This window comes from Pelobates fuscus, chromosome 1, assembly GCF_036172605.1.
Source record: "Pelobates fuscus isolate aPelFus1 chromosome 1, aPelFus1.pri, whole genome shotgun sequence".
In the NCBI taxonomy this organism is placed as follows: Eukaryota; Metazoa; Chordata; class Amphibia; order Anura; family Pelobatidae; genus Pelobates; species Pelobates fuscus.
Window position 1 is genome coordinate 86,094,440 of NC_086317.1, and position 144,179 is coordinate 86,238,618.

The 144,179-nt window shown below is 42.5% G+C and overlaps 1 protein-coding gene across 2 annotated transcripts; it reads left to right on the forward strand.

Moving 5' to 3' along the window:
* The first annotated feature begins 55,092 nt into the window (after nt 1-55,092).
* On the forward strand, nt 55,093-118,712 carry TRAF4 (TNF receptor associated factor 4). 2 transcript variants are annotated; one of them, XM_063449968.1, is made up of 7 exons: nt 55,093-55,175; nt 109,227-109,278; nt 111,531-111,635; nt 113,094-113,255; nt 113,693-113,854; nt 115,042-115,197; nt 115,738-118,712. In XM_063449968.1, the coding sequence occupies exons 1-7, from the start codon at nt 55,132-55,134 to the stop codon at nt 116,368-116,370; spliced, it is 1,314 nt and encodes a 437-aa protein (XP_063306038.1). In that variant the 5' UTR covers nt 55,093-55,131; the 3' UTR covers nt 116,371-118,712. The 2 variants fall into 2 exon arrangements, with proteins under 2 accessions (XP_063306038.1, XP_063306037.1); XM_063449967.1 differs by lacking the exon at nt 55,093-55,175 and adding an exon at nt 85,422-85,866.
* The last annotated feature ends 25,467 nt before the right edge of the window (nt 118,713-144,179 follow it).

Here is a 144,179-nt window from a genome sequence, read left to right on the forward strand (position 1 = left end):
AGAACCGCCATAACGTACTGGTGGAGTAATACGAGAAGAAGCACCTACAGTAGCTACTTCTAGACCTGAACTTACAGGAGAGATCGAAGGAGTACGTGTCTCCTCTGGTGGGTTACTAGCACGAGACAATAGCGCCTGTAGTGCTAGGGCCATCTGATCCATCCTGTGTTCCATGGCATCAAACCTGGGGTCGGAAGAACCAAGCTGACTGTTTGTACCTGCAGGATCCATTGGCCCTGTCGTAATGTCAGGATCGGGACAGGGATCCAACACGCAGAGTCCAAACAGTAGAAAGGTACGTGTACCGGGCCTTAGAATGGCCGGACTAACGTACAGAGAATAACAGAGAATGGTCAGAGACAAGCCGAGGTCGAGGGAACGAGAAGACAGGTAAGCGAGAGACAAGCCGGGTCAGAGGGATAACAGAGATAATCAGAATAGTACAACAAGCCGGGTCAGAACCAAAGAGAATACTAGAATATAAGAGCACTGAGTGACTAGACAAGCTAGAACCACGACAGGGCAATGAGCTGAAGAGAGAAGCAAGCTTAAATACCCTGACTCCGGAGAGTAGACACGCCTCCGACAAGTCCTGATTTGATATCGGACAATTGAGTGACTGGTCACTCGGGATTGGCGTCATGACGTCACGTACTGAGCGTCATGTTAGAAAAGGAAGCGGATCCCTCGCGGCCAGCGTTTAAGTGACTGGATGGACCGCGAGGAACGGAGGAAACGGCTCGTCTAGACGGATAAACGACTAAGTCTCTACCTCTCTCAGAGGTAGAGACCTCAGGTACCCTGACACACTACTAATGTTGCTAGTCATAATTTTTCTATATAGAGAGAGGTCCTGCGAGTGTGCAGCATTCCTCTCTCTAGATTGCAGCATTGTGCTTGCCTTCTGGTCGGTGCATTCAGGACGTTCCGAAAGTCCGAATGCACGCAACGATCGGGAGGGCTGAAGGACTCCAGGAGGTGGTACTTCCCGAATGACGGACAAGTACTACTACAGTGTATTTCTTTCTGGTAGTGCATATTTGTATGTATGTGCACCAGGAAATGTCTTTGATCTGTATGTGTGTCTGACAGTGTTTCTAGGTGACAGCTCACAATGGTTTTATAAGAGGCCCTGAGGTCGAAAAGATCTAAGTGACTTTGACAAGATCTAAATAGTGATGGCAGAGCATCTGCAAAAAGGCAGGTGTTCCTGGTATGCAGTGATTAGTACTTACCAAAAGTAGTGAAGGGAAGGGCAACGAGTAAACCTGTGTAAAGGTCATTGGAACCCAAGGCTTATTGATGCATGTTGGGAGCAAAGGCTAGCCTGTCTGCACTGATCTCACAGAAGAGCTAGTGTAGCTCAAATTGCTGACAATGATAAAAGGGTGTCGAAACACACAGGGCCTCACAGTTTGCTGCATATGGGGCTGCGTCACCACAGACCAGTCAGAGTGCCCATGATGACACCTGTCCACCGTGATGTCAGTGGCCACGTTCAGCAGGTTAATGCAGGAATGATTTAAAGAACAAGACAAAGACGTGTGAAGTCAAAGTGTAGCTTCCAAATTCCCCAGATCTCAATCTGTGGGATGTGCTGGAAAAACAAATATTCTCAAGGAAGCTTGCAAATTGCAGGACTTAAAGGATCTGCTGCTAATGTCTTGGTGCCAGATACCTTAGGACACGTTCAAAGGTCTTATGGAGAACATGCCCCAACGCATCAGACCTATTCTGGCAGCACAAGGGTGACTTACACAATATTAGGCAGTTGGTTTTAATGTTGTTGCTGATAAGTTTATATAAATAGGAAGTAATATGCTGGGAGACCACAGCTTATATCTTAAGCTATATATTTAGTTATTAATGTTTCCCTTAATCATTTCTCAATCATTGCATGCCTCAGTTATGCATTATTTCCCCCTTCTTTCCCTATGTGATTATCTAGTGCCTTAATGTGCTGTATGTGGTCAGAAGGTACTGGGAGATTAGGATCTATACAGCCTTGGAGCTGACTTCCCTTCTGACCATACGTGGTTATTTCAATTCCGTCATATTGCCCTACTCATTCCATCCTATCTTCCTGTCCGTAGCATGTAATTTCTCTCACCAAGACTAGGTGTTTTTAATGAATCATGCATATGATTCATGGTCACAAAATGTATGTTACCTACCTTTACCCCCTATTTCACTGTCTATCCTGTGCCCAGTAATAAGCATACGGAAATGGAAATTGGAAAATGCAAATGTTGTTTATTGCATTACCTCTCAATTATATTCATCAAGGTGAAGCTCAAGAAACCATCTGACTTTCATTCGACCTGTAGTCTATAGTGTAATGCGTGGTGCTTACGTTCACTCATTATTTGAACACATGAAAAGTCAGGCTTGTTCTGGAATGTATCGAATTTCTGATCAGTGAAAGAGGACGTTCTCTGTCTGCATTCTTTAGCTCTGGCCAAAGTCAACAGAACTATGAAACAGCTATGAAATGGGAACAATGACATTTTTAGAGGTGACTGAAAAAAACAAGTCAAGACATGTTTGGGCTACTTCTATGTTGTGGGAGAGAAAGCCAAAGTCTTCGTTGGGAAGAAACTAAGTTTACCCTGAGCTGAACCATCTCATTGGAGAATATATTAGTTGCTTCAATGACAAAAACTTTCACTGTTGTTATGTACCCAGTATTTAAAAACGATTGTAAAGATTTTGCATTTAGCTTATCCCATTTGTCTTCTTTGCAATGCAAGTTATAACCCACTTATTCAGTGGGGGCACAGCAGGTAAACAAGTTACCACTTGGACCATGACAAAGACCAACCAAATGCCCACTAAATACCGACCATCTGAAGTTAGGTCCACAAAAATACCTCCCTCACCGATTACAACTGTAGAAAATTAAACTTTCCTCTGAACTTCTGTTTTGTATTTCACTTCTACTTGCCCTTAGTTCTGATGATATGTCCCTTCAATTGCTCCATGCTTATTCCCCTCTCCTCTGTTTGCCTAATTGATATTACATGCCTACCGCCTGTCTCTCACACCTTCCTCTGTCTCTCAGTTAATTTACAGAATATTGTTCCTGCCCATTCCTTGTCCTCTCAGTTCCATCAATGCACTATTTGCCCTGTCTATTCCTAGTATCATATTCTCCCAAAGCTTTTTTTCTTTTACCTAACATGACTTCCTTACAACTTGCACTCACCTCATGGTGAGAAGACACAGACACTTCTGTCTGTCTTTATATCCTTCCCTTCCATGCCAGACCGGTCCCTTGGATCTTCCCATGTCCCCTTCCTTTGGTGTTTGTCCATGTCTAGTGTCTGTATTGGGGGCTGGGGGAAAGGGGGGGGGGAGGGGCTGGCAATTTACCCCTGAGCCCCTGAGCCTCACAATACAATATTAAAATATATATTATGTGACTGCAATATATTATCATGAAATATTCACTTCATTTCCTCAATATAAATGTAAGATGACTGATGGAATGTGACAAGACAATGTGCTGATTAAGTGTCAGGTTTGACTGTTTGTAGTTGTCCTCCAGGCCAAACGTCGCCATCCGACCCCTGCTTGCATCTGTTCCCATGATCTTACCTACACTCTTCCATTCTCATCTCATGAATATCATATCCTAATGCCCCTTTCCACTGTCTTCCAAGAAACCCATAACCCACATATCTCTATCTGTGCCCCACTGCCAGTAGTTCTCTCCCTTCTTACTTCTTGTAACTGTCTTCTTTTCCTCTGGATCTCCCCATGTCCTATCCATTTGTGTCTTCTCCCTCATTCCTGTGTCTTGTCCCCAAGACACAGGAAAGTGTTGTACTGTTTCTACTATACAGTAGAAACCTGGTTAATTTTTAACCAGAATTTCAACCAGACTTTGCTGACGTGGAGCAGTACTGTTTGTTTGATGGAGTAGGATAATATGATACCATATCCCACCTCTCGCACTTCTCTTGGATGCCATATCTCACCTTTCGCACTGCACAGTAAAAAGACCTGTCTGGAATGAGCTGTAGATGCACTAGGGGGTGTGTTTTCATGGAGAGGGCTATTTTACATAATGGGTTGTTATCACTAGGCTGACATTTAGCAGGCTAAAAAAATTATAATAAATAAATATTTATTACGTCAGCCAAGATAATGTTTCTTCTTTCTGTGGAACCACCAGAGCCCACTTGCCTATGTTGATCTGTATTGACATGTAATGATAAAGGATTGGTTGGTGATACTGAATGTAAATAAGCGTTGAAAGTTATCTTGCATTAAGAGCAGCACTGGAGAACCCCCCCCTTATATGGTTTTTCCTTCAGTTTGTGTCACAGTTGCAGGTCCTAGCCAGAGCAATAAAATAAAGTTACAACAGGTGGTCTTTGTGGCGATGTGCTCTGCGGTTGGCTGATGGCAAAACAGGGAAAGAGCTTGTGATTCTTCATGCTGGTACCTGTCTGTTGTCTCAGCAAGTGGCACCCGGTAATATTACTTCAAGATGGGTTCTGAGTTTGAACACTCATCGGCTAATCAGACTGCTTGTCGTGCCTCCAGATATTAATAATATGTTTTCTATAGTTCTAATCTTTTCAAAAAATTGAGGGAGAAAAAACACTTTTCTATAATGAAATCATGAAGACATTAAAAATATATATTTGGCTGACTTCAACACAATTCTTACTTCTCTCTGCATTTATTTCTAAGTTACTAGTGTTTTACTGTTGCCCAGTCAGTTGTGACCATTGGTAGCTTGTGAATTATCAATAAAGATGTCATATAAGGGAAAATTATGCCCTTGAGTGAAGTAGAGCGTAGTGACACTATGAGAATTTTATGTTCTCGTTAGAATAGTTCAGTGAGTCCAAGGACAGTTGGGAACCGTTAGCTTGACAGGTCATACTATAGTTTAAAAATTAGGTAAATATTTCCAATTTCAATCATTTTTCGAAATATGTTTAGGTATGGGAACTACATGCTTTAGATTTAGAACATGTTTACATAGTATTAACCCCTTAAGGACCAAACTTCTGGAATAATAGGGAATCATGACATGTCACACATGTCATGTGTCCTTAAGGGGTTAAAGATGAAATAAACAATCAGGAAAGTTGGTAGACCTGCCTTAATAACTCTCAAAATCCATTTACTATCCGTCACCGTCAAGTCTTTCAGCCACAAATGTCCCGGCCTGGTCATTTATGATCAATGCCCTTGCTGCTCCTGAAATTATGGCAACTGTGTTTTTCCAGACATAGGGATGTAGACTTATTAATCATGTAGTTAGAGACCATTTAACTAAAATGGAAACTATTCTTAAGAAAGAGAGAACTTCTAAGTAGCACTCTCTCAGTAATATTTTAGGCTAGGAAGTGGTAAAAACACCCATGCTGCCAAAAAACAAATAAACCTGTCTCCATGCAAGTATGTAGGCTCCAGTAATTCCCCAAATTGATTTCCATTAACTCATTTTATTGGCTATTGAGAGCATTGACCTGTGACCCCATACACATCTCTGCCTCCTACTAACAAACAAATTTACTGTCATCTCCCATTTAGGTCACCAGTGAGATAATTTTTAGTACATGCCTGGCTATCCTTAAGGCACCAGTAAATGGTTAAGGGCAGTGCAGTTGTCTATCTATGGCCCAGGGGTTAAACAGAGACCCAGGAACAATGAATTTGCTTTACCCCATTCACCATCAATGAGTAATGAATGTAAACTGCTTAGGGCCCTGGTTAACCCATGTTATCCCCTGATAAAAGGGTTACTCTAACCAAAATAAAACTTTTTTCAAAAGACAATGTTTTTGGTCAGAGTAATATTTCCCATATGTGTCCCCGCACTCCAAAACAAAATGAACAAAAACAACAACAAAAAATGCTAAAAATGTACCTCCTTTCCAATGGCAAGTTCTCCCTGCAGCCTAATCTTCCACCACTGCTTGGCTAAAAGGGAGGGAAGTAGGGGAAGCGGGCTGAGGTAAGGACATGAGCAGCATGAGGGGGTATGCAGTCATTTGCTGTCAATCACCAGAAAGTTGTGCGTGCTGGTATCAGACACCAAATCTGCACAGAATTCACATTAAGCTCACTGAACTCTTGTTTCGGGCTAGCTAAAGACACTACAATGATGATGCCAGATAAAGAGTAAAAGAGGTGTTAATCTCTGTATGTGTAGCACCACAACACTTTCACCCAGTTCTCTTATGAATCATTCAGATGTTCATTGGCAAACTTCAGACGGGCCTGTACATGTGCTTTCTTGAGCAGGGGGACCTTGCGGGTGCTGCAGTATTTTAGTCCTTCACGGCATAGTGTATTACCAATTGTTTTCTTGGTGACTATGGTCCCAGCTGCCTTGAGATCATTAACAAGATCCTCCTGTGTAGCTCTGGGCTGATTTCTCACCGTTCTCATGATCATTGAAACTCCACGAGGTGAGATCTTGCATGGAGCACCAGACCGAGGGAGACTGACCGGTATTTTGTGTTTCTTCCATTTGCGAATATTCGCACCAACTGTTGTCACCTTCTCCAAGCTCCTTGGCGATGGTCTTGTAGCCCATTCCAGCTTTGCGTAGGTCTACAATCTTGTCCCTGACATCCTTGGACAGCTCTTTGGTCTTGGCCATGGTGGAAAGTTTGGAATCTAATTGATTATTTGCTTCTATGGACAGGTATCTTTTATACAAGTAACGAGCTGAGATTAGAAGCACTCCCTTTAAGAGAGTGCTCCTAATCTCAGCTCGTTACCTGTATAAAAGACACATGGGAGCCAGAAATCTTGCTGATTGATAGGGGATCAAATACCTATTTCACTCATTGACATGCAAATTAATTCATAACTTTTTTGACGTGCATTTTTCTGAATTTTTTTTATTTGTTATTATGTCTCTCACTGTTAAAATACACCTACCATTAAAATTATAGACTGATAATTTCTTTGTCAGTGGGCAAACGTTCAAAATCATCAGTGGATCAAAATACTTTTTTTCCCCCTCTCTGTATATACACACAAAGATCACATTTTAGCCACCACCCTAATTCCATATGTTTTTGCTGCAGGAGGATGGCTTTACTGGAATCCAGAATTATCTAGATGGGAGTCTGGTCTAGGCCTTTCCTCTTCTCTGCTCCTGGCTCTCCCTCGTCTCTATTGTCCTCCCTTCTCTCTCTCCTGTGTGGATCGTTGGTAAACTGGGAGGAAATTATTTGTATCCTCCCTGCAATCACATAGAGCAGGGAGCCGGGTTGCACTGTTAACAGGCCGCAAAGCTTGACCAGGTCCCTAATCAAAGATTGCCATCAGGTGGCCCTAAGTACATGCATCTGCCTGAAGTTCTTTCAGCTGTGCAACTGCAATAACCTTAAGGGCATAGCTATTGTTACCCTTAATTTTTATTTCATTTTTATATATTTTATATAATGCGATAACAAAGACCATCGTTTTACTTTATTTATGATGGTTTGGTTATATTTTTAATAGATAAAAAAAAAAAATAAAAAAAAATATCAACTCCAAATCCAGATATTTAAATGATATCCCAGATATAAAATGCTCTACAAAGACTGTCAAATAGGAGGGAGTATGGTAGTTTTCTTGAATTATTTTGATAAGTATTTTTACAGTTAAACATAAAACACTATAATTGATAGAAATTGCTTAGTCAGGGCTCAAGCAGTCAATCAGAACCACAGGGAGTTTGAATATAGAGATGTAATTTTTTTCCAGTTATTTAAAGAACAACCCATGAGTATAATAAATGTATCAGCATGTTGCTTTGTGCTTCTAAGAAGCAATTATGAAAGGTCATACATTCGAGGGAAAAGCCCTTTTCTTACCGTATGCATTTCTGTAGGCGGAAAGATTAGTGTGGAAAAGAACAGTGCTTGAGGCACAAAACAACGTTTATTGTATATATATATATAAAACAGTGAATATTCTTATTAACACACAATACTGACTTTACAAACCAAGATAAACTGAAAAAAAAAACAACAACATTCCATTAGACACAACTGCGTAGTTTACAAGTGTCTACAGTTTTTTTTTAAATTTTTATTATTATTTATTTTTCTTCTGACAACCATTGAGAAATCTGAACTCAACTAGTTTGTGAACTAAATCCCGGGTAACTCATACAGGTTTTTAGCATGCTTCCCATTCTTTCTGCTGTGTTCTTGTTATGTGTTTGCTTTACCTTAATTTAACACTTTCTTTTTAAGTGCACCCGTACATATAATAAAAAATATTTTTTAAAGAACAAATAGTGTTTTCTTCTGATACCATATATTTATTGCAAAACATTACACATGTATAAATATTTAAATAACGTGAGAAAATGGGGCACAACTAGGTGTCCAGCTGACAAGTTGTGTTTGAGTGGAGCTCATGCTCTTTTTGCTATTTTACAGCTCATTGCCATGAGTAGAGTGCTCTTTTAATGCTCAAAAACGAACTCCCCCCGCAGAGAGATTGGGTGAAAACATTGAAAAGTAGCCCACATAGAGGGCTCTTGTATGCCTCGTAGGACATCTGCTTCGCCTTTGACAGGCCACACCTGCAAGCACTACCAAAGATGGCATCCGCGTTTACTTGAGGTCCTAGTGATTTGGACAACTCCCAGGACGAAGAGAAACCTAATGCCTCGCAAATTCCTAGTGGTATATTCCAGAGGATTTATTCTGATGAAGACACCTTGCCCTCCACTAAAGGGGATATCAAAAAGTTTTTACATGACTAGAGGGAGGTATGGAAGGCTTATCTCACAACAGTACAGGAAGAGATGGGAGTTCTACATTACCACATTAGTGCTGTCGAGACCTGGGTAAGTGAATGGAATGACCAACTAAGAGATACTCGAAGCCAGTGGACACACTTACTCACCAAATCTAAATATTATCCCATACAGTGGACAACCTTGAGGCATGTCACTGACAGAGAGTCAATCGCATCTGTGAAACTCCAGAAACAACATGCTCCGAGGCTTTGCTGTCTTTGGATCCACAGAGTGACAGTAAATGGAGCTGAGGGTGGATGGAGAATCCCCTCCTATAGTGTCAGTGCTAAGAATTTGTAATGCCGCAACTGCCCCTGCGAATGCACCTAGAGACATCATTTCAGTCACTCGGGATATTGAAGTCAAGATGGCTATCATGGCCCATTGCAGAAACCTACTTGCTATAACTTGGGCTATTCCAGTAAGCAGGAATAAAATATATGGTTGCATTCAATAAATTAAGGAGAATATACTTTTTTTTTATATCATAAAAGTGGTGCACACTTTTGGGTTGAAATTGGGAAGGGTTTTCAAGATTTTCAGTATGATATCTTAGACCTTCAGTCAGAAAGAAGTCATCGTGGGCACGTTTGCCAAATGTGAAGAAATGTGCCAATTTGGGAACCACATCTCCATCGTGTAGATGATGTAGAAGAAGAACCTCTGTGGTTGTCATGTTTTTAATACCACATTCAGAGGCTTTTACAATTAGTCTCTTGGAATTTTGAGAATATTGAGCTAATTGAGTGGTATGGAAGGAGAACCTTTCAGAATGCCTGAATTCAGTCACCATTACCTCCTCCAATTGCATCTACAAGAACATTGTGTCTTCAACTTTGCTCAACAGCAGTAATTTGTAGGCGTAGAAAATCAGTCTAGTGATGGATTTGCCTCTCACGCACAGGTCCAGTCCGGCCCTTATGAAATTCAATTTTATCTGGGAGGGAAAGATAGTAATGGTGAGTGTAATTATAGCAAAAAGTCTAGAGTCCATCCGGTCATCCAGTTTTCATAGCCCAACTTGATTCAATATTGCATGTATTGGGATCAACTGATTAAAAATGAAAAAAATGAAAGCAGTTAGGGGGAATACCAACAACTAGTAATAATTCCCTTACGCTCAAAGGACATATCTATATCAGTAGTGTTGTATCCGGTGATTACACTCAAATGTCTCTGTCATGTTTTACGACTGACAAACCACTCACACACATACTTTACTCATATTTTGTTCAACTGAGAAAGCAAGATATAACATTTCCTTTCAGTTAAACATGCCCCATAGGGTGTACACATGAGCTACTTTGTAAAAGGTCTGTTTGCGTGATATTTTTATTAATATGACAAACAAGATACTTATACTCCCTTCAGCGATGATTAATTTTACAGTTATTTTAGCAGGGTCCATGGTGTTACTGACACATACGTAGAGTTGTGATATTTTATTCCGTGGATGTAATTTCATCTTTCAGATGTAATGTGAGAATTCTCTGATGTTGAATATATATATACCAGGAAACATACTATCAGACGGGATTTTATAATTATAATATTAGAGACTGGACAGAAAAAAAAACTCTACTGGGGAGCTCTCCCTTGCAAGTCAGATTGCAAGCTCTTTAGAATCAATTGTAAAATCCAGAATAAGCTGCACAACATTTTATTTCTCTTTTTTTTTTGTAATTCTTTATTTTTCAAATGACAGAATTGACAAGCACATGAGTGTTGCGCTATTTTTTTTCCTGCTGCCTCCATTACATATTACATTTTTACAGACTACATTTCCCATGATGCTCAGACGGTCTTTATCACTAAAAGGTTAGCTAGCCATTACCTCATCATCATCGTAATCTCCACGACTGACCAGTGTAAATCCCATCACATCACGACAGTCCTGCCATACCATCTGTTACAAAGTGGTTACATGATATTAATAAATTTTTAAACTTCAGAAGTATTTTAATATCATACAATAGCATATAGATTCTATGTTCATACATTAGAATTAGGTCATTTATTCTGGACAGATTTCCATATAACCTGCAGTTTTTCATCATTATGTAGCATTCATATTAAATTAAATCATATATCGCATCACAAGGCTTAGTATATGGACAGAACAGTATCCAGAAGAATAGGCAGGATATATATATATCTAGTACAGGGTGTTTACTAGGAACGCAGCACAAACAAGCAAAGAAGTGAGGGGATCTAATGGGAATCAGAGTGCTGGGCACATTGAAACCACTGATACCAGGAAATCTGGTCTATGCTCAGCAAATGGCAGAGGGGGTATGTGTATACTGGTTGGGTACCCTAAGAAAGGGCTGAGCTCTATATCACAGGAGAGATCCCCCAATCTGGAGGTAGCTCACATTAACCACTCTGTAAAGGACAAGCTAGCTAGAATATCACATCACAACTGGCACATCCATTCATCAAGCTCCGTTCTCATGCCAGTTTCATTCTTCTTGGGATTATGCGATCATGATTAATTAATTTATTTCATTATAGAAACACATCCACTAACCGTCAAGCAGCTTTATAGCAAATAGAATTGGTATGCTTCCTGCAGAATCATGACAACCTGCCAATTCTCACTACAAACCAGTTGGAATATATCTACAGCAGTAGTCTGGTGAAAGAGAAACTACTCATGGGGGAAGGAAGTGACCTGCAACACAGGGTGGCTCAATCAATCACACGCACCAAATTTTGATAATGTGGCAATCAGCATTCATGCACTTTACATCTGTATTGTAATCCCATAACATCCCACTTTTTAAATCTCTGAACTGATCCAGAAAGCAGACACTTGCAATGATCCAAAGCCCCCAAAAGCAGAACACTATGGGAGTAGGTCGGGACAGTGGGACAGGACCTGAAAATCAGGACTGTCTCACTGAAGGGGGGTTGGAGGACTACTGCTGTGCTTACAGTTTAGATACTTCGGTCTTAAATTTGAAATTCACTTTGAATGCTCACTTTAGTGAGTAACCCTGGCAGGGTTATCCACTAGCACAGGCATAGGCAACCTTTTAGTGCCAAAACAAGATCTTGAAGTCCCTTGGCATGGAGACAGGAACCGGTGCAACACGGTGTGCAGGCAAGTGGCAGTTATCAGCCAGTGGCAGCAGGCCCCAGGGGCAAGGGGGTTGCTGCTGGGGGGCATAGCAGGCCTGCCAGGGCCTTGCCCTCTTCCTGGCCTGGTGCCAGAGCGGATTGTGGAGCAGTGAACCCCTTGGGTGCGCGGGGTGCCGCTGGGGTCGACAACAGTCATCCTCCTTTGCTTGTCCAGGGCCCATTGGTTCTGCAGGGTCTTGGGGGCGCAGCTGGGCCTCCCTTGGGGGGTTGAGGCTAGGGGCGCACATTGGGATCAGAGGGTTGCTCCCAGGGGTTGGGCGGGGACCACTGAGACGGTGGCGCTTGTAGGCAGCGGGGCGGCTACCGGGGGTGGGCCACAGGGTCCTTCTCATCAGGTGTCCCCTGGGGTGGATGCGCAGGGCGCACCGTGTGGAGTTCCTGGTCCGTATATAGTACAGCACGGTCGGGCAGCTGGGGCCGATGCCGCCCAGGCCTGGGATAGTGGGCAGCGGGTAGGTTGGTTGGACCGCACCCTAGTGGGCGCAGGGCCCGCTGGTAGGAGACGTCACAAGCAGGCAGATCGCAGGGGTCGTGCTTTGGCTAGGGACCCCGGGAAGACGAATGTAGGAATCCAACAGGATCGCACACGGTGCCGAGCAGGTCGCGGAGTTGCAGATGCCCGGGTGCCATTCAGCAGCATGCAGCGGGTCCGACTGCTGGAGTCGACCGGGCAGGGCCAGATTAAGAGCCCAGTGGGCCTGGTGCTGACAACTATGACGGGCCTAATTACAGGATCATATCGACCAAAAACAGTAAAACACTCCCAAGTGTCATGTATCTGATGGAGATGGTGCTGGAGAGAAAGAAAACAGCAGCTATAAGAAAACACATACCCTAGGCTAATCTCTCACTAATTTATGTTTTCATCTTTTAAGCAAATCCATAACCCCTAACAGCAGTGTCCAGTAAAACAGGAAGTCAATGGGTACGGTAAAAGGGTGTGCCACTGACACAAATCACGTAACCTGCCAAAAATGCGAACATGCCCAAAAAGAGGACATGTCTGTCCAAAGAATTAGAAGGCCAGCCTGGCCTGAATGCATGTCAGGCTGCCTGCCAATCATGCAGGCTGTCCAACTAAGGGCATAATATGCAGACAGCACCCTGAGCTTGGCATAAATGCATCTAATGATGCGCTCGCTCAACGCTTTCTAAGGACAGTCCCCTAGCACTCGCTGGTCCACTTGTCTCCTTACCTTCTTACTAGCAGGCAGAAGCTCCTGGTATATAGTCTGGGACAGAGAAAAGCTGTATGTAGTGAGTGTAGAAGAAAAGGGAACATGCCACAGTGTTAGAGAGACCAAAGTCAGCATTACCTTAAAGGATCACTATAGGGTCAGGAACACAAACATGAATTCATGACCCTATAGTGTTAACACCACCATCTAGCCCCCTGGGCCCCTCATGCCTCCATTAATATAGCAAAATCTTACTGTATTCAAGCCTGAAGCTGTAACTCTGCATGCTGTTAGACTCAGAAAAACAAGCAGTCTGCTGACATCATTAGAAGTGGTGGCCTGATTCAATCACAGTGCTTCCCCATAGGATTGACTGAGACTGACAAAGAGGCAGATCAGGGGCAGAGCCAGCATGATTCAAACACAGCCCTGGCCAATCAGCATCTCCTCATAGAGATGAATTGAATCAATGAATCTTTATGAGGAAAGTTCAGTGTCTGCATGCAGAGGGATGAGATACTGAATGTTTGGATGCATTTTAGGCAGCCATGACCCAGGAAGGATCTCTAACAGCCATCTGAGGAGTGGCCAGTGAAGTTATCACTAGGCTGTAATGTAAACACTGCATTTTCTCTGAAAAGACAGTGTATACAGCAAAAAGCCTGAAGGTAATGATTCTACTCACCAGAACAAATTCAATAAGCTGTAGTTGTTCTGGTGACTAAAGTGTCCCTTTAACCATATTCATTGTCAGCCAGTCCACACAAGTTTTGTTCCCATACATCCCTCTTAAGTTTCCATACTTAAGTAAGAGTATGTGAAAAGTAGTTAGGGTTGCCACCTTTCTTGGAAAAACATACGGGCCTTGCTAATTTGCATAATTAAATATGTATGGGTGACATCACATGATGCAAATCACAAGGAGTGACATAAGAGAAAATGCTGTAAAATCACCAAAAAACTACTTAGTTTGATTCTGCTGTATAGATGGATTCCTCCCAGTGCCCCCATATCTCTCAGTGCCCCCATGTGTTGATTACTCCAGGTCTCAGTGTTCCTATGTATCAGTGTCTCAGTGCCCCATGTCTCCCAGTGTCCCCTAGTGTCGTGTCCCCAGGTCTCCCAGAGATCCTATGTATCACAGTGTCTCAATGCCCCATGTCTCCCTGTGTCCCCATTTATCCCAGGGTCCCCATGTCACTAGGACACTAGGAAGACGGGGAGACCTGGGGACACGGGGAGACCTAGGGACACGGAGACACCAGTGACACTGGAAGACTAGGGGACTCTGGCTGGGACACATGGGAACACTGGGAAAATAGGGGACACTTGAAGACATGGGGACACAGACACTAGAGACACTGGCTGGGGGGCATGGGGACATTGAGACATGGGGGCACTGGGAGACATGGGGACACTGAGACACCAGGGCCACAGATACAAGGGACACTAGCTTGGAGACATGGGGACATTGAAACACTCGAGGCACTGGGAGACATGGGGACAGTGAGACACTGGCAGGCTGGGGGCACTGGGAGACTAGGGGTCACTGAGACACCAGGGACACTGGCTGGGAGACATGGGGACACTGAGAGACATGGGGACTCTGTGTCCCCATGTGTCTCTGTGTCATAATGTCTCCCAATGTCCCTTAGTGTCTCAGTGTATGTCTCCTTGCAGCCTTTCCCCCCATCCCTTACTTCTCTGAGCTGTAGGCTGTCTCTGCAGGGTGGGAGTTGCTGTCTGGACTCTCTGTAGCTGCACCCCTGCAGATCAGTGAGTATAGATAGGCAGGGAGGGATATGCTGGAACTTCCTATCCCTGCCTGTCTCCACACATGGAGGCACTAGGAGACATGGGGACAGTGAGACACTGGCAGGCTGGGGGCACTGGGAGACTAGGGGTCACTGAGACACCAGGGACACTGGCTGGGAGACATGGAGACACTGAGAGACATGGGGACTCTGTGTCCCCATGTGTCTCTGTGTCATAATGTTTCCCAATGTCCCTTAGTGTCTCAGTGTATGTCTCCTTGCAGCCTTTCCCCCCATCTCTTAATTCCCTGAGCTGTAGGCTGTCTCTGCAGGGTTGGTGTTGCTGTCTGGACTCTCTGTAGCTGCACCCCTGCAGATCAGTGAGTATAGATAGGCAGGGAGGGATATGCTGGAACTTCCTATCCCTGCCTGTCTCCACACACAGCGACCCCTACTGGCCAGTGCTGGTATTGCATAGTAATCTCTTGTTTATACTGAGAAAAATACCAGCATTTTTTTTTTTTTTTTTTAAATCAATGGGCCTATTCCATGGGCCTGGGCCTGGAGCTGCAGCTCCATCAGCCCCTATGTTAATCCGGCCCTGCGACCGGGTCATGTTGGGGCCTGAGTTCGGTGCCCCCAGGGGTGTTGGTTAAGCAGCCGGGGGGCTTCAGACGCCAGCAGCTCCTCTGGAGAGCGCTCGGTGGCTCTGGGGCGCGGACCTAGGCGCAGGTCAGCCCGAGAGTGAAGCAGGAGTCCCAGCCTCGAGGGCTCATGACGGCCTGCAGGGCCAGGATTGGGGGCGGGGTGCCAGGAGAAGACCACGGCGCGCCCGGGGACACAAGGGTAGGGGGGAGTACGGAACAGTTCAACCGGCCCAGGCTTTCTTCTTCTTGTTCCAGGTCAGACAGTGGATCACATTCCGGATATTCCCAGCATCGGGTGGATTCCCCGGTTGTCATGAGGAGAGATGTGGCGGAGCAGTCCGATTCGGATATAAATTGTACGCACACATGAGTGCGTTTTCTAATCCCATCGTGGTACCTCTTAGTTGTCTATAATAGCTGTCTCCAAACATAAAATAATTGTTATGCAATAAGATGCCCAAAATATTTATTTGTTTATGGGTGTATTTATTTTGGTTAAGAATGTTTCCAATAGCTTGTATGCCTCCCTCATTTGGAATGGAAGTATATAAACTTAAAATGTCCCATGTAAACAAAATGCATGGCACATCAATAGTCAAACTGGTTAATTTCCGTAATACATCGCTACTATCCAATATGTAGGATTTGGATTTACCAACAAAAGGTTGTAAAACTTTATCTAAAAAATAGAAACGGGTTGCATAACTGATTTTTGCTTGCCACGATGTGTCCGCTTGGTTTTTTTTAAATCGTTTATGTATTTTCGGTATTACATAAAATGTAGGTGTAATTGGATGTTCTTTAATAAAATATACTTTGAGTGTCTTGTCTATGGTCCCTTCTGAATATGCTTCTTCAACCATGTCATTTATTTTCCTTGCTAGGTCGACATAAAATCTCCTGTGCAAACCTCATAAGTCTCTCTGTCACTCAATTGCTGTTCTACCTCTTTAATATAATCTGTCCTGTTCATGACCACCACTGCACCACCCTTATCAGCCGGTTTGATAATAAGGCTGCGATTATTTTTCAAAGAATGCAAAGCTTCTTGTTCTTCTTTTCTTAGGTTAGGGGGGCAGTGATGGTCATTAACAGAAGAGCATAACATTTTCATTTCTCGATGGATAAGTTTGGAAAAAACTTCCACCTCCAGTGAATATGGAGGATTGAAGGTGCTTCGACTCCAGAGTTTAAAATCATTGGTAGTGAGAGTATCTGCAATTTGATTAGACTCTCCCACAGTATCCTTAGTTGGTGTTCTGGAAAAATATATTTTTCAATTCACAGATCTAAAGAACTTCTCTAAACTCATATATAAATCAAATGAATCTACCTTAGAAGTAGGAGAAAAGGATAATGCTCTTGATAATTCTTTAAGTTCCCATTCTCCCAACATAATATCTGAGATGTTAACCACAATTAAGTCCTCCTGTTGGGATTGTACATCCTTGTGTGGTATGTCTTCTTCTCTCGGTTCATACTGGAACTGGTTCTGCTTCTCATGGATCACTGTTTGCTCCATCTTGTCCTCCACCTTCTCTGTTGCTGCGGTGTCCTAAACCCCCCCAATATTTGAATATTGTGTACTAGAGGGCTGTTGATCTTCTGAGGTGTCATAATCTGTGGTGGCTGAAGTTGATATTTCTCCTGTTGTATGTGTGACTTGTCGTGATCCTGTGGTATATATAGTTTGTCGTGATCTGTTGAATACACACACAGACTCCTGAATACATACACAGAGAATGCTGAATACATCCAGGGACTGCTGTTTACACACACTGCTAAATATACACAGACAGACTGCTGAATACTCACAGAGACTGGTGAATACACACAGAGACTGGTGAATACACACAGAGACTGCTGTAAACACACACTGCTAAATATACACAGACCGACTGCTGAATACACACAGACAGACTGCTGAATACACACACAAAGACGGCTGAATACACAGACGCTAAATACACACAGACTGCTGAATACCTACACAGACTGCTGAATACACACTGGGAGACCTGATAGGTCATAGCCTGTTTGGCTCTGACAGCCTTGAGTGCATTGAGGACAACTGAATTTTTTTCTAATTTGGCAATTTGACTTAACTTTAGAAATTCTCTTTGAATTCCCAGCAATTCCCACTGAATAACCCAGATTGCATAAATCTGAGCAATACAAAGCACCATTTTACTTAATTACTCATATTCAGCAGCATTACAGATCTATACACATAAACTGACACTTTTTACGGTTTCCAGGGAAGACACCTGCAAAATGTTATAACAGGAAAGTGCTTAGACTGGGACTATCAAACACGCTATCCAATGATTTCTGTAAAAATGACCTCAACCTAGACTGGTACATAGTCCCACAGTGCTTTATATATTGTGACACTTTAAATAACTGAATAGACTAACCGGGATCTTTGTGCTGTGTTCAGGGCCGGCCTTAGGGGTGTGCGAGCTGTGCGGCCGCACAGGGCGCCATGGAGCAGGGGGCGCCCTGACAGCCGACACAGCCCGCACATGGCCGGTGTCAGGGTTTATTTAAAAAAAAATTAAAAATCGCGGCAGAGGGGGCGGGGCTTACGGAGCTGCGGGGGCGGGGCTTATTGCGAGGCAGAGGCGGGGCTAATACCTCCCGAAGCCCCTGCTGCACAGGAAGAGGGAAGGAGTCCCTGCTTCCCCATTAGCCAGCTGCATCCACTGGATAGAGGTAAGTGTGACTGTTTGCCTGTTATCCCTCTTTTCCAGCCATCTATGTGTCCCACTATTCCCCCCCCAGCCCTTCATATGCTCCTATAACCCCCCTCCAGCCCTTCATGTGTCCCTATAGCCCCCCCAGCCCTCCATGAGTCCCTGTACCCCCTCCCAGCCTATCATATGTCCTTATAGCCCCATGTGTCCCTATAGCCCCCTCCCCAGCCCCCATGTGTCCCATTATAGCCCCCATGTGTCCCTATAGCCCCCCACATGTCCCATGTGGCTGTGTGACTGTGTGTGTGACTGTGTGTATGACTGTCTGTCTGCCTGACTGCCTGTGTGTGACTGCCTGTGTGTGTGTGTGACTGCCTGTGTGTGTGACTGTCTGTGTGTGTGTCTGCCTGTCTAACTGTCTGTCTGTGTGTGACTGCCTGCGTGTGTGACTGCCTGCCTGCGTGTGTGACTGCCTGCCTGCGTGTGTGACTGCCTGCCTGCGTGTGTGACTGCCTGCCTGCGTGTGTGACTGCCTGTGTGTGTGTGTGACTGCCTGTGTGTGTGTGTGACTGCCTGTGTGTGTGACTGTCTGCCTGTGTGTGTCTGTCTGTTTGTAACTGTCTGTCTGTCTGTAACTGTCTGTAACTGTCTGTGTGTGACTGCCTGCCTATGTGTGTGTGACTGCCTGTGTGTGTGTATAACTGTCTGTCTGTGTGTGTGACTGTATGACTCTAATTGTGTGTGTCGCTGTAGCTGTGCCATTGTGTGTGCCTGTGCCTGTATGTGTGACTGCCTTTAACTGAGTGTGTGTGTGTGTACATGCCTGTAACCAAGTTTAAATTTCCCCCACCCCTTCCTGTCAAGGCCGCACTTTGACTGACAGACGCTCACTCACTGACAGACGCACACTCACTGACAGACACACACTCTCATATACACTGACAAACAATGACATACACACACACACTATTACTTGGACACACACTGACAGATGCACACTCTCACTGACAGACGCATGCACTCACTGAAAGACGCACGCCCCCACTGACCGACACATACACACTCACTCACTGACACATACACACTCACTGACTGACACACACATTCACTCACAGACACACACACACACACACATAAACACTTACACACACACACATTCACTTACAGACACACACACACACACTTACAGACACACACACACACATTCACTTAGACATACACACTCACAGACACACACACACACACACAGACATTTCCACTAACACTCACAAACTAATATTTTTTTAATTTTATTTTAAATCCACCCAGCCTCCATAGGAGAGCTGGAGTGGATTTCTTGCCTGCAGTCCAGTGTGGCTGCTGGGCGGGCGGGCGGGCGGGCAGGCAGGGGGCGCACAGACTGAGTAGGCGGCTCTTAGTGATGCCGGGAGCCGGACTGACATCATATTCCGGCTCCCGGCTTCATTAAGCGGCGCAGAGGGAGCTGAGCAGGAAGAGCTCAGGTGAGTATGCTCCTTCGCTGCCCGCTGCCAGCCTCGGGGGGCTCAAACATGGCCAGCCGGCCAGCTCTTGAGCCCCCCAGGATGTGAGGCAAGCAAGGGATCTGCCTGGGGGTTTGGGGGCGGCTTTTATTGCCACCCCCTGCAAAGTGCCACCTAAGGCAGATGCCTTGTTTGCCTCACGATATACACGTCCCTGGTGCCTGTGTGTGTTACTGTATTCAGGCAACTTGGTGGGTGGTGGGGGGGCGCCATGAAGACTTTTCGCACAGGGCGCCTATTTGCCTAAGGCCGGCCCTGGCTGTGTTACAATAACACACTTTAGCTATTCCTGCTTACATAACAGATGTCACTTCTGCAGTAACTGTAAAAATCGCCCTTATTTTCAACACTATGTTTATGTCCTTGAAATAGCAGTGTTTACACTCAGCCAGTACTATTTCAAGGTTATTCATTAAAGTGTGAATTTCCAGTGAATTCTCAGTGAATTTCAAATTAAAGGGACATTCCAGGAACCCAGATCACTTCTGCCCATTGGAGTGGTCTGGGTGCCAACTCCCACTACTCTTAACCCTGCAACTGTAATTATTGCAGTCTTTTTATAAACTGCAATAATTACCTTGCAGGGTTAAGTCCTCCTCTGTCTACTAGACAGCCACTAGAAAACCTGTGCTAGAGCGTCGCTGGACGTCCTCACGCTGTGTGAGGACTTCCAGCGTAGCTCAATTCCCCATTTCCTCATTTTCAATGCTTTCCTATGGAGAGCTCTAATGCGCATGCGCGGCATTTCTGCGCATGCGAGTCAGGTCTCTGCGGCTGGCAGGCAGGATCACTCTCACCCACCGGCCGACGTAATGAAGAGGAGGATCGGCGGTGACCCGAAACCACTGCATATATGCTGTATTGTGTCATCTGGTTCTTGATTTTCTTTAAGATCTCAAACATATATGCTTTTAAAGGGTCACTACCAGCAAAACCTAGTTTTGGTTAGAGTAACCCTTTCGGAGGTGGTCAGCCCCTCTTGAACTGTAAAAAATACATTCAAAAACCACCAAAACTTACCTCCGTTTCAGCACTGAAGCCAAGTTCTCCTCATGCCCAATCCTCCTTAGCTGAAATACAACAAACTAATTGTAAATGCTATCTTTAATATACAATTAGTTTATGATCACTTACTACATATTAGATATTCACCAGTTATCTTCCAGTCCTCCTGTCTATACAATTTGTAGATTTGCAAAGCAATGCAAAATGAAATCTGGATTTGTTTTAAAAAAAAACTTTCAACTACAGTATAGAGTGAGATGGCAATGTCCTTAAACCTCCCGCACTCACATACTAATTTGACAACCAGAGATGCACCTAAATACATAGGGGGAGGACTAACCTCTTTAGACCATGGCTCTTTTACCGTGCACAAATAACAACTAACGAGATGTATCTGATGCCAAATTGTAGCTTGTGTATTCTAAGGGAATAAAAGCAAAGACAGCGCATTCTATCTATTGATTGCTAAGGTAAAGCTCCAAACAATAATACTGAGCTATTAACATTTTACAGTGGAACCTCAGAACTCGAACGGTCCCTTTCTCGAACAATTCGGAAGTCGAACAAAAAGTTAGAGTAAAATTGATTTTTTCAGAAGTTTCAGTGACCTTTATTTCAAATAAATGTTTTTGTTTTTTTTTTTCAACAAAAAGCAGTTGGAAGTGAAAGGTATAATGACAAAAACTACTATGCTATTAGGAAATATAATTACATTTTAATTATTTTGTGGTGGAATCTCGGTAAAAATAAATTTAGTAGGCCGAGATTACCACGTGGCATGTGTACGTGCATATGCTGACGTATCGATCAGTTGGTTGCACGAGGCAAGATACGATCAGTAGTGTACGGAGCATGTGCAAGAATACAGGATGTAGTATTCCCCTCCTCCATTGTGCTGGACAAACCATGCGGTCAAACAGGAAGTTAATTCTTATTTGTGTTGATTGGTTAAGAGAATGTGCGGGTGGAGCTTAATATGGGAGGAGTTATATGCCTATATAAGGAGCCTGCACTATTGTCCGGGGCTCAGAACTTGCTGTATTTTGGTGACGCTAGTCCCTCTGAGTCCCGATCGGTGATCCAATAAAGAATCTCTTCCTTCCTGAAGAAACCTGTGTCCATCTCTCTGTGCTTGGCTTCCGTCAGTTTCTCCGGTATCATTTGGTGCATTGGCCGGGAAGCTCATCGTTCAACGGTAGCTGAGAGGCAGAGGCGTGAGACGGTCTATCTTTGCCCACGTTCTCTACGGCTGCACCCCTGAACTTCTGCGTGGACCTCCCTTCGTCTCGGCGCCACTGGTCTGTTGTCCAGGAGATCATCGGCCTCTACGTGAGAAGTGCTGGGGTGTCCCCGTCGATGAGTGTGAACTCAGGTTCAGGAACGAGGAGGTAAGACAACTGCTGTTTTAGACGGCAGGACCCACTAGGGGTATACCGATTGTGCGGTAGGCCCAAAGGGGTTTTGAATCTGTGTATCTGCCCCCTCTGTCGGAGGGAAGGAGCGAAGGCGCACCGCTCGATCGAACGCTCTTTAGTCAGACCGTTTGATTCTGTTAGTCAGGCGGGGCTCTGGTGTAAATAGCCCTAGCCGGACACCGGTGTCTTGTCTAGACTAGCGTTCTAGGGTGTACATTTTGTTCGCTAGGTCGGAGGGACCGGGAGACTAAGCGGCGTCTGTGTAAATTCGGTTCGCTAGTTCTCATCCTATCTGGGCTAAGTGGGAAGGCGTGTAAATTTGGAACCCACTAGACTTTTGATAGTGCGACTAAGAGGCGTCTGTGTAAATTCGCTCCTCTAGCTCGCTATATATGTGGTGATTGGGCAGTGTGGCTAACCAAAACGTATGTAGATTGTTTTTAGGTAGTCCATTCAAGGTACTGGCCAAATAGTTTAGTTGGGAATTGTAAATGTGTTAAAGATTGTTAGTAAAGTGTATATCTTGTTAGATAGCGCGAGCTCAGCCGTCTAGCGAGAGTGTTAATAGTGTGTTGCTGTATTATAGTGCACGGTACCATAACCCTGTATATTTACTGACACTGTATATAAGTACTAATCATTGTCGTCAATTGCATGTTTTAACACCATAACCACTAATAATTGTATTGTGACCTTAACTTGTGCTTTGACCTATGCTAACCGTACTGTAACCGCTATTTGTAAAAGACGATGTTACTGGGGTGTGTTATAGACGGGTAATTCGTATATAGAGAATTATAGCGTGGGTGACTGTATAGTTACGCCAAAGGGCATAATATTGATTATATAGTGACTGGTGTAACAGCTGTGTGTGTACGGGAATTCCCTGAGTGTTTATTGTTATTGTATACGTTTCACTTGGTAACTGTACCACGTGGTGCTGTTGCCAGAGGAAACGGGTGTGACTGTTGAATAGTACGCGTGTATAGTATTCGTTGTCGACGACGTTCCATTGTTAAGTATGGGTGCGTCGCAGTCAACGATTCCGGATCCCTTAGGTTGTATGGTAAAGAATTTTAAAAAGGGATTCAAAACTTGTGATTTTGGGGTTAAGATGTCTCCTGTACGTTTGGTTACTTTGTGCACTAGGGAGTGGCCTACTTTGGTTGCGGCATGGCCGCCACGTGGCAGTTTGGATCCAACTCTGGTACAGCGCTTACACGTGGCTGTATCAGGTAGGCCTGAACTTTACGGCCAGTTTCCTTATATTGATTGTTGGAGACAGGCCGTAAATGACTCGCCAAAATGGCTCCAGACATGCCACGAGGAGCAGTGTCGCCTCATGGTAGCTAGGACTTGTTCGTCCACTAGGACCGGTGTTAGGCCCATTTTGGACACGCCCCCTGAGTCCGAGATCCCTTTGCCGCCCCCTTACTTTCCGTTAAGAGGAAGTGACGCAAACGCAGGAAGTCCTGCACCCCTCCCCTCATTACCCTCATCCACTTCCGCTTCCTCCTCCAGTACAGGATCCACCCCCCCTCGTACTAAATCTCCCCTTCCGGAACCAGAACCCACCCCCATTAGAAACGAATATCCTGATTTGGCGCCACTTCAGACTTCCGGTCAAGCTTCATCTAGCTCGACTCGAAGTGTTTTATTTACAACCTTTTCCCAAAACCAACTTCCCACATCCCCATACCCTATCTCTCCCCGACCGGAACCCATGACTGACGCCCCTCTACGTAGCCCCATCCAAACCCGACAGTTGACTGGTGCCCAACAATTAAAGCACTATCAGATGCCTCTTCGCCTAAATCCCGGGTCAGCTTATATCGATGCCGCAGGTCAAATGGCACACGCTGACCCAGTCTTTGTATATGTCCCATTCACGACAACCGATCTTTTAAACTGGAAGACCCATAATTCCTCGTATACTGAGAAGCCACAAGCCATGACTGATCTGTTCACCTCAATAGTACAGACGCATAATCCGACATGGGCTGATTGCCAGCAGTTATTAATGACTTTATTTAACAATGAGGAAAGGACAAGAATAAATCAAGCAGCCATTAAAGCATTAGAAGATAGAGCCCGTGCTTTGAACCAAGCAAATCCAGCAGCATGGGCCGCAACACACTATCCCAATACCGATCCCGATTGGAACGTAAATGGTGCTGATATGGTTCAACTCAGAGCCTATAGAGACGCTATAATTGCTGGCATGAAAGCAGGAGGAAAGAAAGCCATTAACATGTCGAAGACAGTTGAGGTGATTCAGAAAAGCGATGAAGCGCCCAGTGTCTTTTATGACCGATTATTGGAGGCATACCGCTTGTATACCCCCTTTAATCCGGAAGACGCAGACAATTCCCGAATGGTTAACTCCGCCTTTGTCAGCCAAGCTTACGGAGATATTAAGCGCAAGCTACAAAAGTTAGAAGGGTTTGCAGGTATGTCCATCACCCAACTAATGGAGGTAGCAAATAAGGTTTATATGAACAGGGATACAGAAAGTAAGAAAGAGGAAGAGCGCAAGATGCGTAAAAAGGCTGATATGCTAGCGGTAGCGATCGCAGGCATAGATAGACGGGGCCCGGATAGAGGCGATAGTAAGTGGAATGAGGAACCTCTAAGTAGAAATCAGTGCGCTTACTGTAGGGAAGAAGGGCATTGGAGAAATGAGTGTCCGCGAAGAGAACAGTCTGAGAGAGACAGACCTAGGTCAGGTTACGGAAACTTTAGAGGCAGAGCGAGAGGTAGAGGAGGCCCCGGAGGGAGTAATGGTTATAGAGGGAGTAATGGGAACAGAGGAAGTGTTAGGGAAGATAGGTATATTCCAGCAGCGCAAAGGTCCCGCGATAGAGAAGGTAGGGACTTTGTAGGATTGGCTGACACGGTCATGGAGGACTATTGATACCGACCGGGCTCCATCCCCCTTGGTCGAGCGGAGCCTATGGTCGATGTATCAATAGGGGGAAAAAGGAGTGCGTTCATGATCGACACTGGTGCTGAACATTCAGTGGTGACTAATCTAGTTGCTCCTCCATCTGGAAGGACTATTACTGTGATAGGAGCAACTGGAAGAAGTGCTGAAAAACCGGTTCTTAAAAGTCGACTCTGTACATTGGGAGGCCACATAGTAAAACACCAATTCCTTTATATGCCTGAATGTCCAGTCCAATTGCTGGGACGTGATATGCTATCAAAATTACAAGCGCAGATTACGTTCCTACCAAATGGAACAACATCTTTAAAGTTTAATGGACCTTCAGGTATTATGACTTTATCCGTACCAAAGGAAGAAGAGTGGCGACTTTATACAGTGTTGACTAGCCAAAACCCTAGGAGTGATGAGACATTATTCAACATACCAGGAGTTTGGGCAGAGAACAACCCACCAGGACTGGCCCGCAATATTCCACCTATAAAAATTGAACTAAAACTTGGGGTTTATCCAGTGAGCCTAAGACAATATCACATCCCGCAGAAGGCTAAGAAGAACATTCAATCTTATCTGGATAAGTTCATACGGTATGGTATCCTAAAATTCTGTACTTCCCCCTGGAACACCCCATTGCTGCCTGTTCAAAAGCCCGGTACAGATGAGTATCGACCTGTGCAGGACTTAAGAGCAGTCAATGATGCGGTTGTTAGTATACATCCAGTCGTACCCAATCCATATAACCTGCTTGCTTTAATTCCGGGCGGGGCTACTTACTTCACAGTCTTAGATCTCAAAGATGCCTTCTTTTGCCTCCGAATTGCCGCAGAAAGTCAATGTATCTTCGCTTTCCAATGGGAGAACGCTGTAACGGGCTCAAAACGCCAAATGACCTGGACAAGACTGCCCCAAGGGTTTAAAAATTCACCTACCCTATTTGGTTCAGCTCTAAGCCAAGATCTATTGGATTTCGAGTCCATCCCAGGAGAGTGTGTATTGTTACAGTATGTAGATGACTTGTTGATAGCAGCAGTTACAAAAGAAAAATGTCAGCAAGCAACGCACGATCTACTACACATTCTCTGGAAGGCAGGATACAAGGTGTCCAGAAAGAAGGCTCAGTTGTGTTTGCCAACTGTCAAGTATCTGGGATTCCATATCTCTGAAGGTCAAAGAATTATGGGGCCAGAGAGAAAAGAAGCTGTCTGCCAAATACCAATACCCAAGAATAGAAGACAAGTGCGAGAATTCTTGGGGGCAGCAGGCTTCTGTAGGATATGGATTCCCAGCTATGCGATACTGGCAAAACCTCTGTACGCAGCTATCAAAGGTACAGAGCACGACCCCTTCTTATGGACTCAAGAACAGCAAACGGCATTTGAAGATGTGAAGAAGGCTTTGATGAGTGCCCCAGCATTAGGTCTACCTGATCACACACGACCATTCTACCTGTACGTACATGAGCAAAGAAGAATGGCTGTGGGAGTATTGACACAGTACTTGGGATCATGGCAAAGACCTGTTGCCTACATGTCTAAGCAACTGGATGCAGTGGCCAGCGGACTTCCACCTTGTCTAAGAGCAGTAGCTGCAGCCGCCCTGCTAGTAGCTGAAGCCGATAAACTCACTCTGGGTCAAGAACTTTATGTACGAGTCCCACATGCAGTACAGACGTTGTTGGATTACAAAGGAAATCATTGGTTTAGTAATAGCCGTATGACCAAGTATCAAGCAATGTTGTGTGAAAACCCAAGAGTGCATTTAGAGACTGTAAACACCTTAAATCCAGCTACCCTTTTGCCACAACCTACTGAAAGTCAACATGATTGTTTGGAAGTAATGGATGAAGTATTTTCAAGTAGACCAGATCTTCGTGATTTTCCCATCCAGAACCCCGATGTTCAATATTACACCGACGGCAGTAGTTATGTGAAAGAAGGGATCCGCTATGCAGGATATGCAGTAACAACAATAGACAAGGTGATAGAAGCTCGGCCACTGGCGAAAGGAACATCAGCACAAAAGGCAGAATTGATAGCACTGACACGAGCGTTACAATTGGCTGAAGGTTTAAGAGTAAATATCTATACGGACTCTTAAGTATGCGTTTTTAACCACTCATGCCCACGGAGCTTTGTATAAAGAAAGAGGACTACTGAATTCAGAAGGCAAAGAAATCAAGTACGCAGCTGAAATCCTACAACTATTGGAAGCAGTGTGGGAGCCGAAAGAAGTCGGTATTATTCACTGTCGAGCGCATCTGAGAGGAGATGGTGATGTAACCAAAGGAAATCGGATGGCAGATAGTGCAGCTAAGCGTGCTGCTGAATCAGGAAGACAGGAGTATGTGGGGCATATAGCTGCTCTAATACCAACCCCACTGTCTCAATGGACTCCAGTTTATACAACTCAAGAAGAGGAGTGGTTAAAGACTGAACCGGGAAAGTATTTGGAGAACAAGTGGTATCAGCTAGAAGATGGAAGAATAGTTATACCAGCATCACTAGCAGTAGAAATTGTCCAGAACTATCATAACGGGACACATTCTGGGAGAGACAGTACAGAAGAATCTCTCAGGAAACATTTCTACATACCAAGATTATCCAACTTGACTCAGGCCATTGTACGTAGATGTGTAACGTGTGCTAAAAATAATGCAAGACAAGGACCAGTAAAGCCACCAGGAGTCCAGTTTATGGGGGGACTCCCCATGTCCGATCTACAAATAGACTTCACAGTGATGCCTAAATCGGGTGGACATCGTTACCTGCTGGTAATTGTGTGCACCTATTCAGGCTGGGTAGAAGCATGTCCTACTCGTACAGAAAAAGCAGGAGAAGTTGTGAGATTCCTGCTACGAGAAATAATACCCCGATATGGACTACCCTGTTCTATAGGATCGGACAATGGTCCAGCTTTTGTTCACCAGTGCCTACAACAACTGACTCATATGCTTGGTATAAAGTGGAGGCTTCATACCGCATATAGACCCCAGAGTTCTGGTAAGGTAGAGAGAATGAATAGAACTATTAAGAACCAGTTGGCTAAAATGTGTCAGGAAACCCAACTTAAGTGGAACGTTCTCTTACCCATAGCTCTATTGCGAATCCGCAGTACCCCTACCAGAAGGATGGGCCTTTCTCCTTTTGAAATTATGTATGGGCGACCACCTCCCGTACTTGGTAACTTAAGGGGGGATTTGAGTCAGTTGGGAGAAGGAATTACCCGGCAGCAGGTTGTAGAGTTGGGTAAGACTATGGAGGAGGTACAGAAATGGGTACAAGATAGATTACCTGTGAATATTTATCCCCCTGTTCATAGTTATCATCCAGGAGATCAAGTGTGGATTAAAGAGTGGAATAATGTACCGTTAGGGCCCAAGTGGAGAGGTCCTTATGTTGTTCTTTTGTCTACCCCTACAGCGATTAAAGTGGCCGAAGTGACTCCGTGGATACATCACTCCAGGGTTAAACCAGCAGCAGTCGATTCTTGGCAAGTTACAGTAGATCCAGAGAATCCCTGCAAGATCCGGTTGAAACGCACTACTCAGTCGGAGTAACGAGGAATTATTGTGGATTACAAATTTTATTATTTTTGGGATTTGGTACGTGAGTGAGAAGGCCATAATAAAGCCTGTCCGCTTACCATCACATAGTTTATAAGCCAGGAAAGTCCCGAAGGGACACCTGTGAAGACGAGCAGAACTCCATTCCCTGCAGCCCTCACATCCTGGAAGCTGAGGCGCCTTCGCACGGACGAAGACTGAGGATGACGGCGAAAGATGTGCTTTTGATTGTGTTTATTTATATGTGTTTTTATATTCAGGAAGGTAGAGGTACCGACACTCCTAGCTGTGAGGTATGCATTAAGACTACTAGAACAGGTAACCATATTTCCCAAACCCTAATTTGGCATTCACAATACGAGTGTAAAGGAGAGGTATCAAGATGTAGATACCTAAATATAGACTATAGTGTGTGCCATTTAGGAGTAGGAGAACCTAAGTGCTTCAGTCCAGAGTATCAACCTCGTACAATTTGGTTGACTCTCAGGAATGGAGATCCTCAGGGGACCCTAATTAATAAGACGGTGTTAGAATCCGTATATTCTTCGGGTGTTCTGCTATTTGATGCATGTAAGGCGATATCAAGTGGTAGAAAGCCGTGGAATGTATGTGGGGATCTTAGATGGGAGAGGACGTATGGATCTAACGATAAATATATTTGTCCCAGTAGTAAAAATAAATATGTGAGTCCTAGATGCCCAAATAAAGACTATAACTTTTGCCCATATTGGTCTTGTGTGGGGTGGGCGACTTGGGGACAGACAGTAGATAAAGACATGATAGTGACTAAGTTGCCGACTAGCCCATATTGTAAGTCTATGGAATGCAACCCAGTCCATATACTTATTAATAACCCCGACAAGTTCTTAGATAAGTATGGAAATTTATTTGGGTTTCAGATATACGGGACGGGTTTAGATCCTGGGACATTATTGTTTATAGGAATAGAGACTGATACGGTATCCTCCCAGACTCATCAAGTATACCATTCCTTTTATGAAGAGATGAGTATAGATAATAAGATCCCCCATAGCGCTAAAAACCTGTTCATAGATTTAGCCGAAAGTATTGCCGGTAGTCTTAATGTTACCAACTGCTATGTGTGTGGAGGTACTAACATGGGAGACCAATGGCCTTGGGAAGCAAAGGAGGTAATGTCCGGTTCTGAGGCAGTTGACCAACTAATATCTACACAAGCCGATTATCATTTGAGTGTTAGAGGTAAATCTGAGTGGAGATTAAAGACCTCCATCATAGGTTATGTTTGCATAGCAAGGAAAGGAATAATGTATAATACTTCTGTAGGAGAATTAACTTGTCTAGGGCAAAAAGCTTATGATGATGATACTAAAAATACAACTTGGTGGTCGGCTTCAAATGTCTCAGAACCATCTAACCCGTTTGCTAGATACGCCAATTTAAAGGATGTGTGGTTTGATTTATCCATCACATCTACCTGGAGAGCCCCAGCAAATTTGTACTGGATCTGTGGTAAGAAGGCCTATTCGGAGCTGCCACAGGACTGGGAAGGGGCATGTGTGTTGGGTATGCTCAAACCATCCTTCTTCTTGTTACCTATTGAAACAGGTGAGACTTTAGGTGTTAAAGTGTATGATGTGAATCATAGGAAGAAAAGGGGACCCTTAGAGATAGGCACCTGGGAAGATAATGAATGGCCTCCCAAGCGTATCATAGATTATTATGGGCCAGCCACGTGGGCAGAAGATGGTACCTTTGGTTATAGAACCCCTATTTATATGCTCAACCGCATTATAAGATTACAGGCGGTGGTTGAGATTATCACTAATGAAACATCACAAGCGCTCAATCTCCTAGTGAAACATAATACCAGGATGAGGACAGCAGTATACCAGAATAGATTAGCCTTGGATTACCTTTTGGCAGTAGAGGGAGGTGTATGTGGGAAGTTTAACCTAAGCAATTGCTGTCTTCAAATAGATGACGAAGGGCAAGCAATAGCTGAGCTTACTAGCCATATGGTTAAACTAGCGCATGTGCCTACTCAGGTATGGAAAGGGTACAATCCAAGTAGTTGGTTTGGTAGCTGGTATGAGTGGTTTGGAGGGCTTAAGGCAGTGGTAGGTGGAGTCCTACTGATTTTATTGTTGTGTCTACTCCTACCGTGTCTTATACCCTTAGTAGTTAGGTCTGTGCAAAGCCTGATAGCAAATATAGCAGAGAGGAAGGCTGCTGCACAGATAATGGCGATATATAAGTATAGGGCTCTAGATCAGGGAGAACCAATGCAGGAAGATGAATGTTAAAGATTCACATCATAAGATAAGTCTGGTCTGGTTCAAGGTAACTTGCGGTGTAAGCAAAACTAAGGTTATGTGATGCCTCAAGTAATTGTAAAATATCAAGAGGCATCAAAGGGGGGAATGTGGTGGAATCTCGGTAAAAATAAATTTAGTAGGCCGAGATTACCACGTGGCATGTGTACGTGCATATGCTGACGTATCGATCAGTTGGTTGCACGAGGCAAGATACGATCAGTAGTGTACGGAGCATGTGCAAGAATACAGGATGTAGTATTCCCCTCCTCCATTGTGCTGGACAAACCATGCGGTCAAACAGGAAGTTAATTCTTATTTGTGTTGATTGGTTAAGAGAATGTGCGGGTGGAGCTTAATATGGGAGGAGTTATATGCCTATATAAGGAGCCTGCACTATTGTCCGGGGCTCAGAACTTGCTGTATTTTGGTGACGCTAGTCCCTCTGAGTCCCGATCGGTGATCCAATAAAGAATCTCTTCCTTCCTGAAGAAACCTGTGTCCATCTCTCTGTGCTTGGCTTCCGTCAGTTTCTCCGGTATCAATTTTAATTATTTTGCACTATATGTAAGGCATTATGAACTTGCGGTTTATAAAGAATCTGTCTTTTTCCATTCTGACTGAATCCCTGCCAGTTTACTCTTTACATAGAATTACACTGTTGTCGGAATTTTATGAAAGTAAATAGATAACGTGGAGTGACAACCAGCAGCTTGTGTTTTTTGGAACAAATGGGAAGATAAACACACAGTGAAAAGGACACAAAGCAGAACCGTGTGAAAATGTTACTAGTTTTCATAAGCTTTGCTATATGTCAGCTTTCCTTTGTCTCTTTCCCGTAGCATATTTCTATCTCCCTGCCTGGGGCAGCTAACCACGTGACGGCGTGGTAGGATAGCTCAGCGAAAGATCCCACTGAAATCTATGCAAACCAATTAAGTATGTAAGAAGCTGATATCAGCCATCGTTGCTGGGGAAATCGATGCTTCTGTTATGGAATGGAAATGTTTAGTTAGGAGGGGACTCATCAATTTTGAGGGTATTTAAAGAATTACTATCTGACCTTGGCTAATTGGTTGGCAGCAGTCCCAGATCCATAGATTATCACACTGAACACTTTATATTAGTTTAAGTGGTTACATGACACGTTTTATAGATGGTACTGACAATAGGGAACAAGATGCTGGAGCACAGTCTGAGCCAATTTTTGCAATATGACTGTTTATAAAGATTTCTGTAGATGTACAATGGGATGTTCAGCTGAAGGTTCCGTCTCAGCCACAGCTCCATCCTTACCATTTGCGTGATCCTAGGTAAGATAAATTTGCTGCCACCATTCTCATAAAGCAAAAAAAGAAATAAGGGGGCGTGGCCTGACAAGCGAAGGAGACAGTCGCATGGCCTCCGAGCTCCAGCTTTACCGACGACAAAACTCAAATAATAAGGTGGACCCACACCCCACAAACGGCCGAGGAGACCCCAACTGCCACCCAATGGGCAGGAAAACAAAAAAACCGAAACCTGATAGACCCAGGCAGGGTATGGACATTGGAGACCTCTGGCGCCAGGCCTACAGCACACACGAGGCTAAAATGGCGTCCCTCCATGGCGGTTGCTCCGACTTCTCCGACGGAGCATCGGAGGAGGAAGAAGCCGACTGCACACCGCAGAAAGCACCGCCGACGGTCCGCACGGCACCCGCTTGCCCTCCGCCCGACACAACCCCGGCAACGCTACCCGCAATCAGAGAACTGATCACAAACCTCCAAATGAAAATATCGGCGGATGTGGCATTACTAAGAGACGACCTGCGGGGTCTGACAGGCCGCATTGGCGCTGTAGAGAACACCTCGAGAGAGCAAGGCAGGCAGATGGCGGAGCTGAGACAGGAGGTGGACGAACTCAGACAACTGACCAGAGCACAAGTAAGCAAATTTGATACCCTGGAAGATAAACGGAGGCAGAAGAACCTGAAAATTCGTGGGGTGTCGGAGAACATACCGACAGAAGAACTCCCCCACTTTGTCAGGCGCCTCCTAACAGCCATCCTGACCCCAAAACAGGCAAAGGCAGTGCCACTAGATGGGATATTTAGAATCCCGAAATCGGCCAAAGCACCTCCCTCAGCCCCGGGAGACCTGGTGGTACAATTTCAATGTCACAAAGACAAAGCAGCGCTGCTGGCCGCCATCAGGGGGCACACACCCTACAACTTTGAAGGAATGGCACTCGGATTCTTTACAGACCTCTCTGGGGGTACGCTCGCCTGGAGACGAACACTCCGTCCACTCACCTCCCTCCTGCGCATGAAGAACATCAGCTACCGCTGGGGCCAGGCCCACACGCTGTTAATCCCAAGGGAAGACACCACCATCACAGTCCGTGACCTGCAAGACGCGGCAAAATGCCTACAGGCTCTGGGCCTCCCCCCGGACTCACTAAGCCAGGCGAACAGACAGCGGGAAGCCCGAACCCGCACGGCTGGGACCCCGCAGCCACCCGTGTCTTTATACCCAGAGCACCAGCCTCAACTTCTGGGACCACGGCTACGACTTGAAACGACTTGGCCTCACCCCACTGATGACCAGCTGAAAGCCGCCGCCTAAGTTTCAAAGAGACGCTATCCTGCCTACTATACCCTGATATGTAATGTTCTGTTTTCGTTTTCTTTTTTTGTTAAATGCATAATTTAAGAGAGACACACTTGGCCCCGTGCGGACCCAAGGCCGCACTAAGCGGAACTATGACTGCCTGTTATATGTCGGACATTGAACCGGGATGTGCTGGACTCATTACTCCAACTACCCGATATACTTACCTGCTACGCAGCCAAGACACGGCTATTAAGCTACTCAATTTAATTACTTGTTGGTCACACTCCTTTAGCAGAGAGGTCCATCGACCACGTTGCTCCCCCCAACACTAGTCTAGCATACCTTTTGAGCTTAACCCTGCCTTAGCCGGGTGTAATAATTATCACCAGATATAGACACAACTCGCCCTCCTAGTAAACCACCTGTGGCACTACACCGGCGATTAAACACCAGTAACGCTCACTACGAAAGCTACCCCGACCAGGATGACACGCTCAACTGTGTGATTATTTCTGGTAGGACCTCTACAATCCGTTATTTCCTATTTTCTGTTATCTTAGTTTATTCTATTGTTAACTCACAGGCATGCGCTCTCCAGTGATGCCTTATTGTATCTTACCCTTTCCCAGACCTCTCATACGGCTTACCATACCAACCCTACACAAATTGTAGCTTTATTGAAGGAAGACAACATGGGGGGTTTGTTATGCTAGTCATTCAGTTTTCCCAACTAATCACCTATCTGCCTAACAGACGCATCCACCACTTCATAGGTCTGCCGTACCCCGTGGCTGCTCAGCCAGTCCTGTTTTTCGCCCAGCCTAATATACCCAAGCCTCTAATTCACAGTGGTAGCACACATATATGCATAGACGCACAAACTCAATTCATCCGCTCACACACTACACGGCAGTACCTGTTAATTAATGTTAACTCAGGTCATAAACGCTGAAACCACCATATGCACACTGTTTTTAACAAGGAGGCCTCACAATTACCCATTACTGCAGTCATACTAAGCTAACCTGTAATAAGCGTATTCAATGTTTTTCTAACCAAACCGCCACGTACTCCTTATGTTATACAAAATGTGCATTGTTTTTATCCATGCCCTACAAGTGTTAACCCCTTAAGGACACATGACGTGTGTGACACGTCATGATTCCCTTTTATTCCAGAAGTTTGGTCCTTAAGGGGTTAAAACGATGTGTATAGTTATGTTTTGGACCTGATGATGGGGCAGAGCAAACCTGTTTATTATCTCCTACTCCTTTTTTTTTTAACATGAGACCTACCTAACTAGCTAGACGTGCCTATATAAATGATCTAACTTTAAAAAAAAATGTGCAAGTTTTCAGAGCCACAGCTCTATATATCTATGTTCCATATTATTCTACGCTGTTGTGGCGCATGACTATGTTTTGTACTCACCTGCATAACAAAAATAAAGAATTAAAAAAAAAAAAAAAAAAAGAAATAAAGCTCCAGCACTCTGTAATTTCAGGTGCAATGTGTGTTTTATTCAGCCATCCCAAATGACAGGCAACGTTTCGACACGATGTGTGTCTTTATCAAGCCATTAATTACATACATATGCATAGAACACACATAAAACATATTTTTTTTTTATCCACTCAAATCATGATATTTTTACATTTTGGTTCCAGAATTCATTGTTACGTTTTACCTCAAATGGGAATGGACATTCCTGGTAGGAGAAAAGTATTTTTTAATTTTCACAACAATCATTATCTGTATCTAACTGAGTGTTATACGTTGGGACTTTAGATTCCACTTACTGAAGGGAAAAAAAATGTAATGGTCCCAGGCAAAAGGGGATAGAGTTCTATCACCATGGTGAAAGTGAAAACCTTACTTCAAGGCAAACTGATTTATGACTCTTCAATGGCTCGGTCTCTGTGACTCTGTCCTCTCGTGGTTTTCCTCTTATCTCTCCCAACGCTCATTCAGTGTCTCTTTTTCTAATGATACCTCCTCCCCTCGTCCTGTCTCGGTTGGAGTCCCCCAAGGCTCCGTCCTTGGTCCCCTTCTATTTTCTCTTTATACTGCCTCTCTTGGCAAACTTATGACCTCTTTTGGATTCCACTACCACCTGTACGCTGATGACACCCAGCTATATCTCTCCTCCCCGGACCTCTCCCCTGCCGTCCTGCAACGTGTCACTGCTTGCCTTTCTTCCATCTCTGACTGGATGTCCTCCCGCTTTCTGAAACTCAATCTCTCAAAAACTGAGCTCCTTGTCTTTCCTCCTCCTAATACTGATCCTCCTCTTTCGCTCTCCCTTCAAGTTTGTGGTACCAACATCAGTCCATCCTTGCAAGCGCGCTGTCTTGGCGTCATACTTGACTCTGGTCTCACCTTTGAGCCTCACATCCAGCATGTTGCCAAATCCTGTAGATTCCATCATAAAAACATAGCCCGCATCCGCCCCTTTCTTGCACCAGATACTACCAAGGAGCTTGTCCATGCTCTAGTAATTTCCTGCATGGATTATTGTAACCCTCTCCTGATTGGTCTTCCCAATAGCCGTACTGCACCCCTACAGTCCGTAATGAACGCTGCTGCTAGATTGATTTTCCTCTCTAGTCGTTTCTCTCACACCTCACCCCTCTGCCAGTCCTTACATTGGCTTCCTGTATGCTATAGGAGTCAATTCAAGGTACTAACTCACACCTATAAAGCACTAAACAACTCTAGCCCCTCTTATATCTCCTCACAGATCCATAGGTATGTCCCTTCTTGGTCTTTCCGCTCTGCCCATGACCACCTCCTGTCCGTTGTCGGCACCCGTACGGCCAACTCGCGCTTGCAGGACTTCTCGCGGGCGGCTCCCTTCCTATGGAATAGCCTGCCTACCGCCATCAGACTCTCCCCTAGTCTTGCATCTTTTAAGAAGTGCCTTAAAACCCATCTCTTTAGGAAAGCTTATGGCCTCCAAGACTAACCCCTACCTCACATACCTGTCTCTTGCCCTCTCCTAAAGGGCAGCCCACCTTATTTGATTGCAAATTCCTGTCCTAATGTGTTTTACACCCTACCTCCTATAGAATGTAAGCTCGATTGAGCAGGGTCCTCTTCAACCTATTGTTCCTGTAAGTTTATTTGTAATTGTCCTATTTATAGTTAAATCCCCTCTCATAATATTGTAAAGCGCTACGGAATCTGTTGGCGCTATATAAATGGCAATAATAATAATAATAATAATAATAATAATAATGAGTTTTTTGTTATCACTTCCAAATGGGAATCGCAGTTTATATATTGCCATGTCTTAAAAAACACAACTTAAGGACTGCGTTCAACATACTACAGTCTTAAAGCCACTGTGTTCGTGGCACACTTTGAGGTTAAAATCACTGGCCTAGATAACGGACCATATGGAGACATACATAGTCTACCAAAAATGGTTGCAGTCAGCGCTCGATTACCAATAAGGCAACATATGCAGCCACCTAGGACCCATGTCTGGTCCGAGAGCTTCTGTTCTATTCATAAGGGGGTCCTCACTGAGCTGACAGAGAGATCAATAGATAGATGCCTGTACTTGGTAAGCCAAAATGAGTGAGGTAGGTAGACTGTGAGAGGAGTCCCCTTTCTGTGCTAAGTACATTGGCAGCTTTGGATGATATTTTTATTTGTTTTCCGAGGAAGGCCTATTCTTGAGCCACCACTTATACTTATGCTGGGCTGAATGCATGGGCAAAAAATTTGGTTCCGTTCGGCACATCCGAAATTCAGGACTTCGGTACTTCGGTTCGGTTCAGCACTTCGGAAATTTGGGACTTCGGAAATTCTGCACTTTAATTCGGGACTTCAGCAATTTGGGGCTTTGGCACTTCGGGACTTTGGCAATTCCCTAACCCCTACCTCTACCCTTAACCCTACCCCTAACCCTAACCACCACAACCACTTAAACATTTAGGGGTACGGTTAGGGGTAGGGTTAGATTCCTGACATCATTCACATTATTTCCCCTCCCTTTCTAGTTTTGCCACTTTTCAGATATCCAAAGCACTTCGACACTTCCAAAATTCGTCACTTTGGCAATTCGGTAATTCGTCACTTTGGCAATTTAATACGGTTTGGCACTTTGGAAATTTGTCAACTCTGCAATTCAAGAATTCAGAACGAAACGAATTGGACATATCTACTGGGCTGTACTTCAAAAGTCCAACCTAAGGGCTCCACTTCAAATCCACTGAGGGCCAGCTACCTGTGGCTCTGTTGTCACACAGGGGGATAACCAAACCTGTGCTGTGCCTTGCTCTGTGCTTAGACCCACAGAGGGCCAAACGGAGCTTCTACAATCTAAATGCACCCAACCTCAACAGGACTTTCATCACTGTCTGGAGCTCCCTGACAGGAGGGCACAATTGAAGGCCTTAAATCAACAGAGTTTGTTCAAACGTGGATATAGAGTAACTGTCTCATCAGCAATATTACACATGGCAGACCATCTCTATATAACACAGGCCCATATGGCCTGAGCTGGAGAGACGAGATTCATAATACTGAATCCATAGAGTTCTGCTGGGACTGGATGGATTGTCTTTGTGCTCATACCAGCAGAAAAGCTGAATTCTCCACAAAGGAGTATTGGACTCTTACGGAAATGGCAGTCTTGGACCAGTCCCACAAGGGGGAGATGTATTCGGGCAAAACCATGTGTTATTATGGGGCAAAGTGCTAAATAACAAGTAATCACAATAGAAATTAATAGAATGTGTCTGAACATTTAGCACTGTGCACATGTTTTGTGTGAGGTGTATCACACCTTAGCAAGCTTAGTTTTCCTTTCTCTGAAATCTCACATATGGTAGTGTCTTATGTCTTCTTATGATAAGGTGTTCTGACAGTTGCAATATTCCTAGATGATTTGCTTATGGGATTATTCACTAAAATGTGCATTACAAGAACGAATTTCAAATTTTAGGGAAAAATAGCCAAACAGGAAACATAGCCGACATGGAGAATTCTTACAGTTTGGCTATTTTGGCCTCAAATTTGAAATTAAATTTGAATCCACACTTAAGCTAATAACTCTGCAAATCAGTTTATTTATTTGTTCTATGTTATTCTTTGGATGTTTGTTATTTTGTATGTGCACACCAAAAACAAAAAAAGTCACAACCACCAAACAAAAACCTGTGATGTCTTTTGAGACTCTGTCTGGCCTTGAATGGGCTTCAACCTCAAAAACATCATTGGAGGAGATGCACTCCTGTAGTCCAAATAAACTATTAATCACAGTTGTTTACACCCTTATCCTTTCACAGCTGCAATTGATACCTCAATACAATTCACCCAGAGAACTGATTGTGACCTTGTCTGAAGGCAAAATGGTTCTCATTCCAAGCCCAGCAGTTCAGTTGTCTAAGATAAGGAGAAAGTGGTGGCCTCTGTAACTACCTGACTTTACTAAAAACAGAAGAACTTAAAGAACAACAGTCATAAAATAATTGATGGGCATACATTGCCAATATTTGACCTCCAGGTGCATTTGGACTGCTGCTCACATAATGCTTATGCAAAGTATCATTTGGAAGGTTGTCTGTCTCTGGATTAGGGTACATTTCATAAAATGCTTTTTGCAAGGCACACACATCCCCGAAACTTTTAGATTATAACATACAGTAATTATAGGAGGCTTGTGCACTTGATCTCACACGATGTAGAAAATCACTGCAATAAGTTGTGCTCACCCTCTGGATCTATTGGGTTCCATTGGAATCTAGATCAAAAGAGGACAATGCACTCAACACACTTCTCCATCCTGGAAAGCCATTTGGGGCAGTAAGGAATTTATTTTCATGTAGATATATTTTTTAATTGTTGCATTTTCAAGTGATCTTGCCACTGCAATGTATAGCTTACATCTATATCTACCTGATGCTGACCTTCGCCCACATGGTTTTTTTGAATGACAACTTTACTATAAAATGCACATGTATTTCTGCATTACAAGAACCTTTGATAAATGTATCACCCATTACCTTGAGAAAAGGGCACTTGATGTTCTGTAACCAAACATAGTCTATTCCATATTCGAGAACAAACTGCAATACTTTAAAGAAAGGGTTACTTCTCTAAATGCTGAATTGAAGTGAACTGAAACTAAATTTTGTACAAATAGCCAAACTGTCTGTGAGTTGGAGAATTTAATGCCTACCAACATTTTAAATTAAATTATAAAAACAGAGGGACACTTTAATTTTAGGGGTATGAGTGGGGTTGGGGTTGTTTTGAGAAATTTTAAGCGATTTACTAATAACAATTTGTGATGACTGGACCCGTCACTTTCACAGCTGGCGCTGGACTAACTGCTTAACCAGACAGCTTTTATCACATAAGGGAGTCTATCTTTTGGCCCAGCTAGCCCCCACAATCTTTCAGGACACTCCTTGGGGCTGAATGTATAGGGAGTATGGTGGAATTTTGATGAATAACTATGCTTTGAGTATCAGCCCGCTGTTCTTTGGACACAACATACAAAGGTGTGGAATTGTCATGACATATCCCCACCCCACAATGCCACTGCTTTAAATACCCACATTGCGGGATGTGGCTTGGGAGATGTGGACACTATTCCCAGAGGAGAAAGTTATCTTCAGTAAAGTATTATTTCCATTGATATATTTGCTGGCCAGTGCTATCCTTACTAGACGGTGAATTTGTTATCAATACAACCTATGAATGACATGTTCCTTTTAACAAATACTGCTCAGTATAAACATTAAAAAGGAATACCGTCAGGCTTAATAGGCCAAAGACATGTTTCAGTCATTTATTCTATTTATTTCCTCTATGCATTGTTAAAGTCGGCAACAAGCACAAACACCACATACTTTAAGGCGTTGTCATTGTGTTATAGAAAAGGATATCCTTCTTGTAGGATCTTTGCATTTTGTGCAAAAAACTTCTCAAGATGACATGTGCTTGTATGGTGGGGAAGGGGGAGTGGGTAAGAATATATACTTACCTTATGTTCTACCTCCTTAGCACTGCCATCTTGCTGCCGCCTCCTGGGGGGGTGGCTTTAACTGTCAGGTGCCACCATCAATATTATACTCTTATGCATGCGCCAGAGGACAAAGTACGATCTATGGAAGATCCCATGAGAACGCACTTGCACGTACTCCCACGTAGGCAATAAGTTGCTTTAGACATCTGTTGCACATTGCACAGCATTATGCCTGTTTGCATCAACTGTTGCGTGTCCATGATTAAAAAAAAGTCATCAACGGAAGACTGCAGATGAGACTGCAGGATCTCCATTATATGATCTTGCTCTTTTAATATAAGTTGTCAGACATCATGTGGGACAATGTCTGTTCTCTTCTGCCAACAACAAATTACTGGAAATGGCAGATTGTGGCAGGGGAAAGGTAATTTGAGATTTGTCTCGTGTATACATGTATATTGATTGCTTCGGAATTTCAAAGAAATTCCAACACAGTCGGCAAGAGCTTTCATAAACAATCTATGTTTACGAAAACCACCCCTTGAATGACTAGGCATAATTTTAGGCATGGAGACATTGGTTAATATTGTACCCAGGTGCGTTAATATTTAATGAATGTGGTATTTCTAAACGAACATGGTTTTAAATCAACTCTGTCTTGAGTAATATACCAGTGTTGTTTTAATATTTTAATTTAAAAAGCCTGACATTTAACAATCCATCTGGCCATTCAGTTAGACATTGTAGCCACATGTAAATCTAACTTCACATATGGCTATAAGCTACATACTGCAGCCATATATAATGCGTGCGTGGATGCAGTTGTGCATTTGAGCACGTAGCGAGTGAATGTAATGTAAATTATTTTTTGGACAATCTTTATTTTAGTTTTTTCTTTTTCCATGCTTCAAGTTTACAGTAATGTGGTTTAAACAAAAGAATAGAATGCAAAAAAAACACCTTTTTTTTTAAATTCTTATTTTTGGTGTGCATAGAGATTACAAACATATAATAGCACCAGTGGTGTATTTTGGTTTTGTGCTGCCCTAGGCATGACTAAACTTATGCACCCCCTCAATCTGTATGTGTCCCACCCTTCTGGTCAAGGCCACACCTCTTCCTTTTGAGACCCAACCATTCTGTAAACCCCACCTCTTTCTCTTCAAGCGCCACCTCTTCATCTCTGTCCTCAAACAGTTTACGAAGCAAACTTTGCCATTAAACTGTCCCAAAACAACTTTAGAGTGCCAGCTTTGTCCCCAATCAGCTTATTAGTGCCATATTTACACCCAAACAACATGCCAGGGCTATTTTTGTCCACAAACAGTTTGCCAGTGCCATCTGGTATATCAGGCCTCTACGCTTTAAATGCATAAACTTGGTATATCACAGCAATCAGCTATAATTGCATAAAACTGGTATATCATAGTAATCGGTTATAAATGCATAAACTAGGTATATCATTGCAATCAGCTGTAAATGCATAAACTTATATTTTGCCAATGACCTGGAGAGTGCCTTACTCTGAAGCCGCTGCCTCTGAGCGAGCACCAGGATGTTTTGTTACACCCGGCGCTCAGGTCCGAGGGGAGGGCGGCAGACAGCTCAGTAGTAAGTTGAAGTTGTGGAGGCAGGTGGGGGTCACTCTATGCAGTAACTCATGGTGTCACCCTACTGGATATCCTCCAGTATCAGACCATTCAGAATCCTTAGTGCAAAAATTGTAATTATTCAGTTTATTTACAATACCAGGATAGGATACGGTTATCACAGACCAACATTTAGAAGAAATTAAAACAGAAAACACTTGACTCCTACACATTTCAATGATTTTACAAACAAAGGTGTATTAAGCAGCTTCCTCAAGTTATTCAGGTTGGACATGGAAAAGTAGAAGTCTAGCTCTCAGAACACATCAATTTCCAGAATGTTACCGACACAAAATGACAGAACTCTAAAAGGACAGAACTCTAAAAGGACCACTATAGTGCCAGGAAAACAAACTTGTTTTCCTGGCTCTATAGGGTCATTCGGTCCCCCTCCACCCTCAGGGCACCCCTTCCGCTCCATGGGTTTAAAACCCATTCAGCCACTTACCTTTCTCCAGAGCCGGGCTCCCTCGGCACTGGTGACCTCTCCTCCCCTGCCAACGTCAGCTCCGAATGCGCATGTGCAGCAAGAGCAGCGCGCGCATTCAAACCACCCATTGGAAAGCATTACTCAATGCTTTCCAAGGACGCCCAGCGTCTTCTCACTGTGATTTTCACAGTGAAAATTGCGGAAGTGCCTCTAGCAGCTGTCAGTGAGACAGCCAGTAGAGGTTGGATTAACCCTCAGTGAAACAAAGCAGTTTCTCTGAAACAGCTATGTTTTCAGCTGCACGGTTAAAACTAGAGGGACCTGGCACCCAGACCATTACATTGAGCTGAAGTGGTCTCGGTGCCTATAGTGGTCCTTTAAGTATCCCTCTTTAGGAGAAGCACCATCTATTTTGGACAGTAAAACTCACATTCTTATGTAATTCAGATAGATAATAAAGCTTGCACTCTAACTGAAATACATTAAAGTGCAAGCTTTATTACCTAAGTGAATTACATAATTCAGCCATAGACAATAAAAGCCATGTATAGAGAACAGCCATATAGTCTGTGAGTATATAGATAGGAGTGTGACATTATACACAGCCATATAGACTGTATGTATATAGATCGAGGCAATTTACTTATTGAGAGAGCCATAAATTCTGTGTATAGGTAGGAGTGTAATAAAAAATGAGACAAGGTGGGCACACTCGAGATTTCATATATATAAAGATTTTTGGTGTGCTCCTTACTCTATTTACATTATAGGTAGGAGTGTGACATTATGCACAGCCATACAGACTGTATGTATATAGATAGGGGCCTTTTACATATTGAGAGAGCCATATAGACTGCATGTATATAAATAGGGGCATTTTAATCATTGAGGGAGCCATATACAGGTGAATGTGTACATGCGGTCCCTTTAAAGAACAAGAAGGGAGCAAGTGGATCGGCCAGCTAAGCCACAGGGGTGTATGGCATTGTCCTTGCGAAGAGTATGGCCACCCCTTCCTTCTTGGCATCTCGGTGATTAGCAAAGAAGTCCTGTGAGTATCTTGAGTCCTTCAGGGTTGGTCCTAGCCCACCTCGGAAATGCGTCTCCTGTAGGAAGGCGACCGATGCTCTAGTGGCCCAGATGGAGTGTAGTAGATGGGAACGATGTTCGGATGCATTCCAGCCCCGTACATTGTGTTATGTAAATTATTTATGAATTGTAATGAATTTGTAGGAATTACTAAATTTCTGTGCTGATATAAGAAAGAAATTCTAAAGTTACAGCACCATTACGGCGTTGTCATTTTAGTTTAAATGATGCAATTTTTTGCAAAATTCACTATAATTCTGTGTTTAGTGAATAAACACCAAAGTAATTCTTAACTTCTAAAGATACCCCTAAAGAACCCCTTCTTTATATCTAGAATGCCCTGTATTTTAGGTGCCCCATCCCTAGTCTTAAAATAAAGCTTAAACCTACCTGGAATCCAGCGCTCACTGGTTTCCATACCCCGTTACACCCTCTCTTGCGAGGTTCAATCAATTCTCACAGAGCATTTGATTAGACTTTTCTCACCGGCTAAGGTGCATGTGGACAACTGAGTGATGGAGAGTATTATCACCAGCGCTCCCTGCAAGGGTAGAAGCTGACCACGTCATTCTCCAGTGTGCTGTGTGCGCTGACAACATGTTTTTTATGCACAGGATTAACATCAGGTACTCTGAAACAGATGTTCCAGGGGTGCAAAAGTGCAAACAGCTCTGTACGTGCAGCATTTCAAGCAGTGACCCACCACATAAAGATTCCTACCACCATGGCCACTTTCAAAAGTTCTAGGATTCCTTTTCATGCACTGTCCCACATTACATATATTCATACTTGCTTTTCAAAACCTCCTGCGAAAACATAGCAATCTGGCAACCCAACAAAAATACTTAATTTACAAATTTCTAAGAACGTCCAATGTTATTTCAATCAGCCCTTTTTTTTAGAGAACATGAAATGCTGAGTCAATAATGCTTAAACTTCAATGTATACAGTGTTCCGCCCAATGAATCGCAGCATGTCGTACTTTATCCCCCTACTGTAAACAAAGAGTAAATGCGATTACAGGGGTGGACGCGATGGGGTAAGCCCACACCTGGTATTCTTACAAAGATAAGGATTTAGCTCTAAATCCTAACACCCAAAAGGGTTTTTATATTCTGCTGTTACTACCATACAAGTCTCTGTTGCATAGACATTTAAGAAATAGATGATCCATTTCATCATATAAAGGAAACAATAGAGGTACGCTGTCATAGACGCAAGCCTTTCCTTCCTGGTATTTCTGTTGTCTCATTAGAATGAAGTGAAGGCAGACCAGACATCATATACTACAGGGAGCTGCTTGTCTGATATAGTGATATATGACTTGTGAAATGACTGGTGTGGGTACTTCAAAAGATTTATATTTTTACCCTTTGCCTCTGGAGAATTGTGTGTGATTGTGCTCTTCACGGTCTGGCCTTATCCTGAAATTCTGGCAAACCTACATAAATCTGCAATATTTGCCCACTAGCAGAGCAAGCGGCCATATGGCAAACAGTTAAAATAATAATCATGGTTTGCATTGTAGATCTGATCAACAGCTTTCATAAATGCAGCAATGGGAGAAAGATTGGACAAGTCCCCTAGCATCATCTAAATGGACCCAGTTGCTCAATGAATTGCAAGGCATTGCTCAGTGCTACACCCACTTAGACGCACATTGGAAATCTTTCACTGGTATCTGACCCCAATCAGATTTAACAAAATGTATAAGACCCCCTCTGATAAATGCTGGAGGTGAGAAGTACCAAATACCACATCCCTTCTCCAGGGCCGGTGCAAGGATTTTTGCCGCCCTAGGCAAAAGTAAAGTTTGCCGCCCCCCCATGTAACATCACAATGCCCCACCCATATGATCTGCCATGTTAACTAACGCCAGTGCTGCAGTGCCACCGTGCTTACATTTAAAGGCCTGCAGGGACAGGCTATAGACACCAGAACCACTACATTTAGCTGCAGTGGTTCTGGGGACTATAGTGTTTCTTTAATGTGAAGTAAATTAGAGATTAGTGCCACGAATAATATGCTAGATTGCCTACTTACAACCAGATGAGGATGATGATGGGCTCTAGCTGCAGTCTGGCTCCACTGGTCTGGTGTAGAACAGGCTCTCTGGAGGCTGTTTGTAACTGTGGTCACAAAAAATCAATGTTCTGGGAGAACGGGAAGCAGCTCATTTTTTTGGGGCCCTTTACACCGCTCAAGGTCTGTGTCCCAGGGTCCACCTTCATGTTCCACCAATGAGTTTGTTCACAGGGGGTGATGTGTGTAGGGGATGTCCTGATATGTGTGTAAGGAATGCATTGTGTGAATCTGTGTTTGTATGTGTAAGGGCTGCAAGGTGTGTTTCTGTGTATGTACGGGGTGCAGTGTGTGTCTGTAAGGAAGCATTGAGTGTGTGTAAAGGGTGCATTGAGTGTGTGTAAGGAATGCATTGTGTGTTTCTGTGTGTGTAAGGGATGCATTGTGTGTAAGGGTTGCATTGCTTGTGTGTGTGTCTGTGTGTGTAATGCATTGTGTGTTTTTCTGTGTGTATGGGGTGCATATTGTGTGTGTGTGATGGGTGTCAATCTCTCCCCCCTCCCTTGTCACTCTCTTCTCCCCCCTCTCCCTCCCTTGTCACTCTCTTCTCCCCCCCCTCCCTTGTCACTCTCTTCTCCCCTGCTTGTCCCTCTCTTCTCCCCCCTCCCTTGTCACTCTCTTCTCCCCCGTTGTCACTCTCTTCTCCCCCCTCCCTTGTCACTCTCTTCTCCCCCGTTGTCACTCTCTTCTCCCCTCCCCACTGTCATTCTCCCTCCCCCATCAATTCCCCTCCCTGTCAATTTCTTCCTCCCCTCCCTGTCAATTTCTTTCCCCCATGTCAGTTTATTCCCCCCCCTTTCAATTTATACCCCTACCTTTCAATTTATCCCCCCACCCTCCCTGTCAATTTATCCCCCCACCCTCCCTTTCAATTCCCCCCTGTCCCTTTCAATTTATCCCCCCCCCACCTCTATTGTAGCGTGGCCGAGCCCTGTATGATCCCTGTATGATACCCCTACCTTTCAATTTATCCCCCCACCCTCCCTGTCAATTTATCCCCCCACCCTCCCTTTCAATTCCCCCCTGTCCCTTTCAATTTATCCCCCCACCATCTCTGTCAATTTATTTCCCCCTCCCTTTCAATTTATCCCCCCCTCCCTGTCAATTTATCCCCCCACCCTCCCTGTCAATTTATTTCCCCCCCTTTTCAATTCCCCCCTCCCATTCAATTTATCCCCCCACCCTCCCTGTCAATTTATTCCCCCCCCCCTTTCAATTTATGCCCTCCCGCCCTGTCAATTCCCCCCCCCCACCTCTATTGTAGCGTGGCCGAGCCCTGTATGATCCCTGTATGATACCCCTACCTTTCAATTTATCCCCCCACCCTCCCTGTCAATTTATCCCCCCACCCTCCCTTTCAATTCCCCCCTGTCCCTTTCAATTTATCCCCCCCTCCCTTTCAATTTATCCCCCCACCATCCCTGTCAATTTATTTCCCCCTCCCTTTCAATTTATCCCACCCTCCCTGTCAATTTATTTCCCCCCCTTTTCAATTCCCCCCTCCCATTCAATTTATCCCCCCACCCTCCCTGTCAATTTATTCCCCCCCCCTTTCAATTTATGCCCTCCCGCCCTGTCAATTCCCCCCCCCCACCTCTATTGTAGCGTGGCCGAGCCCTGTATGATCCGCGGGTACAGGGAGCTTTTGTTTCCTGTACCCGGCCGGACTAAAAGGAAGTGCACACTCAGTGTTCACTTCCTGTTAGTCCGGCCGGGTACAGGAGACAGATGCTCCCCTTACCCGCGGACCATACAGAGCTCGGCCACGCTACAGTGAGGAAGTGACAGGAGGGAGCGCTGAGCACTTCCCTCCTGTCAGCCCCTCTCCTCATGCTGCGCCCGGGCGGTGCGCCCTCATGGACGCAACAGCCCGGGCAAAGCTGCAGCCGCCAGAGGCTCTCTACAGAGGGGCGCCCTAGGCGGCTGCCTAGTCCGCCTTACAGGTAGCGCCAGCCCTGCCCTTCTCTTTTGTCCACCTAGCAGCAAAATCGCTAATAGTTTTAAACTGGAATAGTAGCCTATGCTCTACTGATGCTCAGCTCTGGGACAAGTTCAGACTCCATTACAGTGCCATCTTAACAACATTATGGCCCCCCGGGCAAAGCAGTGCACTGGGGCACTGCCTACACACAACTCACAGGAATAAAAATGTAAATTATAGATACAATTAAGTTTATATTTATTAGTACCTCCAACAAATGCAATACGTACATACAAAACACATACACACAGACTGCTGAACACATTCACACACAGACTGCTGAATGCATACACACAGCGAGTGCTGAATACATAAACATACAGACTGCTGAATACACACACACACACAGACTGCTAAATACACACACACAGACTGCTGAATACACACACACAGACTGCTAAATGCACACATACAGACTGCTAAATACACACATACACACAGACTGAACACATTCACACTCCAACTGCTGAACACATACACACAGCGAGTGTTGATTACATAAACACACAGACTGCCGAATACACACACACAGACTGCTAAATACACACACAGGCAAACTTCTGAGTACACACAGATGGACTGCTGAGTACACACAGACAGACTGCTGAATACATGCACACAGTCTGCTGAATACACACACACAGACTGCTGAATACACACACAGTCCACTGTGCACACACACAGTACGCTGAATACATACACACAGTCAACTGTGCACACACACAGTCCGCTGAATACAAACACACAAACACAAGGGGTGCTGTATGTGTGTGTGTGTGAGGGGTGCTGTGTGTGTGTGAGGAGTGCCCTGTGTGTGGGGGGGGTGCGTGTGTGTATTTCTGGCTTACAGGTCCCTCCTCTCCTTTCTCCGGGTTCTCCCGCCGTCTCTCCTCGGTCGAAGAGCCCTTGGGCCGGTGAGGGAGATCTCTGATCTTCTCACCAGCCCAAGAGGGACCATGACCAGAAAACAGGGCCGCCTCTCCATGGGCTGGCAGAGGAGATCAAAAGATCTCCCCTGTCGACAGGGCATGCTTGGCAGCGAGGTGGGGCCCCCATGCCAGCAACTTCACAGCATGCCCATGCAGAAAGATGGCCCTGCTCCATTATGCCCATGAAGTTATGTCTGCCATCATTTATACCCAAAAAACTGAAAAAAAAACAAAATATGGGATGCCTGGTGGTTGATTGGTGCATTTACTGTCATTTACTGACGTATTGCTCACCCATTGGTCAGCCAAATGTATGTTTTGAATTGTTCAGTTTTCTGATTGTCGACCTGTGCACCTCAAAGGGAGCTTACTTTTCTTTTGTTACAAATGTTCCTGTATTTTATGTTTATCCTTTGCACAGGATATTTTTGTGAATAAGTATAGCAGAAAAATACAATAAACTACAATTTGCAAAAAAATTATAAATATGTCATTAAATATTATAAGTGAGTAAGCTAACATTGGTAAATGTGTATCAAACTGATTGTTACAATCCTTTCAAAACAAAAACTTCTATAAATAAAGAATTAAAAAAAAATATCACAAATGTAAAAAATAATGTTACTACATTAATAAAATATAAATGTAATACCCTAAATACATATGGTTTAATGACTGGGGTAAATACCTGTCATTTAAAACTACAGAGTTAACCCTTTATCCAAATAAGTTATTAATCAAATTATTTCTAATGATTGCTTTATGTCATGTTACATTGTGGTTGGCGCTTGCGTTACTGCAGATTCATCCCAACTGAATTGTGGAAGACAATAATTTTTGCAACCTATCTGCAGGAAGACAGCTTCACTTCTGTCTAATTAATTGAGTGTTATACTGCATAATTTCAACATTCTATTGCAAATGGTGGACTACATGCTGTGTAACTCAGAGGCTCTATTGCAAAATCTGGACATTGGTAAATACTGAGGACCCTGTCTGGATTCTTCATTCTGAATGCTGAAGGATGGATCTGCCAGTATACATAGTCTTTTTTTTTTTTTTTTTTTTATGCATGACAAACTTTATTCATAGAAAGAAAAATAAATCCATTGTTCTACAAAATGAGTCTATATTCTAAAATAACCAATCTGGTGAAGCTTTTTGGCATATGCTAACTGGGTTTTAGCAGATAACGCGTGTCAAGAGACACATATAAATACATATTGGACATTGGGTTTGTTTTACATTTATTTACTATTGTAATGCATTCATAATGGTTTCTTACTTGGAATACTGTGTTGCGATACGACACATTAAATGTTAACTTGAATTCTATGTATGGCAAAAATAAAATAAAAATGTGATAATAACCATGGGATATACAGGTAGACATTTTTGTAGAAATGTACTTTGTTCTCAAAATTCTATAGTGTTTGAAATATATATCTTTTAATTTGTAAAACATATTAAAGTCAGTGTCCAATGCCAGAAATGCTTAACACCTTTTTTGACCCCAGCCATTCTATTTTGTCATGTTAAGGGAGGATGAACGTCTCATTTGCCGCTGGGTGCTGCGCTGGGATTTACACAGGGTTGGTAATTGCAGATACATCCTGTGAAGTACGTTATGCTTATTGTTTTAGATGAAGAATCAGGACATTTTAATTCTATTTTTTTCTTGCGCACAGAGGATTGTACTGGCTGACAGCAGCTGCACTTCCCTTCCACCCAATCAAAGTCATCATTGTACCATGATTCGGATGGGCAATGTCCTTTACACTTGGTTAACTGGACTGTAGCTGAGCAGCCTTCCCTTGTGATGTTATGGTTATATGTGTGGGGACTGCAATCATCGTTTCCTGGTGGGGTTGGAGATATAGTTTCGTCATTGGGGGTTATGGCTGGAATGGTAGAAGGGGAGGTAATGTTGACAGTGCTAAAGGCAGTGACAGATGTGGTTGTGGAGTGATAGGTTGTTTTTGTGGTTTCTGGTTGTGTAGTTGCAGTGGAAGTTTGTGTTGTGGTAGGTGTGAGTGTTATAGGTGTAGACACAGATACAGTGGAGCTTATTATGGTAGAGTTTGCTATAGATGTGCTGGTGGTTGTTAAAGGTGTAGTGATTGGTATTGAAGAACTTGTTACAATCATTGATGTTGGTGTGACAGTTGTACTGCTAGGTAGGGTGGTGATCGGTGGGCTAGATGTGGCAGGTATTGGAGTAGGAGTAGATGGGAAAAAATGCGTAGTAAATGTAGTTGGAGGGGTGGATGTGGCAGGTGTAGGTGTGGAAGTGAGGACGGTTGTATTCACTGGCGTGGTTGATGAGCTTGTCAATGGAGAAGTGAATGTTGTTGCAGATGTTGAAGCTGTTTCAGGTACAATAGTATTTGTCACTGGAACAGAGGAAGCTGTGCTTGGTACTGTTTCTGTCACTGTAGTAGGAGTTGCAGTAGACGTTTGTGGTGTAGTTGATTGTACCGCTGCACTTGGTACTGTTTCTGTCACTGTAGTAGGAGTGGCAGTAGGAGTTTGTGGTGTAGTTGATTGTACCGTGCAAGGCACACATGTCTTCTTTTCTGGATCGTGGTACTTATCTGGACCACACTGGTAGCATCCTTCAGAGTTTTGGTATGGATATCCATGTGGTGCTGATGGACACTGGCAAGGCTGGTAGTGCCAAGTGCAGTTTACATTAATATTGTACAAAGGGTCATCTTCTGTCACAATATGTGAATTCAGATAGTCACAGTAAACAGGGCAAATGTGCGGTGTTCGCCAGTCTACACAGACACCAGCAGAGAGGCAAGCTTTGGCATAAGCAGCAATAGCGTTACAAGCACACTCGCAGTCTCCTCCTGTGTCACAGGAGCAAACGTCACTCATACACGAATCATGGAAACTTTTCGTCGGCACCACAGAATGACATGTGTCAAATGTTTTGCTGTTGATGTAACTACAAGTCTTCTCAGCCCAGGACTTCCGATGTGGGTTTACATCACATGGATCAGTTACAAAGGTGGCATCAGTGCAGGTTGGGCGATCTTTCCACGAGTTAATGAACTCAAGCTGGTTAGAGGCTACATATCTACTCCTGGTCTCATAATCATCTTTCATGTTTCCATTGTAGTTTCCGCACAGGCCACAAACAGATTCCTTTCCAAGTTTTAAAATCTTGATGAAGACATTCATATCCTTATTCCATAGGAGAGATATAAAGAACTTATTTGGGATTGCAATATCAAACATGATATACAGACTATTCTCATGCACTTTAATTTCCTGGGCTGATGAATCCGGGGTGATTTTGTAGTTTTCGTTATACATCTTCAGCTCTGTTTCCCCAATATAGGCGATAATGGTACGCGAACAGGTAACGCCGGTGGTGCCACAGATGACATTTTCTGTCACTATCTTGAAAGAGGAGAGTGAGCTGTTCACTCCGCATCCATCCGTTACTAAAGTGTATTCACAATTCCCTTCAAACATAAACTGGTGCCCATCAAATGTTTTGATGTGACTCTCTCCATACAAGACACACGTTGACGCGCATAGTGGATTCTTCTCACATTGCCATTGGCCTCCATTGCAGGTGCAGCTCTGGCACTCGCTTTCCATCATTTCCCCAGTTTTGTAAATGTTGCCACCATACTCGCAGGAGCAATCACTTTCCACCACGCAGCTACCATCAAGGTCTTCGTATGTTCCAGCAGGGCAAACACATCCAGATTCACACTTTGTAGGTATGCATTGGATACCAGTGGCCAAAATCTGACATGAAGGGGCGCAGGCAGCTCCATATTTCTCGGTTAGGGACCCACATGTTTTCATCACCTTCGGAGACTCACAAATTTCTTCAAACACAGCTGGTTTGCCAATGCAATTTAGTTTTCCAGAAATACAGTAGCTCTTCTTCAGCCTATTCCTCTGCGTGGCTCCGAGGGAGCTGATGCTTGCAAGGTGTGTAGATTTCCGGTGGGCTGCAAAATTGGAAAGGCCTCCCCCTGGCCCCAGGCCTTGTGTGGGGTCCGCATCCAGGTGCCACAAACTCGGGTACTCGTGGAGGCCGAGTTTTTCCCTTTACGGGCGTCACGGAAAGCCTTGGTGTTCTGCCGTCGCCAGCGACGGTCAGGCCTCCGGCGGTGTGGTCGATGCTGTGGAGGTACTCTCCTTGTGACCCTCAGCCTGGGTGGGCATTCAGCACGCCCCGGTAAGGTAGGAGAGCGCGCGTTGCCCGGGACAGGCCCGCTCAGCTGCTTGCCCGCTCCCCCTGTGGAATCGCCGTAAGCTGAGGAGGGTCTTGTGAATAGTCGTTCCAGTTTGACCCAGAATTGTTGAAATATCAGGTCCAGGTTTGTTTACTGACTTTGTGCGGGTGCAGGCCTTGTGAGTTGCGTTTCTCTCTCCATGCGGTTAGGCCTCAGGCTTGAATGGGCGGTCGCTGGCTGTGCAGGCATGTGTGTCTGACTGGTGGGGACCGGGATAACCCCCGCCGGTCCATAGGGGGGGGAACAGAGGCTCGAGCTTTGCAGCGCTGTTCGTTTAGGCCGCGGGAGACCGGCCGTCTCCCCCGCCGCCGCCATGCTTGTAGGCCGCAATATCAGGTAGGTTGGTACCGGAGCAGAAGGCCACTTGTGTGGTATCATCTCGCAGGACTCGGTATGCTCTATCACTCTACAGCTTCCATACGATGGATCACCGCCTCTGTTCAGCAGGATTCGGCTGTAGGCATAGTTAGATGCGGGAGCAGCAGTTACATGCGTCCGCTCCGCTCTGCTGTCAGGCCCCGCCCCCCCAGTATACATAGTCTAACTGTTTAAGAAGGGCTTGACAACTTACCAGGGGTCTGCCAGTTGTCTGCCAAAACCTCCTCTTCTGTTAAGATGTGCAGTTCAGGGCCAGCTCGACAGTGTCAGCCAATGTGAGCCTCCCTACACTACCAATTGTTCTTAAATGGCTTGACTACTTACGTTGGGAGGATGTCAGGGCACTCCTGGCACCATAACCACTGTAGCAGGCTATAGTGGTTATGGTGCTTAGAGTGTTCCTTTAAACATAGTAATTAAAACATACTATTTTAATACTGGTTAATGTGACACTTTCCTTTTAAGGGGACAGGCTAAGCACCAAAATCATTGCATATTAAAAAAGTGATTTGGGGGTATAGATGCTGCACATGCAGCCTTACAAATGAAAACTTAGAAATGGAACTGTTTTTGTTTTGAAAAGCCCATGACTACTGGTGACAGTCAAACACACAGGCACTAGGAGCTTCAGACACAATAAGTTAAATAAGTGAATCTATTTTACATTCAGTGTGTGTCCAATGCTTATCTGTGTGAGGTTTTATGTGCTTCAGAGCCTTGTGTATTTAATGCTTCAAGTTCTCTATCAGAAACATCTGACTGGACAAAAGTTATCAGGACTGGTGACATCACAGGAGGCGGATCGGCTGCAGTGAGAAATGTGGCACATTAATATGGTGATCTGTTATCTCTACACAAGAGATTGATTGAAAAACCAACAGATATAAAACTCACAGACATTGGTAGCATTCATATCTCAATGATATTGCGAGTCACAAAAAAACTATTAAAGGTTGAAAGACTGTTAAAGTAGAAGAGTAGGCTTCCATAACAATGTATGTAACATAAAGGAGGGAAATATTTATATCTGAGTAAAATTCACACCTAATTTCCAGCTGTACGCGGGTACGCCGTTGCTGGCCTTTCTCTCGCTCTGCCTCCTTGGCTGACATCATAGCCATAGGAAAACATTGGTAACCTGATATGCCACGCTGCACCAATTAGAATCTCCTCATAGAGATACATTGAGTCAATGCATGCCTATGGGGAGTGTACAGAATCTCCGTGCAAAGCGTTGTGCAGCACTGACCCAGGAAGCACTTCTAGTGGCCGTCTGAGTGCTTGCAGCTAGAGATGTTCCTAGTCAGCAAAGTAAACACTGCCTTTTCTCAGAAAAGGCAGCCTTTACATTAAAATGCCTTTAGGGTCGTACTATATTCATAAGGATAACTACATTAAGCTGTATTTGTTCTGGAGACTATAGTGTCCCTTTAACCCCTTAAGGACCAAACTTCTGGAATAAAATGGAATCATGACATGTCACACATGTCATGTGTCCTTAAGGGGTTAATGAAATTACATTATAGGATAGGAAAAGGGGGGTAGTGCATTAGAGGTTATTTTGTGCCCTCTGGCACTCAGTTACTACATATTAGAGAATGTTTAAACATGCTATGACTAACAGTGCGATGGTTAATTAACAACATCCAAGTATAGAGTGATACACTGTAAGCAAGCCAAAAAGACAATGCAATTCTACACGTGTCCTATTACCAATGGGTGGTATTAAGGAAAACTTTTAGAGAAGGAAAAGATATACAATGCATTTTTCATTCTGAAGGGAAGACAAGTCAGGAATGGACTATAAAGCCATACTTGCAAACTGTCACAATTCTAGCCGGTGAGTCCTGATTTTGAAACTCCTATCCTTTTTGCCCCGATTTTTTTTTTTTTACTTTTCGAGAATTGCATCACCGGCACGTTCCAGCGTTGGACCCACTTTCCCTCTTAGCCAAGTTTCATATTTGCTAATATTGGTAAGTATTCTAAAATAACTGAATGGAATTGAAAATTGAAGACCAAACTCCACTACTGGATTCAATGTTTCTCTAGGAGTCAGAATTTTGCCTTAATACGAGGAGCTACAGCTGCAGACAGTGTTGGAATAATTTTTTATGGTTTCATTAACATCTTTATTTATTAATTGTTTTTCGGAGACTTCTAACGTTAGATATAAATATTTATTTTTAAAGTTCGAGTATTCCTTGAATGCAACACAGCATTACAACAGATACAAAATATAATTGGAAGCATTTCTGCTCTTTGAACTAGTTAAATAGTCACTATAATTGTATACAGTCACCATTTTAAAATATTTTCATTTAATCCAAACACATATGGATGTATTGCACACATTTTTGCAGCAATATAAATACAGCGAAGGGATTTAATTCAATTTAATTGCTACATTCCAAGATTTCTGGTAATTCCATTGGATCACCTCCTCCTCCCCCCCCCTCACTTTAATTTAAAACCAGATGGAAATGAAGACACTCACAGCTGAGGCTCTGGATAATAACATGTCAGTACAGTCCCTAATTAAGCATTGATCTGCTATGTCTCTTTATCCCTTGTGTCAGATAATAGATTGCTGTAGATTAAAGGAAGCTGTAGTTGTTGGCCAAGTTCTGGACACTTTTAACCAATCAGTGAGAGAACTCTGTGTGCACACTGCTTAAAAACCACAGCACAAAGAGAGCTATTCACTAAATAGTGAAACACTATTTGAATCGATAGACCAGATTTGGAAAATATTTTTAACATGGCTAGATCGGGTATTATTTTGGGATTATAGACTGTAATTTTTAGCATATAGTATATAGAACCCTGTTATATGTAGATAGAGAATAGAAGTAACCAATGATTTATAACTATGAGTTATTTCACTAAAGATGCAGAGTTTATAAGAGAATTGCAGAATTTTAGGATCAAAATGACTGATTTGGAAAATTTCTCCACGTTTGTTACTATTCCAGTTTGGCTACATTGGCCTTATGTTTTCTATTCACGTTTCAATACTCCGTGATATCTGGTTAAGTGAATGTCTGAGTTTGTTGTCTCAAAGGGTCGTCTTAATGAAATGGTTATTTAGCAATTTCTTTTTAAAAATATTAAACTCAGAATATTATTTTATATTATTTTGCTGTGTGTAGGGACACTTCCTTGACTGTCAATCAACCAGCTGGAATATTTTCTTCCTGGGTGAAAATATCAGTTGTGTACAACTTTTGCAACTTTTGTAAGCATACACAGCACTGACTCCATGCTAACCCCAGACACCTTGGACGGGCTGCAGATGGCTGGGTGGGTTAAACACACAGTGTCGAGGCTCATACTGCCTAGTTCTTAAACAAATTAACACTGTGATAAAGAAATAATATAAATCGGTTATAGTTTTCTACCTCTGCCCTTCCTAAAATTCTTTTTAGGCTCAACCAACCACTTATGTGGAATATAACTCAAAACAACCTCATCCATTGGTTGTCTTACCCTAATAAGAATGTTAGGCCACAACAGCTTTATATAGCAAGTTAATATTTTAATGTACACATAAAAATAAATGTTGGTACTTGAACTAATACCTTAAAGCATGATTTTAAAAAAAAAATGATTAAAATTTTTGTACAAATTCCTAAATCTGAATAAAATTTAAATAAGACTACCTATCTCTATGAGAAACTTTACATTGGAGATTTGTCCTTAATAAGATAAGTTTTCATGGCTTATGAAATATTTGTACATATATTAGTAAATGCATAAATGCAAGGAATATTATACATTCAGTATTGATATCCACCAATTACTAAGATATGGAGTCTCTTGCTTTACCACAAACCTCTGGTGAGCTGTGCTGGGTTGACCTCTGGTTTTGTCTCTTTCAATTGTTGACTTAATTTATAAATATATATATTTTGGAAACTCGTGACCTTTTAATGTGTTATTACAATCCAGAAATAGGTAAGTTTAGCAGTCTGGACTTTTGTGTTATAATCTCTTTAAGTCTTCAGGAAATATTGATTGTATTGACAGACAGGAAACGACTGTTTTTTTATTAAGAAATTGGTTCTTTTTTTAGGACTGGATGCGGCCCTGACAGATAAGCAATTATTGTTGTTGTTAAGCGATGTGTAAACTACGCTTTCCCCCTGCGTGTTTTGTTAAATTGTACAGTAATGTACATAATAAGAAAAACTGTGCAGCTATTCTATGTATTAAAAACACAGGTTTAGGGGGGCGTGGCTTGGCTGCCGACCGAGATGGCCGTGTAGCACAGGAGCTCCGCTAAATCCACACCAAATATAGCACCTACCAAAAGCAAAGAGACCGAGATTGCAGCCCTGCACAGCAGCAAGATGCCAGGCTCCTACTCCGGCACCAAACAAGCCAAGAAAAAGAAGGAAGACGGCAGAGAAACCCCTAAATCCGTAGCTGAAATGCTGACGGCGCCACGAGGCACACAGGCCGGACAAGATGGCCGACAACAAAGCCCACGGGGCACTCAGCCTCTTGCGACCGGAACGGGGGAGGAAAGTCCCGACGTTACAGCAGGAGGAACATCCCCCATACTGGCTAAATGAGCAATTACCTAGCGGCCGAAGTATCCAACAGCACAAAAGAAGTGAAGGCGGAGATACAGGCGCTGGGCTGCAGAACGGCAGACCTGGAAACTAGAATGGAACAGGTCACTCAGGCACATAACAAGGTGGTAGCACACTCCAAAACCATGGAGCGCAAACTAACCGATCTCGCACTCGCGATAGACGACCTGGCTAACTGTTCCAGGTGCAATAATGTCCGGCTCAGGGGCCTTCCGGAGTCCCCCACTGAAGGGAATTTGGTTACCGCAATGGAGCACTATTTTAAACATCTCATCCCGGACATACACAGGGCGCTAGGAGCCCGCAGATCAGCAAACCAGCCTCCTAGGGACATTATCATTAGATTCCATTACTACCGGAGAAATGAGGCGGTGATGCAGTATGCCCAGAACAACAAATTATCTTACAAAGACGCTGCGATCTCCATCTATCAAGACCTCTCCCCTACCACTTTACAGCGTAGAAGAGCATGGAGGCCCCTCACCACGCTGCTGCGGGACAGGGAAATAAAGTACACATGGGGACATCCGTTTAAGCTGGTGGCGTTCAAGGATGGCGCGACGCACACCTTGATACCGGGCGCTGATCCACAGAAATTCCTCCGGGACATACGGGTGGACCCACCGCGAGACTTCACCTTGCAGCAGGAACCCATACCCGAGCTGGACACCTTGGCCACGGAATGGAGGACACCGGGATATACAGAGGGACGCTGAGCCGAAACCCCTGAGGGGTGGACCACGGGACCTCTGTGAACTTACATGTTAACCGAACTGGGACTGGGGAATTGTGTTTAAGCCCTGTAAAGGGGACAGGGGGCACGGCGGATAAACAAAAAACACTAATCTATTACCATCAGGTTAGACACCCGGGGCCTAAAGGCAACCCCCAGGCGTGGCGGGGACCTACGGACACCCGATTTTTGGTGTCCCCGTTCCCCCAACCACAACTCCCTCAGCGGCTGCAGAAGGGGCCAGACACTAAGTGACGAAAATTAGTAAACTGGGAAGGTATGCAAGAGACATGTCGCGCCACACACTCCACACAACACAACCTTAAAGGGCTTACTGCAGCTAGGCTCCCCCCCACCCAAACAGACCCATGCGCCCCCTCCCCCCCCCCCCAAATCAGATCAAACAACAAAAGAAAACACATGCTGGGAAAAGACAAACAGAAGAGCAGGGGAGGAGGGGGACAATGCAGGCATCATTGCCCAGGACAGACGCTGAACCCACAGAAAAGGACGGGGTGACGGCAGCCAAGGATAGATGGGAACTTTAGCTCCCTAGGAGCGAACAGATAGTGACGGGGTCAAGATGCTTGGGACGACAGGGGAGGGAGGGCTACGGTAAAGGGCACATTCACTAAGGGGCTATATCAGGGGCCTCGCAATGGGGCACGGTGGATCGGAGACAACCTCGACCCTGTAGGGAACACACAATGATGGCCTGCAGGGGGGGGGGGGGTTAAGACTAGATTAAACATGCTATATTACAATGTTTATACCAGTTATGATATGTTTGAATTGTTACTCATTATGTTTTTTTTTTTCTTATTCCTGCACGAGTGAGACCGCTACCCAGATCACAAAAGAGGGGATGACAACAAAGACTCCGGAGAGGGAACCCTACGAACCCCAGACAGGTATGGGCCCAACTCTCCGCACAGACACGCAACCCGCTAGACTAGCCATCCCATGGCGCTAAAAATACTATCGATTAATGCTAGGGGACTTAATACGCCCATTAAGTGCAGGACTCTCCTACGCGACCTGAAAACTAAAAAGGCTGACATCGCCCTAATTCAGGAGACCCATATGCCTAGGGCCGCACCCGTCAAATTGGGAGACCGCACATACACAGTCGCCCATGAGGCGAGAGCGATACGTAAGCAAGTGGGAGTGGCCATACTCCTCCACAAACACTGCCCCTTTACCCTACTGCATAAACAAACGGACCCAGCAGGCAGATTCATAGTCCTTTTGGGCACATACCATAACACCAAACTACACTTAGTCAATATATACGCACCCAACGAGCCCGACCATGACTTCTGGAACACCATAAAATCACTGCTACTTACCTTACAGGGGGGTATCCTAGTGATAGGAGGCGACATGAACGCGGTTCCCTGCCCAGCCCTCGACCGCAGCACCAAACCAGGAACACAGAGATCCCAGGGCAGAGGGGGACAGGATAAAATCTTCCACTCCTTCCTCCAACACACTGGATTACTGGACGCGTGGAGGCTACAACACCCATATACACAAGACTACACATTCCACTCAGCCCCACACAACACATACTCTAGGATAGACAATATACTCCTCAACGGAGCGGGAATGACCAAACTCATCCATTCAGAAATAAACACCATAACATGGTCAGACCACGCAGACATAACAGTTACTCTAGGAAACTTGCAACACCACACCACTTGGACGTGGAAACTCAACACTAGCTTACTAGCTGACGAAGACATACTCAACGCAACAAGAAAAACAATCACAGACTACTTTAACGCTAATGACACAGAAGATATAAACCCGACCATACTATGGGCAGCCCACAAATCAGTGTTAAGGGGACACCTCATACAAGCGGCTACACATAAAAAACGGGCAAAAACGAAACGCCTACTGGAGCTACAGGCAACACTAAGGAAAACAGCTCACCAACACAAACAAAACCCCACCGCCACCTTATACAACCAATTACAAAACATCCGACATTCCATTAAGGAACAAACCATAACAGAAATAACCCGCTCCGTACTCTGGTCTAGAAGGCTATTCTACGAAAAAGCAAATAAAATGGACACAATGCTGGCACGCTGTCAGGATCGGGACAGGGATCCAACACGCAGAGTACAAACAGTAGCCAGATACGTATACCGGACCTTAGAATGGCCGGACTAACGTAAGTAGTACAGTATAGAATGGTCAAAGACAAGCCGAGGTCGAGGGTAACAGAAGACAGGTAAGCGAGAGACAAGCCGAATCAAGGGTAACAGAGATAAGCAGAGTAAGGTAAACAAGCCGGGTCAAAACCAAAAGGGATAATAGAATACACAAGCACTGAGTGACTAGAACAAGCTAGAACCACGACAGGGCAATGAGCTAATGAAAGAAGCTCTGTTAAATACCCTGTTCAGAGCAGTAACCACGCCTCCAAGGCGTCCTGATTGGTCCTGCAGCAATTGACTGACGGGTTGTTCCGGGGGAGTGTCCTGATGACTACTTCCTGCCTAGATGCTGTAAAAGGCAGTCACTCCCTCGCGGCCGGCCTAGCATGACCGGATAGACCGCGGGGAAGGGAGCCATCAGACCGTCTGGATGGAGGAACAGCTAAGTCTCTACCTCTTTCGGAGGTAGAGACCACAGGTACCCTGACACACGCACACTCAGACCCAGACAGGAACGTAAACACATCACCAAAATCCGCAACTCAGCAAACCAAATAAACAACACACTGAAAGCCATCAACGAAACATTTACAGAATACTTTAGGGCATTGTACAACCACACACCTAGAGAAGGGGAAGAACAAGCCCAATACCTAAGCCGCATAACCGAATTCCTAGCACACACACACACACACTTACCCACAGTAACAACAGGGGACGCCACCGCGCTAAGCGAACCTATCTCACAGGAAGAGGTGGGGGCAGCGATCTCCATTCTTAAAGGTAATAAGGCTCCGGGACCAGATGGGTACGATATGTCGTATTACAAAAAGTGCAGCACGGAGTTACTGCCACACCTCACCAAGCTATATAACCACTTCCTACAGGGATGCACCCCGGACCGGGACATGGCCATAGCCAACATAATTTTACTACCCAAACCCGATAAGGACGCTACCCTAGCCACCAATTACAGGCCTATCTCCCTAATTAATTCGGACCTCAAAATCTTTGCGAAAATCCTGGCACACAGACTGGCTCCCTTACTACCCAAATTAATCCACCCGGATCAGGTAGGCTTCATACCGGGACGCCAGTTGTACGAAAACACCCGCCGGAGGGTAGACCTGATGTGGCACATGGCAAACTCACGATCACCATCCCTGGTCCTCTCGCTAGACGCAGAGAAGGCCTTTGATCGGATGCAATGGCCCTTAATGCTGAAACTGCTCCACTCACTGGGCTTCCCTGACCCCTTCATCACAGCAATATGAGCACTATACACAAACACATGGGCACAAACCATAGTGGCAGGATCACCTAGAATCCCCTTTGAAGTAGGAAATGGAACACGACAGGGCTGCCCACTGTCCCCATTGTTATTTGCACTTGTCCTAGAGCCATTTTTACACGCAGTTAGAAATGACCCTAATATTACAGGGGTACAACTTGGGACCGAACAATTTAAGATAGCAGTGTACGCAGACGACGTACTCCTCACACTTACAAACCCACGCCAATCAATGGCTCACCTGGCGGGACTTCTACAAACATATGGGGACGGGTCAGGATACAAGATTAACCTCGCCAAATCCATAGCACTACCTTTCCACATGGCCGACCAAGGCATACAACAGATCAGGCACACACACACCAAATCAAAATTAACACAGAAGCTCTCACGTACCTGGGAGTGAAGCTAACGGCAGACACCAAGACACTGTTTCATCTAAATTATACACCCCTATTCGCAAAACTAAAATCCGATTTGGAAAATTGGACAGATAAAACCATCTCCTGGCTAGGCCGCCTACATTCGATAAAAATGAATATCTTACCCAGACTGATGTTCCTATTTCAAGCGCTCCCAATTAAAGTAACCAAAAGCGACTTAAAGGACATACAGAGGGCAGCAGACGGGTTTGTTTGGCAGCGGAAAAGACCTAGGATAGCCAGAGCCACACTGTACAATCCGAAATGGAGGGGGGGACGGGGCCTGCCACACCTCCACCACTACTACGTAGCGGCACAGATAGCCCAAATAGCACATTGGCACTGCCCCATAGACCAACGTAGATGGGTGGACATTGAAGCACTAATGACGGGTGCGGACCTCCCGCAGTTTCACATTTGGACACCAAGGGAACACAGAGTGCTCCTGAGGACCAGGTGTCCGGCCATTCTCAACTCCATTAGCATATGGGACCAATTTGCACAAAAATATAAACTAGCAGACATCCCCTCACCAATGACACCGGTACTGCGCAATAGGGTATTCCCCTCAGGGATAAGGGCACAAGACTTCAAAGGCATAGAAGCAACAGGCTACAGAGATATACACACCTCTACATGGACAACCACTTAGTCTCATATGAGCACCTACAATCCCTCGCCCCGCTACAAATCCGCGACTTCTTCCGGTACATACAGCTGCGAGATTTCGCGCAAACAAAAGAGGTTAAAACAGCCGCGGCGAAACCCCTAACCTTCATCGAATATGCCTGAAAGAAAAAATGCCAGCGAAACTAGTCTCACAGCTGTATAACCACATATGCACAGCATCGGGAACATGGGGACCTCAAGCATACACGGATAGATGGGAGGCGGACTTGGGGGAAACATTGGAGGGGACAGACTGGCAGGACATATGGGAGGCAAATGCAAAGGTGTCCATCTGCACAACACTGCAAGAACAAGCTTTCAAAATAATGTTACGGTGGTATACCACCCCAGTGAAACAATATCATATGAAACAGAGTCCTACAGACACATGATGGCGGCTGTGCGGAGAGAGGGGCACATACATCCATATGTGGTGGCAATGCCCTAAGATACAGGAATACTGGGGAAAGATAGTAGACTTATGCTCACAAATTTTAGAACAACAACTGACACCGGACCCATGGGCATGCCTCCTCTCAAGACCCACGGACGGGCTCCACAAACACGACCAAAGACTTCTAAATATTTACCCTACTGCATAAACAAACGGACCCAGCAGGCAGATTCATAGTCCTTTCGGGCACATACCATAACACCAAACTACACTTAGTCAATATATACGCACCCAACGAGCCCGACCATGACTTCTGGAACACCATAAAATCACTGCTACTTACCTTACAGGGGGGTATCCTAGTGATAGGAGGCGACATGAACGCGGTTCCCTGCCCAGCCCTCGACCGCAGCACCAAACCAGGAACACAGAGATCCCAGGGCAGAGGGGGACAGGATAAAATCTTCCACTCCTTCCTCCAACACACTGGATTACTGGACGCGTGGAGGCTACAACACCCATATACACAAGACTACACATTCCACTCAGCCCCACACAACACATACTCTAGGATAGACAATATACTCCTCAACGGAGCGGGAATGACCAAACTCATCCATTCAGAAATAAACACCATAACATGGTCAGACCACGCAGACATAACAGTTACTCTAGGAAACTTGCAACACCACACCACTTGGACGTGGAAACTCAACACTAGCTTACTAGCTGACGAAGACATACTCAACGCAACAAGAAAAACAATCACAGACTACTTTAACGCTAATGACACAGAAGATATAAACCCGACCATACTATGGGCAGCCCACAAATCAGTGTTAAGGGGACACCTCATACAAGCGGCTACACATAAAAAACGGGCAAAAACGAAACGCCTACTGGAGCTACAGGCAACACTAAGGAAAACAGCTCACCAACACAAACAAAACCCCACCGCCACCTTATACAACCAATTACAAAACATCCGACATTCCATTAAGGAACAAACCATAACAGAAATAACCCACTCCGTACTCTGGTCTAGAAGGCTATTCTACGAAAAAGCAAATAAAATGGACACAATGCTGGCACGCTGTCAGGATCGGGACAGGGATCCAACACGCAGAGTACAAACAGTAGCCAGATACGTATACCGGACCTTAGAATGGCCGGACTAACGTAAGTAGTACAGTATAGAATGGTCAAAGACAAGCCGAGGTCGAGGGTAACAGAAGACAGGTAAGCGAGAGACAAGCCGAATCAAGGGTAACAGAGATAAGCAGAGTAAGGTAAACAAGCTGGGTCAAAACCAAAAGGGATAATAGAATGCACAAGCACTGAGTGACTAGAACAAGCTAGAACCACGACAGGGCAATGAGCTAATGAAAGAAGCTCTGTTAAATACCCTGTTCAGAGCAGTAACCACGCCTCCAAGGCGTCCTGATTGGTCCTGCAGCAATTGACTGACAGGTTGTTCCGGGGGAGTGTCCTGATGACTACTTCCTGCCTAGATGCTGTAAAAGGCAGTCACTCCCTCGCGGCCGGCCTAGCATGACCGGATAGACCGCGGGGAAGGGAGCCATCAGACCGTCTGGATGGAGGAACAGCTAAGTCTCTACCTCTTTCGGAGGTAGAGACCACAGGTACCCTGACACACGCACACTCAGACCCAGACAGGAACGTAAACACATCACCAAAATTCGCAACTCAGCAAACCAAATAAACAACACACTGAAAGCCATCAACGAAACATTTACAGAATACTTTAGGGCATTGTACAACCACACACCTAGAGAAGGGGAAGAACAAGCCCAATACCTAAGCCGCATAACCGAATTCCTAGCACACACACACACACACTTACCCACAGTAACAACAGGGGACGCCACCGCGCTAAGCGAACCTATCTCACAGGAAGAGGTGGGGGCAGCGATCTCCATTCTTAAAGGTAATAAGGCTCCGGGACCAGATGGGTACGATATGTCGTATTACAAAAAGTGCAGCACGGAGTTACTGCCACACCTCACCAAGCTATATAACCACTTCCTACAGGGATGCACCCCGGACCGGGACATGGCCATAGCCAACATAATTTTACTACCCAAACCCGATAAGGACGCTACCCTAGCCACCAATTACAGGCCTATCTCCCTAATTAATTCGGACCTCAAAATCTTTGCGAAAATCCTGGCACACAGACTGGCTCCCTTACTACCCAAATTAATCCACCCGGATCAGGTAGGCTTCATACCGGGACGCCAGTTGTACGAAAACACCCGCCGGAGGGTAGACCTGATGTGGCACATGGCAAACTCACGATCACCATCCCTGGTCCTCTCGCTAGACGCAGAGAAGGCCTTTGATCGGATGCAATGGCCCTTAATGCTGAAACTGCTCCACTCACTGGGCTTCCCTGACCCCTTCATCACAGCAATATGAGCACTATACACAAACACATGGGCACAAACCATAGTGGCAGGATCACCTAGAATCCCCTTTGAAGTAGGAAATGGAACACGACAGGGCTGCCCACTGTCCCCATTGTTATTTGCACTTGTCCTAGAGCCATTTTTACACGCAGTTAGAAATGACCCTAATATTACAGGGGTACAACTTGGGACCGAACAATTTAAGATAGCAGTGTACGCAGACGACGTACTCCTCACACTTACAAACCCACGCCAATCAATGGCTCACCTGGCGGGACTTCTACAAACATATGGGGACGGGTCAGGATACAAGATTAACCTCGCCAAATCCATAGCACTACCTTTCCACATGGCCGACCAAGGCATACAACAGATCAGGCACACACACACCAAATCAAAATTAACACAGAAGCTCTCACGTACCTGGGAGTGAAGCTAACGGCAGACACCAAGACACTGTTTCATCTAAATTATACACCCCTATTCGCAAAACTAAAATCCGATTTGGAAAATTGGACAGATAAAACCATCTCCTGGCTAGGCCGCCTACATTCGATAAAAATGAATATCTTACCCAGACTGATGTTCCTATTTCAAGCGCTCCCAATTAAAGTAACCAAAAGCGACTTAAAGGACATACAGAGGGCAGCAGACGGGTTTGTTTGGCAGCGGAAAAGACCTAGGATAGCCAGAGCCACACTGTACAATCCGAAATGGAGGGGGGGACGGGGCCTGCCACACCTCCACCACTACTACGTAGCGGCACAGATAGCCCAAATAGCACATTGGCACTGCCCCATAGACCAACGTAGATGGGTGGACATTGAAGCACTAATGACGGGTGCGGACCTCCCGCAGTTTCACATTTGGACACCAAGGGAACACAGAGTGCTCCTGAGGACCAGGTGTCCGGCCATTCTCAACTCCATTAGCATATGGGACCAATTTGCACAAAAATATAAACTAGCAGACATCCCCTCACCAATGACACCGGTACTGCGCAATAGGGTATTCCCCTCAGGGATAAGGGCACAAGACTTCAAAGGCATAGAAGCAACAGGCTACAGAGATATACACACCTCTACATGGACAACCACTTAGTCTCATATGAGCACCTACAATCCCTCGCCCCGCTACAAATCCGCGACTTCTTCCGGTACATACAGCTGCGAGATTTCGCGCAAACAAAAGAGGTTAAAACAGCCGCGGCGAAACCCCTAACCTTCATCGAATATGCCTGAAAGAAAAAATGCCAGCGAAACTAGTCTCACAGCTGTATAACCACATATGCACAGCATCGGGAACATGGGGACCTCAAGCATACACGGATAGATGGGAGGCGGACTTGGGGGAAACATTGGAGGGGACAGACTGGCAGGACATATGGGAGGCAAATGCAAAGGTGTCCATCTGCACAACACTGCAAGAACAAGCTTTCAAAATAATGTTACGGTGGTATACCACCCCAGTGAAACAATATCATATGAAACAGAGTCCTACAGACACATGATGGCGGCTGTGCGGAGAGAGGGGCACATACATCCATATGTGGTGGCAATGCCCTAAGATACAGGAATACTGGGGAAAGATAGTAGACTTATGCTCACAAATTTTAGAACAACAACTGACACCGGACCCATGGGCATGCCTCCTCTCAAGACCCACGGACGGGCTCCACAAACACGACCAAAGACTTCTAAATATTTACCCTACTGCATAAACAAACGGACCCAGCAGGCAGATTCATAGTCCTTTCGGGCACATACCATAACACCAAACTACACTTAGTCAATATATACGCACCCAACGAGCCCGACCATGACTTCTGGAACACCATAAAATCACTGCTACTTACCTTACAGGGGGGTATCCTAGTGATAGGAGGCGACATGAACGCGGTTCCCTGCCCAGCCCTCGACCGCAGCACCAAACCAGGAACACAGAGATCCCAGGGCAGAGGGGGACAGGATAAAATCTTCCACTCCTTCCTCCAACACACTGGATTACTGGACGCGTGGAGGCTACAACACCCATATACACAAGACTACACATTCCACTCAGCCCCACACAACACATACTCTAGGATAGACAATATACTCCTCAACGGAGCGGGAATGACCAAACTCATCCATTCAGAAATAAACACCATAACATGGTCAGACCACGCAGACATAACAGTTACTCTAGGAAACTTGCAACACCACACCACTTGGACGTGGAAACTCAACACTAGCTTACTAGCTGACGAAGACATACTCAACGCAACAAGAAAAACAATCACAGACTACTTTAACGCTAATGACACAGAAGATATAAACCCGACCATACTATGGGCAGCCCACAAATCAGTGTTAAGGGGACACCTCATACAAGCGGCTACACATAAAAAACGGGCAAAAACGAAACGCCTACTGGAGCTACAGGCAACACTAAGGAAAACAGCTCACCAACACAAACAAAACCCCACCGCCACCTTATACAACCAATTACAAAACATCCGACATTCCATTAAGGAACAAACCATAACAGAAATAACCCACTCCGTACTCTGGTCTAGAAGGCTATTCTACGAAAAAGCAAATAAAATGGACACAATGCTGGCACGCTGTCAGGATCGGGACAGGGATCCAACACGCAGAGTACAAACAGTAGCCAGATACGTATACCGGACCTTAGAATGGCCGGACTAACGTAAGTAGTACAGTATAGAATGGTCAAAGACAAGCCGAGGTCGAGGGTAACAGAAGACAGGTAAGCGAGAGACAAGCCGAATCAAGGGTAACAGAGATAAGCAGAGTAAGGTAAACAAGCTGGGTCAAAACCAAAAGGGATAATAGAATGCACAAGCACTGAGTGACTAGAACAAGCTAGAACCACGACAGGGCAATGAGCTAATGAAAGAAGCTCTGTTAAATACCCTGTTCAGAGCAGTAACCACGCCTCCAAGGCGTCCTGATTGGTCCTGCAGCAATTGACTGACAGGTTGTTCCGGGGGAGTGTCCTGATGACTACTTCCTGCCTAGATGCTGTAAAAGGCAGTCACTCCCTCGCGGCCGGCCTAGCATGACCGGATAGACCGCGGGGAAGGGAGCCATCAGACCGTCTGGATGGAGGAACAGCTAAGTCTCTACCTCTTTCGGAGGTAGAGACCACAGGTACCCTGACACACGCACACTCAGACCCAGACAGGAACGTAAACACATCACCAAAATCCGCAACTCAGCAAACCAAATAAACAACACACTGAAAGCCATCAACGAAACATTTACAGAATACTTTAGGGCATTGTACAACCACACACCTAGAGAAGGGGAAGAACAAGCCCAATACCTAAGCCGCATAACCGAATTCCTAGCACACACACACACACTTACCCACAGTAACAACAGGGGACGCCACCGCGCTAAGCGAACCTATCTCACAGGAAGAGGTGGGGGCAGCGATCTCCATTCTTAAAGGTAATAAGGCTCCGGGACCAGATGGGTACGATATGTCGTATTACAAAAAGTGCAGCACGGAGTTACTGCCACACCTCACCAAGCTATATAACCACTTCCTACAGGGATGCACCCCGGACCGGGACATGGCCATAGCCAACATAATTTTACTACCCAAACCCGATAAGGACGCTACCCTAGCCACCAATTACAGGCCTATCTCCCTAATTAATTCGGACCTCAAAATCTTTGCGAAAATCCTGGCACACAGACTGGCTCCCTTACTACCCAAATTAATCCACCCGGATCAGGTAGGCTTCATACCGGGACGCCAGTTGTACGAAAACACCCGCCGGAGGGTAGACCTGATGTGGCACATGGCAAACTCACGATCACCATCCCTGGTCCTCTCGCTAGACGCAGAGAAGGCCTTTGATCGGATGCAATGGCCCTTAATGCTGAAACTGCTCCACTCACTGGGCTTCCCTGACCCCTTCATCACAGCAATATGAGCACTATACACAAACACATGGGCACAAACCATAGTGGCAGGATCACCTAGAATCCCCTTTGAAGTAGGAAATGGAACACGACAGGGCTGCCCACTGTCCCCATTGTTATTTGCACTTGTCCTAGAGCCATTTTTACACGCAGTTAGAAATGACCCTAATATTACAGGGGTACAACTTGGGACCGAACAATTTAAGATAGCAGCGTACGCAGACGACGTACTCCTCACACTTACAAACCCACGCCGATCAATGGCTCACCTGGCGGGACTTCTACAAACATATGGGGACGGGTCAGGATACAAGATTAACCTCGCCAAATCCATAGCACTACCTTTCCACATGGCCGACCAAGGCATACAACAGATCAGGCACACACACACCAAATCAAAATTAACACAGAAGCTCTCACGTACCTGGGAGTGAAGCTAACGGCAGACACCAAGACACTGTTTCATCTAAATTATACACCCCTATTCGCAAAACTAAAATCCGATTTGGAAAATTGGACAGATAAAACCATCTCCTGGCTAGGCCGCCTACATTCGATAAAAATGAATATCTTACCCAGACTGATGTTCCTATTTCAAGCGCTCCCAATTAAAGTAACCAAAAGCGACTTAAAGGACATACAGAGGGCAGCAGACGGGTTTGTTTGGCAGCGGAAAAGACCTAGGATAGCCAGAGCCACACTGTACAATCCGAAATGGAGGGGGGGACGGGGCCTGCCACACCTCCACCACTACTACGTAGCGGCACAGATAGCCCAAATAGCACATTGGCACTGCCCCATAGACCAACGTAGATGGGTGGACATTGAAGCACTAATGACGGGTGCGGACCTCCCGCAGTTTCACATTTGGACACCAAGGGAACACAGAGTGCTCCTGAGGACCAGGTGTCCGGCCATTCTCAACTCCATTAGCATATGGGACCAATTTGCACAAAAATATAAACTAGCAGACATCCCCTCACCAATGACACCGGTACTGCGCAATAGGGTATTCCCCTCAGGGATAAGGGCACAAGACTTCAAAGGCATAGAAGCAACAGGCTACAGAGATATACACACCTCTACATGGACAACCACTTAGTCTCATATGAGCACCTACAATCCCTCGCCCCGCTACAAATCCGCGACTTCTTCCGGTACATACAGCTGCGAGATTTCGCGCAAACAAAAGAGGTTAAAACAGCCGCGGCGAAACCCCTAACCTTCTTCGAATATGCCTGAAAGAAAAAATGCCAGCGAAACTAGTCTCACAGCTGTATAACCACATATGCACAGCATCGGGAACATGGGGACCTCAAGCATACACGGATAGATGGGAGGCGGACTTGGGGGAAACATTGGAGGGGACAGACTGGCAGGACATATGGGAGGCAAATGCAAAGGTGTCCATCTGCACAACACTGCAAGAACAAGCTTTCAAAATAATGTTACGGTGGTATACCACCCCAGTGAAACAATATCATATGAAACAGAGTCCTACAGACACATGATGGCGGCTGTGCGGAGAGAGGGGCACATACATCCATATGTGGTGGCAATGCCCTAAGATACAGGAATACTGGGGAAAGATAGTAGACTTATGCTCACAAATTTTAGAACAACAACTGACACCGGACCCATGGGCATGCCTCCTCTCAAGACCCACGGACGGGCTCCACAAACACGACCAAAGACTTCTAAATATTTACCCTACTGCATAAACAAACGGACCCAGCAGGCAGATTCATAGTCCTTTCGGGCACATACCATAACACCAAACTACACTTAGTCAATATATACGCACCCAACGAGCCCGACCATGACTTCTGGAACACCATAAAATCACTGCTACTTACCTTACAGGGGGGTATCCTAGTGATAGGAGGCGACATGAACGCGGTTCCCTGCCCAGCCCTCGACCGCAGCACCAAACCAGGAACACAGAGATCCCAGGGCAGAGGGGGACAGGATAAAATCTTCCACTCCTTCCTCCAACACACTGGATTACTGGACGCGTGGAGGCTACAACACCCATATACACAAGACTACACATTCCACTCAGCCCCACACAACACATACTCTAGGATAGACAATATACTCCTCAACGGAGCGGGAATGACCAAACTCATCCATTCAGAAATAAACACCATAACATGGTCAGACCACGCAGACATAACAGTTACTCTAGGAAACTTGCAACACCACACCACTTGGACGTGGAAACTCAACACTAGCTTACTAGCTGACGAAGACATACTCAACGCAACAAGAAAAACAATCACAGACTACTTTAACGCTAATGACACAGAAGATATAAACCCGACCATACTATGGGCAGCCCACAAATCAGTGTTAAGGGGACACCTCATACAAGCGGCTACACATAAAAAACGGGCAAAAACGAAACGCCTACTGGAGCTACAGGCAACACTAAGGAAAACAGCTCACCAACACAAACAAAACCCCACCGCCACCTTATACAACCAATTACAAAACATCCGACATTCCATTAAGGAACAAACCATAACAGAAATAACCCACTCCGTACTCTGGTCTAGAAGGCTATTCTACGAAAAAGCAAATAAAATGGACACAATGCTGGCACGCTGTCAGGATCGGGACAGGGATCCAACACGCAGAGTACAAACAGTAGCCAGATACGTATACCGGACCTTAGAATGGCCGGACTAACGTAAGTAGTACAGTATAGAATGGTCAAAGACAAGCCGAGGTCGAGGGTAACAGAAGACAGGTAAGCGAGAGACAAGCCGAATCAAGGGTAACAGAGATAAGCAGAGTAAGGTAAACAAGCTGGGTCAAAACCAAAAGGGATAATAGAATGCACAAGCACTGAGTGACTAGAACAAGCTAGAACCACGACAGGGCAATGAGCTAATGAAAGAAGCTCTGTTAAATACCCTGTTCAGAGCAGTAACCACGCCTCCAAGGCGTCCTGATTGGTCCTGCAGCAATTGACTGACAGGTTGTTCCGGGGGAGTGTCCTGATGACTACTTCCTGCCTAGATGCTGTAAAAGGCAGTCACTCCCTCGCGGCCGGCCTAGCATGACCGGATAGACCGCGGGGAAGGGAGCCATCAGACCGTCTGGATGGAGGAACAGCTAAGTCTCTACCTCTTTCGGAGGTAGAGACCACAGGTACCCTGACACACGCACACTCAGACCCAGACAGGAACGTAAACACATCACCAAAATCCGCAACTCAGCAAACCAAATAAACAACACACTGAAAGCCATCAACGAAACATTTACAGAATACTTTAGGGCATTGTACAACCACACACCTAGAGAAGGGGAAGAACAAGCCCAATACCTAAGCCGCATAACCGAATTCCTAGCACACACACACACACTTACCCACAGTAACAACAGGGGACGCCACCGCGCTAAGCGAACCTATCTCACAGGAAGAGGTGGGGGCAGCGATCTCCATTCTTAAAGGTAATAAGGCTCCGGGACCAGATGGGTACGATATGTCGTATTACAAAAAGTGCAGCACGGAGTTACTGCCACACCTCACCAAGCTATATAACCACTTCCTACAGGGATGCACCCCGGACCGGGACATGGCCATAGCCAACATAATTTTACTACCCAAACCCGATAAGGACGCTACCCTAGCCACCAATTACAGGCCTATCTCCCTAATTAATTCGGACCTCAAAATCTTTGCGAAAATCCTGGCACACAGACTGGCTCCCTTACTACCCAAATTAATCCACCCGGATCAGGTAGGCTTCATACCGGGACGCCAGTTGTACGAAAACACCCGCCGGAGGGTAGACCTGATGTGGCACATGGCAAACTCACGATCACCATCCCTGGTCCTCTCGCTAGACGCAGAGAAGGCCTTTGATCGGATGCAATGGCCCTTAATGCTGAAACTGCTCCACTCACTGGGCTTCCCTGACCCCTTCATCACAGCAATATGAGCACTATACACAAACACATGGGCACAAACCATAGTGGCAGGATCACCTAGAATCCCCTTTGAAGTAGGAAATGGAACACGACAGGGCTGCCCACTGTCCCCATTGTTATTTGCACTTGTCCTAGAGCCATTTTTACACGCAGTTAGAAATGACCCTAATATTACAGGGGTACAACTTGGGACCGAACAATTTAAGATAGCAGCGTACGCAGACGACGTACTCCTCACACTTACAAACCCACGCCAATCAATGGCTCACCTGGCGGGACTTCTACAAACATATGGGGACGGGTCAGGATACAAGATTAACCTCGCCAAATCCATAGCACTACCTTTCCACATGGCCGACCAAGGCATACAACAGATCAGGCACACACACACCAAATCAAAATTAACACAGAAGCTCTCACGTACCTGGGAGTGAAGCTAACGGCAGACACCAAGACACTGTTTCATCTAAATTATACACCCCTATTCGCAAAACTAAAATCCGATTTGGAAAATTGGACAGATAAAACCATCTCCTGGCTAGGCCGCCTACATTCGATAAAAATGAATATCTTACCCAGACTGATGTTCCTATTTCAAGCGCTCCCAATTAAAGTAACCAAAAGCGACTTAAAGGACATACAGAGGGCAGCAGACGGGTTTGTTTGGCAGCGGAAAAGACCTAGGATAGCCAGAGCCACACTGTACAATCCGAAATGGAGGGGGGGACGGGGCCTGCCACACCTCCACCACTACTACGTAGCGGCACAGATAGCCCAAATAGCACATTGGCACTGCCCCATAGACCAACGTAGATGGGTGGACATTGAAGCACTAATGACGGGTGCGGACCTCCCGCAGTTTCACATTTGGACACCAAGGGAACACAGAGTGCTCCTGAGGACCAGGTGTCCGGCCATTCTCAACTCCATTAGCATATGGGACCAATTTGCACAAAAATATAAACTAGCAGACATCCCCTCACCAATGACACCGGTACTGCGCAATAGGGTATTCCCCTCAGGGATAAGGGCACAAGACTTCAAAGGCATAGAAGCAACAGGCTACAGAGATATACACACCTCTACATGGACAACCACTTAGTCTCATATGAGCACCTACAATCCCTCGCCCCGCTACAAATCCGCGACTTCTTCCGGTACATACAGCTGCGAGATTTCGCGCAAACAAAAGAGGTTAAAACAGCCGCGGCGAAACCCCTAACCTTCTTCGAATATGCCTGAAAGAAAAAATGCCAGCGAAACTAGTCTCACAGCTGTATAACCACATATGCACAGCATCGGGAACATGGGGACCTCAAGCATACACGGATAGATGGGAGGCGGACTTGGGGGAAACATTGGAGGGGACAGACTGGCAGGACATATGGGAGGCAAATGCAAAGGTGTCCATCTGCACAACACTGCAAGAACAAGCTTTCAAAATAATGTTACGGTGGTATACCACCCCAGTGAAACAATATCATATGAAACAGAGTCCTACAGACACATGCTGGCGGCTGTGCGGAGAGAGGGGCACATACATCCATATGTGGTGGCAATGCCCTAAGATACAGGAATACTGGGGAAAGATAGTAGACTTATGCTCACAAATTTTAGAACAACAACTGACACCGGACCCATGGGCATGCCTCCTCTCAAGACCCACGGACGGGCTCCACAAACACGACCAAAGACTTCTAAATATGCTCTACCTAGCCGCTCGAAGAGCGATAGCGCAACACTGGATAAACCCAGAAATACCCCCACTCACCCTGGTCAAGACAAAAATTAGGGACAACTACTTAATGGATAAAATGACAGCTCAGGTGAGAAATACCACCAACACGTTCCGGAAAGTCTGGGCCACATGGGAACAATACGACATCTAAGACAAAAAGAAATGACAGAACCGAGATAGCGAAATCTCACTCGTGCTTTTGAACTACTTAGTTTTATTTTATTTTATTTTAATATGGTTTATTATGTTATGAAATGTTACACTGTATCTGAAAAGAGAAAAAAGGAAAAGGCTGACAGATACTGCAGCAATAGATACCTTAACCGGCCTCTGCGCAGGTCACAGGCTACGAAACTCAAAAAGGTACCAATAACACTGTATTGCGTGCATTCATACCTACCGTTGAACCACAAAATAGGCTTCTGCACAAGCCACTCATGTTCTTTTGAAACCGGTCAGCACGAAAAATAAAGAATATATAAAAATAAAAAAAAACACAGGTTTATTAGCAAATCCCTGAATATACCCTGGATTTGCAAAATCTGTTGATAATTCCCAAATTGTCTCCATTATTAAAATTCTGATATTTACTAAACACAATAGGGAGTTATTTGGGGATACTCACTGCTGAAGTATTCTTTGGCTATGTGGTGCACATTTAGAGTCAATGTGGAATTCACCACCGGTATATTAATTAGTAAATTACAGATGACAGTAAATCTAGTGAAAAACATTCATATTGTATACCTTTGCTGTTCTAGAAAATCAATTTTCCAAATTTCCGATGGGGCCTACTAGGCATTTGCCCACAATGATGGTGCCACTAAAAATTTCAAGTAATTTAAGTGATTTCTAGTGCCCTGTGTTCTAATCAATAAGTGACAATGATTACGCCACAGTGTGTACAGCTGACAGAATATCTTATGTAAATGTCCATCCTTATCCAAAATGGCCACGCATAAACTGATGTTGGTGCCAATCTAGGCCTACAGGGATCATTTTGTCAAGTCAGTTACATTTGAAGTTGAGGCATTTTAACATAAATCTTAAAATTATCTTTGATATCCCATAAAATCACACCTGAGTGTCTTAACTTGTATATCTGATTGATTTACATGTTTTTTTGGCCTTTGATGAGAATAGCTAATGGGGATTTACTGCCTTGGATTTCCCAGAAATCTGCTATGAATTTAATATTGATTGGCTAGGCTAGGGTATTCCTGTGTAGCTTAGAATTTATGATCCTTCTTCTAACATTATATGTGTTTATATGCAGATCATACCCTCTCTATTTAAGGTTATATTTGAAAGCCAATCAGTATTTACGTGTTTGGATGCCATAGCCTAGTTACGGCTATGAGACCACTTCTCATATGCTTGACAGCCCTCACACTATAAACATATAACCATTCACCTTGATTCATGATCATAGATACATGACACCTACATTCGCAGTCAAATACATACATAGAGCCTTGATGATGCAAAGATTCACATACATAAATACATAGACACATACAAACATACAGGTTTATTTATTGAAGTAAGAATTCAAGGTAAATTCCAAGTGAATTTCCAGTTAAATGCCAGAGTAGCTTAATGTAAAGTATAGTTGACTTGGAATTCACCTTGGACTTAACCGCTCACATTACCAAATAACAGTGAAAGACACACAATCTCTCACACACAGTCATTTATTGATACACAAGCAAGGCCAAACAACACATATAATTACGGTACCTCTCTATGTGTCTGACTTGTGTAATATGGGGCCCAGTGGTGGAGGTGATGATAACTAGCTATCCATCCAAAATATGTGTTGGCACAGGCATGGCATATTACAACAGTGTATGGACCAAAAGTCATATGATCATCTCTACCACCACTGTCCCACATATTGCAGAGGACCCAACTGTGAATCAGACAAGCACACGTGTAATTAAGTGTGGAAGGCACTACTGGGGACTTTCTATGCCCTGGACCTTAAACAGGGACTTCAAACAGACAACCAGTCCAGGGTTCTTGGGAAATTTAATTTCGATCTGGATGTGAAAACGGAAGGCAGAGTTATTGCATTTGTTGGTCTCTAATAGTAGGGAAATAGAAGAGCTGAGCCGCTACATAAACTACTTCCAAGTGCCACTTCTATGGACTGCAGTGTAACAGGCTTCTTTGTCAGCACTCTGTATCCTGGTATCTAATTAGGCAGGCTGCTGTGAAGGGGTTTACGGGATAACTGCAGACTCCATAAATAGAATAAGAGACTCTTAATTGGACTGTCTGTCCCTGATAAAGGGGAGTTCTGCTTGTAGATGGAGACAAAACAACTAAACAGTGCATCTGCAGGGAGCTTTACAGGTCAGTAACTTTTTTTAAAAAAAATCTTTCTTTTGTTTTAATTATTTGTGTAAAACATTCCAAAAAGAGGGTAATTTCTGCGTTAAATATTCATGATGGATGCTGTCAGGAGCATCTCTTACTTGCAGTTTGAGATGTAGCCATAGATGGCGCCAAAGTAGTAGCTATGGAAGAATTGCTTGGTATATATGAATTCAATTCTATCAGGATGATTTTAAAGGGGACATTACTCAGATTAAAAAATAAATCGTTATATTATTCATTAATACATAAATACATTCTATACTGTGCTCGGGTTTTGATCAGCAGTTTCTGAAATATTTTTGATTAGTATAATTCAATCTACAAGCTGCAATTAAAGCACGCATTACAACAATGTAAAAAGACGGATAATACACAAGAAATCCATAAAAGGAAATCAGGAGCATTCTGGGATATATCTAATCAACAAAGACAAGAAACATAAATGTAAAAAAGTCAAAGTGTATAAATCTATTTTGTGTTTATAAATGATAATTAGTGATGTCGCGAACATAAAATTTTCCGTTCGCAAATGCAAACTTCCGGAAATGTTCGCGAACCGCCATAGACTTCAATAGGCAGGCGAATTTTAAAACCCACAGGGACTCTTTCTGGCCACAATAGTGATGGAAAAGTTGTTTCAAGGGGACTAACACCTGGACTGTGGCATGCCGGAGGGGGATCCATGGCAAAACTCCCATGGAAAATTACATAGTTGATGCAGAGTCTGGTTTTAATCCATAAAGGGCATAAATCACCTAACATTCCTACATTGTTTGGAATAACGTGCTTTAAAACATCAGGTATGATGTTGTATCGATCAGGTAGTGTAAGGGTTACGCTCGCTTCACAGTGACAGACCAAACTCCCCGTTTAACGCACCGCAAACAACCGCAAACAGTCCATTCGCACAACCGCAAACTCCCCATTTGCACAAGGTTGGATACCAAGCTAGCCATGTCCCGTTCCTTGTCCTCACTGATGTCATTGAAGGTTTCTTCCTCCACCCAGCCACGTACAACACCAAGGGTCCCCGAAAGGTGACAACAAGCCCCCTGTATTTTTTTTTAAAATGTACACTACTGTTACACCAGATATGAGTTGCACTGGTGTGACACTGTGCCCTGGCAGGCCCTCAAACACACACGTGTGAAGGAAACTGACTGCTATTATATTACAGTCAAAAAAGTTTAAATGCATTATTGTGACACCAGATATGAGTGGTGGCACTGGACAAGTGGGCACAGTATACGCTGTGAGCCTGACACACACGCTGGCAGGCAGGCAACTGCAATTAGATTACACAGGGGGGAAAAAAGCAGACTGATGTTTTAGCCCTAAAAAGGGCTTTTTGGGGTGCTGTCCTTACAGTAAACAGCAGCCTGCCAAGCATGTCCCACTATAGCCAATCCTCCACACCATTTTGTCTGAGACTGACGTGTGTTGTGTGTATGGCGGGTGATGGTGTGAGGGGGGTGATGGTGAGAGGGAGAGCGGGGTGATGGTGAGAGTGAGCGGGGGTTATGTGAGAAGGAGGGGGGGTTGATGTGAGAGTGAGGGGGGGTTGATGTGAGAGTGAGGGGGGTGATGTGAGAGTGAGGAGGGGTGATGTGATGTGAGAAGGAGGGGGTGATGTGAGGAGGGGGTGAGGCTGAGGGGGGTGAGGCTGAGTGGGGAGGGTGGTAGGGAGGCTGAGTGTGGTGGGGGTGAGAGAGCCTACCTTTAGTCCCTGGTGGTCCAGTGGGCTCCCTGGTGGTCCGGTGGCCACTGCTCCCGGTCTGCAGCTCCGCAGAGCTGCAGACCATGTAATCTCGCGAGACCATCAGAGCGTTGCCGTGGTAACCCGCGGCAACGCTCTGATTGGCCGGTTTTCGCGAGACACATGGTCTGCAGCTCTGCTCACTGTGGAGCTGCAGACCGGTGTCTGCGGTGGCTGGCCGGGCAGCCAGGAGAGGCCTCGCACCCGGCGGCATACCAGGCAAGCCGCCGGGTCCCCGCCTGGTGTCAGGTCCTCGGTCAGTGACCTCTGACGTGCAAGCTACACCCTGAACATGACAGCCATCTTTCACAACAATGTACTACTATATACTCATACCCTCAGTGCAACTAGCCATGATATACGCACGTTCAGCCTAGCATGCTCAAATATAACACACTTCTGTCTAAAAAAAAAAAAAAAAGAATGCAGCTTCAGAATTAATCTAAATTGTATGCTGTCTAGGAGGTGGGAGGGTCTGTTGCTGATTGGCTGGAATGTGTCTGCTGACTGTGAGGTACAGGGTCAAAGTTTACTCAATGATGACGAATAGGGGGCGGGCCGAACATTGCATATGTTCGCCAGGAACTATTCGACATCACTAATGATAATATCACAGATCTGTCTATTGTGTTACGATGCTGTAGTAATGTAAAGTACTTTTAGGCAGCTGATCAACACAGAGTAATTTTTCAAGCAAACCAAAATAGGATATTATTTATCACAATGTTCTAAAGAGTGCAGATGAATTCTATCATGATTTTGATCAGCTGCGTTCTGGTCATAGGTACAGAGAAGGGGACATAACATAGAAAGTGGGGCAATTTCATGACATATCTCTACCTCTGTTAGTGTAAGGGGTCATCGAGATTGCTTTTGGGCTCAAGCCGCCAGATGTTTCTTGATAAAATTATTGGATATCCATTCACTGTTTTACATATAAAGTATACACTTCATATGGAGTCTACTCTGCTTTTCATGATGACTCAAAATATTGTATATTTTGCATTTCAATCATAATTTATTATCTTATTTTGAAAGCTGAAATCATAAGTGTTGCTGGGGCTTACGAGGGGGCCTTTGGAGGCTGAAGCTCTGGATGTGGGTTTTATAGCCCCGGGCCTCTGCTGTTTGTGAAGGAGGATGGGGACATTAGTGTTTTTACTTCATTTTTGTATTTTTTAAAAAAAAATTTAAAGCAGCTGCCTATTATAAAAACAATGATTAGTAGTATAGTATTAGTAATAATACAGGCTGTTTAAGAAGAGGTAGCAGTGACCCCAAGTAACAAACAGGAAGTGGGTCTGGGGAACAGAACTTTGCTGCATACCTCTCTATTAGGTAGCATACCTCAATATTAGGTAGCATGGAGGGATCACGTCAAATACCTGGCCATGCAGCATGTGCGTGTTTCTGGCTATCCTCTCAGTGAAATGCAAGAAAGCAGCAGCACACAGTTCATAGGTAGAGCGGAGAGGACATAACGTTAGCATATGGGGATATGTCATGACATATCTCCACCTATTAGTGAAGGGGTCATCATGTTTACAGTTGGGCTTCTGGTTTCTAGCAAGGTCCCTGGCTGAAAATACACAGATTTGCTATTGTGGCATTCAAAGAGTTAGCACACATGGCAAATATAATATGATTCATTCTTATAACTTCTTTACATAGGGAATAGATAGAATTCTTGAGGAACATGATCATTAGTGTTGAAATATCCCCCAGCACTTTACAATGGGGTTGTAAAGTAAAACATTAAAAAACTGACAAACAAATTAACGTGAACCAGAGGTGAAAGGGTCTTGTTCGAACAGAGTTCAGGAATGCCGTGACTCCTACTTAAAGACAAAATCACTCATTAATGTATAGTGATACAATCTTAAATTTTCTTTTAGTTAACGGGAATAAATACCCCACTAATAGCCATTCTGGGAATAACCAATATTAAAGTGCTCTGTAGTGGTTATGGTGCCAGGAGAGCCCATTATCTGCTATGTACCACTGCCAGTCCTGAGAGCTAGGAGTTTCTGTTGGTTTCCTGAGAAAAGGCATGCAGTGCAGGGCCAGTTCATTGGCTGGGAATGTCAGCTGATCACTCTCGGCCAATGAGCTAAGCCCTGCACCACCAGGCTTTAATAGCCCTCCCAACCAGGGCCGCCATCAGGGGGTGACAACCATAACGGGCCGCCCAGGCCCCATGTGTAGAGACGGAACTGCCGCCGGTGCAGTTGCACCGGCGCCCACACGCTGATGGGGCCCATCGGATGGCCCATGCACTTAGGGCCACCCAATGGGCCCATATCTTCAGGGGCCCGGTCAGCGCTGCGGCCATGGTATAGCGCGATCGGGCCCCTTTAAAAAAAAAATAAAAATGCCGCCGCAGCGCAAGTGCTGCTGGGAGGAAGTGGTCACTTCCTCCCAGCTCACTCCGCGCGGGAGGAGCACTCGCGCCCGACATGAAGAGGGAGAGTCAGCCGACTGCCAGTCCCATCAGCCCCAGCCAGCCACCCTCCTGCAAAGACAAGGTAAGAAACAAGAGGGTGGCTGGAAAATGAGCTGTGTGTATGTATGTATGTCTGTCTGTGTGTATGTCTGTCTGTCTGTATGTCTGTGTGTCTGTATGTCTGTCTGTCTGTCTGTGTATGTCTGTCTGTATGTATGTCTATCTGTGTATGTATGTCTGTCTGTGTGTATGTATGCATGTCTGTATGTCTGTCTGTCTGTGTGTCTGTCTGTGTGTATGTCTGTCTGTCTGTATGTCTGTCTGTATGTGTGTCTGTATGTCTTTCTGTGTGTATGTATGTCTGTCTGTGTGTATGTCTGTCTGTATGTATGTCTATCTGTGTATGTATGTCTGTGTGTATGTATGTCTGTATGTCTGTCTGTATGTGTGTCTGTATGTCTTTCTGTGTGTATGTATGTCTGTCTGTGTGTATGTCTGTCTGTATGTCTGTCTATCTGTGTATGTATGTCTGTCTGTGTGTATGTATGTCTGTATGTCTGTGTGTCTGTCTGTCTGTGTGTATGTATGTCTGTCTCTGTGTATGTCTGTCTGTGTGTATGTCTGTCCGTATGTGTGTATGTCTGTCTGTGTGTGTGTATGTATGTCTGCGTGTGTGTGTATGTCTGTCTGTGTGTGTTTGTCTGTATGTATGTCTGTGTGTATGTCTGCATGTCATTATGTGTGTATGAATGTCAGTGTATGTATGTCTGCATGTCATTATGAATGTGTGTATGTCTGTCTGTCTGCATGAATGTATGTCTGTATGCATGTATGTCTATCTGTATGCATGTCATTATGTGTGTATGAATGTCAGTGTATGTATGTCTACATGTCATTATGAATGTTTGTATGAATGTATGTATGAATGTATGTCTGTATGTCATTATGAATGTGTGTATGTATGGATGTCAGTATCTGTATGAATGTATGTCTGTATGCATGTATGTCTATCTGTATGCATGTCATTATGTGTGCATGAATGTCAGTGTATGTATGTCTACATGTCATTATGAATGTTTGTATGAATGTATGTATGAATGTATGTCTGTATGTCATTATGAATGTGTGTATGTATGGATGTCAGTGTCTGTATGAATGTATGTCTGTATGCATGTATGTCTATCTGTATGCATGTCATTATGTGTGTATGAATGTCAGTGTATGTATGTCTGCATGTCAGTATGAATGTGTGTATGTCAGTATGAATGTCTGTCTGTATGTCATTATGAATGTGTCTGTATGTCCTTATGCATGTGTGTCTGTATGTATGTTAGTATGTGTCTGTCACTATGTACGCCTGTGTGTCTGTATATGTGTGTATGTCTCAGTATGTGTGTGTCAGTATGTATGCCTATATGCGTATCAGTATGTGTGTCTGTTAGTATGTATCAGTGTGTGTGTGTGTGTGTGTGTATCTGTGTCCTTTTGTATCAGTGAATGTGTTTGTGTCTGTGTGTGTATTCCTGTGGGCGGGATTTGGAGGCGGTCTCTGTGGGCGGTTTTGGAGGCGGGCCCCCAGGGGCCCAGACCCTGAGCTCAGTTAGGGGCCCCAAAATTTCTGGTGGCGGCCCTGCTCCCAACTGTCCTAAGTTTGGTGGGACAGTCCCTATTTCAGACCAGCTTGCAGACAGCTTGGAAACATACCATCTTTCTTTTTAAATGGAAAAAAGCTGACAAATTTGGTATATTAAAAAAACAAAAACCTCTGCACGTTCCTAAGCCTGGTATTTGATGAATCATATATAATGTATCGCCCCTCTGGCAGCAATAAACACTCTGTGTGGGGTTAAAAAAACAAACCCTGTTCATTCTTACATTAAATCTCTGATGAATCTTACGGTCAGCATCTAGAAAGCTCCTACAGATATTCCTATGAGACAGGAACCACATCCTGGTCCCCACTTCCTAGACTGTCAAGGTTATTACATTTCAAACTATAGGTCAAAATAACCGAACCTTTAAAATAGTCCCAGTCTGCTACGCTTTTAGTTTGGCACTTTGACCTTCAATTTGAAATTCACTTGGATTTCCCTGAAATTCTCGTTTTAGTGAATAACCCTACAAAGTGAGAATTTTTAGGAATTCAAATTGAATTTAAAATTTTCAACAAAATAACTCAAATGGAGCTATTTCGGTCTTAAATTTACTTTGAATCCATGACATTCCCACTTTAGTTAACAACCCTATTTATAGGAAATTCTCTTCTATAGGGCAGTGGTGCGCTTTTGGTATTCCTCCTTTTGCTGCGATTTTCGTTTTCCTAAATCTCAGCCATTTGGCTAACCTTTGTCATGCCAGCTGGTTTGGGTTCAGTTGGGTTGTCCATCAGTGCTAAAAGCAAAGTACTGACTGGCGTGTGTTTATATACTATGGGAAACTGCCGTGTGATGACCCATCCGGGGCTTATTTGCTACACAGTGCTTTGCAATGCACTGGAATCCAGATCACACAGTTTTCACTAAAATAACCCGGCTGTTTTATAACTGAGCGTGAAAACTTTTTCAATATTTTAGCCTACATTTTGCCATTTGGTTTACAATCTGCTGTTTAGCGATTACACCCCATGAGACGGACAACGTTAAGCAAGCATCTGAATACACAAATATTCTCTTCACATGCAGAGAAAGAGGCTAGCATTATAAAGCGTATTAACTAGACCACAAACGGTGGTAAATTAATATCTAAACAGCCAACTTTGGGGCAAAATTGTTGGAAAAACAACTTACTCTTCACCTCAACTATAGCCACAACGTGACTTTTTTTTTTCTTACATTTTGGCAATCTGGTTTTAAATTCAATACAAATCTTTGATAAATCAATAAATTATTAATCTGAATCTCCAATTAATTATAAATAACTGATTTATACTTTTTTTTTTAATTAAATAAACAGAACAACAAATAAATTCTGTGCAATTCGCTTTCAGTGTTAAGTGCACAACTGCACTCAGTCACCATGGATTTTCACAATTCTCCACCTCCAGTCACTGAATGAGACCCTTTGACAATACGTCCAGTTAGATCTGATGGGTGTAGTTAAAAGATGCACATGTAGGGGGCGTGGCTTCCCCGAAGACTGGCTGTGCCTCCTCCCTTAACATGTATAGGAGGGGCAGGGGCTGGATGTACCTTGAGCTGCTGAGCAGGAGCAGACAGGGCAAGCCTGGATACAGACAGCTGGTAGGAGCAGCCTAGTCTGGGGATCCTTGAACACAGGAAGGAGCTCTCCTTGAAAGCTGGTGGGGAGCTCCACTTTTCAATTCTTCTGAACGCTTTACAAGTCGTTTTGTTGCTGTATGGGTGCTCCTTGTTCTGAGGCAGCTGTGGTGGAACACAATTGACCTTGGACATCCAGCGTGGAACCCCCAGAAGATACAATCTAACTGTCTGTGATTAGTGGGTGGAGAGCCCCCAGTCCCTGCCACCATGCCGGGGTACGATTACAAGTTTCTGGAAAAGCTCAGGCGCAAATTTATTTGCCCCCTGTGTGGGAAGGCAATGAGAGAACCTGTCCAGGTCTCCACCTGTGGACACCGCTTTTGTGACACCTGCCTACAGGAGTTCCTCAGGTAAGCACCAGCCGTGGGAGGGGAGCTCACCCATTCCTATTGTAATAACCTGATCCCTCCATACAGCGAGCCCAGTGCTTGTATTAACCCAGGTGGGGTCACCATTCCCTGTCTGGAATATTTCAAACGGGGATCAGCACGTATCGCTCAGCCTATCACAAGGGGTGATCTCTTAAAAGAGCCTCCTCCCGGCATTTGCCAAGCCTCCATGCCTCCATCTGCATTTTAATCCGGTGTTTAGCACACTTACTGTATTGTTTGTTTGCAAATGGAACGTTGGAACCTATATTGTAACATTTCCGGGCTGAGGGGAGATGGCTTGCATTCCACTCTGGCACTGAAATGGTTACAATCTATCCTTCTGTCATGTTAACTGGGACTTCGGTGTGTCTGTTCTGCATATCTGATTTTATATTGAGCATTCTGGTGCCCGCCACCCCCCCCCCCAACCTCCAGGCTGTTCTACTGGTTCAGATTAAAGGCAGGTTACATGAATGTCACCTATGGAAAGAAGGAATGCATGTGAATGGCTCAGCAGGAGAGGCTTTGTTTTGCATTGTTTCTCTGGTTGTCAGCAGACAGTAAAGTGATTTTTTTTGTTTGGAAGCCTAACGTGTCGGTGAGGTGCCCATCAGTTTGGGGAAATGGCTGTGAGGGGAATAATGCAGGGGAAATATTCTAGTTTGGTTGCCAATAACTTAATCATTTTTGTTCTGTTACTGCTGCTGCTTGTAAAACTGCCACTGTTTCTCACAGACACGAACACACACACACACTGTAAATCAGCGACTGCTTCTCATACACACACACACACACACACTGCCCCTGCTTCTCACACAGTCATGGACACACACACTGTAAAACTGCCACCGTTTCCATACACAGACATTGACACACACTCCCAGTGAAACTGCCACTGCTCCCTATGCATATTGTCTGTCTCTATCCATCTATCTATCTTATAAAAAAAAAAAAAATATTATTTAATTCCTGATATTGCCAGGTTTTACCATGTACAGCACACAAACCACCACCACGCTTTTGGTGTATTCTGGCCACTTCCAACATAACATATCCTTTCCTAGACACATTCTATATTGTTCCTTTGTTGGGGAATTTGTCATAATTTTTACCATTTCTATTTTGTAATACACCAACACACAGGCCACATTAATGATATTGCTATTATGTATTTGGTTACAGGCAGTTAAATTGCATTTTATTGTTTAGGTAAACCAAATAGCAAATGATCTTAGTGCTAGTTAACAGTCTAGAAACTTACAATTGCTACCTAGAATTATGAGACAGTACAGGTATATGAGCACTGAATTGAAGCAGTTTGAAGACTTGACTTGCTGTCTTTGTGATCACAGATTGGGGGCAGTAATGCACCCGGAAATCTGTTCCTTAATGTGACAGGGCGTCTTGAGGACAGGTCCATGGATTATTGGGTTAACCTAAATACCATGAAAATAAATTATTAGGTACTAGGTCAGACATGCTTTTATGCAGAGAATAACAATGAGTTTCGGTATTGGGCAAACTAGATTGGACAATTTTGTTTCTGACCTGTCTTCACAATCATTTTTCTATTACTTGCCTTGCATCTGTTTATTTGCAGTTGTCAATTATTAAAAGTACAAGCCCCTTTTCCATTTCTGTAGTTCAGCTATGTCGTGTGTGTGTGTGTGTGTGTGTGTGTGTGTGTGTGTGTGTGTATTTTGAATGTTTGCATCTTTTATAAAAAAAAAAAAAAAAAAGTATTTACGTCAGTGGTCTTCTCTGCCCTAAAGAAGTACTGAGAACTAACGCTGTAAATCATATTTGGCTCCCATGACTTAAAATCAAGCGGGCTTAATATACACAAAAAATAGTAAACAAACCGGATTACACTTGGCAACAAAAGTAAGACTGTATGAGTAATACAACAGCTCTCCTTGAATTATGTAGGAGTTAATGTATTTCACATTGTAAAGACATACAGGATAGACAGGTGAGGAAGTTCCAACATGATTGTGATAAGGCCTAATCAGGCCTTCCCCTGCTCTCCCCCATTTAACCCCTTAAGGACCAAACTTCTGGAATAAAAGGGAATCATGACATGTCCCACATGTCTTGTGTCCTTAAGGGGTTAAACTAAAAACCTAATTTAGATAATGCATGGTAAATGTAGTCTACCCTGCAGTGTCCCTTTAACTGTGAAGCAGTGGGACAGATTACATAATAGTTGCTGTATTTGTGAAATCCATTTTTGGATTAGAAAGGTGTCGGTCCATTAAATGAAATCGAATGTTATTTTATAATCTCCTTGTTTATGTGAAGTTAGAACCATGGTTTTGTGAGTAACAGTTTCAGTGGTAATAACACAATCACGGGATACACCCTCACAAATGCCTCCCAGAAAAATAACTCCAGGTAAATGATGACAGGGAGGAGCACTCTTGATTTCGTTCTGATATCCAGATTGCTAGGCATGTTGTAAATTTTGTCTGTATTTGATCTGTGGAAAACACGTTATTTAATGTGCACACAGCAACAGAAAAGAGATTCTGATCAGTCTGGGTCTTTTTTTATTTTTATTTTCTTTTGTGCATGTAAAAGAATATATCTACATGTGCCTATTTCACAAAAATACAGAAACGCAAATGTTTTGGTGAGAAAACTATGGATTGAACGGCCCAAAATTAGTTGAATCTGTTTACATGAAATAGTAATTTATTTTCTATTCTAGAAAGTGAAATGCAACACGAGTACAAAAAGGGAAACACATTCTATCAGCAGAAATGTTCATTAATGAAATGTAAACTTAAAACACTCCAAGCACCATAACCACTGTAGCTTGATGTGGTTATGGTGCTAGAAGTGCCCTGGCGCTCTCCCAGGTTTTGTAGATAAACGGTTTATAGTCAAAGAACAGCCAGGTTTAACAGAGTGGCAGTAAGTTGTTCTTAACTACTCTGGGAGGGCACCCGGGCTCTCCTGGCATTCTAACTTCTACAGCAGGTCATCAAGGGTTTTGCTGCTTTGGTGTGTTTCTTTAACCTCCTAACCAAAGTCCGTTGCCATAAAAATCTTTTCTGTGAAGATCCTTAACCAAACTGGAATTGCAGTTTGTGGCCCGAAACTTGTATATCCTTCATTAATGATGTGCATCTAATATTCTTGTTTGTGCTTGTTCGGTTCTTCAATTATTGGTTATTATCCCAAATTGGAATTTGCACATTCAATTAACAAATGCAGGGCTATATGGAAAAGCCAAAGCTATATAGCATAGTCCATGCTGGCATAAGGTCATAAAGGAAAAGATCAGGATTAGGATGCCAAAGTGCATTGTAGACACCATAATCACTACAGCAAGCATCTTTAAGACTTACGCTTACAGTCTACATAGACGAGCTGGAAACAGATTTTGAGAATTTGTCTAGTTACTAATTTGGCCAAACATTCAAAGTTTTCTGGTGAACGCCCACCAATCTGCATTTTAAAGAATAACCCTGAAGGTTGGCGTGAAATAAAGTGCGCTAAAACCTGTAATACCATGAAATGTACATGTAGACAAAGATGAGAGTAAGAGTCCAGAAACCGAAAAAAATAGACCTTTTAATTATCTTGTTTTCAGGTTTTGTGAATAGAACTTGTGTGTGTTAAAATATATATATTATAGTAATTTTACAATGCTTTTCAAGTAGCTCCACTGTTTCTATAGCCAGACTTTTTAACACAACCCCTCCTTAACATAAGGTCAATGATTATTTATCTGTGCTTTCTTATTAGAGAAATCATTATTCAAATCGGATTTAAGAATTCTACCTTGAAATCCCAGCACTAGGTTGTCCAGCAGGCATGACAACACTTGGTAACCACGAGAATTGTTCGAATAAGGCAGCCAAATGTTTATGTGTATTGAAGAGTGCCAACTATTTTCAGGCCCCATGTGTTCTAATTACCGCCGGCAGTGAAAGGGTTATGTTCATTAACTGACCCATTACTGATTGTGCTTCTGTTTCACAGCTCTGATCTCAAGTGCACAGTGCTTGAAGCTGTCTGCAATACTGTAAACTCCTGGTGGGGGTAGGTTTTGCATTCTTGCCTCTGCATGGGATTAAGTTATTACACAATTCACTGAGAGCTTCCAAATGCTGAGTAGCTTTAAAACTGAAATCGTATGACCGAGCTTTGCATTTTTATGATCACTGGTAGCAAGCGAATTAGGGACTAATAATGATAATTGGTGAGGTTATAAGAGTAATTACTTACTTAACTGTATTTTATTTTGTCCTTGAACTTATGCCTGATTAAAATACCCGAGCATTGAATACTCAAAAGGTTGGTGGGGTTCCTACTGGGGTCTACACCGGCACTAAAAACAAGGTGACAATAATGTGAGCACTGATACATGCGCTGGCTGGGTTATCTCGATAAACCTGCGATTTTTGTGATTGCAACAATTCTCATGAAACGTTGAACAGATCTTAACAATCATGACTTGCTTCTAGCTCGTGATTATGTACATTACATGAAAGTCAGTATATCTTTTGCATAGTGGATTAAAAAAAAGAAAAATTAACCTCCATTTCGCCCAGAGAGTCATTCAGTTATATTAATTCTGTTTAAACGGTTGCTTTTATTTAGTACATGCACAGTTCTCTTCATTCTTTGCAGGGAGTTATCAGTTCAAGTTTTGGCGTACATTCCAAGTGTCTGTATTTTGGGCCATGATCTCTTTGTCCCTCTTTTCTATGAGCTCCATATTGTTGGTGTGTTTGAGTGTATAACAGAGCTCCGCAGCAATAATACTCCCAGTAATGTATCTTTTAGCTACAATAAATGTGTTTAGAATAAGATACATTGTCGTTCTTCCAAATTGCAGCTTAGTTGCATAAATTGTTTGCCTAAAATCTGTCAGAACAGCCCCCCCCCCCCCCCCCCCCACTCATACCGCTACATTTTAAGTGTCCCTCTTTGTCTATTTGAATGGTGGGAGGTATGCTTTGGTGCCCTGGTCAGTACATAACTAACACATGAGTTTATTTTAATATTCTTGCCCTCTTATTAACCTCCTTGTAGCCCTATAATTTTAGTAACCGCAGCAATTGCTTCTTTTTAAGACACTTGGAACATGCTGTGTGAATTATATTAATGGTATGAAAGCAATAAACGAGAACCTATTGAGAGCTCCAGGGCCAAACCATTTCCTACAGACCTGTAAATAGGCTCCTAATATTGTGGGACCGTGTGTGTGTATGTATGTATGTATGTATGTATATTATATATTCGCTACGAAAGAGGTTGGCGCTGTGTATACTGTATCCTCCTCCTTGGAGTTGACACTCATGGATGACATGGTTGTGAATAAGTTCACAAATGTATCAGTCTACACGTTAATGGTCTACAGAGCACTGAAGATCCCAAGTGCTATATCTCTGTAACCTCAATGATGGGGTGATTATTGCTTATTATGACTCCCTTTGGTTGTGGATATGTAATTTCCAGTGGAATGTTGTGTCTCCACTCTTATAATAGTAACATTATTCTGTCTTACAACCATAACATGACATTTACTCTGGGCCTATTTGGGAAGATTGTTTTGAAATAAGGAAGAAGGAAGGTTTTAATCTGGACTCTGTGATCTCTAGTATCTTCATGTTAAGTTCCTGGTCTACCCTGCCCGGTCATGTTTACAGAAAGCCCTGTATCTTTCTTCCTTTCTTTCTTTTGGTTAAAGGGCTTGAATAGATTGCCCATTGAAAGCAATTCAGGACCAGTTTCACTTTAGTCTCTCTAGTTTTGTTTAATGTAAATTTCGAGATAAGACTTCTTCCTGCGCTTTCTAAACTCCTATTGTAACGTGCATAGAATTACCATGTTTCTGCTCATGTTCTGTAGCAGATGGGAAGTAAATGCACAATGGACTTTTTTTAATATTCAAATCCTGGACTCCAGCAAACTGAAAATTCCAGGAGCCTTTTGTTAGTCAAACACTGTCAACGGTTCATGGTTGTTATAGTGCACCAACATCTGGAAGTCTAATATCTGCATTATACCATACCAAATCGCAGTAATGGCTAATGTGGCCCATGAAAGTTGTTTTGGACTATATTGATGCTAGGCTCCGCTAACTAGGCAGCAAAAACTTGTATAGCATGTGTTTGCAGGCCATTGGGGAGGGAATGTAGCAGACATGCAGGATGTTTTATGTTGTTTAAAATACAATTATTTTTTTTTTAAATTGTTATAATATTAATACGATATATATATATATAAATGTTGATTAATGCCGCCAAGCCATACATGTTATGTGTGTGGATATATATATATATATATATATATATATATATATTTTTTTTTTTTTTGCATGTCTATTTATGAGATGATGTTATTGCTGTTCAGAAGCCTGTGGTCTGAAAGCAGGGATTTACAATATTTTTCAGGTCAGGTTTCATAGTTCATTGGATAAGCAGGGGATTGGAGATAAGTGCTGCATAGCCATTTATTACAGCCCTCCCCTCCCCACCCCCCACCTGCGTCTGGGCCCTTATGAACATCCCCTCTCTATTCCTGACTTCATTAAGTGCCACTTGGCTGACACATAATGGCTGCTGCACTGGGAATGACACTGGGTGGAGCTGTAAACACACAAGGGCTGGAGGGGAGAGCTACATAGCCAGCTGGCCCCTCACATTACAGATTTATGCACGTGCCTATTAATACGCCGCCCCCCCTCCCCAGCCAAGCCTCACTGTGCACACTTGTCACTCTGATTAATGCTTTCCTAGACAGCTTTCTATGGATGATATCTTGCACAAGGCAATGCAATGGGCAGGGGCTGGGGGGGTAAGGCTGACATTGCGCAGGTTCATTTCAAACTTCTACCTGTAACAATATTTTTGTAAACAACCCCAATCATATTGATTGACATGGAATTTACTTTGTCACTTCATAAAAGAATACTGCTGTGGAGTGTGTGGCCCTGATTAACATACTATGGGGTCTAAATAGTGAACTGAAAATCAAATTGCTGTGACTATATATTTTTTATATATGGATTGAAATTAAAAAAAAAATATTCTCCAATATTCCTGTGTTGCTTTCTAGAAACCTCTGTCTAATTGCAGATTTGTCATAATTCTAGAATATTGACAGTGCTGCCAAATGAAATCTAAATTCAGTGTAGCCAATGCATTTCAGTATCCCTGGCGGTTAAAATGTTTTATCTTCTCATGAAGTTACCAACGCTAAAACCTGTCCTATAAATGCATATTTAAAAAAATAAATAAAAAGTTTTTTGATTTGCTTGATCTCCTATAATTATCTAGAACAGTGGCTCCCAAACCAGTGCTCCCGGCTTGGGTATTTTGCCAAGTTCAGTTGCAAAACTCAACAGTTGTAGATTAATACTAATCCCATAAACCTTGTCCATGATGTGGGAAACCGACAACCAACATGAACATTGTGGAGGCACATTTAGACGCCTAGAAACGAGTTTTGTTGCAAAACTTTAAAATAAAATTTTGCACAATTTAGACCAAAATGGTCCAATTACAAAAAACTGTCTAACTGGGAAATAGTCACAGTATTGGCTATTTGTGTGTGTGTGTGTGTGTGTGTGTGTGAAAATTTCTCAGTTTGTTTTTTAGTTAGCTACAATTCACTGTTTTAAGAATAATCCCCTTTGCGTAGACTTACCTACGCTATTAAACCTGCCACTTAAAATTCAGATTACGTTTCCGTTAAGACAGCAGCATTTAAAGGGGAAACATTCATTCTTATGTCTTATGCATATCTGTCGTTTTGTGTGTGTATATATAATATATCCAATATGATAAAATAAGCGCACTCACTGGATTCCAAAAATAATCAAATTAGTGTATTTAAATGTTCACAAAGTAGATCAACGTTTCGACCTTACAGTCTTTATCAAGATATTCTTGTCTTATGTATTTGTCATTTTGTGTGTGTGTGTGTGTGTATTTTTTTTGTAGAGTGTTTACAACTTCTTGTTGTCCTCAAAGTAGGACACATGCATATTTTGTTTTACTATATTAAATCTAAGAAACCTGGCATATAAACTCAGATAATCTTCCCCCCTCCCACCCCACATAAAAACCAAAAACAAATCACTGGAGCAACCACCATGTTGTGTGCAAGTAATAATTTAGATAGAATAGGGTCAAGTTGGTAACAAAAATATGCTTTCTAAACTATATCTTCTATGGAAAAAGATTTAAAGCCATTTTCTGTGTTCCTTTTTGAGATGTCTGGAAGCGTTGAAGATTAACAATCGCCTGTAATCTTCATTTATTTTTATAACCAAAGGCCATCTAATTATTGAATCCATAAAAACCAAGACATTACATATTGCAGTAAACCATTTCTAACGACAAAGGCCAAAAATGGGGGAAGGGAGTTATCTTAATGTACAGATAAGTCATCGTGTAATATAAATAGTACTTTCTCATTCTGCTACAACTGAAAGGTTTATTAGAATATCTGTCTACTAATCTCTTACACCGCCCATGCCTTCTAACACTTCTTGGCTGTGTGCACTGAGCGTGGGGAGCAAGCCCAGTCTTGTGGGAGACTAAGAATTGAGGAACTAATGCAGGGCCTGCTGTTACCTGTCTAGCTCTCGCTATAGAACTTGACATTGATACACACTGATGCACATAAATAGAATGGGCTTAATTATTTGAAATCGGATGTATCCCCCAAATCCCCTATTTTATTTTCTTATAGCTTCACATCCTGCGGCTTTTGTTATTTCGTCAAAACCTGTTTACTTTTTTTTTTTTTCTTCATACATGCAGTCATTGGAACACGTGAACATTGTAACAATCAGGGGTGTGTTTGTGTGTGTGTTCATGGGTGTAGATGCGTATAAACTTATTTTCAACAGAAATTGTAGTGAGCGTATTAAAACTGCAGATCCTGTACGGGCTATAGGCAGTACAGTGTTAGACAGTATTGTCCTGGACAATTTGAAATGCAGTTTACCATAACTGGCACAGACAATAGTAAGGAGGTTATTGTTTACATTGCCAAGGCTGCCGTACGTGGGTGACCTCATTAAGGTGTATACAGTCACAAAAAGGCACAGATCGAATCCCTAAAATTTGTGTTTTTAGCTGCCAATTCAGTAGCTAAATCATGAGTCGGTTGCAAGTCTTTAATGTTTAGTCTCCTTTGCAACTGAACTGTTTGTAGGAACATTTTCGATAGGCCGAGTTAGTGAATTGGGATGAATGGCCCTTCACAGTGATTGATATATGGCATGCTATGAATTTGTTGTGGCCTTTATTATTGCACAAACCAAACTTTATGTAAACCTAAATCCTTATGATAAATGGACTCTACAGCGATTCATAAGGATGCCGTGTCAACCACTTGAGAAGACAAAGAAAAAAAACGTATGATCCAAAAAAAACATAAAAGTGATATAAAGTTATACATTTTTATTGGTTAATTGAGACACAATTCATTGCAAGCTTTCAGGTCACTAAATGTGGAATATGGAATGTTTGTTTCCCTGTTGTGATAAGAATCAATGTCATAATTTGCTTCTCTGAATTTCATTCAGACGTTTTCTTGACAAAATGTATTTTTTTTTTATATATTCTTTATTTTATTTGTGCATAGGTTAGGCAAACAAGATTGCGCCGTCACAGCGGCTGGTACATGCATAACATCAAATGAATTATAACAATTATGTGACATGAGGAACAGTGCACATTTTATATTAATGAGGAAGAACAATAGCATATCGGCACATTTTTAATAATGACAAAATATTTTTAAGCTATTCTTAAATGTCCCTTCTACGCTATAAAAAATAATGGGACTCCTCAGTTCTATTGCGTAACCTTTCTTTTTTATTCTAAGTATTTTTTTTTATTTTAAATGTTCTTTAAATTCTTTTTTTTTTTTTTTTTTCTTTATCTGTTCCATGTTCAGACTAACCTCTACCTGGCTGCTAGCCTGCATCTTCCTTTACAAATCTTGTAGAAATTCCATTTCTGGAAGCTGGCTGAGATCCAGTCAGCTAGAAGCAGTGATTCTCATAGGGAATCGTTGCTTTGGGCATTCCAAGAAAGTGCAGAGAGTGGGTCGCACAATTATCCGTGGTTTTCCCTTGTTTGCCTACTCATTCATGCCTCTGTCCTCTTTCTTAGACCAGTCTACAGAGCACTTTAATCCTTGTTCCCCCAGCAGCTGGTGCCGGTGAGAGGAGAGGTGCTGACTCAGGGGATCTAGCTGTTATCTCCAGTCTTTAGGAGTCTCCGGTAAATGAGAAGGAAAAGTAGAAGTAGGGAAAGAAAAGATGAGCAATGATTGAGTGGAAATATTCACAAATAGAGGATGGAAAAGTAGAAAGTCTAAGATTGGAGCATGCCTGTTCCAGTGAATGTACAGGCGGAATAGTCTGCTTCCCTTGACATGCAGTCTGATAGATATATATATATATATATATATATATATATATAACATGGGGGGATGGTTGCACTCACCTAAACATGCTTAAATGGGGTGCTGCTGGGGGGCCATAATATACAATAAACAATACACAAGATCCAGCGCACTCTCCTAGGAGAGTGCGCTGGATCTTGTGTATTGTTTATTATATATATATATATATATATATATATATATATATATATATATATATATATATATATATATATATATATATATATATATATATATACACACACACACACAGACTTTTAATACTTGCCATGTGTGTCTGTGTTTGCGCTACCTGTCCTGCAGCTTCCCTGACTCCCAGTCCCTGATCTCTGTCTGAGATAATAAGGAAGCAGGTTTGTGGAAAGGGGAGGTGTGATAGAAATGTTTAAATCGTGCAAAGTACAATTTTTGGGGTTGGCTAAATGGGGGGGGAAATAAACCACAATCAAAGTGTGAGTGTGGGGGAGAAGGGGGAGGGGGGAGGCGTAAGGGAATAATATATGTCAAGATAACTGGTAGTTGCTTCCCCAGCCCACATATCCATGTGCTGCATGACCATTTACAGTGGTTACTACATTAGCTTTGAATGACCAGTATCAAATTGTACATATGATGAGTTGGTACCCAGGATGTCCCTTTAACTTCCACAAATCTAGCATTCCCATTCCAACACTGTATAAACATCTGCTTTGTAGATGACCATTGCTTAAAACTGTTAAATGGTTAAAATAAAACCATAGCATGACAGTGATTGGGACTGTTTGTTTTATGATATGTCTTTTGAGTGATTCTATAATTGCTATTGAAGTATAAGTGCTATATAACAATTGCTTTATAGATATCCGTAGTGTTTTGTCAACAATCTGACATTGTGAGACTTTGAACGTATATAGAATACATCAAAGAGAGGTCATATAGCCAATGGCGTGAATGCACATTGAACAGGGCCGATAAGTGAGGTGCCAGTGCCGTAAATGATTAAACAGAGTGTAAGTACTGCTATTAATTTGTTCTATGTGATTCACTAATTGATACTAAACCGGAATTACCAGTCACAGATAACCTATTTCATTATTAGTGCTTGATGACAGGGCTCTGTTAGTCATTGTGGCCATCGATCTGAATAATATTGTACATTTAAATGGAAAAAATGAAACGAAAAATCAACACAATTGTTGGGTCAGAGAGTTTAAACAAAAATTCGATCTTGATAAAGATGCTCTTGGGGTCGAAGCGTTGACCGGAAGCCATGATATAATGCCTATGGCATTCTAAACTTCAACATTCCTTTTTAAACTTCAACAGACCTGCGAGTGCATCCTTTACCTGCGTGTGCATGCGATATGGTGCGTGTATGGATGCCATGTGCATATAGTTTTGTTTAGATACAAAATTTCAGTATTGACTCAGTGAGTCAAATGTGCAAACATTCCGTTTACTACTTCGCTATAAGAACCTGATTTATTAAGCTCATTGAGATGAGATTGGAGTTTGAATTACAAATTTGAAAAATAACATGTGGTCAGAAATACATTGCCTCGCCAATGCATTAAAAATAAAATAAATAAATATAAAGGTGTAAAAAGACAGTGGTTCCTTTAACAATGAAATCCAACAGCAGCAATGTATTTAATAACCGTCTCTTGCTTAGCCCGTTTTGCCTAGACTGCATATCCTTGCTGTGACAACAGTCTGCCTAGCAACAGATGGTGAAGTTGTGCTGACATCTGCTTGCTTGTAGTAGGTGTGAAAAGGCAGATAGGGTCTTTGTTGTGAATGATTGTGTAAATGGGTCTGGAAACCCATGTACATATTGTAAAATCCACTATCGCATCTTTTGTGTTTGTTTTTTTATTTATTTTATTTTTTTGTCTGCATTTGGAATGTTGCAGCTTTTTTTTTTTTTTAAAGCCTGTGGGAGGTTTTTTAGTGTTTTTAAAAAGTAATGTTAAGTGACCTAAACTGCTTTTAAAGGAGCCATTCAGGTTAGCGTGCAGACAGCTAATATTGTGCTTTTGACAGGGATGTTCAGTGAGGCAGGAAGTGTAAAGTGATCTTCACCATCATGTTAATTCTCATTTGAAACCCCTAATGGTCTTCTTGACTCATTGGTGCCACATGGTCTGCTTCTCATTTTTATAGCAATATGTTACCAGCTTTGGGGACTGTGCAGGAGTCAAAGGTGAAGTATCACTGAAACTGACACGGATGCAAGATATGGTCCATTTGGCACCATAATGAACACGCAATGTCTCCAGTGTTTAGTACACATTTACTTTCAAGAGTCCTGATTGAAGAATGCAAGTGATGAACATTACGGATCATTTAAGGAATGAACATTCAAAATCTCAAAATAACTGAAAAGGTTTGACAAGTCATTAGACCAATGTTCTCATTTGTTTTTAGTACTCCTAGTACTTGTGCTGCATCGAAGGATGCTGGGTAGGAATTCGGGGGGGAATAAATGAAGGAATGTGATTGGCTAGAGCAGCTAATTGCAGCCCATTGTCTCCTTAAGAACTGTGTGTGAGAGTCTTTAAATCAACACACACACACACAACGCGTTAACCACGAAAAATCAAATTTAAGTGAAAATGGTATTACTGTAATAATGTAGATACACTTTGAACTCTTCTGTGTTCTTACAAATAGAATTTCATAACAACGAAGTATCTACAAAATAATCCTGAATGGCTAGTCTCTACCCCGGCTGTGTGTGCATAAGGCTTCTCCCATGCTGGTGAAAGTCTTAAATGTCTAAAGGAGGTGGGAGCAGGGGAAGTACACTTACCCCCACTTACCTTTTGAGCTGAGAAGAGCGAATATATTTGTTGGTCGGCCATGAAACCCCCCCAATACATTCTATTGACCAACTCAAACAGAGAAACAGGAGATCTGCATTGTTGTCCTACTCCCTCTGTCATTGGTTTTTCCACATCCCTTCCGCACATCGGGGAGAGCATACGGATTACTCCATTATATTGATACTTTGTGTAATTTTATGGAGGTGACAGTTACATTTTGTTTGGCTGCTAAAACGATTTAATTTTTTTTGTTTTGTTTTTTGTTTTTTAAAGCTTTATTGAATAAAACCGCACATACAGTACAGTGCTGGAAAAACTTGAACTGGAAGTTTATAATGGCAAAAGTACAAAGAATTAGGACATTTTTAGATAAATGCCCCAGATCCTCTTGCTTAGCAACTTGTGCCTCATTTCATTTTAATCACTCAGGTCACCAGACTGGATTAGAGATACAATAAATAGGTAGCCAGACCATGTTACATACTAAACCCCTCCCGACTCCTATCCCAAATACAATAAGACTGCCTTCTTATCAGAGCACTCTAAGGCTCTATTCATTCACCCATAATGGATATCTGGAGTGAACAATGGTTTCTTCTTTGACTTTTTGATAAAAATGACTTTTATCCTAATCCACACCAACTCATTTTCAAAGCAAAGTGCTCCTGGCACCTTTAACTGCAAACATCCTAGCTGTATCTCGGCGATACAAGCTGTCAAGCTTTGGCAGGTATTGAAGCCTGTGCATTCTCTTTTGCTAAAAGAGAACAGAATCTTCTCATTGTTCGTGTGGCCCTAAATAACCTCATTCCTAGGAGTCATATGTTTTGGAAATTTAAAGGTGACTGGAAAGGAAGTCTGTGTGTGTGTGTGTGTGTCTGTTTTATCCCTCAGAATCACAATGTAGCACTTTCTCCCAAAAACACAGAGTGCAAAATCCCATTGCTTGTCTTGGGAAGTAGTGGGAGGATGTGTGACATCCGTTTTACTGTTTCAGCTTTGCTTAGCCGTGCTGTTATGTGCGTGTAATAATGAGTGGTTGTCTACGCATACAACCATGAGAGCATGACCATGGCAGGCTACTGTGAACCTGAGTGCAATTTAAATTGACTCTACAAGTAGGCACGTCTCTTGGCATGCATAATGCTGCCAACTGAATTTTGAAGCCACTGTAGATCCTTGGGTGTAATACCCAGCCTTTAGAGTACATTACAGTGCCGGGTAATTCTACACTCTCATGTACCAACCTGTCCCATGTAAAACTTTTTATATGCATCTAGATTGCAAAAAAAGTTTAATGAAAAAAATAGATGGGGAGTAAAGCTTTCCTGGTAAATATTCGACAGAACCTGGGGAGTTTACAGGTGGGTTGATCTGTGAGGTCCTTACTCATAATTTTGCATAGAACACAATGTGTGCTCAGGGTTGTGAAATCTGTTATTGGCTACACATTGTGAGCGGCTGTAATACTAATGTAGGTGTTTTTATAACCTTCACTTGTCACTCTTGTGGTACTACTGAAAGTGTACCTATAGTCTCACAGTGTAAAATAACTATTTTATTTAGATTCCTTTTGTCCGTGTCGAAATCGAGCCCCATTAATATTCGCTATCAAATTCACACCTGAATTAAATTGGTATGTCAAAAACCATACCACCGGATAAGAAATTTGGTTTCAGTTTATGGTGTTTTTTTTTCCCCCCCCGATATATTCTTAAACTGTGCATACATAATATAATTTGCATTTATTTTCCATAGAACGCATATTAAACAATATCAAATATAGCTGCTCACTGCCATTTAAATGCAAACTCTGTTGCACACAGCTGTCTTCATGTAGAAAGCAGTAGAGACTGCTCTGAGGCCCGTGCTTTGCTGTGTGTTTCAGCTGTTCTCTCGCTATGGTGCCTGGTACAGCTGACACACAAAAGTATCTGTCTCTTCTACTACAGCCGTGATCTGAGGTTTAGTTGGCCAGCTCTGTGAGGGTGTAGAGCAATCATTGCTTAGTCTGTCAGGGCTATAATATTTAGGAAGCGGGATGATTGCAGTATGACTCAAGGCAAATTGCATCCACAGCTTGATGAGGGACGTTGTTGGTGGCACACATTCACCTTTTAATAGGAAAACAAAATTCTACTTTCAGTGTGTCTTTTTATAAATTGATCAATTATACTTTTTATAGAATGGAGAACAGAATATGCAACCATTTTAATACCCAGGTTGTAGGTAATACAGCGGAAATCCACAACTTTCCATTCTTGAGAATTAAAGGAACATCATCAAGTTAGGAATATAAACCTGTATTACTAACGCTAAAATGCCCCATTCCTGGTTAGATGCCCCTCTCCCCCTTTCTTCTTCTTCCCCTTTTTTTTTTTTTTTTTTAAACAAAATGATTAAAATGCTTACCTTTTTCCAGCCGTGAGGCTCCCCCGGCGCTTCTCACCCCTCCACCTCCTGTGACCTCATCTAGGAGGAGCATTGGGGACCTTGTGCGCATGTGTGGTGATTGCCACGTGTCTCCAGGCTTCTGGTGACAGAGTTTTACTGTCGGTGCAGTGAAAGCAACTCTAGTGGCTGTCAGGAAGACGCCTACTAAAGGTGGATTTAACCCGGCAATTTAAACATTACATTTGCATTGTAGGGTTAAATGGGCACTCCACTGCCCAAAGGCCAAAAAATATATATTTTTTTAATCATGGTTTAGTAGATATGTCCCCAAGTGAAAATTTGCATGCATTTACTTTTGCATTTTTCCCCCCATTGGTGTTATATCTAAAAACAGCTTGCAAAAACAGCAGATCTTTTGTCTACGGCCTTTGCAAGCCCTCCCCTTCTATCTCTGCACAGACTTTCTGTGGCTGTCCAATCACAGACTTCCCAGTGCAGCTCAATGAGAAGTCTTTGCAAGGCCGGTGCAATGGGCAATTGCTGCTGCTACTTGAGTTCTGTGCAACTAAGCTAACCAAACCAGGAAGAAACAGGACCTGCTTTTGCTGTCTGATTGAAAAGCCAGGGGTGTGTAACCAGGTTAATTTATTAAAGTGTCAATTTCTATTAAAATCTGCACTTTTTACAAAATGGTAAAAAAAAAGAAAGAAAAGCTTTCCAGCCAGCTAAAGTGGTTTTGGGGTCAGGAGTGTCCCTTTAAATGACAAGGGCACTGCACCCCAACCACTTCACTGTATCCCTTTTAATGCAGAAATCTTGAGGGTTTTGTTTTTTGTCTTCTACAATAACATTCCTGTCCATCCAGGAAAGCAAACATTCTTTGCAGCAAAGTCTAACTTCTCAGTAGGCCTGTTAGTGAGGGCAAATATTCTTAGTGTGCACAGTTGGTTAGGACGTCACTTTCCGCTGTGTTGGAATTACAGAGAGAATGTTCTCCACGAGCAGTATTTTCTAAAGGTTGCTGCTCTTAAAATGGAATTGCACTTGACAAATATGTATTTGTGATTCATAAAAAAAAAAAAAAAAGTAAAAGTACAAATCCATGCCATTTTATCCTGCAACCATCCTGCACAAAGAAAATATTCAGAGAAGAAATTAAACAATGTTTCTATTCCTACTCTTCATTTGTACTGTTTTTTTGTCCTGGTTTGGCTTTGCCTGAACTGGATTATGGTGTAATATGCAAGTCTAAATTTAAATGGATCACTGCTTGGAAAAAAGCACAAGTTACAGGTGATTTGTCAATGTTCTGCTCAATGGCATACTTTACAGAGATGTTACAGTTCCCCCTTTTATCAAACTGTTTATCCTTTAACCCCTTAAGGACATATGACATGTGTGACATGTCATGATTCCCTTTTATTCCAGAAGTTTGGTCCTTAAGAGGTTAATCAAATGGTTTTGCTTCTGTTTGATTCTGCAACATTCGTTTTGAGTCTACAAAGTTCATCTTCTTATATTGACCGCTTGCAAAATGTTGTTTACATACAAAAAGGAGAAATCTGCCAATTATGGAAAATCTGTTTTATTCTCCTCTGTAGCCTTCAGCAAGGAAAGGAAATAACCTGATTTTGCTAGATCAAAGGTTTTGGAGTTTCCCCTACATTAATTTAGTTGGGTGTTAATGTAAAAATAATGCTAAACGAGGATGGAGATTAATGCTCATAATTCATCGTCAAGTGGTTTACTAAACCATAACAATCCTACAAAGCATTAAATGCCAACATGCTATGATGTATTTTATTCTAACCCCGAGGGTTAGTAAGATTTTTGTGAAAATATCTTAATAGTGGCGAAGAGACCATTTTTTATGCAAAAGGTTTTTAAATTTTATTTGTTTAAGGTGCAGATTACTTTAACTGAGAGTTTAAATCCTAGTTCACATCCAATTTTAGGGGTATTGCATCCTCAAGGACAGCAGAAAGGTCACATATTCAGAACTGTCATGCACAGTATTGAAGGAACATCAGCTGTATTCCTAACACTACAGTGTCTACCTGTCATCCCTCCCTTGCACCCCCTCCTGGCAATTGAAGGGTTAAAAAAAAACCTTTAACCACTTATCTGATTCCAGTGCTAAACCTTTGGCACTGGCTCCACTTCCTCTGATGTCAGTGCAGAGAGCAGACCTAATGTGCATGCGCATAGGAGAGCATAGAATTAATGCTTTCCTATGGGGGATTTAAAGACCCTGGACATCCTCACACAAATAGTCAGGTTGTCCAGTGTCATTCCACAAAATTAATCTCCATAAAACAGCAGGAAGTGCCTCTAGTGGCGTATTATTTACCTTTTTATTTATTATTATTATTTAACTTGTAATGAGGATAGGGCATAGAACGTTCGGAATACATTCACGTTTTCTCCCTTAGTAAGTGAATAACTCTGACAGTGAGATTATCATTTCTTTTTTAATATTCTCTAAAATACCGTGTGTCAAAAGTTACTTTTATTGGCCTTTTTGTTCACATTAAATCTGTTGAAGCAGAGTGAAGGAGCACAATTTGTTCATATACTCCTGGTAAAGCCGAAATTCTAGTAATCTTGTTAAATTATATTTTTTTGCAAATGAAACAAAAAAGCAGGAAAATGTAAACCCCCCTCTGCATTTTGTTTTCTTCTCCACTGTAACGCCTTACATGTTAAGTTTATGCTGTAATTTCTGTGTAATTGTTCACAGATCAGGCTGTATTATGTGGTTGGAGAATGCCTTTCATTATAATTATCATGGTTCTGTAATACCAGCTGCTATAAATGAGTGATTGATTTGGGTCACATGCAGCATTACAAAGTGTGTTTATTAATTTATTTATTTTACCAGATTTTAGTTGACACAATTATGATTTTGTTTTTTTGTTTCAGTATACTATATTATTCATAGTGTGTTTTCATTTTATGTATTTTTGCTATTCTGCAAAAATAAAAATGAATAGACCTAAAATTACTTAGAAGTATGTTAATCTGATTTCAAAGACGTTGCATGCGTAGTGCATGTAAGTACTGAGCACAGATTTTTATGTATTTATTTTATACCGGCCCTGTCAGATCTAAGGGGTTTATTTATTAAACAGTGCATTAGTCAATAAAAAAACATTTGCGAGGTTTACACAAAAATAAGCAAGTTAGAAACATTTTCAAACGGTTGTATGTGTTAAAAATTGTATTTTCAGATTTTACAATATGTGGTAAAAAAAAAACCTAAAGTGGTGTGTGTGTGTGTGTCTGTCTCTACAAGCTACATAATATTTGTGTTCCTGGACAAAGACCCAGGTATTGAGAGCAAAGGCGATTGTGCTGGAACACATACGGGTAGGCCTGAAAATAAAGATCTGTAGATGTCATTGTAACATAATTTATGTAGTCTTAAAAATGCATTTTATTTTCCTTTTTTGAGTGACAGCGTGTGTAATTTTCCCTTATGATGAACATAGATTTGCATTGTAAGAAACACTTTGATGAGACAGGTGTTTTTAAGCATTGGTTTTGACAGTTTCTGTAATGGTTACCCATGGGACTCTCCCTCCCTCCTCCCCTGTCCCATCATGCAGCAGGTGATTGGCAAAGGGAAGACATGAACTTGCTAAGTGAAAGTGGGAATTCCTGAAATTAATTCCCAAAGCATATTTTTGGGTGGGGAGGGGAACAGCTGCTTGGCACAAATGTGGATTTGTACATTGTATTGTTTGTTACATCCTGCAGCCTCTTATGTTACCATGCAATTCTCCTACAAATGTTTTAATGTTATCTCAAGATAACTTCCCAGAATCCTCTCTTCCTCCTTTAACTCTTAAATATTGACGTATGTGAGTGAGTAGAAGAGATCAATAAATGTGTGCATATTTTTTTGGAGGGGGTGAGGAGTTTCTTTTCAGAATACTCTTTGAAAAGAGTAGTTATTTTGACATTTTAACTTCCACTTGGGGCTAAAATTGCTTATTATTATTATTATTAGTTTAAATATTATATTTTAGTGATTTTAAAAAAGAATTGAAGCTCCCTATAATATGTGAAGCCAGCAGTTAAGCTGCTTAGTGCCCTGCATCTCATGCATTTTTATTGGGCTATAATGAGGATACACAAAGTGTGACATTAAAACTACTAAATTAAACTAAAAAAAAAGTTACAAATAAATGTGGACTCCTTATTCTAAAACACCCTAAAAAGTCTAAAAAGTACAATGTATTGAAGAAAATGTTAATTGTAAATAGTGTCCCTTTACATCTAATTCCTGTCTTTTTTTTTGTATTTATTTCTCTGCCCTTTTGTACTTTAACTTATCAGATCATTGGGGAGTGACAGGACGCAGTACAAGCTTTGTTCATTTCAGTCCTTGATTTGTGCTCCCTGTGAACTATGAGTTTGATACAGTCATAGCTTGTGTTTCTGGTCTTACTGCTATAATTTCTGTGGTTTCCTGAGCCCAGCACACTCTGATCTCTTGTTTGAGAATGTTAAAAGATCAAGAATCTGTGGCAGTTTAAGAAAGAATGGAATGTTTGCGTTAAAGGTACAGTAACATTTACATCCTTGTTACTGTGTTTTCGTAATGCATATGGTTGTGGCGTTGTGTGCATATTTGCTTTCCTTGCAAAGGATGAAGTTAAATATTAACTTAGTGGAGAGGGTATTACGGTGACTGGGAGCAGCAGTGTCACAAAGACTGACTATAAACTCTCTGCTGGATCCTGTCTGCCTTGCATTTCACGTTTTTTGTTTCTTTGTATGCCAAAGCTAGGGAGGGGGTTCATGAACAAATTCAAGAATCTGTGACTAAACTTTCTGAACTGACTTCCTAATCACTGGCTGACCTCTACAGACGCAACTTGTGATGTGCTCTGTGCGTATTGTACTAACACGAGAAGGAAATCACAAAGAGTGTGCCTGTAACTTTTAAGCTTTTAATGTGACTATTCTTTCGTTTGTGCAGTTTTCAGTTTTTCTTGATATGACTATTGACGTGTGTGTGTGTGTGTGTGTGTGTATATATATATATATTATATAATTTTTTAATTTTGACGTGTTTTTTATAAAGTGTGTGTATGTATGTATGTAAATTTTATATACATACACACACACACACACACACACACACACACACACACACACACCATCAATATTCTACATAGTCTGAACAGTAGGGTGGATGTTTCATCATAGTCAGAGCTAAAGGTACTTTATAATGTTGGTCTCGAACTTCATATAACACACTACAAGCCGTATCCATGTCTGGGAAAGGGAGTTTGACTGTCTCTATAGCACTAATGTTCCAGTAGTAGTACGGTAGAAGGATGAGCAGAGACCCTAGCGCATATTATATTGCATAGTTGGCTTTCATTAGTTACAAACCACTTCAAGAAGAGTGCAAATGGGATTTTTCTTTCCCCTATAAGGTGGTTTTGTAGAGGCTGCAAAGAAGGAAAAAATAAAATTTCCTTCAGAAAATGAAATCCACCAGGAGTATTAAATAAAGCATGTGTAGGCGCAGAACTCGGTATGGGAAAACACAAAACACAGTCTTTGTGCGATATTTGCATGTGCAGTAAAGATGAGGTTATACGAAGGGAGAGGAAGTTCCAGAACAAAGATGATTTACGCGCCAGCTGGCAGGATGAGTTTTTAGCAACATCTGCATATTACGCCAGATGTGTCTGTAATTGGGCTCATACTGAATGATTTGTAACCATCAGAATGCAACGTTTTAGTGTGGAGAGATCTACATGTTCTGAGAACCATGCGTTAGTGTCTCATGTAAAAGCAGGTCTATTCCTTCCTAGGACTTGTCCAGTCCCTTTTTACTATAAATATTAATCTAGTTGTGTGGTTTTTTTTTTTAAATATGTAGAATGCCGATTAGAAATATTTAAAATGTTAGTATTTGGAAAGTAATTTGTGTTTGCTTTCATGTTACTGCATGCGTATGTAGGGGTCGTTCATAAATAATAATAAAAAATAATGGGGTAAAAATGTTTGTGTATAGATTCCTCTTTAAAATCCCCCACACATCTTGTAATCACGCTGTTATCGAGTTACATATAGGAGTGAATCCTGCCTCAAAGACCAAAGCATTATCTAGCCTCAAAACATCTTCCCTCATCCTTTTCATGTTTTTTGGAAAGTGGTGAGAGCCGGGTTATGACCCCAGATTTGGATTATCAAACGCTGTTATGGCTGACAGATGCGTTTTCAGAGTATATACGGGCTCATAGCGAATAGGCTGCTCATCTGCACACCATTAAAGGGCTGATTCTGCCAACTGTTTCCAAGTACCAAAACTGCTCTTATTATTAATAATTTACACACACTCTTTAAATATACAGTAGTGTATACAGTGTTTTCCAGAAGGCACACACATTTTGTTTATATAAGGGCTCCACACGAGTCTTTTATCTTCACTCAGACCTTCACATGTCCTGCCTTGCTGGACACATCTTCATTTTTTTTTTTTACCCTTTTACTTGTTTGACACAACAGACTAGAATGAAACCGTTCCATAACACAATGTGCACTTAGAACGTGCAAAAGCAACCAATTGCATGAAATACAAGATAGCGGTTTCATACATTACCTACAGTTAGCCCAGACAAGAAAATATTCTGACAATAAAGATGCTCCAGTAGCTTTTACTTTGTGTTCTGACAGTGCTGACATAAATCCAGTTAGTTGGGCCAAATGCTATAAAAATAATAATTTAAACATGGTCTGTCCGTTTTAATAATATATTTTCTATTCTATGAACCATCTATGTTGTACGTATATTTGTGTGGAATGTCTGATTTGTTTTAGAATGTTACCAATGGTCCCGGTGATGTTTAACTTTCCCTAAGTTTATGTACAAGTGTATTCTCTTATCATATATAAACCTAAAGTGTGTGTGTGTGTGAGTGTATATATATATAAAGTCTTTTTGTCTGGGAAAGCCACTCTTCTCTGTGCACCAAGTTTTTAGATCATTTTGTTCTTCTTCTTCTGATTGTTTAAGTTGTATCTAGGACCTACTGATCAATAGAACAATCTTCTCATAGCAGTAAGTTTCAAGTTGTGCAGCAGAATCGCTCCTATGAGAAGACTGATATAGAAGTTATTGGTGTGCAGGGAAGAATATATATATATATATATATATATATATATATATATATATATATATATATATATATATATATAATCTTGCACTCCATATAATGAAGATGTGCTTGTCAAGCGAAGTATAGAAAAAGATCATCCAGATAGCACTCTCAGGACTCTATAGTAAAACTTAACTTTTAATAAATCTTTACAAAAAAAATCGACGTTTCAGTCTGTTATACCGTCGTTTTTTTGTTTTTGTTTTTTTTTTGTAAAGATTTATTAAAAGTTAAGTTTTACTATAGAGTCCTGAGAGTGCTATCTGGATGATTATATTTATATATATATATATATATATATATATATATATATATATCTATCTCGATTAAATTGAGTTTTTTTTTTTTTGTTATTCCATGCATTTACTGACCACATGTATTACTTTACACTCTTCCGTGACCATGAAAGATTCTTGCGGTATAAGCTTTGATAAGGAATTGTCTGTGTTCGAGACAATCAAGGTTATATTTGGAGTCATGATTTACTTAAGTCTTTTTTTTTTCTCTCTCTTTGCAGTGAGGGTGTATTTAAATGTCCAGAAGATCAACTTCCACTTGACTATGCCAAGGTACGTGTAACTGTGTCCACTATGTCCCCTTCATTGCATAGATTATTAGATTCTGACCGGTTTTTATAACCACAATGGCACAAACCATGTAGAATTGTTCGTAGCCAAAACAAAATGCTTTGACTATAAGGTTTTAAATAAAAGGTAATTATTACAACCTGATCACACACAGTGCTCACACACTATTTAATATCTGAAAGTCCAAATGCTATGGAAAAAGAATCTGATAGGAAGAGTCTATGACGGTACAGTGTGACCAAATAGACAAGCTTGCAGCATTTGCATTCTGATAAACAGTCACAATGTATGTTAGATATGCAGTATATTCTCTTACTGTAATTATGGTAACACGGTCCTTAGTTTGATAGAACTGGAGCAGTGATGCCTATCCATAGGCGTTTTAGGCCAGCTTGGTATCCTGGGAAATGTAGTTCACAAACTTGTGATACCAATGTTACTGGTATTTAAGGGAGGTATGCAATATAGCCAGTGGTTTTACCACTAAGCACATTTTCTAAACTAGTTTATCAACTTGTTATGATTACTAAACATACATGGTGCTGCCTTTCTAAATTTAGCTTCTTTAATAATTGTTCCATGCTTTTAATCTGTCTTTTGTCTGAACCTCTACTATTTGAGTATGTATCATTTTGTATGTCTGTCTGTGTTACTCACTAAAGTGAGAATTCAAAGTGCATTTTATATTTAAGGTCAAATTCAAAAATTAGAAAAAAAAAAAGTTTCAAGTATGGCTGCTTTGACCTTAAATGTGAAATGCACACATATCTATTGCCTACTGAGGTGTGGAAATTCTGCGCTGGTAAGTGTTCCACACTCCTCCCAGTGTTTGTGAGGATCCTTAGTGCTGTTTAAAAGACTTGGCGTATTAACAGTGACTGCACATCCTCTGCAGCCATCAAGAATGGCATTTAACAATATAGAAGGGTGCTTACTGCTTCAAGCTCTGTAGAGATTGTAGAAATGTGCCAGTCAGCCACCAGCCCTCAACGAGATCCAGTACTGTGCAGGCATTACTCCAAATACTGCAACCTACCTGCATATCAAAACAGACAGGCTGTCATTTGTAATGATCACGAGTAAGCTTCTCTATGCTCTTCATATCGAAAAAATAAAAAAGTAAAATGAATCAGTGCAAAGTTAAATGTGTATTAGTCTCCTCACTTTAAATCAGAGTTCATATTACAGTAAGGTACTGTGCATGCTGCTGTGGGTCTGTCTATATCTGGCTGTTATTGCAAACAGATTACGTAAACGAGTGTAGACGTTCTTCTTCTGTTTTTGCTCACTAGTTACCGGTAGGCTTATTTGTAAATCTTTTCCGTATATATGTAAATGCTAAGCCAGATGTGTTGTGTTTACCAAACACAAATAGTGCTTGCAAGTTAAATGGGTTACTTGGTCTTTATGTAAAATACTTTCTTGTCCCTCTTCTGTTTGGAGACATTTATGTCTGATCTATTTGAAGATCTCTCCTACTGACATAGCCCCTGGCAGTGCTGGTCAAGGATTCAGTGCCAAAGAAAACTGCTTCAGAACCACTATGAACTGAACCCAGGAGACACACTGGCCCTCAACAAAGCCCTTCTGTTCCAGGCGCCTTTTTAAATGCAACTCCAACAGGACTAAAAATCAGTCTTTTGTGTCCTGTGTCCTGTGTCCTGTGTCCAAGCCAAACCCAGCACAGACTAGAGATGTAGCAAATGTCATTGAAGGATTGAGATGCATAAGAGAAAAGTGATTGCAGTGATTTGCAGTGGGGGGAAGAGGGTGTGTTGCTGCATACTAGGCCACAGTGTGAATGGGAACATTTGAATGTATGTCAAGCCAGGTCACCCTATCTAGTTCAGAGAGGAAGATGCTAAGATCCACATTCCGCTTACTCTCACCAACGTTCCATAATGCACTGCTGCTGATTATTCCCAAGGGGATGGAATGCTGGCTCACATTTTTCCCCCTTTTTCTAAATATGTTAATCCATGACAAATGTGTTCTCTATTGAGAGAGATACAGCTGACTTGGCAGCTGTTCTGTGTGACAGGCTGTATCTGTTCAACATTGTGAACTGTTGTTGGCCATTCTCCACACGACGCAGGTGTGAGCTTCATTTCCATATAATTGACAAACCGTTTTTAATCATTTGTTTGTTATCATTATTCCTTGTTTGCTTTTTTACGGTTTGTTCATGTGTTCTGTAATGTTCTATTTTAAATATTCCATTCTGTGTCTTCTAGATTTATCCTGACCGAGACTTGGAGACTCAGGTGCTTGGTTTATCAATACGTTGTATACACAGCGAGGAAGGATGTCGCTGGAACGGACAACTAAAGCAACTTCAGGTGAGAAGGCAAGAGAATATGGTGCTCTCGTACAAAATGTTTCATTATTTCTCTTTTAAAGATGCATACAGATGCTGTCCTTATGAAGACTCTCTCTCTCTACCAACAAATTTACCACAATTTAACAGACTGGCGAATTATTCAAATTACAATGTTTGGCTGCCAAAAGGCTCTAATAGCCGTTGTTGTCATTTATGCATAGTTGGAATTCTGGTGAATCCAATGCCTAATTTATAGAGTAAATGTTTTACTTATTAAACTTGGATAAAGCCAGATTCCATAATGTTATATCTCTAATCTACTTCTTTATACCTATGTAAATGCACATAAAGAAACACGGCACAAAATTCCCCTAACTTCCTCTAAATGTGTGTATTATTTCAGCACTGGACGGGTAAAGCTACAAGCCAAGCCCAGCATTGCTGTAATTGGACTGTCACTAGGTGGTTCAGGGACTTTACTGCATCCGCGAACGCCTTAACCATTCATGTAGAATACCAGCTTGCTGTGGCATCTATATTAGAAGCAGAAATGTGAAGTTGCCTTGTCTTGGGTGCCAGATATTGCAGCCAGTCCAGAATAGACGTAGAGAAGGTGTCAAGTTTTTTTTTTTTTTTTTTTTTTTTTTTTTTTTTTTTTTTTTTTAAACCATGCATAGTTTGCATCAGCTAAATGATAGAACGCTGGTTTGAGCAGCTGATGGAGGTTCTACAGCAGACGCAGCATTCTATTTACGATCTAGTACTACCAAGCTCTCAGACTGTTATACGTCTTGCAGCTTGACATGCAAAAAATAAATAAAACAATCTATTCTCTGTTCCCCTATGTGCTCCTTTCTTCCGTATCTATTTGATCTGCCTGTTGGTTTATCTTTATAAAGTATTGAGTTTGGGTAGGTGTTTAGTATATTATTTAATTAGAGGTGAATACGGCCTTACAGTTGTAATAAAAATAACACTTTTTTGATTTTTTTTTTGTATACATTTTTTGTGTGTGAGGTTATTGCAAAGAGGATGGGGTACAGGTAGTGAATCTATCAATACACTAGTCAATACTGTATGCAAATAAAAGTGCATGCACTCTGAGACATACAATGCATTCAATCTTGCAATACACACGCTGACACCAAAATACAACAGTGTCCAGGTCCACACACACAGACCTATTCTCACGCTGACTCTATACAAACAAATACATCTGTGAATCACACAATAACATACATGCAGTTACAGGATCTGTGATAAATGCATTAAGACTGCACTCACTTGACTCTGCATTAAAAAAAAAACCTTGTATACAAAATGCATGGAGAAAAAAAATATAACTTATGGTAGCCAGTAATCTTGGTTAGCAACTCTTACCCCTGCACAAGATATATAACTATAATAAATGTACTCTCAATCTGTAGAAGAGACGTCACTGATCCTTCCCATTTTACACTTTTTTTTTTCTCCATAGATTCATCTCAATATTTGTGCCTTTAACGTAATCCCGTGTCCGAACCGCTGTAGCACCAAACTGATCCGTCGCGATTTGCCGGAGCACATGCAGCACGACTGTCCGAAGCGTAAAGTCCGCTGTGAATTCTGTGGCAGTGACTTCACCGGGGAGGCTTATGAGGTGAGGCTTCCTGTAGACTGCCTGGTGACCAGTGATCCAACAAGTACACAATCCTGATTTATTATGAGTCCTGAATCTGTTTTTAACCATAGAATTCTTTCAAAGGTGTAACATACATAATATAAAGCACTAAATGTTCGTTTTTCAACTGCTTGCATTTTATCATGTTTCTAAAAGATTTTATTTTATGATAATCTCATACAGAGGTGTATTAGCCAAGTACTGCCAAAATCAAGAACCTGGGACAGAATTTCCTTCTTGAGGAACATAATGTATCATAAGTACATTAAAGCTCCGACCCAGCCCATCATAACTCTCTATAATATATATGTGCCTGTTTTGAGTGACAAGCTTTAGCAAAGGCACACATTGTCCTCATTCATTATGGTTGATTTTTGAATTCGATGTCCTAATCGTGAGATTTGCTGTTTCCGCAGGATCACCAGGGCAGCTGTCCCCAGGAAAGCGTGTACTGTGAGAATAAGTGTGGAGCCAGAATGATGAGACGTGTGTTATCCCAGCATTCATTGGCAGAGTGTCCCAAACGTACGCAACCCTGTCCGTACTGCAATAAGGAGTTTGTCTTCGATACCATCCAGGTTAGAACATGAGGGGCGAAGTGTCATGGAGGGATCCATAAGGAAGTGTTACAGTAGATGTTAGAGGGATCAGCTCCTGGCTGAGGATTGATGATCTATGTATGTTAATAACTGTAAACCTGGAAAATTTTGTGTTTACATTAACAATTGAAAAATATAGGTTTCCAGTGCCATTTTTAAGAAGTTAAAAGTTGCTTGTATTTTAGTTGTCCAATTTTTCACCCAGCTAAGCCAATTGTATTCAGAGGAGATCTCATCCCAGTGTGCAGATAAATCTGTTTACGAAATTGCATTGTTTTGATTGCCCCTTGTGACTATTGAGTATGCAGTGCAATGCTACTCTGTACAATAAGATAATTTATTGTTCTGGAGAGGGGAAGCAAAAAAAGCTCACATGATTAGCTGTTGACTACATAGTAAAAGTATAAACACAAAAAAAATAATTTCTTTCCATCTTGCTGCTTGATCTAGAATGCCCAGTTATATTCCATGCACTACTTCATCTATCTCAGTGATATTTACATTTCCTAAAACTTTAATAATTCCAGTTGTCTTCAACAACTAAGGCATCTTCAGTCAATTATTGTTCATTGTTAAATTACAGAGTTGTTCAAGGATTGAGCACCAAGATTTCATCATTGTAAATTGACCATGTGAAATGCTATGTCAGAGGAGAGTATCCGTGATTTAAATAATAATGAAAACAAAATCCTATAAAAGGTGTACTCTGTTTAACATGCAAATTAAAAGTTAATGTAGGATTAGTAAAAATAGAGAAATAATTAAAATTTTTCCTAACAATTTAAACAAAATTGGTAGTGGATGTTCCCTGTATACTTAGCGGAAACTGAAATCTGATTAGTTTATAAAGAACACAAAAAGCTGAAAACCAATAGTTTGTTAGATTTACAAAAAATTGTTAGTGTTCTCAAACCATGCTTACGTTTTATCCGTGGTCTGTGCCTTAGGAATTTTATCAGTTAAAACCTGTAATGTTTGAGTGCCGTAGGTCAGTGGCACTCAATACTTTTGAACCGTGAGGCTCATTATCCATTACTAGCATGGAGAGAATGGAGTTCTAGCATTTGTACTTTTTCTTGTTGTGAAAAGTCATTTTTGTATTTGGCAACAATTTTGAGAATTCCGTGGTCCATTTGAACACTCCACTTTCCACTTTCATTCCGTAGAGTCATCAATACCAGTGTCCACGATACCCAATCACATGCCCCAACCAGTGTGGCATGGCCAATATTGCCCGAGAAGACCTGAATGGACACCTGAAGGACAGCTGCAGCTCTGCTTTGGTGCTTTGTCCATTTAAGGACTCTGGCTGCAAGCATCGAGTGAGTCTTAAAAGAGAATCTATGTGCTTGTTTTAATTCCTTACTTTAGAGATTTTTCATGTACAATGCGTCAAAAGAATCATAACTCGTCTCTCAGTTAAATTAGTAACTTGTATTACTGGTCGAAATAACCATCAATTCAGATAGTTTTTTTATTAGCAGGAAGTAATGACAAAACAGCTCTTGTTTTACTAACACATTGTAGATAATAACCCTTGAGTTATTTATTTTAGGGTTTTGCAATCTATTCTGTTACTTTAAAGTGCAGTTTCTCATCTAAAATAACTGTGGTTACCTGTACATGATGGAGTATTAAAGGTCAGCTATATTTTTTATTTTTGAAAGTGAATGGGTAATTACCATGAAATGTTAATATTGGTGTAAATATAAAATGAACAGTTGATACAAGCATCACATGCTCTTTGCCCTATTTCTAAGGTGTATAAAACCTCCTATCTTTGCCCTTTTTTTTTGTTTGTTTTTTTGTTCGTATGTGGTGTTCAAAGACCAGGAAATAATATTTCACTGCTTCTTTCCTAGTGCCCTAAGATCAGTATGAGCCGACATTTGGAGGAGAACATGAGGTCCCACCTCAGCATGATGTCCTCCTTAGTCAGCCGACAAAGACAGGAGATTCAAGATTTGAAGAAGCAAGTGGAAGAGCTTTCTGTGAGCAGTGAAGGAGTACTCATCTGGAAAATAAGTGACTATAGCCGCAAAGTGCAAGAGGCCAAAGTCCGGGGAAACTTTGAGTCCTTCAGTCCAGTTTTTTACACACACAGATATGGATATAAACTCCAAGTCTCAGCATTTCTAAATGGCAATGGCAGCGGTGAAGGAAGCTATCTTTCGGTGTATATTCGAGTGCTACCCGGAGAATATGATAACCTTCTGGAATGGCCCTTCTCATATCGAGTTACCTTTTCTTTACTTGACCAAAGTGACCCGTCGTTGTCTAAGCCCCAAAACATCACAGAAACTTTCAACCCTGACCCAAACTGGAAGAATTTCCAGAAGCCAAGCGGTTCCCGTAATTCACTGGATGAGAGCACTCTTGGGTTTGGATATCCCAAATTTATATCTCATGAGGACATTAGAAAGCGGAACTATGTACGTGATAATTCATTATTTCTCAAAGCATCTGTAGAGATCCCTCAGAAGATCATTGCTTAATTAAGAAGTTTTGTTGGGATATAGATTTCAGCCACATTCTGAACTGGACATTCCTCATTCTTGCTATTGTGTTCTGCACAGGATATCTTCACTGAAGATACTACCTAGTCTACAAAGAGGAGAAATGTTACACAACACGTAGTGGGAGCGCTTGAAGCAATTTGAATGACTGACCAAGTCAACTGTGAACTCGCGTGGAAGGAAGTACTTCTGGGCCATCCTGGTGTAATTTGGTGATATTTCAAATGTAATCTCCATGTGCCAGGCATTATGGGTAGGCTACTCTGCACGCAAAAGACTAAATATTCCCAGCTGGCCTTATGCATGTATGAAACACTTTCTAAATATCTTTAAAAAAAAAAAAAAAATTGACTTTTTACGACGAGACTGTTTTACATACCATTATCTGGTCTCTGTCTTTGTCCAATGTTGCATTTCATTAACTTCTCCGGTGCAAAAGGAATCTTCACAGCAATAGGTTGCACTCCGTTCCAGCACTGAATTTGCATGGATTAATTCAGTAGTAAAATACTGAGACCGGAAAATCGATTATACGAAGGCCAAGAGATCACAGGCAAGATTGTCCATCAGAGGAAAAGGCCATTGACCAGGTGTTAAAGTAAAGCCAAAGTGTCCAGTCAGAAAAAGGACTATACGAGGTGTGCCCCAATCCCTAGCAGCAGGTCAGGGGTCGAGTCTACCTCAGGGGAAATTACATGGTGCTGGGGCGTTGTTCAACTACATTAATTTCATGTTTTTTCTGGGAGATTCATAAATAACTGTTAAAAACCATGAGCTCTTTGGCTAAAAACAGATTAGTCTTTTGACATAACTACACAAAATGGCCAAAGAACAAAACAAACTAATGGAACGATTATGTGACAAAACTGAACATCATCCTTCAGTCGTCTCTTGAAACGGGCAACTAAATTTATATTGTGTGCAGCATTGTCTCAACAGTAGTTTTCTACACTTTTTTGCAGTTTATATACCTTTTTTATTCCATTTTTCTAAGTGACACAATTTGATGATGATGATAATAATAATGTTCCAGGCTTTGGGCTTTGATTCAGTTGATTTTCTTGTCTGGGTTTTTGTACCTGATCAGTTGTATCATGAGAATGTGTGTATCATTTGAGCATCGTAGCCATGTTGCAATTTAGAATGTCCGTGTACTAAGCTGGCTTGATTATAAGAGTTCAAGGAGGGGCTATCTGAACCATTCTAGAAACCAGCTTTCTCTTGGCATAATATCATGGGAGATCTAGAGAGGCGCTTTTTTTTTTTTTTTTTTTTTTTTTTTTATAGCCCATTTAGCATCATTTGCTGAAATCAACAAGAGGCCTTTGGATCTGGGTCACGTTGTTGCAAGATACTATGCTCTTTTGCACTAACTAGATCAAAATGTGTTGCCTCAACTTATAGAACTTTTGATTCAGCACTTCTGATTATGCATTTCTAAACTACGGGGACCAATTATCACAAGAAAAAATAAATAAACAACTATTTTTCATCCAATTCATATTTCATGCATTCTGCAGTTTATTACATATCTCTGAGGTCTACTTCCTGTTCAGCATAATGAATATGGATATACAACATTGTTTAAATGGGCCCTAAGGTGCTCCTCGTTACATCAGAAGAGGATGAGGGCAGTTATTTTGGTTTAGTGGAAACTCTGGTTCTTCATCATCTGAAGGTGGAATTGTAAGCCAACAAGCTGCCAACAAAGACTCTACTTTAATAATTGTCTAATCCCAGGACTTCTGTATGTTATTAACTATGGTGGTCCCAGAGGGCAGGCTTAAAAACCAAAACTAACTATTTTGATGATGATGTAAGTTTAGTTCTCTTTCTTGAATGCTGTTTGTATTTTGTTAGAGATTCGCAGTTTACCATGCCACCAAAACCAATTTTGCCTCATCCTGCATGATAACTTAAAAATAAATGTAACTTAACTAAACAGCATTGCTTAACCTTTTTAAATGGTTATCTGAGAGCATTCCATGTTTTTACTGTGACTTTGCTGGTATAGCTGCTTACCTATTGACACTCTAAATGAAATTACGTTTCCCCTCTGATATAGGAGTGTCAAAACTCTGCCTACTTTTTCCCAATTTCTTCCCCAGAATAGGCAAATCTCACTCTTGTCTCCGCCTTTGCTTCTTTCATAGGTCATACTAGGGCACTAATTACCAGCCATGAGTCTTTAAGGCACTGACTATGATGATCGCATTATTGGTACTAAAGGGGTTTAAATAGTCCTTTCTCAGAGATGTTCTGTGTCATAGGTGGCACATTATCAGGCATAACAGGCGTGACATATCATGGAGCATTTAAAATTCCGAAGTGTTTTTCATCCGGAATTAAAAAAAACTTATGGTAGGAGTAACCTTTACAAACACAACGATAAAAAGTCATAACATTTTTATTTTTTTAGTATTTTTGTATTTTTTTTAGTTGCAATTGAAACGTTACTACAATTATAACACAGTTGAACACAATGGCATGGCCTTTAGGGGTCTCTCCTTTCCTACCATGAAAATATGTTACTGCAACGGTACTAAATTAGCTCAGTGAATGCTGTATGGAGGACATCTTGGAAAAAAATTCTAAAAACAAAATATAGATTCATTTTTACTGATATGACCTGTTTTTAAGATTGTTTTGAAGTTGCATTTGAATGAAGCTTACTTTTTTTTCACAGACCCAGTTTAAAACAAAACAAAAAAAATATCTATTCGCCTTAGAATGCAATAGCCAACACGTCTAATACCAGTCCCCTGGCACCATTTAATGTCCATAATTGGCATGTTTAAGTCCCCCCCCCAAAAAAAAACGGTTCCTTGATTATTTGTGCCCTTTCTACACTTACAAAGCCATTTCATACAATGTATTTAAACAGTGGTGAATTATTACAAAAACAAATTCACCTCCGAAACAGCCTGTAAATTATTTATTGTATAACCTATGCTCCACAATGTGCATTACAAAACCAGGTGCTCCGTTCTGTATTTTAGCAGTGTTTTTTCCCTTACTATTTTGTAGACTGTATGAAAGAACAGCAATTCTTAATGAATTACAATTTGGACAATTGCTATTAATTTCACAAATTTAAAAATGTATACATGTCAGTTCAAAGAATCAAGTCCCTTGTGTCTATTTTTTCAAGGAACTTCTGTGTGCGTTTTATAACATATTAGACATTTTAATGAAACGTCAACAACATTTTTATTGAATTTAAACAAAATCTGGTGTTTTCGAAAATCTACTTTTGGAACAAACAAAATAAGTATATTGATCTTTGTTACTTTCCTTGTCATTTCGCTAGTGTGTGCCTGTTTTTTTTTTTTTTTGCCCCTTGTCAATCCTAAATATTTAGGTGGCACGTGTGGCATAATAGGGGTCCACTCGTATGGTAACTCTGTTTACCATTAAATGACTGATTTTTTTTGTGTTCTTCCTCTATGTGCTTTGGACGGTTAAAGCATTGATTTATATTGTATGTTACACGTATACAGAGAATAATTCAGGCTCTTATGATTAATTTATTTCATGAAATTACGTACTACCAAATGTGAGCGCTAAATCACTTCAGAATATGCATCTCTGATAAAGAAAATGTAATGCTTTTTTCTATATTTTTCAAGAACTGTATTTTGCATCAGTGGATGCTGGTCCAAAAGGGTAACAAATCATATATTTTTTTTTTTTTTTTTTTTTTGTGTTAGGTAAAAACATGTTACATCTGTCATGATTAGCTTTGCTGTTCTTTCACTGCATTGATGACTAGTAATGCTGGTGCGAGACCAAACGACTAATCATGTCAAAAAAATTTTTTAATTGTATTTATTTTATTTTATAATTTTGTAATGCCCCTTTCCTGGATATAACCAAGAAACAGGGGTGTGGAAATGCACTCAATCCCCATGGTAATATGAATCTGGGTGAAACTACGCCGGTCCCAGTACCAAGAACCAAATACTTGATGAGGCAAAAATAGAAAGAGGTCCAGGTACTCCAGAGTACAAAAACTGCAAATTTATGGAACCCACCGCCACTCGCAACGTTTTGACCAGAACAGTTGACTTGACAAAGACTGTTTAATTTGAAACGTTGTGAGTGGCGGTGGGTTCAATTAATTTGCTTTTTTTGTACTCTGGAGTGCCTGGACCTCTTTCTATTTTTGCCTTTTTTTGGGATATAGACCCTACAGACCTGCTTAGTCTGCGCTTATTGAAGTTCTGACATCACCAGTTAAGTTTGCATTTGGGTCCTTAGATCCTGGATGCCTAGAGAGGCAGGCCTGCATATTTTCCTTTTTTAGGGCTGACATATGGGACACTCAAACTGCTTTAAAGAGGTCCAAATCCACTCCTGATGCTGTTACCCAATGAGTACATGTTTTCTTCTGGTGTTATACCTTTGAAGCAGTTAGTTGGGAAGCACCTAACAAGTCAAGCGGCAGAGTTTATTACCCCACCATCTTTAAACCAGCTGCCAGTGCTATGCAGATCAGTCCTCTGGCAAGTAAACTAGACATGGTAAACAATCCTCCAAATTCATCCCATTATTTATTGGGGGTTGGAGAGTCAGAGCTGTGTCAAGACTTTCCATTCTTTCCAGCAGGACTTGGTGCTTCATTGCTCATAACTGGACTACAGCTTGGAATAGGACTGTATGGGTCTTTTACTATAGACGTGCAACATCTTGGCACTGTTGAAGTTTCTGGGTTTGTAGCGGAATGACATAAAGCATAGTCCATGAAGATTTGCAGTAAAGCCTTCTATGGACTCTTCTTGTTGCAAGCAATACCAGTCGGTCCTAAATCTAAATCTGTATCTAAATCTACTTATTGGAACACTGTGATAAACCTGACATTTGTGAGTGGGTGTTACATCAGGTGTCAATTTATCTTCCTGTCTAATTATTTATTGTCTAAACCTCTGTTAAATGAAGAATTAATGTATTCTGTGGGAGGGGTGGCTGGCTGCCTTTATACTTTTGTATAATAAATCCTCTCGGTATTGAAAACCTTAATGACTTATGTGTATTTTGATTGTCTGTCTGTCTGAGCCGGGGATGTCATTTTCAAACAGTTGAACAGTAAGGTACATGGACACATGGACAAAATTTACGTGATCTAACTTAAATGCTGAGGCATTGTACAAGGAACACAATTTATTTATAATTTCTTGATTTATAACAGCTGATTTATGAGATATTTCACCGTTTCCAAGCAATACAGTTGGGTAGACCCAAGAAAATATGGGCAAGCATGCCACCAAACAAGATGACTGCAGGACTTGACAGTTCCACTAGATAGGGGCCATATTGCCTCTTTTTTAAACAACCAGGCAATATAATCCAGGCATTAGCAGCCTATGGCATGTGTGCCATGTACTAAAATATGTACTAGAATATGGCAACGTACACACCACACCCTCATAAAAAAATGTATAGAATTTTTATTTTTTTTTAAATGGGATGGCACACCAAGGGACTTTAAAGATCATGTTTTGTCACGGTACAGACACTCCTCACTTACTGATCGGGTTCCATTCTTACGACTTGTAAAACGAATTGGTCGGTAAGTGACGATGCACTACAGAGCATGCGCACCAGTGCAGGTCTGTTCTCGGGGAAGTTTCCCGAACATAGACAAGCGCAGCAAAGCAGGGAATCCCTCAAATCTATGTTCAGGCAACGTTCCCCGAACATAGATTAGATGGATTCCCTGCTCTGGTGCGCTTTTCTTTTAAGGGAAATTTACCCAAACATGGACATACGCACCAGAGTAGGGAATCCCTCTAATCTATGTTAGGGGAAAATTTCCCGAACATAGACCAGCTCTCCCTGCGCCAGAGAGCTGGTCGTAAGTTCGAGCCGTCCTAAAATAGGTAGGTTGTAAAGTGAGTACCACCTATACTACTAAACCTGAGAAATATGAAAATCAGGTGGCTGCACTCATCTGAACTGGTTTATAACCTCTTCTGCACCATGAAGTGGGGGGTATGGGTGAAGAAAGGGTTAAAAACTGTTTCCCTTGCACTATAGTTTCTCTTTAAGGACAAGCCATGTTTGGAATTTTAATAGTTAATAGGTTTTACCCAGAGCAGCTCCAGTCTTGTTTAAATGTACTTTGAAAACATAGCTTTAATTATTTTTCTAAGTAGGGCAGGGAAAAGGGATTAGGGCATCAACAACCTATATCACACAGCAAATTCCTGCTGTGCGCTCAATATTGATGCTAACGTGATCTAGACAAGCGGTGTGTTAGCAGCTTTTTTTTTTTTTTTTTTTAACTTATCAGGTCATTTTAGAACTTGCTGACTGCTTTCTCAATTAAAATTAAAAAAAATACAAAATACCCCCCAAAAAAGCAGAGGTTAGAATACTGCAGTAACTAAAAACAAGTTAGAAAAAAAAATCGCTAACGTGCACTTAAAGTTCGTAAACAACAGTGTACTCAAACAGCAGAAAACCACAAACCTACAAAAGAGAAAATACATGCACAAAAAGTGCTGTGGAGTTTTAATAAAGGACATGCAGAGTTTCAAATGTTTAGGGGCGATACCCTAATGCCATTTTACACTGATAAAGGGTATCATCCCAAAACAATTGTAACTTTCTATGTCTTTCATTAAAACTCCATAGCACTGTGGTACAACCGCATTCTTGTGCTTGTTATAGTTTCGTTTTTGTGTGGTTTCTCACTGAAGCCATCCTGGTGAGGAGGGTTTGGAATTACCCAAGAAACCACCATACAAGAGTCTTTATAAGAATTTGCATGATGGCCAGTGTGCACAAACATTGTAACAGACTAACTGTCCTCAAGGTAAGTGGACAAAGGCTCAGCTCAAGGCCCATGTAGCTTACAAGATGGCATTGTTTTTCCATATAGAGATATAATTCGCAGAAAACGTGCAATTTAAAGATTTCCTCAAAGAGTCATTAATACCGCAGCCTACTGTAGTGGTTATGGTGCATGTCACCATTCTCTAAATAGGGTCAAACTGTTTTTGGCTCACAGAGCCTTCTGTTATTCCTTCAGAAGAGCTGCAGAAGTCGGATGGGCTGAGAGAGAGTTATCTGAGAACTCTCAGCCAATGCGTGAACCTTTAAGCGGAGAATATTGAATTCATTAATGTTATAATTTGCCAGTCATTGGCTAATGAAAACTGCTGGAGTTACACCTCTGTCAGCAACTGTAAATATCCTTGTATGCACAGTATTTCATACTAAAACGCTGCACACACATGTCTACTTCAAAGCAGTGCTCATGGTGCTTGGAGTGTACATTTAGAAAATTAAAAAAAAAAATGCAGTTTCAGGAATTGGGTATACTTGCAATCATTTAAGACCAGAGGCATAAGAACAAATGTGGGTGGTGCACAAGTTTTTATTTGTTTATATGTAACTAAGGTATTTTTCATATGTTGCTATAAAACCTACCCTCCTGTACAACAAACATAAGGTGAATATTTTCCTCATCCAAATTGAGAAATCTACATATTTTTGATACTCAAACTTAGTGTATGTGTGTGTATATATGTGTGTGTTTTAAATACATAAATCGGGGGAGAGGAATATATATATATATATATATATATATATATATATATATATATATATATATATATATATATATATATATATATATATATATATATATATATATCTCTAGGGCTTATTTGTGCTATCCGAAAGTTCCGTGTTATTCGTCTGGTGGTGGCATGCCGAATGGCTCTGGCATTGGGACATTCACTTTGCCTTTCCTTGTCCTATTTACCCCTATTTTTCACTAAACCCCTTATTTTTGTGTGGAGCCATCTCACCGAGGAGCTTGTGGGTATCCAGGCCCCCTATCCTCCGGGAGAAAATCATTTAACAGTTGGTTGGCATTTAACAGTTGGTTGGCATGTGGAATATACTGCACAATTTTTATATAGAGTAATAGTTGATTAAACTACACTGCATAAGTATGCATAGTATGGCAGGTTAAGTATAACTGTTGCTTTAGATTCGTTACAGAGTACTAGAAAATATGATTCAATACATGCTTATGTAATTTGTAAACATATTTAAGCATAGCATTTGTCTGAGTGTAATGATGGTTAATATAAACAGTGAATAACATGCAAGCTTTTGCAGGCTAGTCTCGCTTATCTGTCAGGGTGCTCATACTGATTTTTGAGTATATTAGTACACAGGCTAGTCGTGTTTGTCTACATAGAAGTCATAGGAGTTAAGATAGATTTGTAATTAGGAGAGAGGAAGCAGCATAACATTGCAATGAGGCACATTTACCTATACAAAATTAGACTGGCATCCCGTAACTGCTGAAAAGTGGCAGGAGCTTCTCCCACTGAGTGCAGCCCAGACCTTGAGAGAGAGTCCCTTTGGCAGTTCATGCTTATCCAACCTCCGATCCGCAGAGTGTGTGGCATGGTAGGAGTGAGTCCATCGTGTTCAATGGCAAGAGGGGTGAGTGCTCTCCCCTTGTGAGATTCCATCGTGAGATCCTCAGCTGGATGTAGTTGGAATGCTGTGTTGTCGTGTAGGTCGGCAGGAGTGGCAGCCTTGCTTATTGATGGACCAGGTGGCAGGTCCCGACTGCTCGTTGCTGCGGGAGCTGGGAATCCCCGTCTGTGGATAGGTAAGTTGGTAGCTGCGCTGGAGCCCCGTTGCTTTTCCGCCGTCTGGACAGTTTAGCTGTGATCTGGTGGTCCCTGGTTGCGCCGCCATTTTAGGGTTGCCTCCCGTTTCCGCCATTTTGGTCGTGGGGAGCCCCCTCAGGCCCAAGCACTACAAATCGCGAAGACAGTCTACTGGGACCGGGATGACCCCCCCCGGTCCAAGGGAGGGGGGGGATATGGGGCCCTTACCGCATGGCATCGGAGTTCCGAAGGGAAACCGCAGGGCAGGATAGCGAGGTAGCGGCCGTCCACTTCACTCACCGCTCGGGTAGGCCTCAGAAGGAGCTGTGCTTATGTGCCTTCTCAGGGGTCAAAACGCTTGGAATCCGAGTAGCCTCAGCTCCAGCACCTCTTTGCCCGCAGGACCACTGCTGCTTAACTGCAGATGAGTAGCTTATTTGCTTTTTATGAGCATAATTGTCGTGAGTCTGCAGGAGCTCGACTTGAATGCGACCTCTCAGCATGGCGGTCGGCCCCGCCCCCCCCGAGAAAATCTAACTCTTCGATATACATTTAAAAGAAAATAAAGGGTCCTACGAAGGAAAGTGAACGCAATTTATAGGCAATGTTCAATGTTTTATTCAGTTATATCATTTAAAAAAAAAAAAAATGATGAGTCCCCTTTACCACAATGTGCTATTAGCTTCTGTGGACCGCACAATTCAGCTTCAAGCCGACTCAAACTTACATTAACACAACATGCACAGTTCTGTAGATTCCGTGACAGAGGCAGACCTGCGAGTGTAATAAAGCACTGCACTCGTTAGAGCTCTGATCCTTTGAGACTTGATACACAGGCCTTGTATCCTGCAGCTGATGTTTTGTCAGAGCAACATGACTCTCTGGGGAGAAGAAACACAGTGCCAAAAATATATCCTCACAATGTGAACACAAACACATGCAAATGGCAAACAAATTAGCTGCTCTTTCCTCATATATAGTTGTGACGCCAGTCGATAACAATCTGATTCTTTGTATATAATCCATCAACTATATATAATACTTTGGCTCAGCGTGTATGCATCTGTTCACCTGGCTTAACATTTAAATTATCAGCTGGATATATGTAATTATTATCTACAGGGTATCGTTTGCATGTGAAGTGACTTCACTTTATACTATCATCTATCTGTCTGTCTTTAAACACTCACAAATTAGGGGGAACAGTACTGGATTTCAGGCTCCTGTTCTAGTTTTGGTCCCTGGTGTCCTGTGGCTTTTGGCATGAGTGTTCCAAGTGTGGTGGACCTCACCCATGGGTCAAGTGTTTTGTAGGCTATGGTCTGTCACCAGTAAAGGGAAAGTCTGGGGCAAGCGTTCACAGAGCCAGAACACTTTTGAACATGTCAAGCACCTTCCATTGGGTACGTAGTTATCCTAATTTTTGTGATGCTTCTTTGTTGTTTCCTGGTTTTCCTTCTGGGTTTTGCAGTGCCTATTCCCCTCTGAGCAACCAATCTGGGCAGATAATCTCTGATCAGCGGGTCTGATTCAGAACAAAGATTTAATTTGGGGAAAGTGCATAGCTGAGGTTGGGTTGGGAAAGATGTCAGGTCAGTTTTTGGAGTCCCCATTCTGCAACCGTAATGAATATCCTCTAGGGATGGTCACCAGGAAGACTTCAGGGAAGTCAATTATTCACAGGAAATATCTATTCAGGAACATACATACTGGAAAGGGATTCTAAGGTTGACTACATCTCTTTTTATAGGACCTTCCTTGTCAAGTCTGACAATGAGTAGGAATTCTTTCTCCTGCACATATACCCAAATTATTTTCACCTGCTACCAGGGTTATTATATTTACAACATGCACATGAACTGCCAGTTGCAGAACTAATGTAGTGAGGGCCCTGGTGCAGAAAAATGTTTCAGGCCCCCCTCTAGTGCAAGGATGGCCAATCCCTATCTGTTCCCTGATCCATATCTGTTGTAGAACTCACACAATGCAATGCTAGCTGGGGGCTACCATTTGCCCATCCTTGCAGAGTTGTATTTGTGAGCAGTGTTTGTGCATTTGAATGTAATCATGTTTTGCATGGAGTGTGTGTGTGTGTGTGTGTGTGTGTGTGTGTGTGTGTGTGTGTGTATGTATGTATTTATGTTTGTATGGGTGAATTTGTATGTACCATTGCCACTGGAATTGTATGTAATGTTTGCATTTAAATGCAGAGGTATGTATGCAGTGCTAGCTTTTAAAATGCAGGTGTACTTTTGAATGTAGTGTTGGCGTTTGAAAGAAGGGGTGTTTGTATATAAGTTTGGTATTTTTATACATTAGTGTCTGCAATGATTGAGTTTAAATGTATTGGTTTGTTTATATGTAGTGTTGGCTTTTAAATGTGGGTGTACATTTGTGTGTAGTGTTGGTATTTGAATGAAAGAGTGTGTTTGTATATCATTTTGGCATTTGACTGCAGGGGTGTGTTTGTGTTTGATTGCAAGGGTGTGTTTGCATGTAGTGTTGGCTGGGATGTATGCACATATACACATACATATTTACAGATACCCATACATATTGAGACAAAGATACAGGGACATACCCAGATATACACACTTGTGCATACACAAGCACTCACACATACATATAAACAGACACTGACACACACACACACTGTCATATATTTTTTTAATTGTTTTTAGGAGAGTGGCTTCCCTGGGGTCCTGCAACTGGCTGAGTCTGATGGGAGTGTTGGACTGGCTGGAGCTGGGTCTCTTTTCCTCCTGCGTGACTCTTTCTTGTGACCTGCACTCACTTCCTCCCAGACTGCTGATAAAAAGGGCCCCGGTCACACTGTTAAAGGGCCTCTGTGCCATTTTGCGGGGTCTGGTGCAGCGGCTGCACTGGCTGTAGTTCCGCCGCGGTGGACTTCTACATTTCATGCCATTGCTCAGTGTTTCTTTGTGTTCTTGGAGTGCCTGATAGTTGAGGTAGGAGAATGTTGCGCTTTGCTTTCCTATTTTGCCCTCTGTAGGCATCTTGCAACTAAGGGGCTCAAAATGGTAACACATTGTGTTCGTCTCAATGCAAACTTGGAGATATTGCTATCCTTGTTGGTGTCATACAATGACAAGTTTTGTTGGCAGGAGGCTGATGTTTACAACACCAACCTGGAGTTGTCCATAGATGCCTCAGGTTTGTGGTTTCAGAGTGGCTTCATAGTAATCACTATATATAGGGTGAGGTAGAGGCAAAAAATGCCTACAAAATGTAAAATATAAACCAAGAAAAAATTAGACCTGTGCTGCAGATACTCCACACTGAAGTCCCAAACTTTATATACAACCAAAAAACAAACAATAATAGCATTGAGAAAGGGTTGCTGCTTTAACTTTGTCCTCAAATAAATTGTGGTAGCACCTGGGTGTGCACACCTATACTGGATGTGCAGGACTCTTGTTTGGCTTCATAGTAGATGGTGTGCCGTCACCTGGCCACCTTTTGTGGGATGTTATAATTGGTGCAACTTGTCTTGTACATCTTGACAGGTCCCCCCCTTATCATGTATTTGTTTACTGGGGTGCTCATCGCTGGTTTGTACATGCTTGGCCTCAAACCACAGAACTCTGTGTCTCACTCCTTTAACATTGGGACTGTGGCATTTGTGCATGTCTTGGGTTTCTTGAAGGAGCAATTTCAGAGACTGGTCACATGGTTATATGTTCACCATCATCCCATGAAATCTCTTACATATGGTCCACCATACTTGGTCTACTTAACTGAGCATTCTTATATTTACTGGGTGAAACATCAGGCTGAGTTGAGAACGAAAAAATAAATCTTTGGATTCAAGTTCATCGGCTCAGCTGCAGTGGCGAGGACTTTGGGAACTTCAGTGGTCTCCATTGTTCTTGGTAAATTGCCCCATTAGGAAGATAATTTGGAGTCATTTAATTTTAGTAGTGCATGCTGGGTGGGTGAGATTTATTGTATGTGCACTGTGGATCTTGTTCTGACCTTCAAACAAGATTTTGACCATTATTATTATTAATCCTTTGAACAAGGGAGACTGTGATGAAGTGGCACGTTTCTCCAGTGATATAATTGCAGCTTCAGTTGCTATTAACAGCTCATTAAGCTGCTACACTTGTATTCTATTCAATAAGGACGACACCTACATTGGCAGGCATTAACTAGGCCTGACTGCGATTTGTCAGAGAAGAAAATAGATTTCCATGGGGTTTGTTCACTAATCTGTGACTAAAAGTAAATTGATGAATTGTAGAATTTATGGCAAAATATTTGTATTTTTTTCTTAAAGGACCACTATAGTCACCAGGGCTGTATTTACCACAAGGCAAACAAGGCATTTGCCTAGGGCGGCACTTTATGGGGGGCGCCAAAAAATGCCACCCAAGCTGCCAAACAAATGCATTGTTTGCCTCATGTCCTGAGGCTGTCCTTCTTAGACCCCCCCCCCCCCCGCCCCAAGGTGTTAAACTACTAATATTCTAGCCAAGTGGCAAGGAAGCGCTGTCCTCCGCTCTTCTTGCTCTCTCATGCTCTGTGAGTCTGTGAGTGAGTGTAGCTGTCAGTGCGTGTGTAGCTGTCAGTGTGTGTCTGTGAGTGAGTGAAAGTGTGTCTGTCAGAGTGTGTCACATCAGTGAGGATGGGTATGTCTGTGAGTGTGTGTCAGTATGTGTCTGTCTTTTTTTGTGTATCTAAGGGTGTTTGCCTGTCCGTTAAGGGGGTGTGTCAGTGTGAAACAGTGTGTGCCAATGACAGTGTATCTGCAATTGAGTGTATGTCAGTGCATGTATCAATGAAGGCCTGTGTCTGTCAGTCAAAAAAGTGGCCTTGACACGAATTTGGGTGGCAAATTTAGATTTGGGGGGGTGCCCACATTTAGTTGTGCCTAGGGCAGCACAAATCCAAAATACACCACTGATAGTCACCCAGACCACATCAGCTCAATGAAGTGGTTTGGGTGCCAGGTCCCCCAGGTTTTAGCCCTTCAGATGTAAACATAGTAGTTTCAGAGAAACTACTATGTTTCACTGAGGGTTAATCCAGCCTCTAGTGGCTGTCTTCCTGACCGCTGCTAGAGGCGCTTCTGCAACACTGGATGTGAAAAACGTGCAGAATGTCCAGAATGGGGGGGGGGGGGGGGAAGAGACCTAAGGGTTATATAGTGTCAGGAAAACAAATTTTCCATCTGTGCTGTTTGGACTTAAAATGTGTATTTTTGTTGTTGTTTAGTGAATAAACCTTTGTCTACATTCGTACTTCTAGGTATGTCAGTCGGTTATCCTTAGTGGAGAGTATATCACATAGTTGACTACTAAAAGCTTCTTAATCTAATTTTCGTTCTCGCTTCCTCCTCGTTTCCTGAGCTCTCTCTCTTTCTATCAGGGAAATTATATTTGTATAATTCCATTAGCTTCCCTTTGGCAAAGTCAGAGTTCATTGGGTTCTTAAAGGACTGACCAAAGTAGTCTGTAATCATCAAATGTATTATGGTTTTAGACATTACCAACCTCAAATACAGAAACATGCAAATAGTGAATTGGCTTGGGACCATAGCTCCAGCCTTAGCAATGGATAGCATTGATCGAGACCGCAGATGAGAAGCAATGCGTCCGTTTAATCTGCCTGTTTAAATAAAAATTCCCTGTTTGAATATATTTCTTTGTTATTGCGTGCTGAGTTATAGGGCCCCCAAATGCATAAGAGATAACGTACAGACTTACAGAGAGAATAATAATATAAAAAAATATATATATATATATCTCAAAACTATTTTATGGCAAACAAAGAACAGTAGCTCGACAGCATCACACAAAAAGCAAGCATAATATTTCTTTATATACTCCTTTTATTCTTCGATGAGTGTGGACATTATGACCCATGCCAAATGAGTATTAACAAGAAGAAATATTAATCGATGAATCAATCCTATTTCCCTGGTACACAAGCTCAGTCTCCTAGAATGAAAATAATGGGATTGCAATTCACTGTAAAATTCGAAATAGGTCTGAGCAGATAATGCATCTACTGCTAGTATTAATCACAAGTCTCAATTCAATGGCCTTTTACCCATTAAGGAGCAATGACAATCTCGGTATACTTCATTGTAAATATGGTCCTTCCTTAGAGAACCTACGTTCACATGGAATATCCTTCCCAGATACTGTTATCCCGGATCTATAGAGTAGGTGAGATTTCATGAAGAGAACATTCTATGATTTAAAAATATATGTAAACCAGTGGTTCCCAAACTTTTTAGGTTCAAGGTGCCCTTAATATTTCAATATTTTTCCAAAGCGCTCCAAGTAAAAAAAAAAAAAAAAAAAAAAAATGTCTAGGTTGTTTACATATACTGGGTCCCTGTTCAGCAGAAATGTTTCGCAGTCAAGGGTGAATCCAGAACCTAATCTCGGGAGGGGCACTAGTAGATTTAAAGAAACCATCCAGGCACAATAACCACTACAACACTCTGTAGTGGTTATGGTGCCAGGTGTGCTGTGGTGCCCTCCCAGGCTAAGTAGTCAAACAATTTAAGAACTGCTGGGATAGGGTCTGTAGTAGGAGATAGGTGTAGATAGGTGTAGTACTGTGGGGGGGGGGGGGGGGTGCAGTGCGTACGGGGGTGCATTGTGTTTGTGAAGGATATAGTTTGTGGGGGGGCATTGTGTGTGACAGGCACAGTGTGTGTATGGGGGGAATTTTTGTGGGGGTAGGAGGGTAGATTAACAAATATAAACTTTTTATTTTTATTTATTTAAATAATTTTAAAATACATTTTAAAAAATAATTTTCATATCCACCTCCCTTCTTACCTTTGCCTGGGAGGGAGGACAGTACAAGCAATTCTTGGTGGTCCGGTGGAGAAGCCATGGTGGTCCCAGTAGTAAGAGTGAATTCTAGCAGCTTAGGCTAGAGTTCCCTTTCGCGAGATTCGTATCGTTGCCATGGTAACCACGACAACGCTCCAAGCTCGCGAGAGGAGAACCTGGCGGAGCTGCAAGTTAGAGCTCCCCCTTGTCCTCCCTTCCCTGCCGGCTGCCAGCATTACAGTGCTGGCGGGCCTGTAAGGGAGATCTCCGGTCCTGAAGAGCCGGCAGGGGAGAGTGAGGCACAGTTACCAGTGCTATGATTATAGCACCAGGGAAACTTTTTGTGGTGACCTTGTGTGCCCGTCACGGCGCCCTGGTGGGAACTGCTGATGTAAACCAATAGTTACTAGGTCAAACTAAAAAAAGTACTTCTCTTGCAACTCCCAGGGTTTTCTAAACTTTGTGGCAGCAATTTCCTGGGCAGCAATTTCTCTTTTAAATCGTCCTTATAATGCATATCTACAATAGATATGAGGTTACATTGGAATCCTAAAATATACAAAAGGTAAAAATAGCGTGATACTGTTACAATGTGTATCTCCGTAAAAACATGGGAAGCACTCACAGGATATCCCAATAAAAGCCTCCCCTCAATGTCTTGGGGGCTGATGTTACACCACTGTACTTTGCGCTTATATTGCTATTACCTTACCATCAGCCCCCAGGACATTGAGGGGAGGCTATTATTGGGATATCCTGTGAGTGCTTCCCATGTTATTGCAGAGATATATATTGTAACAGTATCACACTATGGTTACCTTTCTTGTATTTTTTTTTATAGATCATGTATTATAATATGATCTATACAAGTTTTATTCATTACAGCTTGAAGGGGCACTGTGATTTCTCTGGAAATTATACCAATGAATAAATCATTGAGAATACATATATTAATTATTATTATTATTATTATTATTTTATTATTTATATAGCGCCAACAAATTCCGTAGCGATGTACAATGGGTGGACTAACAGACACATAATTGAGATCAGACCACTGGACGTACAGGAACAGAGGGGGTTGAGGGCCCTGCTCAATGAGCTTACATGCTAGAGGGAGTGGGGTATAGTGACACAAACGGGTTAAAGTAGGGGAATTAAATAGTTTGTTAGAGAAGGGTTTATTGAGTGCTTGGTAGGTCATTTTTGACAGTTGCAGGGAAGGAGTCAAGGGGTGGGGGATGAGAAGCCTGCTGACAGTTTAATTGATACGCTTTAACGAAGAAGTGAGTTTTCAAAGATTTTTTGAAGGAGTGGAGGCTGGGTGAAAGTCTGATTGAGGAGGGAAGTGAGTTCCACAGAATAGGTGCAGCCCTAGAGAAGTCTTGAAGGCGAGCGTCAGAAGTGGGGATCCGGGCAGAGGATAGGCGTAGGTCTTGGGATGAGCGCAGGGGTCTCGACGGGACATACTTGTGTATGAGGGAGGATAGGTATGTTGGAGCAGCATTATGTAGGGATTTGTAAGCAAGTGCCAGAATTTTGAATTGGGCCCTATATCTAACTGGAAGCCAATGCAGGGACTGACAGAGCGTGGAGGCGTGGGAGGTGCGACCGGACAGGAAAATAAGCCTCGCAGCCGCGTTCATTACAGATTGCAGCGGTGCAAGCTGGGAACATGTAAGACCGGTCAGAAGGGGATTGCAGTAGTCGAGGCGAGAGAGAACAACAGCATGAACCAATATCTTAGCCGCGTCCGGCGTTAGATATGGGCGGATGCGCGCTATGTTCTTGAGTTGGAAGCGACAGGATTTGACTATCGATTGGACATGGGGAGTAAAAGAGAGGTCAGAATCGAAAAGAACCCCTAGGCAGCGAGCCTGCGAGGTAGAGGTGATAGTAGCGCCGTTGACTTGGATGGAGACAACAGGAGTAGCAGCACTTGAGGGAGGAAAAACTAGAAGTTCTGTTTTGGACAGGTTGAGTTTAAGGAAGTGAGCAGCCATCCAGTTGGAAATAGCAGAGAGGCAGTCAGAAACACGAGTCAAGGTGGGCGGAGAGAGATCAGGGGAGGACAGGTAGATTTGCGTGTCATCTGCATATAAATGATATTGGAAACCAAAGGAGCTGATGAGTTTACCAAGGGAGGCAGTATAGATAGAGAACAGTAGGGGGCCGAGGACAGATCCTTGGGGGACGCCGACAGAGAGGGGTTGGTGAGTAGAGGCGGAACCAGAGAAAGAAACACTGAAAGAGCGCTGGGAGAGGTAGGAGGAGCACCAGGAGAGAGCAGTATCCCGTAGACCAAAGTTACGAAGAATGTGAAGAAGCTGTTGATGATCAACAGTGTCAAATGCGGCAGAAAGATCAAGGAGGATTAGGATAGAGTATTGGCCGTGAGATTTAGCGGCAATTAAGTCGTTGGATACTTTGGTCACAGCAGTTTCGACAGAGTGACCAGCGCGGAATCCAGACTGAAGGGGGTCAAGCAGAGAGTTGGATTCGAGAAAGTCTGTCAATCTGGCGTACACAACTCTCTCGAGGATCTTGGAGGCAAATGGGAGTAGCGAGATAGGGCGGTAGTTGGATGGGGAGTTGGGATCAAGGTTGGGCTTTTTCAGAATCAGGGTTACGGTTGCATGTTTGAAGGGTGAGGGAAATGTGCCAGAGGAAAGGGAGAGATTGAAAATGCTAGCGAGAGGAAGAGCAAGAGAGGGAGACAAAGTGCGGATGAGATGCGAGGGAATAGGATCGAGAGAGCAGGTGGTGGGGCGGGAGGACAGGAGCAGTGCAGAAACCTCTTGTGCTGTAGCAGGTGCAAATGTGCATAGGATGGCAGGGAGAGTGGGGTTGGGTGATATAATGATAGGGGAAGGAGAGAGATTAGAGATCTCTTTCCTGATTGTAGAGATCTTCTCAGTGAAATGAGATGCAAAGTTTGTGGCGGACAAGGTGGTGGAAGGAGGGGTAGTCACAGGGCGAAGAAGAGCATCAAAAGTGTGAAACAGGTGTTTGGGTTGATGGGACAGTGTGCTTATGAGGGTTTTGAAGTAGTTTACTTTTGCAGAGGAAAGAGCCATGCTGTAGGAGCGCAGCATAAATTTATAGTGGACAAAGTCAGATGCAGAGTGAGACTTTCTCCAGCAGCGTTCAGCAGTTCTGGAACATTTTTGGAGGTAACGGGTCAGCTTAGTGTGCCAGGGTTGTAGTTGGGGGCGCTTGCTGCGTTTAACTGTAGGAGGTGCCATGATGTCAAGTTGAGAGGAGAGAGTGGAGTTGTAGAGTGAGGTTGCAGAGTTAGGGCAGTTGAGATTTGAGATGGGTAAAAGGAGTGTTTGGAGTGTGGTGGAGAAGTGCTGGAGATCGAGGGAGTTGAGGTTTCTGCGAGGTTGGAGAGTTGATGGTGTTGAAATTTTGGTATGAGGTATGCAGATGTTAAATGTTAGCAGATGGTGGTCAGACAAAGGAAATGGATCAGTGGAGAGATCAGAGGTGGTACAGAGATTGGTGAAGATGAGGTCAAGAGTGTTTCCTGCAGTGTGAGTTGCGGAGGAGGAAATCTGTGTGAGTCCAAAGGAGGAGGTTACAGAGAGCAGACGGGAGGCATCAGGGCAGTTGAGCTTGTTGATAGGGATATTGAAGTCCCCAAGTATGAGAGAGGGAGTGCTAGAGGAAAGAAAATGGGGTAACCAGGAGGAAAAGTGTTCAATAAATAGTTTAGGGTGACCGGGGGGGCGATAGATGATGGCAATTCTTAAAGGAGTGGGCTTAAAAAGGCGTACAGTGTGAACTTCAAAGGAAGTAAAGGATAGGGCAGGGGCAGGGAGGATAGGTTGAAAGGTGCATTGAGGGGAGAGAAGGATGCCTACACCACCTCCTTTACAGTCGAGTCTAGGAGTATGGGAGAACTGTAGACCACCGAAACATAAAGAAGCAGGAGTAGCGGTATCGGATGGGGACAGCCAGGTCTCAGTGAGTGCCAATATTGTGAGCGAGTTAGAGATGATGAGGTCATGTATAGCTGTAGATTTGATGTTAGTACAAATGGAGCGAGCGTTCCAGAGTGCACACTGAATTTTGGTAGAGTTGGATAAACTGCAGGGTATTTGGAGGAGGTTTGCATGGTTTCTATTTATTTTGGTGTGAATAAAGCTTTAAGACAGAGACTTTGGAAACTTTGGGGACTGAAGCCCATATGCGGATCCATACAGGTAGCAGGGTAGATGTCAGGATATAAATTAATTGACCCATTTTACTTGTAGTTTCTCAAAGAAGCAACCATTTTATGTAAAAAGAAACCCCATTGGTTTAGTTCTCTTCCAGGCTACTAAGCGGAACGTATCCCATAAGTTACTTTTGAGAAGGGTGTGCTTTGGTAGAGGACTCCCCAGAACAACAACTTCTATTACTCTTACAGTGTGGCCAGAAATGAGCTAAAGGCAGGGCCAGCGCCTCCATTAGGCCAATTAGGCAGTGGCCTAGGGCGCTCTGTAAGAGGGGGCGTTCGCAGTGCCTGTAATAATCATCTGAATCTCCCATTAGAATGTGCTGTCCGTGTTCATTCACGCACAACAATCACAGAAACCCCGCCCTTGCTGCTCCTGCCCTCCTTGTAGTAATGCTTTTTGCTTTCAACAAAGCATGTATGTTACCACAGTAACTCTGCCCACAACACTTTAACTCCACCCTCTTGTGTCTAACTCGTCCTTTCTCCGCCCCATATATTTTAACCCCGCCTCCTAGGCTACATTTGCCCCTCCTGCCAAGACCCTACCGCCAACATCCAGTCCTTTAAAGAGGAGGGCAACTAAGGGCAGAGCTTCCATGTGCTGCTTCTCTTGTCCTGTCCCTAGACTGCCTGTGGGAGGGACCATATACAGACTGCAAGAAAGGCAGGAGAAAGCAGGTAATACACAGACTGAGCTGATTCCAGTGCCCCCAGCTCCCACCTGAGTATGTGTGGGAGGGCAGCTTGCTGTGTATCTATTAGACTGTGTGAGTGTGTGTATTAGGTAGTGTGTCTATTAGACATTGTGTGTGTGTAATCATCAGATATTTCAATGTATGTATTAGGCAGTGTGTGAGCATCAGGGATGTGGAATTTATATATGCTGACACCCGGCACATGCAATTCCAGGTGCCAAGCAGGAAGATTTTTTAAAAATTCTTTTAGGGCTGCCTTGGGGGGAATTGCCAGGCAGGGAGTGTATCTTTGGCAGGCGTGCCAGGACACCTTAATTGTACCTGGCTGCCGCTCACAGGGAGATGTGACGAGTGGTAGCATCCAACCAGGGCCGGTGCAAGGATTTTTGCCGCCCTACGCAAAATAAAAATTTGCTGCCCCCCCATGTGACATCACAATGCCCCACCCATATGATCTGCCATAAGAACTAACGCCAGTGCTGCACACAGTGTGTGTTTACATTAAAAAGCCTGCAGAGACAGGCTATTGACACCAGAACCACTACATTAAACTGCAGTAGTTCTGGGGACTACAGTGTACCTTTAATGTGAGGTAAATTAGAGATTAGTGCCACAAATAATGTACTAGATTGCCTACTTACATGGATGGTGATGGGCTCTCGCTGCAGTCTGGCTCCACTGGTCTGATGTAGAACAGGCTCTCTGGCGGCTGTTTGTAACTGTGGTCACAAAAGTCAATGATCTGCGTGAAGTAGCTCAATTTTTTGTGGGCCCATTGCACAGCTCAAGGTCTGGGCCCCAGTGCCTGACGGTGAGTATGCCAATAAGGCCTATTCATAAGTTCACCTACATGTTCCACCCATGAGTTTTCTCACAGGGAGTAGAGTATGTAGGGGATGTGTTACGTGTTAGTGTAGAGGATCTAAAGTGTGTGCTTATGGAATGTAGTGTATAGGGATACCAGTTTGTGTCAGTGATGCAGTGTGTGTGTGTGTAGTGGAAGCATTGTGTTTTTGTGTAAGGGATAGGGATAGAAAGCAGTGTGTGTTTGTGTGTGTAAGGGATGCATTGTGTGCAGGCCCGGACTGGCCATCGGGCACACCGGGCAGTGTGTTCGTATATAAGCCAGTGTGTGACCGTGTGCAGTGTGTTTCTGTATGGGTTAGTGTGTCAGTGTGCCGTGTGTTTGTGTATGGGTCATTGTGTGTGTGTCAATGTGTAGTGTCTTTGTGTATGGGTCTCTACTCCCTGTTCCCCCAATCTGTTTCTGACTATCTATGAATCTTCTCACTTAAGAAAGATTGAGCAGGCATATACTTAAGGGTCCATTTACTAAACAGTGATTTGGTAAGTCACATTTTTCTTCCTTTTTTTTGTGTGTGGCAAAAAAAACACACAAGGTACACTGTGAAGAGGATAAGAGACTCTAGCAAAAAAAAAAAAAAAAAGAAGAAGAGTGAAGGGAAAAAAAACAGAGGAAAAGTTGATGAGTGAGTGTATATACACTATTCTATACTATTCTTGCTAAGAGAAAAGAATACTCCACACATAAAGTATTAGAGGTTTCTGAAGTGCTTTATATGTCTGGAGTTTGTAATTTTCTTGAAAGTTTATAATAGAAATCGGTCCTTTTATAATTGGTGGCAAAAACACCTCCCTGTCTGTCACCTCCTAGACCCTTTTCAATGAGCTGAACTAGAGCTCAATGGGAAACATAGTAAAGCTGTGATCGAGTGTGCATGCGCACACTTGCGGATCCAGCAAAGAAACTATGTATTCCATGGCACAGAAAATAAAAGCATATTTTCTTTGGGAATATATCGACTAAATAGTTAAAAGAAATTAGTAAATCCCATGTGAGAAATGCTAAACTTGATGGATGCACGTCTCTTTTCAGCTAAATACTTGTGACACAATGGAATTATCTTTTGAAGGGGCGGCAAAATGGATCTTTGCCTAGGGCGTGAGAATTCCTCGCTCCGGGAGTTAGAGAACCTAGCAAATCTGCTGGTCTGTGATCTATTTTGGCAGAGTAGACATCTTTGGTCTCCACATATAATACCATGCTTGAATGTTAAGCCAGTTACCACTCTGATTACTATTTAGAACCAATAAAGATACTTTGATGCAGTTGCCTGTAGAAATGCCATCATAATATATTATCAAGTGTGAGTATTATTGCTTCATGGGCTAACCCTATTTTCTTCATCCAGGATGACTAACCTTGCAGTGCAATCTCGCTGGCACAGATACAGAGATTAGGACTCCCATTTAATCAGTTATTGCACTAGTTAGTCACAGAGGAGAGGCTGTCAGTTGTTATATCATTGACTGACTAATACCTCTTCCTGTCATTTATATGTACCACCCAACTGACCCATGTCTTATGATACAGTCCCTATAAGATTTAGTATTATGGTTGAGTCCACCTATTGATTACACATTTATAGCAGGGTAGGTTTTGTTCTTTAAATGAGGCTAGGAAAAATACCTCCCTACAAAAAACAAATCCAAAAAAAGCCAGTCACCCATGAATATGCATGCCTGGGATATAGCATGGGTATATTAAGACCAACACTATATTTTTGTCTCCTACTTGACCTGTTCACCCTAATAAATATGTTTAAAGGTATTTTTTTTTTCTGAAGCTATACTTCTCTTTATTTTTCTCATGATGTCATGTTGCAGTTCATTTTAAAGTGTTTTTTTTTTTAGCCCTGTGTTCTGCTTTTCTCAGTACTGTAATTCTTTACGGACCTACTGCTCTCTGCCTTAAGATATTACTATAAAATCCTAAAATACAATTTATGTCTTTCACCTGTGCTTCTCCTGATGATTACATTTAATTTAGGATGCGGGGGTATGACCTTTAAGTTGGGAATGTCAGCCGTGAGCACCTGTTGTCTCGCAGCCTGCTCTGGTGTGCACCTGTGCATGTGCATAGATCTTTAAAACGCTGGGAACAACCGAGTCTGTTCTGTTACATGTTAGCCTAGAACAGGGGTAGGCAATCTTTGGAACTCTAGATGTTATGGACTACATCTCCCATGATGCTTTGCCAGCATTAGAGCTGTATGAACTTTATTGGGGATGTAGTGCATGGACACATTTGAGTGTTTTTTGTTGTTGATTTTCTCCAGGATCTCAAGTAAGTGGAAATAAATAGAATCTGTGTGGCTGTTTTAAAATAAGGAAAGTGCCATGTGATCCTGGATGTTTTGCTGTGATATGCTATGGTTATAGTGGCCACAAATTTGCTATGTGCGGCAGACTTGAATTAATAAACCAAATATTTTAAATACATTAAAAAGACACATTTATCTCTATATATATTATATGAAAAGTTTCTGCGAATGGCATAATGAAGATATAATCCCTCTAGCCAACAGCCAAAACAATAGATGCAAACATTATACATAGATCATTATGCGGCAGAGTTCTTAAAGTGCAGAGGTCACCATGGAAACCAGTTAAATGTTCCTGCTGATTGATCCCCTTTAGAACTTAACTCTCACTAATAATCCCTAATTTCTTATGTTTTTGCTACCGCTTATAGAAGGCCAGTTCCAGTGTTACTGTGGCAACAAAAAGACTACCATAAGCTCAGTGTTCCTGGGATAGAAAGACCACTATGAGAGCCCTGGTGTTTATGTTGTTGTCCGATAACACCTGTCTCTACTTCCATCTTTAGACACAAAATAACCAGCATCACAACTTTCTGTATATCTCTCCAAAGGAAATATGGGTTTAATCATGGCGTGTGCGTCCCTTGGCGCTGTGAGAAAAACTATTTTGTCTGCTATTGGTATCAGAATAAAATGTCTCGTCTAACAGTTTCCTGATCTTCTGTTTACCAAGCCATCTCATCTTTCCATGTTTAAGTCTGTTATTTGTGATGTAATTTAAACCGTGGCCTGATTTTTCACTTTGCTGCCAGCCCTTACCTGAGGCAAGGGATCGGTATCAAACCTGGGAACACACAGTTTAAATGTCATCACACACAGATATGGTCTTACCATTTTTCTTTCGATGTTCTATACTGACATCCTGTCAATATTGGATCTGTGCTTGTATGCCTTGTAGCAGAATCAGGCCAGCCTCTTACCCAAAGACTATGGGCCCTTCGGGAGAGAACTCACCCTCCAGTCCTGAAAACGTAAACTTTGCAGAACATCTCAGTACAAAGATCTGGGTCTGTGTATTTATCAGCTTAATCACCAAGGACACAGTAAAAAATCACCTGACACCTGAGGGGTTACTTCTGTGGAGCGCAAACCAATGTGGGCAACAGAGGGTTTACTTCATGCGGCAAGACTGAAAGTTGATTATGTGCTTGTTTTACAGTCTAAAATACAATTCTCAATCTCATGGTTAAAAGTGCACCTTTCCCCACTAACCAGTCACAGAGTGCCCAATGCAGCTCAGTGAGAAGTCTCTGCAAGGCAGGCGCTCAAGGCTATTGCTTATGGTGTTTACATGGACTGAGCTTAACAAACCAGGAAGTAACAGGACCAGTTGTTTGATTGACAGCCATGGGGGTGTGACAAGGTTAATTCATAAAAGTGCCAATTTCTATTGAAATCTACACTTTTTGTTAAATGAAAAAAAATGTATATTGTTTATATATTATATTTTTTTCTCATTATATATATATAGATATATGATTTTTTTTTTCTCCTCCTCCTTTGCTTATTTCTCTCTTGATCTGTAAAAAGAAAAAACACATTTAGGGGCTGTCTCTTAGCAATAAATCATCTCACCACAATTGCAGAATTATAAATCCTGAGTCCAAACGAACATGCTTTGTTTCGCGATTTGTACATATTGCGGTATGGAAATTGGTAATTCAAACTGTCACCTGATTGGCCATAATTTGGGCGACTTGCAGTTTGTAACTAAACAAATCCCCAAATCTAGTAACTAGAAACTGAACATCATAAGAGTAAATATAAATTTTCAGTTCTAAAAGATGCATGTATGCTGACGAGCCACATCATTAAAACCACTGACAGGCGAAGTGAATAACATTGATTATATAATTACAGTGGCACATGTCAAGGGGTTGCATTTATTAGGCAGCAAGTGAGTAATCAGTTCTTGAATTTCATGTGTTGAAAGCAGGAAAAATGAGCAAGAAAATATTTGTGATTTTGACCAGGGCCAAACAGTGATGGCTAGACAACTGAATCAGTGCATCTCCAAAACACAAGTCTTGTAGGGTGTTCCTGGTATGCACTGGTTAGTACCTAGCAAAAGTGGTGCAAGGAAGGACAACCGGTAAACCAGTGTTGGCATCATGGGCGCCCAAGGCTCATTGATGCACTTGGGGAGTGAAGGCTAGCCTGGCTGGTCCAATCACAAAAAAAGTGTTACTGTGTCTTGCTGAAAAACGTAATAATGGTCATGATAGAAAGGTGTGGAACACAGTTACAATGGATCTGTTTACTGTGTAGGGTGTTTCGTGGCCACAGACCAGTCAGAGTGCCCCTGTCCACCAGCCAAAGCACCTTCAATGGGGATATAAGTGCCAGAATTGGACCATGGAAGAAGGTTGCCTGGTCTGATGCATTTTCTTTTAGATCAGGTGGAAGGCTGGGTGCGTGTGCATCATTTACGTGGGGAAGAGATGGCAGTAGGATACACTATGGAAGGGAGGCAGGCTGGTGGAGGCAGTGTTATGCTTGGCAATGTTCTGCTGGAAAACATTGAGTCCTGGCTTTCATGTGAATGTTAACATAACATGTACCAACTACCTAAAGATTTTTGTAGACCATGTATACCCCATTCATGGCAATAATGTTCCATGGTGACAGTTGCCTCTTTAAGCAGGATAGTGCACCATGCAGCACTACTAAAATTGTTGAGGAATGGTTTGAGGAACATGACAAAACGTTCAATTGCCTTGACCTCCAAATTCCCCAGATCTAAAAATCACACGCAACGCGCTAAATATGTCAGATGATAAAGATGCAAATTATATGATCAAAACGCCTCCGCGCAGGCAACTAAAAGTTATGTTTGATGCGATGAGAAACATGCCTCTGCGCAGGCAACTAAACGTTATGGTTAAGTACAATCGTAAACCACGCCTCTGACATGATACCAATAAAGATATTCAAAACAAATTACCCAGATCTCAATCCGATTGAGCATCTGTGGGATGTGCTGGAACAACAAATCCAATCCATGTAGGTCCCACCTCGTAACTTGCAGGATCTGCTGCTAATGTCCTGGTGCCAGATAAAACCGGACACGTTCAGAGATCTTGTGGAGTCCATGTCTCTACACATCAGAGCTATTTGGCAGTAGAAGAGGGACCTACACAATATTAAGCAGGTGGTTTTAATGTTGTCTGATTAGTGTATGCATGTATTCAAATGTCTGATCTATAAAATCATTTTCAATTCTGGTCCTATTCCTCGGAAGATGCCTGATATGCTCCTCAGCATCTACTGTCAGTGTGATTTAAAATACATTTTTGCAATTTAAATTTTTCCAAAATGTCTAATTACATATTTAAATGAATTGAATTTTTTTTTAACATTCAGAGCAAAATCATAGCGAAAGTATTATAACATGCAGAACTCACATAAATAATTCTAGAAAAATGCATATTAATGGCATTTAAAAAATGTTTACCATCAAACAAGGAGGGTATTTCAACTGCATTGATGCTGGGTTCATTGGTAAACCAACTACAACATGTCACAACTAAAGAACAAAGTCTGTATTGTTGAATGTATGCCTCCCTCCCCCACTTTCCTGCCAGGCCGTCCTGCCTCCGGCAAACTGTTTAGTTTGCATACATAGAAACAGAGGGACAGTAGCAAGCTATGTTCTCTCCTTAACAGAACACAATGGTAGCAGTGAATCTGCACAGCCCAGTAATGCAAACATTCTAACGCTATTCTCGAACCCTCTTGGCACCTAGATTAGCATTTGCCTATTCAGAACGTTCCAAAATCAATAAGCAGGATCATTTCAGAAAGGATACTTTCACGACAAAGTAACGAGGTACTTCAGAGATGGAGCAGGAAAAAGTAGGGTTGTTAGATGGAAAGTACGCACAAAAAGAGTGTTTCAAAATGTAAATGGAATAAATAGAAGGTTCAGACAAATTTTATTGACTAACAACATTCAAAAGCGAAATAAAATAACTCTCTCAACCGAAACCACTCATTTCAGCCGTAACTATACATTTATGTATTTATGTATGTTCTTAAGCATTTATTTATGCTTGTGAACAAAACCCTGCTTGTTCGAGTTCTGGAATAAGCCGCATTAGACAGAATTGGAGACATCTTGACTAAGTTTATTGGAAACTGTTACTACTACAGGCTGTGCTAATGCTTATAGGTCTATTCTGCCTGTGAAAAAAGGGGATTTCTACATTATAGGACCGCATCCAGACACT

Excerpts from the sequence above, each read along its gene's own strand:
- TRAF4 (XM_063449967.1), top strand. The coding sequence starts at position 85,724 with ATGCCGGGGTACGATTACAAGTTTCTGGAAAAGCTCAGGCGCAAATTT. Across the intron at positions 111,636-113,093 it reads GACAACTAAAGCAACTTCAG|ATTCATCTCAATATTTGTGC; the intron begins GTGAGAAGGCAA and ends TTTTCTCCATAG. Across the intron at positions 113,855-115,041 it reads TTGTCTTCGATACCATCCAG|AGTCATCAATACCAGTGTCC; the intron begins GTTAGAACATGA and ends TTCATTCCGTAG.